At 40.2% G+C, this 134087-nt stretch overlaps 2 protein-coding genes across 2 annotated transcripts; both read right to left on the bottom strand.

Moving 5' to 3' along the window:
* Positions 1 to 16812: 16812 nt before the first annotated feature.
* On the bottom strand, positions 16813 to 29767 carry LOC132398448 (leiomodin-2-like). Its single transcript, XM_059977900.1, has 3 exons — positions 29286 to 29767; positions 18442 to 19812; positions 16813 to 17257 (listed from the first exon to the last, which is right to left on the bottom strand). Exons 1-3 carry the CDS (start codon positions 29559 to 29561, stop codon positions 17231 to 17233), a joined length of 1674 nt encoding a protein of 557 aa, XP_059833883.1. The 5' UTR covers positions 29562 to 29767; the 3' UTR covers positions 16813 to 17230.
* Positions 29768 to 37433: 7666 nt separating this feature from the next.
* Positions 37434 to 117324, bottom strand: LOC132398447 (actin nucleation-promoting factor WASL-like). The gene is made up of 11 exons (XM_059977899.1): positions 116984 to 117324; positions 72660 to 72794; positions 71592 to 71678; positions 68506 to 68602; positions 68147 to 68176; positions 60104 to 60269; positions 58808 to 58850; positions 57772 to 57925; positions 47815 to 48353; positions 42958 to 43060; positions 37434 to 37886 (listed from the first exon to the last, which is right to left on the bottom strand). Exons 1-11 carry the CDS (start codon positions 117098 to 117100, stop codon positions 37825 to 37827), a joined length of 1533 nt encoding a protein of 510 aa, XP_059833882.1. The 5' UTR covers positions 117101 to 117324; the 3' UTR covers positions 37434 to 37824.
* Positions 117325 to 134087: the final 16763 nt, after the last annotated feature.

Here is a 134087-nt window from a genome sequence, read left to right as displayed (position 1 = left end):
GGGATGTTACTGGGTGAAACTGTGATCATCAGCTACAACAGGACTTTTCCTTGCTTCCTGGTAAGGACTAATCAAATCTTTGTGTAAAGAGCAACAGTAACATCCAATTTCCAAAAGAACATCCAAAATCAATGTCTCTTGGTAAGGTTTAGATAGAAGGTTAGTCCCAGAGCATCCAAGGTGAATTTTTGTCTTTTCTTAGGTAGTCCTTCAGGTTCTAAGGAAGACTTGCTTACACTCCACTCACTGCTATTGTCACTTCACTGCCATTCACTCTGCACTACAACATAGTCCCAGTGAATGGGTTTAAGGTTCCCAGTGCAATCCTTTCACCATCCAGATTGGTCATAGTCCAAAGATTTCCACAAGTCTGTGGAGACAATTTATTTTTCCAAGGATGTCTCTCCAAGGATTCTCTGTTTTAAATGGACATCCCTCCATTTAAAGGATGTTTAATCCCTTAGATTAAGGATTTAATCTAATCCTTAATTATTAGGCTGAGGCTGTGCCCTCTTGTCCTAGACTCCCCCACCTTGGGAAACATCCTTTCCACATGTACTCTGTCCAGGCCTTTCAGCATTTGAAAGGTTTCAATGTGATCCCCCCCCCTCATCTTTCTAAATTCCAGCAAGTACAGACCCAGATCATCATCACAGTGATCTCTTGCCATGTAAGACCTCAGAATACATGCCAGGATGTGCAGCAGTGAACCCTCCTTTGCCTTTCAAGCTCACTGCTCTTGCAGGACAACTGCCTCATAGCTCTAACAACCCAGGTTCAGTCCTGTAGAGTTTGCATGTTCTCTCTATGATCACCTGTTTAAACATGAAGTTTTGTGTTATATTTTACTGACTTCAATTATGGTACAAAATGCTGGTTGGTCAGTTAACTGTTTACTGTACAGTGACCCCTAACATGGAGGTCAATGATGGAATGTGATGAGAGCCACAGGGGAGCGGAAATAGAATTATTGTATATAGGTTCTCAATGGTTGGCACAGACACAATGTACTGAAGGGTCTTTATGACTCTACAATCTATGATCTCTATAATTTATGTCGTACTCTGTGTGCCTTATTTTTTTTATTAGTTTTTTTATACATTTTACAAATTAAAAAAAACCCAAATCAAAATGAACATTAATACAGTGCAAAATTAAGCATACAATGACAATATGATACAAAGAAAGAGAATTTTTTAAAAAAAGCACCTAAATTGAAGACAAGTAAACTTAGTATCCTCCCCCAGCCCCACAACACAAAAAAAAAACTCCAGACCAACCACAACACAATATGGAGAACATAAATCAGGACAATCAAACTCCCAGACTGTGAATACACTTAGCAACAGAGGATAATAATGCCTACTACCAGAAAAAAAAGGGAGCTGAAAGCAAGGGACTGAAAAGAAAAAAAAACCCTAGTCAAGAGGAAGGTTGTGAAAGTACTCGATAAAAGGTCCCCAGACCTTATGGAACTTTAAATCCGAATTAAGAACTGAATAATGGATTTTTTCGAGGTCCAAACAGGCCATAATGTCGTTAAGCCATTAAGCATGAGTGGGTGGGGCAACATCTCTCCATCTAAGGAGGATCATGCGTCTAGCCAGGAGAGAGGCAAAGGATAATATTCGGCATTTGGCCGGACTCAGACGTAAATCTGTCTCACCCCAGAAACCGAACAAAGCAATTAAGGGGTTTGGTCCTAGGTGCTGATTCAGAATATATGATAACGTAGTGAAGACATCTTTCCAAAATTTCTCCAAGCTAGGACAGAACCAGTACATATGGATGAGAGAGGCCTCGCCCCTCTTGCATTTATCACAAAGCGGACGAATGTTAGGGTAGAATCGAGATAGTTTAGATTTAGACATATGGGCTCTATGAACAACTCTGTGTGCCTTCTGATACCTCCAGTCATGCTACACTCCAACAGAAACCATGTCTGTGAGAAACTTGTTCATGCAGAAACCAAGCTCAGCTCATACCATGTCACTCCCTGGAGACACTCACAAATTTACTGGGATTCCAGACAGCACTGAACCGCAGCAAAAGCTAGCAACGCCAGTGCCAAACAGTTAATGATTCCTTTAAATAGCATTGGTAGTGGGCCCTACTTATTGCTGAATGCATGTTTGCAATTTCATATTTAAGAAGGGGCATTAACTGAAGCGCTGAGCTCCCAAACAATAGCACTGATGGCAAAGGTTCATGCTGAGTCAAGTTGGGATCTTTTTAAAATTCTGTATATGCAGTGAGGTTAAATCATCCTTATCCATTACTGTTGAACTGGTCCCTAGACTCCGTCAACAAGTGAACTCGAGAAACCGCAGCCACTCGGGAAAAATGATGAGTCCTCATCTACTGAGACACAATGTGAGCAATCCACTGAATTTAAGAGTGTGTTGTATGACTTCTACGGATATTAACCGAGGCAGATTGAAACACTGTGTCAAAGTTCAAAGCAGAGATATCATTCAGCAGGTAGTGTGTCTTTGTATTCATGGATGAAGTTGGTGCGTTGAAAATTATTACTTGAGACCAGCAAAGTTGATTTGTTTTGATTTTACAAAGAGACGTTAGTCAAGAGGTCGATGCAAAGGAAGGTTGTGACAAATCAGACAGCAATGGAATGCTTGTTCGCATTTACTCCATGCAAATGGAAAGGCAGAACATACCATTTCACTTAGTAACAGCATCTAGAATTGAGTCCGGCATAGATAAAGAATTATTTTTCTTTTTTTATTATATCGTCCTTCAGTAAGAGATAATACTGGCCAAACACAGGCTACAGAGTTGTCAGAGCTTGGTTTTGTTTGTATAAACAGGAAAGTTGAAGGTACGTCAGGTCAGAGAACTTTACAGTACAGTAAAGGGCCTTTGGCCCACAGCGTTGAGCTTGCCTTTAATAATGTGTTAATTTCAAGTATCATTTTACAGTCTATCTTTATATAACTGGGAATAGATTATTTGGACAAAAGTGACTTCTTAGTAGATGTTATATCAAGAAACTATTCATAAAACCATAAGACCTTAAGACATAGGAGCAGAATTAGGCCATTTGGCCCATCAATTCTGCTCCACCATTCAGTCATGGCTGGTCCTTTTTTACCCTCCTTAGCCCCACTCCTTGAGCTTCTCCCCATAACCTTTGATGCTGTGTCCAATCAAAAACCTATCAATCTCTGCCTTAAATACACCAAACAACCTGGCCTCCACAGCTGCTGTGGTGACAAATTCCATAAATTTACCACTCTCTGGCTAAAGAAATGTCTCTGCATCTCTGTTTTAAATGAACACCCCTCTATCCAGAGGCTGTGCCTTCTTGTCCTAAACTCCCTCACCATGGGAAACATCCTTTCCAATGTACTTTGTCTCGGCCTTTCAACATTTGAAAAGTTTCAATAAGATCCTCCTTCATCCTTCTAAATGCCAGCAAGTAAAGACCTAGAGCTAACCAACGTTGCTTGTATAATAACCGTATCATTCCCAGAATCATCCTTGTGAACCTCTGAAACCTTTCAAATATCAGCACATCTTTTCAGATGAGGAGCCCAAAACTGTTCACAATACTCAAGATGAGGCCTCACCAGTGCCTTATAAAGCCTCAGCATCACATCCATGTTCTTGTTTTCTAGACCTTTTGAAATGAATGCTGACATTGCATTGCCTTCCTCACCACCGACTTAACCTGCAAGTTAACTTATAGGGTGCTCTGCACAAGGATTCCCAAGTCCCTTTGCATCTCAGATTTTTGGATTTTCTCCCCATTTAGAAAATAGTCTACATAGTTATTTCTACTACCAAAGTGCATGACCATGCACTTCCAACCTTGTATTTCATTTCCCACTTTCTTGCCCATTCTCCTAATCTGTCTTAAGCCCTTCTGTTTCCTCAGCACTACCAGCCCCTCCACCAATCTTGGTATCATCTGTAAACTTGGCAACAATGCCTACTATTCCATCATCTAAATCATTAATATACTGCATAAAAAGAAGCAGTCCCAACATTGACACCTGTGGAACACCACTAGTCACTAGCAGCCAACCTGAAAAGGATCCCCCTCACTGCCTCCTACCAATCAGCCAAAGCTCAAACCATGTTAGTAACTTTCCTGTAATACCACGGGCTCTTGACTTGGTAAGCAGCCTCATGTGTGGCACCTTGTCAAAGGTCTTCTGAAAGTCCAAATATACAATATCTGCTGCAACCCCTTTATCTATTCTACTTGTAATCTCTTCAAAGAACTCTAACAGTTTCATCAGGCAAGACTTTCCCTGAAGGAAGCCATGCTGACTTTGTCCTATCTTGCCACGTGTCACTAAGTACTCCATAACCTCATCAATTGACTCCAACATCATCCCAACCACTGAGGTCAGTCTAACTAGTGTTTAATTTCCTTTCTTAGAGTGGAGTGACATTTGCAATTTTCCAGTCCTCTGGCACCATGCCAAATTCCAATGATTTTTTGAAAGCTCGTTGCTAATCCCTCCACTATCTCTACCATTACATCTTGCAGAACCCTAGGGTGCAATTCAACTGCTCCAGCTTAGGTCTTTCAGCTTTTTGAGCACTTTCTCCCTTGTAATAGTAACTACACTCACTTCTCTTCCCTCACACCCTGCAACATCAGGCAGACTGCTAGTATGTTCCATGGTGAAGACTGATGCAAAATACTCATTTAGTTCATCTACCATCTCTGTGTCCCCTGTTAGTATTTCCCTGACCTCATTTTGTAGCAGTCCTGTATACACTCTCATCTCTCCTTTATTTTTATGTACTTGAAAAAGCTTTTGCTATTCACCCTGATATTGTTTGCCAGCTTGCTTTCATATTTCATCTTTTATCTTTTCCCTCCTAATGATTCTTTTAGCTGTTTTCTGTAGGGTTTCTAAAAGCTTCCCAATCCTCTATCATCCTGCTAATTTTTGCTTTGTTGTATGCCCTCTCTTTTGATTTTACATTTGCTTTGACTTCCCATGTCAGCCACGGTTGTACTACTTTGCCATTCATTGTTTTTAGAATACATCTATCCTGCACCTTCCTCATCTTTCTCAGAAACTCACACCATTGCTGCTCTGCTGTCACCCCCACCATCATCTCCTTCCAATTTATTTTGGCCAACTCCTCTCTCATGCTGCTGTAATTTCTTTTACTCCACTGAAATACTGCTATGTCAGACTTTACTTTCTACCAATCAAATTTCAAGCTGAACTCAATCATGTTGTGATCACTGCCTCCTAACAGTTCTTCTGTGTTAAGCTCTCTAATCACCTCCGGTTCATTATATAACACCCAATCCAGTTGATGCACCATCAATAACTCTCGGAGATGGGAGGTGAACCATAGGCTTTTATTAGCAGCAAAATGGAGCACAGCATCTCAGAGACTGAGGGGGGAGCAGTGCCCCTAATCGCCTTTATACAGGGGTCTGTGGGAGGAGCCACAGGAGCAGTCAGCAGAGGGGCATGTCCAGACAGGTAGATGTAGTTTACCACACCAGTATAGCTGATCCCCTATTAGGCTTTAAAAGTCATTTTGTAGGCATTCAACAAACTCAATATTTTGAAATCTATTACCAAGCTGATTTTCCCAATCAATGTGCATGTTGAAATCTTCCATGATTATCATAACATTGCCCGTTTGACATGGCTTTTGTATTTCCCATTGTAATCTCTGGTCCACCTCACACTGTTGGGAGGCCTATATACATAACTGCCATCAATGTCCTTTTACCCTTGCAGTTTTCTTAATTCAACCCCAAGGATTCAGCATCTTTCTGATCCTCTGGCACATCTTTCTTCTGACTTGATGCCATTCTTTATCAGTAGAGCCACACCACCCCCTCTGACTACCTTCCTATCCCTCTGATACAATGTGTAACCTTGGACATTCAGCTCCCAACTACAGCCATCCTTCAGCCACGATTCAGTGATGGCCACAACATCATACCTTGCAATCTATAATAGTGCAATAAGATCATCCACCTTATTTCTAATACTTATAGTGTCTCTAAGAAGTATTAACACCTCCCCCCCCCACTGCCTTGGAAGTTTTCTTGTTTCATTGTTTACAGCATTGAGTCACAATGGATCTAATTTGGCTTTTTGACACAGATCAACAGACTCTTTCACATCGAAGTGAAAACAGATCTCTACAAAGGGATCGAAATTAATACAAATATAAAACAGAAAATAATTGATTGTGTAAGTATTTACCCTCATTTAATATGATACACCAAGTCATCACTGGTGCAGCCAACGGGCTTTCAAAGTCACATAATTAGTTAAATGGAGATCTGTTTTTGGAAACCTGTGTGCAGTCAAGGTGTTTCAATTGATTGTAGTAAAAATACGCCTGGAAGGTCCAACTGCTGGTGAGTCAGTATCCTGGCAAAAACGACACCATGAAGACAAAAGTACACTCCAAGCAACCATGTTACTGAGGACCACAAGCCAGGAGGTGGATACAATCATCAAGAAATGGAAAGAATATGGCATGGCTGTAAATCTGCACAGAGTAGGCTGTCCTCAAAAACTGAGTGATTGTGAAAGAAGTGAACTAGTGACAGAGGCCACCAAGAGACCTATGACAATTCTGGAGAAGTTACAAGCCTCTGGCGCTGAGATGGGAGAGACTACACATAGAACAACTGTTGCCTGGGTGCTTCACCAGTCGCAGTATCATGGGAGAGTGGCAAAGAGAATGCCACTGTTGAAAAAAAGCTCACATGAAATCTCAACTAAAGGTTGCCAGGAGGCATATGGGAGACTGAAGCCAGCTAGAAAAGGTTATAAAGTCTGATGAAACCAAAATAGTGCTTTTTGGCCAACAGACTAATCGCTATGTTTGGCATAAGCCAAACACCACACATCATCAAAAACACACCATCTCTACTGTGTAGCATGGTAGTGGCTGCATCAGGCTGAGGGCTTGTGAAGGTAGAGGGTAAAATGAACGCAGCAAAATACAAGGTCATTCTGGAGGAAACCTGATTAAGTCTGCAAGAGAACTGCGACTTGTGAGAAGATTTGCTCTCCAGCAAGACAATGACCCCAAACATAAAGCTAAAGCTTCATAGAAATGGTTTAAAAACAAGGTAATGCCCTGGAGTGGCCAAATCAGAGTCCAGAACTCAATCCAATTGAGAATTTGTAGCTGCACTTGAAAAGGGCTGTTCACTCACAATCCCCATGCAATTCAACAGAGCTTGAGCAGTTTTGTAAAGAAGAATGGGGAAAAATTGTAGTGTCTAGCTGTCCAAAGCAGATAGAGACACATCCACACAGAGTCAAGGCATTAACTGCTGAGAGAGGTGCATCTACCAAATACTGACTTGAAAGGGGTGAATATTTTTGCAATCAATTATTTTGTGTTTTATATTTATAATTAATTTAGACCAATTTGTAGAGATTTGTTTTCATTTTGACACGAAAGAGTCTTTTTCTGTTTATCAGTCTCAATAAAAGCAAAATTAAATCCACTGTGTTTCAATGTTGTGAAACATTTTTTTTTAACACTCAACAGTGCACTATACCACAGCCTATGCAGTTCCCAAATGCAGATGCCTGGAGAAATTGGTGTCTGTCACATTTTGTGCAAGGATTCAGGTGGAACAGGTTTAAAGTTTAAAAGTCTGCAAGTTCGGAGCAGTGGATGAAGGGCTGACATGGAAATGAAGAAACATATAGGGGAAGAGGGAAATGCATCTCTTTGGTATGATCATTGACACTGATGAAAACCGGTATTACGAGAAACCCAAAACCTCTGCAAGCCACAGGCACATAACTATAGCAGTAATCGTCACACTTCTTACTGTGCAAAGCTGAAAGATAAAAAAAGATAAATACTGTAAGATGCAACAATAATATGTGAAATATGCAGAGCATTAAAAACTCAGACAACCCAATTCAGCCATCCCAATGTGGTCCCTTGAATTGATGACTTCTGCCTGACTTGTAGTGTTTGCAATTTGTTAAATGGTGGGTGGTGGGGATGTTTTAAATAAAGGTTATTTGTCCTACATTACTGCTTCACATTTTGTAAATTAAATGATATCATCATGTACATTATGCATTGTTAGGGCATAATCTGGAGTAAGGTTATAGAGCAAAATATTAACTTCAGCAGCCAATCTTGGATTGTAGAATAAATTTAAAATGCAGCCCTGGATAATAGTTTCCTGAAGCTGTGACACCAGTTCATTGAAATCCAGGCAATGCTGATTAACATTTATTTTGGGTATCTTGAGTGTGGGTGCAAAGAAGGAGATGTGAAAATTACATGTAATTCAAAGGAAGTATTGTAGGTACAGTACATTGTAACTATAGAATTGTCCTTTGATTTTTAACATATAAAATCCCATGTAGTATTGGGTCAACCAGGCCTCTTCCTTTGAGAGTGTCCCATTCTGTATCCACTAGCTTCAGTGTCTTTCTGTTGACTTTGTTCATGTTACAACATTTGGGGTTCGGCTGGGATACCTTCTTGTGACCCATCGTGAGGCCAGTAATCTCAGCAGCCTAAGTGGGTAAGTATTAGCACTCACACTTGTATCTGTTCGGGTCAGTGGCTATGGGATCATAAGGTATCACAAACACAGTAGAGAGCCAAACAAGTAGATATAGAAGTAGTGTGGTATGTGTAAGCGTCTAAACATTAATGTGTTAATTTGGTGAGACAGGGCCAACAGTTGTGAAGGATAGTTACCGTCGGTTTGGGATGCTAGTGGGATGCATGCATATTTATTCTGGGAGCCGTACTTTGGCAGACATATTTACGAGTTTGTGCTTTAACAAATGTCTAATCTTGGTGTAACAGCTAGATGAAAGGAATATAACAGGCATTATGAATTCAGGTGCATATAACCATATAACAATTACAGCACGGAAACAGGCCATCTCAGCCCTTCTAGTCCTTGCCCAATGTTTACTCTTACCTAGTCCCACTGGCCCGCACTCAGCCCATAACCTTCCATTCCTTTCCTGTCCATATACCTATCCAACTTTACTTTAAATGACAATACCAAACCTGCCCCTACCACTTCTACTGGAAGCTCGTTCAACACAGCACCACTCTCTGAGTAAAGAAATTCCCACTCGTGTTACACTTAAACTTTTGCCCCCTAACTCTCAACTCATGTCCTCTTCTTTGAATCTCCCCTACTCTCAGTGGAAAAAGCCTATCCATGTCAACTCTATCTGTCCTTCTCATAATTTTAAATACCTCTATCAAGTCCCCCCTCAACCTTCTACACTCCAAAGAATAAAGACCTAACTTGTTCAACCTTTCTCTGTAACTTAGGTGCTGAAACCCAGGTAACATTCTAGTAAATCTTCTCTGTACTCTCTCTATTTTGTTGACATCTTTCCTTTAATTCGGTGATCAGAATTGTATACAATACTCCAAATTCGGCCTTACCAATGCCTTGACAATTTTAACATTACATCCCAACTCCTATATAGGTGGCAAATTACAGAGTACATATTCAGTGGTTTGAAATATGTACTGTTTAATTTCTGTCCGTCATTTATATTTTGCATAGTGTGGGAATTAGTGTGTTGGTATCTTAGGGGCAGGTTTTACCCAGATATATTGACCCAGGTGACCAGATATATTTACCCAGATGACACCTATTGAGGTCAGGCAACATCAGGTGGAGAATCTAGATGACCCAAGCCAACTTTTGAACTTGATTACGACCATCCACAAGCCCTTTAACCCTGGGGAGAAGTAGAGCATTTTGTCACAGTTGCTCTCACTTAAATTCGCATGTGGGAATTCAGAATTCAGGCAGAAGCTCAAGGAAGTACTTGAAATCCACCAGTTGCACCACAAAGATAAAAACAAGCTGGTAAAAACGAAGCTCCCAAGGAATATGTGGGACAGTATGGCCCAGGGGGTGCAAGATGGTATATGGTCACCTACCAGGAATGCCGGCAATGAAGAGATATATTGCTTTTTTTAAGGGGGAAATGAGGCAGTGACTTGGAAGAGGTGAGAGTAACTGGGGAATGGTAATGACAGTGTTTCAGAGAGCTGATGAACCTGCCATGGATTATGCAGAACATAAATATTGAGCACGAGGAATATTCCAGGTTGGATAAACCAGGGAAAGATGACCCAGTCTTCCTGAAAACGCTGAAGGAATGCCTGAGTTTTAGATTTGGGGAGCTTGACTTACTCCATGATGGTGGGGGGAGGAAATTGGAAAGTGGCTGTAGTGAATGTGGCTGCTGTGACGTCTCAGAGAATTGCATCATGTGCCAGCAGCTGGGGCACATAGTAAAGAATATTTGTGGGAGGGTAAAGGAGATGATTTGTTACAGCTGTGGCTTCTCAGGCTGTGGTTGGAGGCAATGTTCTGAAAAGAGGGCAAAGTGTGAGAATCTCTCACCAAAGCTGGCAAAATCCACAGCAGTGCCCTCTCTTTCTGATTTAGATGCTGACCAGATGATAGAGCTGGTGAGGTCAGACAGGCGTGACAGCCACCTCTATTGCCAGTGGAGGTCATCCACAGGTGTAACTAGAAGTTTATTAAGGGGCCGGCAATTGAAATGTTAGGGGACACAGGGTCGTCAGTATCAATAACTTATCTACCCGCGACTGGAGAGGCAATTTACATTACCAGTGCCGGAGGTGAAACGATGAAGGCGGAGTGAAGTCAGCCCCAGGTACTTGAGATTGAGGGAGTTCAACTTCCTGTAGATCTTTGGGTGTGCCTAAATAATGAAGGTAATATCCTGGGGAATAGGCACACTGGCAATCATAGTCTCAAGAAAAGGAGAAATAACATGGAAAGACAGGGACAGAGAACAGGTGCGAACCACAAAGGATCTAACGTGGTCCACAAAGAGACAGCAGCTTCAGGTAGGGAGGAGAGACAGGGTGATGTGTGGGAAACATGTCAGGAAGTTCCAAGGGTAGGGCCCAAGCACAGTCAGGTTCTGTTAGAAATAACGCAGCTGCCTGAGGAGGTAGTAGTGATTAAAGTAAAGAATCACCAGAAAGGGGATAGTAAGAAGACAAACAGGACCAAGTGGACAAACATCAATGTGAGTTGGGCAGCAGAAGAACAAGAAGCAACAAAAATTATGAGTGTACAGAAAGAAAATACAACTGCTAAATTAGCAAGATTACTTGCAGATGCTGTAACCAGGGTAACACATTGGAGGATCAAGCAAAGCAGCAGTGACATATTGCAGAGCCCGAGGGAGGGAAGATAGTCTTCTTACAGCCAAGTGACCAAGTCATAGCAAGGGAGCTGGTTGAAAAGATAGGTTTCACTCCCAGGTGGATGTGAGTGACACTATGTGAAAAACTTCGCTCATGCAAAATTACATTGTGCTCACAAATGGGAGGAATTTCAATAGGATATGGTAGCTGTTGTGAAAAATCAAATGTATTTTCCTTGCATGATTTAAACTTTGAGGAAAACCCAAAAGAAGTGAATTTTCAAAATATTATTTATCTAGTCTTACAATATTAATTCACCACCAAATTGTTTGCCATAAGAAGAGCAGAACTGTACAAGGGTTATATCATCAGATTCTCACTCTTTTTTTTAAACCTAACATCCCAAGACTCACCAATGCTTTCCCACTATTTACAAGGTACATCAGGAATATGATGGAACACTTTCCACACGTTTGGTTGAGTGTGGCTCCAACTACAGCCAGAACAAGGCAGTTCACTTGATAGACTCCATTCAACTATCCAAAAATTAACTTCCTCAGCCGTTGGTGCACTGCTTAGTCATCAACAAAATCAGCTTGTCAAAGCTATTGCAACAAGACACCTAGCTCTCCATCCTCCCAACCTGACAAATATTTATTGACCATTCAACGCTATCCTTGGGAAAGTCTTGGTGAGACAGCTTGAACTACTGCAGTCCTTCTAATAAAGGCCCTTTCACAGTCATTCAGTGTATGGTTCCAGAACTTAAACCCAGCAAGAATGGAGCAATGATGATATAATAACAAGCCAGGAAAACACATAGCTTGGAGGGGAATTTGAAGACGTTGAACCCCCATATCTACCTCTTTCTTTACCTTCAAGAAATAATGTATATGATTTCAAGGGGAACATTGTGGTGTCCCCACTTGTCTGCTGTCATTTTACTTCTTAACACTATAAAGTGTAGGTTTGAACTATGCCATCACAAAAGCCTTCACGTGTAACCACACTGCATTTTACAGATATTGAGGAGGCCCCAAATGACTACAAGAATCAGCCACTGAAGCCCTACACTCAAGAGAATGCAAACAGTCTAAAAATTGCTGAGTCCTCTCTTGGTAAACATGAGCAATCTACTGGATTTAGGAATGTGCTATAGGGCGCCTACAGATATTAACAGTATAGCATATCACACTTATTAATACCAAAGCTCACATTTAATTATTTTTAATGGATATTCCCCTACAGTATAATGAATTTTCCAGTGAACCTTCTGAGTATATAAAGAGTGTGAGAAACACAAACCCATGAGTTTTAAGGAAATGTAAGAAACAGGCAGATGCCAGACCATCTGGATTTCTAAGCAATCAGATCATGGATTCTTTAAGGTTACAGTATCTAGAAGTCACACCCTGCCCCTCTTGAATCCGTGATTTCCTCTAGAGTATCCATAAATTTATCCTCCTCCCTTAACTACAATTTGTTTGTTAACTTAGTTTTACAGCCTACAATCAGTATTTGCCATCACATGCACTGTAAAGCTGGCAGTAACCTAAAGTTTTGCACGTACGTCAATTAACAGCAGAAGTTGCTGAAGGCGATCCAACATTTTACCATAAGCTGCCCTGTTAGATTTTCACCACAGTTAAAGAGATCAGTGATCTGATTAAATTTTCAGATATTAACTAATTATTTGGCTAATTAGTTAACTGTTAAGTACACATTGTTGAAGGGGTCAAAACTGAGATTTCAATGGTGTACTCTGTGACGTATTGCTCTCTCTGCTTCTCTGCCTCATTTCTTTTGCTTTTTTTTTCTCTTGCATTGTTTACTCTTAGCAAACTCACTGGCTCTTAAAAATGTTTTATATCACTCTTAATGAAAAAGCGGAATGGATTTTAAAATAAAATATATATGCAACGTGTTCAATGTGTGCATTACAATCTTTAGGGTTCTACCGTTTTTAAAAATATTTTAAAAGCTCTTTAAAAATTGGCTATTTTTCTTTCTAATTTTCTGTTGAAATCACAACTCCGAGAGGCCAGAAATCCTCTTGAACCGGTGGATGAGAGGAACTGCCCTCAGAAACGGGGGGAGCTCACACCATGGATATTGCTACATTCTGCCCCCTTCATTGTCAGCAGCAAGAAACTTTTCTTACTTATTGATGAAAAGATCCATGCGATTCATCTTGTGTCCAATTATTGGTGCAGGATATTCTGGGCCTGACTACCTTCATCATCTTCATCAATCATCTTTTCTTCCCAGGGTGTGGCTTGCTGGTGGTGGTATAATGTTCAGTTCCATTTGCATTTCTTTGGAAAATGATGCAGTCTGGATATGTATGCAGCAGGACCGAGACAAGAAGACTACTAAACAGCAAGCAATGTAAGTTCCATTCTATGACCATCTCTAACAATACTGTTATCCTTGATGTTCAGTGGCATTCCCATCACTGATTATCCCACATCAATAACAAAAGAATCTCCACTGCCCAAAATGCAAATGGAACAGCCACACAAATACTCCCTCTGAAACAGCAGGTCAGAGGCTGCATTTCCTCTGACTTTCTGTAATCCTTTCCACCATCTACAAAACCAGGTTCGGAAATGAAAGAATGCTCTCCTCTTTCATGGATGACTGTAGGAGCCAGCACTCAAATGAATGTTATCCAGGGTAAAGCAGTCTGACACCCCTTAATGTTCCTTCCCTCCACCTATTTTGTAGGTGTTATTCCTGTCATGTCTAACTCCTGCAGAACACACGGCAATAATTTGACAAGGCTTCCTAGATAGCATTGCCCAAACTGTGATTTATTATATCAAGTGCAGATATGAGAATAGTGATGTTACAACCACCATTTTAAAAAATCCATGTTGCCTGCATTGCTGACTTGGTAATTTCTATATGCGCATGGTTGAGACATTCTGACTGATTGCATCACCACCTATGGAGACTCTGATGTACAAGGTCACAAGAGGCTGCACAGGGCTGATGACTCAGCCAGCTTGATCAGAGGCACAATGTTCCCAGGCATTAAGGACATCTTCAAAAGGTGGTCACGAACAACCCTCACCATCCAGGTCACAACCTGTTCTCACTACTGCATTAGAGAGACATTCAGGGAGCTGGTAAGATCAGGAGTAAATCGGAAGGGAAACAAGCCTGAAGACCCACACTCAATGATTCAGAAACAGCTTTTTCCTCTCCACCTTCTGATTTCTGAATGGTCCACGAACACATGAACACCACCTCATCAATCCCTATTTGTATTATTTACTTATTTTTGTAATTTCACAAGATCACAAGACAAAGGAGCAGAAGTAGGCCATTCAGCCCATCGAGTCTGCTCCACTACTCCAGCATGAGCTAAACTATTCTCCCATCCAGTTCCAATTTCTGGCTTTTTCCCCATATCCCTTGATACCCTGACTAATTAAATACCTATCAATCTCCTCCTTAAACAACCTCAATGATTGGGCCTCCATAGCTGTATGTGGCAATGAATTCCATAAATCCACAACCCTCTGGCTAAAAAAATTTCTCCTCACCTCTGTTTTAAATGGGTACCCTCTAATTCTAAGACTGTGACCTCTTGTCCTGGACTCACCCACCAAGGGAAACAGCCTTTCCACATCTACTCTGTCCAACCCTTTCAACATTCGAAATGTTTCTATGAAATTATAGTGATTGAAACTATGAATTTATAGCGATTTTATCGCTTTGCTTTGTACAATTGCTGCAAAGTAACATATTTTATGTCATATAAGTCTGGTATTTGAATGAATTACCATTCCTTCATTGCAATGGGCCATTGGAAATTCCTACTCAATAGCAGTGTGGGAATACCATATAATAACACTGTATGAGTTTAATATAACCATATAACAATTACAGCACAGAAACAGGCCATCTCAGTCCTTCTAATCTGTGCTGAACGCTTACTCTCATCAGTGTCTTGTCAATGAGCCCTAAATCCGCAAAGGGAAATCACTTTATTTCCCTTGTACTCTTCCTGCTCTGTTGTTCTTCTGCTTAAATGCTTGAGCAACTCCCCTGGTGCAGAGCATTCCCCAACACTCAGAGACACAGACCTATAAATCCTGATGAGACTTTCCCATCAATTTTCTTGCTCACAGCAGGCTCAGCATTTGGTATTTTCCCTCCCTCTGTTACATCGTCACTTTTTACTCTGTGACTTGTCTGATTCTTTGTCCTCATTTATCTTGCTTTATCTTGTTTCCTTTTGTATTGTTTTCCCTCAGATTTACTCCTGATCTCACCAGCTCCCTAAATCCCTCTTTCACTGTTTTATTGTTGTCCTTTTGTACTTACCCCTCCTCCACCCTTCCACTGTACTTATTTTTGGAGATTTATAGAGCAATCTTTTAGATGTCAGGGTCTGAATTCCAACAGATGGTCTGGCCGAGATTAGAAGCTCACTGTATAAGGAAATGCTGATAAATAAAGCTTTCCCTCTGATTATTCTCAACTAGATGAAACTAGGTTGCTTGTGTCATGGACAGAATAGTTCAATAAAACCATGAATGCTACCTTGCTATTTACACAAAAGGCTTGAGGAACTCAGCAGGTCGGGCAGCATTTATGGAAATGAATGAACAGTCAACATTTTGGGCTGAGAAGACGCCAGAATAAAAAGGTGGGGGTAGGAGAGGGAAGATAGCTCGGAGGTGATAGGGGTTTAGCCAGCTGGGTGGGGGAGATAATGAGCTGGAGAGGAAGGAATCTGATAGGACAGGAGAGTGGACCATGGAGAAAAGATAGGAGGGACACCAGCAGGAGGTGATAGGTAGGTGAGAAGAGGTAAGAGACCAGTGTGGGGAATAGAAGAGGGAAGAGGGAAGGAAAAAATTTTACATGAATTCAATATTCATGCCATCTAATTGGAGTATAGCTAGACAGAATATGAGGTGTTGCTCCTCCACCCTGAGAGTTGCTTCATCATGACAAAAGAGTAGCTATGGACTGACATTTCGGAAAGGCAATGGGAATAGGAAGTCAAACCGTAGGCCACTGGGAAATTATGCTTTGGGTGGATGGAATGGAAGTCCTTGACAAAATAGTCCTCCAATTTATGACGTGTCTCACCAATGTAGAGCAGGCTACATCGGGAGCACCGGATACAATAGATGACCTCAACAGATTCACAGGTGATGTGTTGCCTCACCTGAAAGAACTGTTTGGGGCCCTCACTTCCTTGCTATTCCTCTTTCATTTTTAATTATTTTATAATTTATAGTATTTTTATGGCTTTCACTGTACTGCTGCCATAAACAACAAATTTCACAACATATCCCAGTGATAATAAATCTGATTCTGTTCTGTGACAGAATAAGCCACTATCCTCTTTGGTTATGAACTCCACCCCACCCCAAGGTTCAAAACATTGCCATCCCTCTGACACATGGCAAACACGTGAGTCACTGATGCCAAAGAAGACTTGCAAAGCTACAACACTGAAAGTCGCAGCACTTTCAAGATATCATTCCAAGGTGTCTTTATTTCTCTCTACTTATTTACGAGCGGCATGGAAATGGATTTTAAATCACATATTCCATGTTTATCAAAGACTATCCTACAGAGAGTGGAAGAAAAATACTTACATTAACAGTATTGAAAGTTTTAATAGTTTAATGTCACTGATGCAGTTCATATCATTTGCCTCTACATCATTTCCAAAAATATCTGTTTTAAATCAACACATTACAATATATGCAAATTATTCTACTTAAATAGAAAATCCATCTGTTTACATATTTACAGTACATGTAAATTACTTTCTGATATTAATTTTCTCATTAAGAGGTATTGCATCTTTTGACTACTGCTAAAAAAAAAGCCTCAAGGGCCACTTCACACATTAGGATATTCAGCACTGTTGGGTTCTGACCCTGAAAGTGGACACAATGCTCCACTGATCTTCTGAGGACATTACCACTGATTCCTGCTCAATAACTGCAGGTGTTCCCACATTTTCAGGAGCTGTTCTTGAATAGGTTTGCATCATTCCCTCTTGCTGAAAAGGCAACTTGTTTATTCATCGAAGGTATTCTGGAACTTCAACCTGGAAAAAAAGATGCACAATGAATGCATTTGTGTGAATAAGTTAGACAATGGGTATTCATTATGGTGTAGTCAACATAAATTTAACTTTTGATATCATTCTGAATGATCTGGGAGCCTTGAATGAAGTAACCATAGTATTGCTGATATGTAAAACAGAAAGTTTGCATTGCTGTAGTATGTAATAATTTTCTGATGCTGGGACTAAGACACATAATTGGCATTAATGCTATCCTACTAATCCATCATGTTTATTCCTAGTTGGGCAAAGCATGATTTCAGCATCCATTTAAAATTTTAATTAATCACATGCCTCTTGCTGGATAAGAGGTATAATTTTTAAATTCTTAAAAAAAGACATTTCAATTTTGTTTTTTTTCTAAACTAGCATTACAATTATTGAGAACAAACTGCAATATATTTGCATGTCAATTTAGCAATGAATGGCTTCTTCTTGTAGTAGAAACCTGACAACCATGTCATGTATATACAAGTCTTGTTTTGAACAGCAGACATAAATGCTTAATTTTCCATGTAAAAATAGCAATTTGATTTCCTTTGGCATTTGAAAAGAATTTGAATAAATAAACAAATGCAGGGAAATTGATCAAAAGATGTTTAGACATGTTATAGATTCTAACTTGGATATTAGTGGCATGGTACTGTAATTTTTTAAAAATTGCTTACGTTGGACTAATGTAGTTGCACAGCACAGAAACAGACCCCTAGACTAAACTCGTCCAAGCCAACCCTAATGACTACTCATGCTAACCACCATTAGTCTGTTTTAGGCTCATATCCTACAACTCCTTCCCCATCCAAGTGTTGGTAGCGGCTAATTATTGTCACATACTGCAAGATACAGTGAAAAGCTGTTGCCTGTGTGCTATCCAGACAAACCACACTATACAAATGTGTATCTAGTAAAAGAAAAACATTTATCTGTCAAAATGCTTTCTGTAGTTTTAGCAATTCCATTGGCAGCTTTTGTTTACTATATTACATGAATTAGGTTATATTTCAAATTATTTGATAATGTAACAATTAGTTTCAGATTCCTACGAACAGTGCAGTACATCCAATTATAACACCCAAGATCTTAATTACATAAATCTGTAAAAGGCATTGCTTCTTACTGTCTTTATTTTATTATTACATCCCATTTTCCTCTTCATTTTAACTTACTCGTCTTAGTTGTTTTATATTGCTTGACCGGATGGCTGACATAAGGTCATCATGTAATGTTGTATGAGGAGTTGCTGGTCTTGATCCATCCTCTGATCTTTGGTCTGAAATTGGTTTGAGAGAATTTTTGAGTTCTTTTAACATGTTATTTTCTTTGTGTTGCTTTTTCTTGATACTTTTGCTTTTCTTGACTTTATCATTTTGACAGCTATTCTTTAATTTCAACTCTTGAAGCTTAATGGCTTCAGCAATATTCCTGCTTGGGGTGGGCTGTACTGGTAATGGAGGAGGTGGTGGTGGAATAGGAAGTACAAGCTTCTCTGGGAGAGGTGGTGGGGGTGGTGGAGGAGGAATGGCAGATTTTTGGCAATGAATTTTCTTGACTACTTTGGGAGATGACCAGGGTGAATTCCTTGGAGAAGGACGGGGGGAGGATCTTGGAGAATCCTTCTGTAAAGCCGATTTTCGTGGGTTTGTTGGTCCCTCCAAACCAAGAAGCCTGTCCATTTCCTGTTGCTCCTTCTGCTCTTGGAAGCGTTTCTGCCTCTGTTTGTCCAGATTCCTGGTTAGGATGCTTGTCATTGTCATACGTGGGCCAGGCAGATCAAAGTGGTAGCCCAGTTTCATAAGAGTTGTGTTCTCTTTCAAAAGGTTGGCTATTTCCATTTCAACCTGTCCTCCACATATATGTCTTTGATTGTGAAATCTAAGCTCTGTTAATATTCCATTGTGCTGTATAGCTCGTATGATGGCTAAGATCCCTTTGCCTGTAACATAGTTGGAGTCAATATTTAAATTAGTGATTGTTCTGTTAACCTGCAACATATCAGCTAATGCACATGCTGCTTGGTCATCAGCATGGGTGTTTGCCAAGCTCAAATGTTTAACAACTGTATTCTGCTTCAGTGCTTCTGCAATGAGTTTGAATGTGGCAGTGCTTATGTTCTCGATATTATTCAGGTTGATTTCTGTTTTCTCAGCATCATTATTTTTGATACTTTCAAGAGCATCTTCAACAACAGTTGTGTTTCGGCTGGCAACCACTTTGAGATTTGGATCATCTTCTATGACTTTTTCTTTGCTGAAGCCGTTTATCGTTGACTGGTTATCAATATGCCCATTACATCTTTGTGATCCAAGCTGTCCATTACTGTTAATCAATCTTCTGTCAAAAATTTTTTGTGTATTCTCATTCCCTTCCTCCTCCTCCTCCTCCTCCTCTTCTTCCTCCTCCTCTTCTTCCTCCTCCTCTTCTTCCTCCTCTTCACTTGTTGTTTCCAAAGTACACTCTTCTATGTCTACATCATCATCTTCACTTTCAACTTCATTGTCATTCTCAGTATTTTCTTTGCTGGCTTCACTGGCTTGTGTCTGAAATTAACATTGAAATACAAAAACCATTAAAGCATCAATTACATTTTAAGGTTGACTTATTGGCAAATTCCCCAAAGGTACAGACATTTAAATCCATTTCAACCTTTTTCTATTCTTTTGCATCTAATCTTTGTTGATTATGAATTAATGGCACTGTACTTTGAAAAACTATTCCTATTTTCATAAACATGACTATTAGTTTTCGCCTTATGCATTGATACAAATGAACATGAAGTGAGTTATTATTTCTGGAATGCTGTTTTAGGTTGAAAGCAGTATATTGACCAAATCTGCAAGGATATAATTTTCTTCACTCCTGTGGCATTCTGCAGGTTCATCCTGCACGGTGGCGTAGTAGTTAAAGTAACACTATTACAGCTAACTTGCCGCTGTTTGTGATGTGTTTGTATGTTCTCCCTGTGACTGTGTGGGTTTCCTCTGGGTGCTCTGGTTTACTCCCACATTCCAAAGACATAGTGTTAGGGTTAGTTAGTTGAGAGCATGCTATGTAGATGCTGGAAGCATAGAGACACTTTTGGGCTGCCTAGCACAATCCTCATTGGTTTGATTTGATGCAAAGGATGCCTTTCTCTGTATGTTCCACTGTACATGCGAGGAATGAAACTAAACTTTATCTTTAAACTTTAATCCAGAGGTTCTCAGCGTGGGTCACATCGACCCTCAGGGAGTCATGGTCATGTTGGATTTCACTGGGGTCACTAGTAAGAAACAAGAAACTGGGGGCCTCAGGAGTTTCTGAATGGGCCATGATAAGTTTACTGTTTTAATGAAAGATTACTAAAAATATATTAAAAAATAGATGAATATACGTAACTTAATTGGAATCTTGAACGAAATGAATGGAAAAATATGCTAGATGATATAAATAAGGCAGCAAAACTGCTTTGTGTGTGTGTGGGGGGGGTGTAGTATGTCATTTATTATCACTTCTCCTGCTTGACCAAGTCACTGTTCACACCCTGCAGGGCAACCCGTTAAGCCCCACTTCATGTCCACCCCCAAATCACAAACTGATGATTGTGTGGAGCTGTCTACAGCAAAGCCAGTCAAGCGAGTGTGCAACAGGAGGCTGGTTCTGTTTGTCTCCCACTGACCTGTGCATGTTACAATACTTGAGGTGAAGGCTGCAGTTACTGCAGTGGGGTCATCTGCTAGAAACAGCTAAACTACAGAGAGGCAAGAATGCAATAAGTCTATCTCTGTATCACTCTCTACCACTACAACTTCCATTAAATCCTAGATACTTACCATATCTTGAAAGGAAATTTAATTCACTTTTCTTGGTAAGTACACACTCTTTATTGCCACAAAGAATTTGCATATATAACAGCATTTTAAATAAACTGCATAAAATATTAAATTATTTAAAAACACCTTAAAAAGCTATTTTATTTTACACGTATGTTCATGTTGACATTTTTCACGTGAGATTATACCTATTATAATTCTTTGACATTTACTAATTTTCTTTAGAGCCTACTCACACAATCGTATTGTTACTATATACGTAGTAACACATGTACACACAAGTAAGTATTTTTTTAAATTTTCTTTTCTCTTTATATATCAGATTGCCCAGGGCTACTAAGGCAAAGAAAAAATGTTGGCAATATTCTATTATCTTGCCCATTTATTCACTGCTTTTATTCACTGGCTACTCTTAAAATAGAATTGCAAGGTGATGATCTGATTGTATATCCTGAAACAACCACAGAGTGGTGTGGAATTCTGGTCCAGAGAGCTGCTGGAGATGCGTATTCCATATTGGGTGATAGATCCATTTGGGGTGAATGTGAATGATATTGACACCACATTGCGAGAATGTCTTATTGAGCTGTAGAGTGAGATAACAGTTCAAGCACAATTCATACGCAGCAAGCAAAGTTTCTGGATAGCTAGTGAAATTCAAAATAAGCTTCCACAGCTCTGGAAGAAAGCCATATTGTTTTTAATTTGATTTCCCACCTCTTATCTAGTTGAGTGTGATTTTAGTCAAACTCTTCACCTGCCTTGAAGTTGTGAAAAGAGGTGATCTTCATTTATTTTTATCCAAGCTGCAACCAGATATTCAAAAACTTGCTAGTTTGCATCTCACTGAATACCCAAAGCAATAACATTAAGCACCTTTTCATTGCTGGTTGGAAGAATATTATATATATTACAAATAAAGTATCCTATTCAGATTTTTGAAATAGTTTTATTTTTCATGTACTGTACACCTTTAACAGTGTGTGGACCTCTGTTGGTTTAAGTTAACCATGGATGCTATGTCCTGGCTATCTATGTTGTTGGTGCAACATCGAGACTGATGAGACCTATTTGAGACAGGTAGTCTTTGTTGCAAAGGTCACATTTATAAATGGCCTCAGCTCAGCTGGGGATGCAGTGTTCCTTTCTACAGGACTATTTGTATTCTGCCACTCTCAGGACATAAGATGTTGTTTCAGCATGCTTCTTCAGCTGGTGTGGTCCTCACAGGATTCAATGTTGATGTCCTTCACGTCCCACTTGCAGACATCCTTGTAGTGCAGTTGCGGGTGGCCAGTGGTTCTCTTGCATGAAGCCACTCACCATAGAGGACATCTCTGGGGATGCAGCCATCATGAATGCAGCAGTCATGGCCCAGCCAGCCCAGCCCACACTGCCTGAGCAAGGTGTACACACGAGGGAGGCCGGCATGAGGAAGAACCTTAGTTTTGGGTACTCTGTCTCTCCAGGAGATGCCGAAGGTGCAACAAAGGCACCTTAAGTGGAAGGTTTTGAGCCTTCCCTCCTGCTTAGCATATGTTGTACAGGTCTCACTGCTGTCTAGCAGTGTGCTGGTGACACAAGCATTGAACACTGCCATTTTTGCTTTGACTGAGAGTTTAGAGTTCTCCCACTCTCGTGTGGTGAGGCAGGTAAGAGTTGTTGCAGCCTTCCTGATGTACTTGTCAATTTCTGTATCCGAGGATGGGTTGTCACTGATGATGGACTGATGAGCAACATCCAGTTTGTAGTTATCAATGGTAATGACCCGTGGTGCCTCCATGTCTTGTCCCAATCAGATCAAGTTCCTTGCAGGCCTGGGAGAAGTGATCCATCAAGCTCAGAAGGTGCTGCCAAGTGTGGTTGCAACTGCTGCATCCTCAACAAACTCTATGTCTCTGATCATAGACTTGTGTACTTTGCTTTTGGCTCTTAGGCAGGTGAGGATAAAAAGCCTGCCATCTGATCTGGTGTGGAGATAGATCCCTCCTGTTGCAATGCCAAATACACACCTCAAAGAACATTGGGACAAGAACACAACCTTGCATAACACCGTTGCTTATGTCAAAAGGCTCTGAAGAGCTGTTATTGTACTGCACAGACCCCTTTTGTGGAAGGGTTTGATCCCGTTCAGCAGTCTCGGTGGAGAGCCTACCTTAGAGAGGATCTGAAAGAGCCCGTCTCTGCTGACCAAGTCAAATGCCTTGGTGAGATCAATCAATGCAACACAGAGAGGCCTCTGCTGTTCGCAGCACTTCTTCTGGAGTTGGTGGACAACGAGGATCATGTCCACAGCTGACCTTCCAGCACAGAAGCCATTTTGTGACTCTAGGTAGACAGGTTCAGCCAACAAGATGACTGGGGCAAAAATTGTGCCACAGTATTCAAGAGGGAGATGCCCCTGTAGTTGTTACAGTTGATTCTCTCATCTTTGTTTTGTAGCAGGTAACAATCTTGGCATTCTTCATATCAGGTGGTACAGCTTTTTCCTGCCAGCACTGACAGAGGATTTCAGGCAGTCGGTGCAGCAGGGTAGTCATGCAGTGCTTGATCAGGTCTGGAGGAATCCTACCATTGCCTGGTCGTTTCCCTAAGGCCACCCTGTCGATGGCCTTGCTGAACTCCGAGGGTCAGCTTGCTATCCAATTCTTTCATTAGCAGCAGGCATTTAGTGTTGTCCAAGGCTAAAGTGTGACAGTGCTCACTCTATTTGACCCTGTCTGAGATCACTTCCCCATTGATGGATTTGAGGGCAGCCATCATGAGAGCTTTCTTGATGCCATCACAGACTCCTGATATTCACCTGTCAGCATTAGGTCCGTATGTCTTCACTGAGCTACATCAGTACTTGTTGTTGGCGCAGCACCTGGCAGTCTGCTGGACTTTACTTCTAGTAGCTCTGAGGATCTGTAAGTTCCTCCTAGTTGGTGAACATTTATACTGGGCTAGGGCAGCACCTGTGGTTTCAATAACAGGGGTCATCTCATTGGATTTGGCTTCAAACCAGTCAGTTGTTTTCGAGATCTTCTTCCCAAAGGCATCCAAGTCTGTGCTCTAGAAGGTATTCCGCAGAAGTTCCCATTTCTCTGTGACAGAGTTTCTATTCAGAGCTTTGAAATTGTTTTATTTTTCATATACAACTGTAGCATTGTATTTAACCTGTTCAGACATAAGTATTGACTGTATATTAAAATAATTAGTACAGTAGACCAAAAAAACACTTCAGCAACTCTCGGAGACAATGGACAATGAAGGTCAAGGAGGTAAAAGAAAGCCATAAGAGAAAAAAGGTGAGAACTACTGCTTTAATCTTTTAACAATCAGCAGAGTGTTTTTTTTAAAATAGATGTACCACATGGCTGTGCATTGAGCAATCATGTCACATGATTTTTACATAGGCTTTTACAGCAAAAACTTGGTATTCAACAACACAGAAAAAAAACTCAAGATTGTAAATTCTTTGATAACACTCCATTTGGAAAGCAATAACAGTTTGGGATTTTATACTTGATTGGAAGTAATGCAGCACAGATACACTAGATTGATTTCTGGAGTTAGGATTGTCGTACCAAGAGCGGCAATGATGCTCACTGGAGTTTGGAACCTGCCACAGATTATGTATCACTGAAACATCAAATACTGAAACAGGTTGACGATGTTGTTTCCTCCACCTTAACAATGGATATTGTCTCAGGTCTGGCCATATTGAACTGAAATAAGGAGATACTTCATTAATGATGGAATTCCCTTTCCAAGTTAGCTGCGGACACTTAGATATTCTGCATTTCTTAGATATTAGGAACTTAGATATTTTAATGAGTTTGAATGCTTGGACTAAGAAGATTAGAGGCTTAGGAATTCAGAAACCTAGTGAACTTGAGGTAGAGGACTGATTGTGATATTGAATGACGGAGACGGTTCAGCGGTTGAATGAATTCATCCTTCTTCATTGTCTTAAATTTCATGGATACATTAGGAAGCACATAATATTCTTGCCCTTAAATTGGTGGGGAGAGAACAAACAGCATCAATGCAGTGGTGAGAAGGTATTCCAGGATGACCTCAATAAAAGCAGTGCAATGAAACTGAGGTAGCTTCAGGGCTCTGATAACCCTGTTTATTAAACATGGATAATTCCAAGAGTTATTTATATTTCCCCAAAATCCCTTTATACTATATGCCTATGAAACATGAAATTAAAAATGCAAATTATTTAGCATGCTATAATACAATTAATTTCCAAGACATACATTTTTAAAAATTATATTTGCCTCTTACTGTCCTGCTTTGATGTTATATGACGATGGAATTTCAGTCTGAATCATCTTTCAATTTTTAATCAATTTTCTATTCAGTCATTAGCTTAATGGGTCTCATACTATCATGATGGTTTCTATGAACCAAATGAAGGGATACAATTTGGAGGAAGGGCAAGCACAAGTTTCCATGCATTCTCTTTGAACACGTTGCAATTCTAAAGTTGATAAGGAATTGAAAATATAAACTGTACAAAACTAATTTATAGCACATTTTGAGCAATATTTGTGTGAAGTGTAAGCCATGTGGCAATTGGGTATGAACACAGAGTGAGCATCACTCCACTTTACTCCAGAATCTAGGAAATATTTTCAAGTGCTGACTTGTGACTTGTACCATAAATGTTCTCAGTCAGAAAATTTAGGCAAGTTACCTGATAAAAATGCCATCCTTGGTTGGACTTTATTATTATAATTAAATAAACCAAACATTTAATGCTGGCACTGATTTGAAATCTGATAGATTTGTGAAGATGGTAAAGGATTGTAGGTAATATGTTTATTCTACTGGCGAATGAGTTGATTTAAGTCCAACCAAGCTGAAAAATTAGTAACATGAAAATCTTTTGAAAGAAACACTCTGTGACTATAGTTAAAGAAAGTTACATAGTAAAATAAGGTCAAAGTGTTGAATATATTATTTTCCAAGGACAAATTAGTGATCTAAATAGAACAGATCTGAAGAACTGGGACAAAAACCAGACACATCCAAAGGCCATGAAAGCTGTTATCTCAACAACCAGAAGTCTCTGGAGAAGGTGATTGTATTTAACTATTTTGTTATAATAGCAAGGTTTAAAAAAATATAGGCAAAAGAATAACTTGTTCTGTATTAGGCCCTTGAAGGATTCTGGGTGGACACCCAGAGTAGATAGTTTCTGATTTTCATCAGTCTTCAATTACTGGGCTACCAATTAATATATTGCAGTTCAGCTGTTAAAATTGATATCATCCAAATGTTTACAAATATAGCCTTGGCTCAAATTCTGGGACTTAACACATTGGGCTGTTTATCTTTTATCATTAGCCTAAGAATACTCAAAAGAAGGAGGTACTGTACTCTTTATGTCCTTTGCCTATTTCTTGGAAAATTCACTGGATACTTAGATCCTATAAAGGATATGAAAAAGGGTTATTAGTAACCTCAGTGTGATTTTCCCAACATCTAACTATGGGATTTACAGCTTGTTTATTAATGAATATTGACTGCAAGCGTTTATTAGGGAACTAACAAGATGCCAACAGTGGCTAAGTTATACATGATGAATGGGACATGGAACTGTGCTTTGCAGTCAATGCAATTTCCTGGCATTTTGTTAAGGAAATCTGGTTTCAATAAAGAATTTCTCAGTTTTTGTCTTCTGAATCAGGCTGTTTTCTTTATTTATGGAAAGCAGGATGGGAGATAGGAATCATGACATATGAAAGTTATGGCTTAATGGTAATATTTTTTCTTGATTTGTTGACGTGTGTGAATTACCCTTTGGGCTGGTCACTCTGTATATAAATAAAGTAGATGTCATTAATTGCATGACTTTTAAATTTAGATTAATCTCTATCACATTGTAACAAGTAGTATGCGCATATAACAGCAATCAATAACAGCAACTACAGCTGACATTAAGACGAAGACATTGAATCAAAAGCTATCATAGCTATTTATTATTCAATGAAACATTTTGATGTTTTGATAAAAGCAACCTCAACTTTATAGAATGAAATCTTGTAAGCTGATTGCCCATGATTCACATTGTTTATCAAACTTGTGTGAGTGACAATTCATAACCTTAAAGCAGTTAGCTAAATACAGACCCCTCCATCCTCGATTTCCAAGGAAGTATTTCCTAGAGGGGGGCTTTAGTCTGACCAATTCTTCAGTACTTGTACTTTGTACAAAGTATCAGTTACTTTGACACTGTCAAATGTGCATTCCTGCAATAGCCAACGCTGACTTTTGGAGACAAAAACAGAAAATGCTGCAGGTCAGAGATCTTCTACGGAAAGAGAAATAGATTTAATGTTTCAAGTTTGAGGACCTTTGTTTCTCATTCCACAGAGAAGCTGCTGTCTGCTTCAAGCACTTTTGTTTTTATTTCAGGCTAGCAACATCTACAGTATTTTGTTTGCTACTTTTCTTTTGTTAGTTAAGACCTCAAAAGTCAGTTAACTTTTTTTTATATACCATCTTCTACACAGGGATAATTGAATTTAATGGGATCAATACAACTAAACATGCATTTCTAAAGCTTCACTTATACACTGAATGGCACAAGGCTCTCTACAGTGGCAAAAGCAAGGTATAATGAAACATGCTATGACTAGAACCTAAAATTGTAAAATGAGTTGAGTTTTTAGAAGATTCTTACATGGATTACAGTGTATGAGATAACATTGATGATTCTTCACCATCGCTGTGTCTAAGTACTGAAAATGTCTACCCAAAAGTATTATGGGAGTGATGTAAAAGGTTCAAGTAGTAGCATATAATCACCTTCTCAACGTCAACCACAAATGGGCGATCAACGCTGGACTTGTGCGCAATGCCTCCATCCCAAAAAAAATCGTGCTCCATCTCCTAGAAGCAGTAGTGCTAAGAAAACACAGCAGAAGACACTGCGTAGTATTCTGTGCACTGTGATTTTCATGGGCAGAAATACATGGGCAATATCAGAATGACTGTACAATAGGATAAGTCACAATGAAAACCTTTCTCTAACTATTACATGCCAGATATAATTTAAATTAGAAAGGAAGTTTCCTTTTTACATTTAAAGAAAAAGCTGTACATTTTCCCAATATTATTTATGATTAATTAATTGGGATTCTGTCTCATGTGATGAGATGGCACTGCAAGTTATGATGAAGTGCATAAGGAGAGATAATTTTCACTGACAGATGAGAATGTGGGGATCAATAACTATTACCTAAGCTTAGATCACACTTGGAATATTGTGTTTAGTTCTGGTCAGCATATTATCAGAAGGATGTGAAAGCTTTAGAGAAGGTGTAGGGATTCGCCAGGATGCTGCCTGGATTGGAGAGCACGTCTTACGAGATAGGTTAAGCGAGCTAGGGGTTTCTCTCTTTGGACTGAAGGAGAATGAGAGGTGACTTGAGGTGTACAAGAGAAGAAGCACAGATTGATTGGATAGCCAGAGACTTTTTTCCCCGGGGCAGAAATGACTTATATAAGGGAGCAGAATTTTAAGGTGATTGGAGGAAAGTATGGGGGGGGGGATGTCAGAAGTAACTTTTTTTGCATAGAGAGTGGTGGTGCATGGACACCCTGCCAGGGGTGGTGATAATGGAAAATAGATTAGGGACATTAAAGAAACTCTTAAATGGGCACATGGATGATAGAATAATGTACAGTTAAGTAGGAGGGAAGGGTTAGATTAACCTTAGTTTATGTTAAAAGTTGGCACAACATCGTGGGCCAAAGGGCCTGTACTGTGCTATAAACTTCTGTATTCTAAGAACTAGAGGTATTTTTGCAAGGAGTTTTTAATAATCTGTAATTTTACTACATGAAAAGATGGCAGTAACATATTCCACCACAGAACATTACCCTGGTGAGGGACGTCATTTGTTCTACACTGGAGGACCAGCTGACCATTAATGAGCTACTTTCTAACTATTGGATCAATTAAATTGTCACAGTTTAAAAAATTAACCGTAATAAAAGGAAATGGATAAAAAAAATTATAAATGAAATACCTGTAGGGGTTATGGGAGGAAAGCCGAAGAGTGGAACCAATAGGATAAGTCTTACAAAGCGCTAGTACAGGCAGGATGGATCCAATAACTTCCCTCTGCATTTCTAGGATTATAAACACTGGGCAGTCGTAATTTTGACCATGTGTCATGTTTGGATTTAGAGTTTACCTGGTTTGGTTCAGCACAAAGTCGCTCATTCTCCAGCAGTTTCTGAGTTTCGTGTTCCCAGTATGCCATTAATGCCTCTCTGCTGAATGTTCCCTGAGGTGTTTTGTCTGTCTGGTCTTTCTGCCGAAACCCAATGGGAATAAATTCATTGGGGTCGATATTGTCCAACTCTCTCTCCAGTTCCTTCAGCTCATCGGAAGTCAGGGAAGCAAGGATTTCATCCTCGTCTATGTCCTCGTACTTCGACAGTTCTTTTCTGTAACCGAACTCCGACATCGTGAAGATATGTCCGGTGAAGTTTGTTTCTTACTGACCAACTTCGATCGCGCTCAGATATCCACGAAGCTGCTGAATGGACGTCTCCTTTCCTGCAGGTAACTTTTAAAGCACCCTCATGGGTTGAGATCATCATGTGCTCGCTCCTCTGTAACAATGTATGAAAGCATGTTCCGTTTTGAGCAACACACGTCAGCCGAAACGCTTCAGCCAAGAGAGCAGACACGACATCGTATTCGGACCATCAAGTTTGAAGACTGACGGTGCCAGTACAGGAGTATTCGCATTGCCCACCAGCCCATGGCCAGATTCAATTTCCAGGGCTTCGTATCACCCGCTGCTGGCCCTCACTCCAGTCCTTATAAAGCAAAAAGAGGCTCATCTCCACAGAAACCATCTATTTTCGAATTAAATTCCACAGGTTTGAGGAAAGTTGTAGTGAAATGTTTGAAAACAAAACTGCTGCACCAGATTTAGAACTGCAAGATGTAAAGAAGAATGAAAAGTTAAAAAAAAAGAATTTCCTTTTTCCAGAGAACACAGTGCGCTGAAGTGGGGAGAGGCGTGAATAAAAAACTACGAACCAAGCCTGTAGAATAGGAACCTGACAATAGGGACATTCAACATTAGTTGCAGATGTTGTACATTGCAATCCACGCTATAGCTCTCGTGCATAAAAGCCCGCACATTCAGTTGCTCAGTATCAGACGTTCATGCGAGTTTTAGATTTTGTACTTTAATATTTAGCAGAATGTCTAGGTTTAACAACCTTGCCCATGAGTACAATACAGTAGAAGTAATGAAACGCCCAGTACATTTACTAAGAACTAGGAGGGGTGGACCATTCACCCTGTACAGCGTGCTCTCTCATTCAACAAGATTAAAGCTAACTCCCCCCTCACAGTTTTCCTTTTTGGTTTCCTTAACTCGGTTGTTTTAACGCCCAGAAATCTGCCGTTCTCTCGCGGAGATTACAATTAACGTTCGCCCTCCTTAGTAACTCCCGCACTTGGGTAATTGTGAAATAAGCACAAAATAGCAAACAAAACCGAAGGCTTCTAAATCAGGTTGCGAATGGAAAATTAGGAAAAGCGGTTAATAACTGCGTATTGAATGCAACAAGGGTTGATTTCTTGCAAGGTGCAAAAAGAAATCAGTTCTGATCTTGGAGGCAGAGATGAGTTGCAGAACAATTAAGTGATATCGGCCGTTACAATGGATTAGATACACTGCATTTGACACTGATTTAGGTGTTTGGGTCCACGTTGTGTTATTACTCTTTCCAACTGATACGACGACTTGAAGAGACACCAAAAATAAAACACCGCCTCACATACTGTAATGTGGAACAATGAGCGAAGTGCTATGGCATGCAGCAATTGCAAAACTGGAAACGGCTCAAATCCATGCAGGAAACCCGCTTCAAAGAATTTGATGCATGGCGCTTGTTAAAGCCCGATTTTACTGTCCCTTCTTCGCTCTGCAGAGTGTTTAGGCTGATGAAGTTTTAATGGTATTAAAATTTGTAAAACTTCGCAAGTTATTTCCGTTTAGGATTTCTTTTACAAGTAATTCGAACTCTGTGCTTCGTCCTGGTGAGATCACACTTCAACATTTAAATCCCGTATAAACATGGGCTACATGCGGTATCTCCAGCCAGACAAGGAGCCCAAACTATTGGGCAGTCTGCCAGGGGTGATCTAATTAAAAAATCCAATGGCAGCAAGAATTCGTTATTTTCTCATCAAGCTGGAAAGAGTGCAGAAAAGATTCACAAGGCTGTTATGTGGACGGAAGGGCTTGAATTATAACGAGAGGTTTAATAAGCTGGGGCCGTCTCTGCCCCTAGAGTGGGAAGCTGAAGGGTGACCTCAGTTTACAAAATGACCAGGAGCATAGACAAGGTGAATGATCATAATTCTTTTCCCAGGGAAAGAGAGTCGAAAACTAATGAATGTAGATTTAAGTTGAGAGGGGAAGATACAAATTTGACCTGAGGGACAGCATTTTCTACGGAGGATGTGGCCATATGGAACAAGCTACCAGAGGAAGGTGTGGTGCTTGGTACATTTACGACCTCTGAAATACATTTAGACAGTTACATGAGTAGGAAAGGGTTAGAAAGATATGAGCCAATTACAAGCAGATTGGACTAACTCAGAAACCCCAGAGATTCTGCAGATGCTGGAAATCTAGAGTAACATACAGAAAATGCTGGAGGCCAGGTAGCATCTGTGAAGGGGAATAAACAATCCTGATGAGGGTCTCCCCCCTAAATACCAACTATTTATTCTTCCCCCAGCTGCTGCTCAACCTGCTGAGTTCCTCCAGTATTTTGTGTGTATTGCTTCTACTAGCTCAAGTAGACAACTTGGTCTGCATGAAGAGTTGGGCCGAAGGGTCTGTGTGTGCTGTACGAGTCATTTTACTCTATTCCGTTTCCCCTTTTTGCTTTAAAGGACAACATGGCAATTACTTTCTCAATGCTTGTTAAATCTATTTAAAGAAAATTCAAGAATGACTTCAAAAATTTTTTTTCTTTCTTATCAAAAACATTTTTTTGCATTCTGATCCATTCCATAACCTGACTGAATCTTTTTCCTATCTCACATTGATTACTTTCCCACTACTGGTGAGCTTTCCAACTTGAAAATGGCCTATTTATTTTTGTTCAATCTGTTAATAATTCTCTATGCCGATACATTAAACCAAACCTCATTGATAATGATGAAATGTTCTCTGAAAATGAAACACTTGTTGGTTGTTTTGATCACCATGTCAATTCAAACAAAAATAAACTGTCAAATGCTATTGATGACTTGGCATGATCATGGGGCTCTTTAATAAATTTGTTGCTTTTACTTCCTTTGAAAAACCGCATTTTTTCAACAATTTTTTTTTGTCAAGCTAGCCTTCTATTCCTTCATTCTCTTTGTTCTTGACATTACTGGATTAGTTTTAATTTTAAGAGTAAGAGATTTTGATCGATCACAAGCCATGAATCTGTGGTTTGCCACTGTTTTTAAAAACTCAACCATAAAGTTCATAATCTCACCTTTCTGACTCATGAGTTTCTCTAGTTCTTTCTTTCACCGATATAGCTATTTTAAGATCCTGACTTATTAGAAACTTAATTACCTGCTATATTTAGAATGTTTTACATCCTCTATGGTAAACTTTGAAAATTAGTTGCTTTATATCTAATGTGGTGTTCTTTGGAATCCTGGCCCGGTGTGAAGAGAACATATTAGTAATAAACCTGATGGAGGCCATAGTGTTAGGATGGATGAAATTCTTAAATAACTCATTGATGCAGAAGGAAAACTGAGAGAGTACAAGCAAACAAGTGAAAGCAGGACAAATACAGTGAGATAAAACTCTATGCGAGGTGGTGGATTGGAACGGAAGAGTGGACCAGGGAGTCACAAGGCGAGCAGTCATCATATGAGAAAGTTGAAAAGAACTTAAGATGTGACTGGTAGTGGGATCATGTTAGAGCTGACAGAAAATAATGTATCGAATGTGAAGACTGGTGCGGTGGTGAGGATCTGAGATATAAGGAAAGGTTACGACTGTATTCTTTAGAATGTAGAAGATTGAGAAGAGATTTGATAGAGGTATCAAAAGTTATGAGAGGTATAAAGAAGTTATATGAAAGCAGGCTTTCTCCACTGAGGTTTGGTGGGTCTACAATTCGAGGTCATGGCTTAAGGGTGAAAGGTGAGAAGCTTAAGAGGAACATTAGAGAGTGAGTGTGGAATGAGCTGTCAGCACAAGTGGTGCATGCAAGCTCAACTTCCAACACTTAAAAAGAGTTCGATAAACTGGGAAAAGGGAAGAGAATCCTTAAGATGAAAGGATGGCTCAGTCAAGGTAGCTGTAGGAGTCTGAGGGTTTGTAAGAGACATTAGTGTCTCATGTAGCTCCTGAGATAGAGAGAAAGAGATCCAGAAGGCGAAAGTTCAAAACAGTCCACATAAACAAAGCAGTACCAATGCAGTCATCAATGTATGAGAGAATGACTAACGGAAGTGTGTTTCCAAATAGGCATAGAACAAGCACTTTTCTATATATCCAACAAAAAGATAGGCATAACTGGGATATATGGGAGTTCCCAAAACTACATCTTTATTCTGGAGGCGGTGAGTGGAAACAAAGTTGTTGTGGAGCACAATGACGAATTCCACCAATTGAATTAGCATTATTTCAAAGTAAATTACAACAGGACAAAAATGTTCCAAGGTAAATGTAGGACCCCATATCAGTAAACCTTAAGGGGATGGGGAAGGAAGGGTTGGAGTGACCAACACCTGCATGTCCTCTAGGTAGAGTGTTTAGGACAAAAAGAATTTATAGAACCAACTGGATGCCACAGGGAATGGAATTTCTACATGAAGAAACCCAAGGTGAATCAAATAGCACCCCCTCTCCATTTATTTTACAAAAGAAACAGGCATCAAGCCAAGTTACATCCTGCAAATTACTGGTTTAGATCTCTTTGCAGATAATTGCTCTTTACACATTGGTCAAAATAGGAACACTACTCACCATAGTGTAAATCAACACAGGTTGAAAAGTCACTCAGATCAACAGTTCTCACGTAATCTATCTAGTTAGCTGAGCTTCTTTCAATCTCCTGCAGCTATGAGGAACATTCACATTTAAGATCACAGAATCATATTGTTGTAGTTATTTTCATTTCTGCACAATGAATCAAAAGAAAGTCAAAACAATCAAAATATCAGTGTTTTTGACCATACTTTAAATATATTTTTGAATGCTTTGCACTTCAATTGAATTGAATTAACCTGAACACAAATGTGGCATTCTATTTCTGTGTATATTCTCTCCACCTTTCTTGAAGGTTGCAACATCACACAAATTATCTGAAAATATTGAGACTTTTTCTGAGGTGAGACATGTGCAAAATGTATTATTTTTTATTATTGCTTCAATATATTATCAATATTTATATCCAAAGTTACTTGACATTAGACCATAAGATATAGGAGGATTGGACCATTTGGCCCATTGAGCCTGCTCCACTATTCAATCATGGGTAACTTATTACCCCTCTCAATCCCATTCTCCTGCCTTCTCCCCATAACCTTTGGTGTCCTTACTAATCAAGAGCCCATCAACCTCTGCTTCAAATATGCCCAATGACTTGGTCTCCACATCTATCTCTGACGAGTTCCAGATCCATCACCCTCTGGCTACAGAAATTCCTTGTAATTTCTGTTCTAAAAGGATGTTACTGTGCTGAGGCTGTGGCTTCTGGTCCCAAACTTTCCCTCTACAGGAAACATCCTCTCCAGAATTACTCTATATTCAATAGGTTTCAATGAGATCGCCCTTCAGTCTTCTGAACTCCAGTGAGTACAAACCCCAAGCCATCAAACACTCCTTACACATGAGCCCTTTCATTCCTGGAATCATTCTCATGAAGCTCTACACCCTCTCTGAAGCTAACACATCCTTTCTTAGATAAGGGGCCCGAAACTGCTCACAATATTCTATGCGTGGTCTGACTAATGACTTATAAAGCGATACTTTTAGATTCTAATTTTCTTGAAATGAATGCTAACATTGCAATTACCTTCCATGCCACTGACTCAACCTGCAAGATAACCTTTAGGGAATTCTGCAAGGACTCCCAGGTCCCATTGCAATTCTGATATTTGAGATTTCATCCCATTTAGAAAATAAGTCTATACATTTATTACTTCTACCAAAATCCATCACCATACACTATTTTCCATCTGCCACTTCTTTGCCCATTTACTCAATCTGTCTAAGTCCTTCTGCAACCTCTCTGCTTCAACACTACCTGTCCCTCAACCTTCCTTTTTGTCTGCAAGCTTGGCCACAAAGCCATCATCCAAACCATTATATAACATGGAAAAAAGCTGTCCCAACACCAACCTTTGCAACACTCCACTAGTCACTGATAGCCAACCAGAATAGGCCACCTTTACTCCCACTCTATACCTCCTGCCAGTCAGCTAATCTTCTATCCATGCTAGTATCCTTCCTGTAATACCATGGGCTCTTATCTTGTTTAGCATTCTCATGTGCAGTCCTTGTCCAAAATTCTGGCAAACAACACTGACTCTCGTTTTTCTACCTTACCTGTTAGAGGGAGGTAAATAACAAAAAAGTTTGTGAAGAATAACATTTCTAAATGAAGTCCAAGTGCTGAATGGAGGGGAGTTAAAAATAGATAATAAGGTAAGGAAAGCCCAAATATCATTATCTTTCACGTAAGACACTGCTGTCATATTAATTTTTCATTATACTGCAGTATTCATACTTTAAAGTCCTATAGCATTGTCAAGAATTTTAAGCTTAAAGTTATCACACTAGTCTGGTGAAAATTACGAAAACAATACTAACAGAAACACCCAAATAACATGCATGGAAATATGAAGATGTTCTTTATATGCCCATAAATAACGTACAATAAAATTAGGTATATGCTTGTATGAATAAATTGTGGCCAAAATGATAATGTTAAACTGTATTGCTGTTGTCAACAGCTTAGGTTCTATGTTCTATGTACTATGTTCTGCACCACGAAAAGATAGGAGCAATCAACAACAGGTTTTTGCTTTCTCCTGCTCTCGTAGAATGAGGTATATTGTATATTTTTAATACAGAGTATTTTTAACTATGTTGCAAGTTAGCCCTGATGTTATTTTAAAACTTTATAAACGTCTCAATCACAGTTAACTTCTAAGACTATGAGGCACAAATAAAAATAAGGAAAATAACAAAGATTCTAGTTTTGGGATGTTCTGCTCTTGGAAGAATTAAACAATTGACAGAACAAAGAAACTTCTCAAAGGGATTGGTTTTCGTTTCCAGAACTGAAGAGAAATCAGCCACAATGTGTTCAGCCACATACGAAGATTTGTAAATGAATGTTTACCAGAGTTCTAGAAATTAAAATTGTATATAAATCTACTGCATGCACTATCCAAGAACAAATGGAGGAGACATGACATACACCACAAGGAAAAAGCCATTAGTGGTGAAAATAATGAGCTCCAAATCAATAGACTAAAAAGACAGCAACAACATAGCATCTGTTATCAACAATACCATCACCACTGTAATAAATTTTAAAAGACATATGTAGATTTTGGTAATTTAAAATATTTATTTTAGGTATACTTTTCAGTTAAAAGTTCCATTCCATAATTGTAATTTGTATTGAGTTTACTCTGATTCGGATGCAAGGTCTTCAAAAGGTCTATAACATAAAGATGTTGATGTCAACATTGATTATTATAAGAGTCCACTTCCAAATATTCCCAAAATTGCAGTTTAACAAGCAATAAGCACAGCCCTTTATGAATATTAAACAAATTCCTAATCACAGCCTTCATCCTCAGAAAACTGATCATTTGACTATTTTCCATTAACCCTTAAGTTGCTAAATATGCACTGTGCAAAGATTAGAAGAAATGCTTTTACTTCGCATTTTAAGGGATAAACTTTCTTCCCACAAATGTATTTAGTGTTTTCACATGAGAGCTTAGATTCCTATTTGAAATATAACCTAATTCCAGACATGGAAGCAGTTGGAAGTACAAACATTTACCCAATGTATAGATAAGTAAGGGCATTTCAACTGAAAAATATAGTTGACAAAACTGTATTGCTGAAAATAGTATAAGACATTCATCACAGATACGTTGGTTACATCTTTGTATTGAATCCTTCAAAATAAAGTATTACTGAATAGTAGAACACAAATGAGTTGCCAGTAAGCTGTGCATTCTTGTAGTGAATTACTTTAGGAGGATGCAAAGTTCTGCCAGCTTCAGCAACAATAAAGCATTGAAGAATCCAAACAGAACAGCCATATTTAAAAAATTCATAGTGCTATGCAGTTTTAATAAGTGTTGCTTCTTCTTAGGTACAGAAAATGCAGGGTTTTGAAAAAATAGTGTTACTATTCTCGCTTTTAACAAGCATAATTAAAGTTCAATTCAATTCTATTCCATCACCCAATTTCTTTTGTTGCTGGAATGAACACATAAATACGTAGTTCCTTATATGTCCCAACATCATCTTGCATAGGGTGTAGCTTTACCCACAATACTTTATCAAATGAATTATTAAATGAGGTATTGCACAGATTATGAAAAAGAGTAAAAGGCAACAAAAATATACAGCAAAATCTGCAAAACATTTACAGGACAATTTTACAGAAAATCAGAAAGACAGGAAGGATTATAGTTTTGTGAGGGAAAAACTAATCTTCCCATTCATCATCATCGTCAAAATCTTCCTCTTCATCTTCATCCTCATCCTCATCTGAAAATATATTGTTGCAATTAGTTTAGACAGTAAATAACATTTTAAGATAGTGGATTCTGGTTAATTGGACCATTGTCTAATCAAGGCAGCCATTTATTTGGTACACTCTTAAAGAACAAAATCAAATTGAGAAAATAGCCGGGATTCCCTTTATTTGGGACATGATACTGCTTACCCACGACAGGAGATTGTTGCTGAGCAGTTGTTAAATAGCAACACTTGTGTGTGTTTACTGTTTGAACAGTGATTTTATTCACTGACAGCTGGTGAGTAATAAGCTGTTCAGTAGGCAGACAATTCAGAACTGTTTTGCTCAATGTGGTTTCAAGCATTCTGGTCTGGAGTTGCCAGAAACTTTTGGGAGTGAAAATTAAATGATTTAACTACTTTAACATGTTATAAGCTACAAAGAATGTGAAGGTATTGACAACCATCTTCATTTGGATTGCCAACCAAGATTTGGAGGATGCTATTGTCAAAAACAGACTACCATCTCCACTAGGTGTTTGTTAACTTACAGTAAACCAAAAGAACAAAGCAGTGTACACAAAATTAATTCCTTTGTTGATAACTATTAGGAGCTAATACACTTTTATAGTACTTTAGTAGCTTTGGTATTGTTATAATCTGTTTTGTATTGTATTTAAATACATGATTTGTACTCAGTTAAATGGCAGTTTGTCTTTTATTAAAAATATCTTTTTTAACTATTTCCATGAACTTCAGCTAATTGGGATAGCTGCTTAATTGGGCCAAAATGTATTGGTCTTGATGTGTCCCAATTAACTGGAATCCACTATATTTCCTTTTAGCTTCTTAGTTGTGCAGATGCTGGAAATCCAAAGCAATGCACATAAAAAGCTTGAGGAACTCAGCAGGTTAGGCATCCTCTATGGAAATGAATAAACAATTGACATTTTGGGCCAAAACCCTCAGGATTCTGAAACTTTCATTTATGCAGCATCCTGAACAGATGCAAAACAAAGTGCTTCCCATCCATAATAAGGAAGAACTATTATTATGACAAAGGTGGAGTAATTGGTCAGTGACCAAAAACCTAGTTTTTAGAAGCAGGGAGACCTCAAACCTTCCAAGATGTGAATGCAAAAAGCTGGAAGTCAATGTCAAAAATATGGAGACTCCAGAAAGCAATAGGGTAGTGGAGGAGCTCAATTCAAATAGTTACATAAAGGGATAAAATTTTTAAAACCTGAAGCTTTTCCTCCAATCTTTCACAGTGATTCTGTAAAAACAAGAATAGCAGTATATGACAAAACAGGGTTAAGATGAGTTCAAGTCCATGAAGGGTAGAGATAGAAAGGAACTGATTACACCATTGGGATTAGAGCTGACCAAGATGCACATATAAGTTTAATCGGCAGAAGGGTTGAAGTTGGTATTACTTCAGTTGAAATGCTATCTGCTGCAGCGGATATGGGATCAGAAGTAGATTGACACGGCAAATTTAACCAAAATTGACAATATCCTGGTTGAACTCTGAAGTAGAATCAGGTGATTTTTGGAAAGTTTGTGAAAAATATGAAGAGTGTTTGCTTTGCTCTCAGGTTTAATGTCAAAGAAAGCAGAGTTGATTAATCCAAATAAAAATCTGATCAAAAATTAACACCTTTGAAGTAGAGCTGCCATGTGAAATTGCATAGTAGAGAGGATGATCATATAAATTGTCCTATGTTTTAGGACAAGAGAACACAGAATCACTTTGATGGTGATTTAAATCAACTTAATGATTTACAGATTTCACAATCTTCAGGAGAATTCATCTGACCAAGTACAGCACCTTTAAGTGGATGAAAGCTCTTTGCCTTGGCCGGAAGCGAGGCAGTGGGGATAGGGCCACATTTACTCAACATCTTGTTAGCAAATGTGCAGTCATTGGAGAACAAAACTGTAGACTTGCTGTATCGGAGAGACAATGTCTGAGCGAGACATGGCTTTCTCCAGGCAAGCTTGATGCAGTGATCAAACCAGATTTACAGTATGGACCAAACTGATGATTTGGAAAAGGCAAAAGGCGGAGGTATGTGTTTCATGATAAACTCATAGTGCGCTCTGATTCAGCAATCAAATGCCATCCATTCTATGTACCAAGCAAGTTCTCCTTCACAATCCTGAGCAGAGTTTAGATACTACCAGCAGCTGACTATAATCAAGAGCTTGAGATACTGCACAATGCTGTCTCCAAACAAGAAAAAGCACCTCGACACATTTCAAATCATGGTCGGGGACTTCAACCAGGCTTGTTTGAAGAAAACACTGCCCAATTACCATCAGCAAATAACCTGTAGCAGAGGTCCCAACATACTAGACCACTGTTATATACAAACATAAGGAATGCCTACCATTCCATGCCCAGACCGTATTTTGGTAAATTGCATCACTTGGCTGTCCTCCTCCTACTTGCATACAGGCAGAGGTTGAAGAGCAAAGCTCCAGAGATTAGGACAACAAAGAGGTGGCTGCGGGAGGCAGCAGAGCAGCTAAGGAATTGCTTCAACTTCATGTTTAAGGACTCAGCTGTGGAGTTAAATGAATACACCATGGCTGTCATGGACTTTATTAAAACAATGGTAAAGGAGTGTTTCCTTACAAAATCATTCAGTCTTCCCCAATCAGAAGCCCTAATAGAACCATGAAATTTGCAGTTTGCTGTGGGCCAGATCAGAGGTATTCAAGTTCAGTGACCAAGAAAGTTAAAAGAGATCTTGGTACAAACTCTGGAAAGCCATCTCACAGGTGAAGTGGCAATCTGGACTAACCTTGAATTAACAAAGGATGCTTGACAGTTATGGCAAGGCTTGAATCACCTCTTATAAAGTTAAATCAAACATAAGCAACAGCAGGGTTTTGCTTCCAGACAAGTATAATGTCTTCTCTGCTTGCTTTGACCATCACAAACTTCCACCGTTCTCGATGATCCTGTGATTTCAGGATCTGGGGCCAATATCCGAGCAGTCTTCAGGAGGGTAAACCCACGAAAAGCCTCCAGCCCAGATGGGGTGTCTGGCCAAGTACTAAAGACCTGTGCTGATCAACTGGCTGGAATGTTCACTGATACCTTTAACCTCTTGCTTTAGCAATCTGGGGTACCCACAGGCTTCGAATACACCGGTGCCTAAGAAGAATGTGGTGACATGCCTCAATGACTACCATCCACAGTGATGAAGTACTTTGAGGGGCTGGTGATGAACTATATCAACTCATGCCTGAGAAGCAACTTAGATCCTAATTTGCCTACTGAGCAACAGATCCATAGCAAATGCCATTTCATTGACTCTTCTCTCAACCTTGGAACATCTGGACAGCAAATACGTATACATCAGGATGCTCTTTATTGACACAGCTCAGCATTCAATACCATCATCCCCTTGGACTCAGTACCTCCTTGTGGAATTGGATCCTCAATTTCCTCACTTGCAGATCCCAGTCAGTTTGGCTTGGCAGCGACATGTCCACCAGTCTCCATCAGCAAAGGTGCACAAGACCGTGTGCCTAAGCAGAGCTCCAATGCCATATTAAAGATTGCTGACGACACCACTGCCTTAGGCTGAATCAAAGGTGGTGATGAATCAGCACATAGAGAGATACTGAAAATCTGGCTGAGTGGTGCCATAATAATAACAATGTCAGCAAGACCAAGGAGCTGATTAATACTTCAAGAGGAGGAAACCAAAGTCACTGAGCCAGTCCTTATCAGATGATCAGAGGTGGAGAGTCTGCTTTAACTTACTTGGTGTTATTTTTTCAGAAGACCTGTCCTGGGCCCAACATCTAGGTGCAATTACAAAGAAAGCACGGCAATGCTTTTGCTTCCTTAGAAGTTAGTGAAGATTTGGTATCAAATTTAAAACTTCGGCAAACTTCTATAGATCTGCAGTGGAGAGTATGTTGACTAGCTACATCACAGCCTGGTAAGGAAACACCAATGCCTTGAATGTAAAATCCTACAAAAAGTAATGGATATAGCCCAGTCTATCTCAGGTAAAGCCCTCCCCACCAATGAGCACATCTACATGAAACACTGACACAGGAAAATAGCATCATCAGGGATCCCCACCATCCAGTTTATGCCCTCTTCTCACTACTACCATCAGGAAGAATGTACAAGGGCCTCAGGTCTCACGCCACTAGGTTCAGTTATTAGCCCCTCAACCATTAGGCTCTTGAACCAAAAGGGATAACTTCATTTAACTTCACTTGCCCCATCAACAAAATTTTCTTTCAAGCTATGGGCTTAACTTTCAAAGACACTTCATCCCATGTTCTTGATATTTATTGCTTATTTATTCATTATTAATCATTCTTTTCGTATTTGCACACCTTGTAGTATTTTGCACACTGGTTAAACAAACAAGCTGGCAGTTTTTCATTTATTCTGTTATGGTTATTATTCTGTGGATTTATTGAGTATGCTGGCAAGAAAATAAATCTCAGGGTTGTATATGGTGATATATACTGCACGTACTTTGATAAGAAATTTACTTTGAACTTTGGTGAGGGCAGGAAGAATTCTGTTTGAGAATGACAACTTGGTTGAAGCATAGTCCACAGCTCAAAATGAACATGTTAAGGTGGGGCTATGGGCAAGAGGATTTTAAATGGAAGAATGTAATGAAATAATGGTTTAAAAGAGCAAGTGAGTGCAGAGCAAAGCAAATAATAGGCAAAGGGCAGGCCCATTGTCAAAATTAGTTTTTACCGTATTTGGTGTGCATAGGGGTACTTTATACAAGGATCATTGAACAGTTGTACATTCTTAAAAAGATGCTCACAGATCTTGAAACCTGCAGTAACAGTATTAATTCCTAGTTTACGGGTTGGGCAGAGTTCCTCAGACTGCTGCCATAAATAAGATTAATAAATATTAGGCAGATATTCTAGATGATATTTTGTTATTTGTCTGCAGTAGTGAGTTATCATTTCTCTCTCTAGTAACAACAAACACTACTTTTAGCTACTGTATAGGGGATGCTTATTTTTAAAATTAGAATTCAGAAGTCAGGCTTCATCACTGGGATCAAGATGACCATCCTGAATTTAAAAATCCCACCTGAAGAGTGAATGGCTTTACTCCTTTTCTGCATCACCTCCATTAATGCTCCTACAATCCCTGCTGTAGGCGTTGAAGGAGAAGAAGAATCCTGGTCATTTACCTACAAAATGAAAGAGTGCAACATTTGCTGAAGTCTAAAATATGAACAACAGAACATCTACAGATGCTGGATATGAAACACGTTAGCAATTCTGTTTAAACAGTTACTTGCAAACTGGGATGAACTGCAGTTGAGTTTCCAGCAGCAACTTTTGTGAATTGTGCAAGCCTTTGACCTAAATATTATGTTTGCAATTAATGGGAGAAAAGCACTTCTTCAGAAGTTCCAATTTTTATCCTATTTATCAGGCTCATTTGAGTAAGCCCACCGTTAAATTTATTTCCTCAGTGGTTTGAACAGGGCATAACTGCGCAAACTCGCGGTCGGCCAGTGAGAACAGCCGGAAGAGTTTAAAAGCAAGCAGAGTTGAAAAGGTGACGGTCATTTCTTTAGCGATTTGAATGGGGCATGACTGCGCAAGTGTGTAGAGGTCGGCCAGTGAGAATAGTGGGAAGAGTTTAAAAAGGACAGATTTACAGAGCGGGCATCTGAGGAGTGGGAGATGGAGCAGTGGGAGACAGAGTAGTAAGGCTTTGGCTCAACGGAGCTTCGGCGATAATGGGTCGAGGCCAGATAGGTTATCTGTTAAAAATAAAGACAAAGTATGTGAGTGTGTTCTCTGTGCTCGGTGTCAGATGTGGGAGGTCCTGGACACTCCCAGCCTCCCGGCCGACAACATCTGCACTAGGTGTGTCAAGCTGCAGCTCCTTCGGGGTCGCGTTAGGGAACTAGAGATGCAGCTCGATGACTTAGTCTGGTCAGGGAGAGTGAGGAGGTGATAGAGAGGAGCTACAGGCAGGTAGTCACTCCAGGACCACAGGTGACAGAGAAGACGGTAACAGTCAGGAGAGGGAAGAGCAAGAAGCAGGTCCTAGAGAGTATCCCAGTGGCTGCCGCCTTGACAATAAGCATTCCTGCTTGATTACCGTTGGGGAGGAGGGGGACGGTCTACTTGGGAGAAGCAACAGTGGTCGTGCCTCTGGCACAGAGTTTGGCCCTGTGGCTCAGATCGGTAGGGAAAGGAAGAGGATGGCAGCAGTGATAGGGGACTCTATAGTTAGGGGGTCAGACAGGCGATTCTGTGGACACAGGAAAGAAACGCAGATGGTAGTTTGCCCCAGGGCCAGGGTCTGGGATGTTTCTGATCGCGTCCTTGATATCTTGAAGTGGGAAGGAGAACAGCCATAAGTCGTGGTACACATTGGTACCATTGGCATAGGTAGGAAAAGGGAGGAGGTCCTGAAAAAAGACTACAGGGAGTTAGGAAAGAAGTTGAGAAGCAGGAACTCAAAGGTAGTAATCTCGGGATTACTGCCTGTTCCACGTGACAGTGAGTATAAGAATAGAGTGAGGTGGAAGATAAATGCATGGCTGAGGGATTAGAGCAGGGGGCAGGGATTCAGATTTCTGGATCATTGGGACCTCTACTGGAGCAGGTGTGACCTGTACAAAAAGGACGGGTTGCACTTAAACCTGAGGGAGATCAATATCCTGGCAGGAAGGTTTGCTAAGGCTATTGGGGAGAGTTTAAACTAGAATTGCTGGGGGTTGGGAACTGAACCGAAGTGACGGAGGAAAGGGAGGTTGGCTCACAAATAGAGAATGCTTGGAGACAGTGCAAAAGGTAGGTGATAGAGAAGGGACATGCTCAGTCCTATGGTTTGAGATGTGTCTTAATGCGAGGAGTATCATGAATAAAGTGGATGAGCTCAGAGCATGGATCAGCACTTGGAGCTACGATGTTGTAGCCATAACAGACACTTGGATGGTGCAGGGGCAGGAATGGCTACTTCAGGTGCCAGGCTTTAGGTTTTTCATAAAGGATGGGGAGGGAGGCAAAAGAGGTGGGGGCGCGGCACTGTTGATCAGAGATAGTGGCTGCAGAAAAGGGGGAAGTCATGGAGGGGTTGTCTACAGAGTCTCTGTGGGTGGAAGTTAGGAGTAGGAAGGGGCCAATAACTCTACTGGGTGTTTTTTATAGACCACCCAATAGTAACAGGGACATTGAGGAGCAGATAGGGAGATAGATTCTGGAAAGGAGTAACAATAACAGGGTTGTTGTGGTGGGAGATTTCCCAAATATTGATTGGCATCTCCCTAGAGTGAGGGGTTTAGATGGGGTGGAGTTTGTGAGGTGTGTTCAGGAAGGTTTCTTGACACAATATGTAGATAAGCCTACAAGAGGAGAGGTTGTACTTGATCTGGTATTGGGAAATGAACCTGGTCAGGTGCCAGGTCACTCAGTGGGAGAACATTTTGGAGATAATAATCACAATTCTATCTCCTTTACCATAGCATTGGAGAGGGATAGGAGCAGACAAGTTAGGGAAACATTTAATTGGAATGAGGGGAAATATGAGGCCATCAGGCAGGAACTTGGAAGCATAAACTGGAAACAGATATTCTCAGGGAAATGTACGGAAGAAATGTGGCAAGTGTTCAGGGGATATTTGTGTGGGGTTCTAAGCAGGTACGTTCCAATGAGACATGGAAAGGATGGTGAGGTACAAGATCCGTGGTGTACAAAAGATGTTATAAATCCAGTCAAGAAGAAAGGAAGAGCTTACAAAAGGTTCAAAAAGACTAGGTAATGATATGAATCTAGATTATAAGGCAAGCAAGAAGGAGCTTAAGAATGAAATTAGGAGAGCCAGAAGGGGCAATAAGAAGGCCTTGGCTGACAGGATTAAGGAAAAGCCCAAAGCATTCTACAAGTATGTGAAGAGCAAGAGGATAAGATGAGAGAGAATAGGTGTGACAGTGGAAAAGTGTGTATGGAACTGGAGGAAATAGCAGAGGTACTTAATGAATATTTTACTTCAGTATTCACTATGGAAAAGGATTTTGGTGATTGTAATGATGACTTGTAGCAGACTGAAAAGCTTGAGCATGTAGATATTAAGAAAGAGGATGTGCTGGAGCTTTGGGAAAGCATCAAGTTGGTTAAGTCACCAGGACCGGATGGAATGTACCCTAGGCTACTGTGGGAAGTGAGGGAGGAGACTGCTGAGCCTCTGGCAATGATCTTTGCATCATCAACAGGACGGGAGAGGTTCCGGAGGATTGGAGGGTTGCAGATGTTGTTCCCTTATTCAAGAAAGGGAGTAGGGATAGCCAAGAAATTATAGGCCAGTGAGTCTTAGTTCAGTGGTTGGTAAGTTGATGGAGAAGATCCTGAGAAGCAGGATTTATGAACATTTGGAGAGGTATAATATGATTAGGAATAGTCAGCATGGGTTTGTCAAAGGCAAGTCGTGCCTCACAAGCCTGATTGAAATTTTTGAGGATGTGACTAAATACATTGATGAAGGAAGACCAGAAGATGTAGTGTATATAGATTTTAGCAAGGCATTTGATAAGGTACCCCATGCAAGGCTTATTGATAAAATGAGGAATGGGATCCAAGGGGACATTGCTTTGTGGATCCAGAACTGGCTTGCACACAGAAAGCAGAGAGTGGTTTTAGAGGGGGCATATTCTACATGGAGGGTGGTGAACAGTGGTGTTTGTTCTCAGGTATTTGTTCTGAGACCCCTACTCTTTGTGATTTTTATAAATGACCTGGATGAGGAAGTGGAGGGATGGGTTAGTAAAGTCGCTGACACAAAGGTTGGAGGTATTGTGGATAGTGTGGAGGGCTGTCAGAGGTTACAACGGGACTTTGATATGATGCAGAACTGGGCTGAGAAGTGGCAGATGGAGTTCAACCCCGATAAGTGTGGTTCATTTTGGTAGGTCAAATATGATAGCAGGATATAGCATTAATGGTAAGACTCTTGGCAGTGTGGAGGATCAGGGGGATCCTGGGGTCCGAGTCCATAGGACATGCAAAGCTGCCTCGCAGGTTGACTCTGTGGTTAAGAAGGCATACAGTGCATTGGCCTTCATCAATCATGAGATTGAGTTTAAGACCTGAGAGGTAATGTTGCAGCTATATAGAATCTTGGTCATACCCCACTTGGAGTACTGTGCTCACTTCTGGTCACCTCACTATAGGAAGGATGTGGAAACCATAGAAAGGGTGCAGAGGAGATTTACAAGGATGTTGCCTGGATTGGGGAGCATGCCTTATGAGAATAGGTTGAGTGAACTCGGCCTTTTCCCCTTGGAGTGAAAGAAGATGAGTGGTGACCTGATAGAGATATATAAGATAATGAGAGGCATTGATCGTGTGGATAGTCAGAAGCTTTTCTCCAGGGCTGAAAAGGCTAGCATGAGAAGGCATAGTTTTAAGGTGCTTGGAAGTAGGTACAGAGATGTCAGGGGCAAGATGTTTTTTTTAATGCAGAGAGTGATGAGTGCGTGGAATGGGCTGCCGGTGGTGGCGGAAACGATAGGGCCTTTTAAGAGACTCTTAGATGGTTACATGGAGCTTAAAAAAAAAGAGGGCTATGGGTAAAGCTTAGATAGTTCTAAGGTAGGGACACATTCGGCACAGCTTTGTGGGCCTAAGGGCCTGTGTTGTGCCGTATGTTTTCTATGTTTCTAACATTTACAAACCACACCAGGTGATTTTGAAACAGAAAGATGTTAGGCTTTAAGAGTCAAATGAACACAACTTCTGTCAAGAATACAGGTGTTGTGAAACAGCCCCTCAATCCCGATTCAGTCATTTAACATCAATTAGCAAAACACTTAAGTCGTTTTTAAGTTCTATTTACAAAGCTTTACAAATATTTTATACTCTGTACGTGTACTTATCAAAATAATAATGGAGTTACAATTACAATTGAGCACACAGAATATTTACTTACAGTCTTGAGTTGTATACCCTGTCGTATTTGGTCTAACAGTGCATCCCTGCCTGAGCAAGAAACTGGTCGATTGCTTTGCTCAACTTTTTTTAATTGAGTGCCTTCTCTGATTTGATCCAGAAGAGCAGATTTGTTTCCAGTAGATGAAGTGACAGCATCACTCTCGAGTGTTGTAGGGAGGGGTGGAGGGCCAGGTGGTGGAGGTGGAGGTGGTGGTGGTGGTGGTGGAGGACCAGGAACTCCTGCACCTCCAGATGCAGGATGTGGAGGTGGTGGTGGTGGTGGGGGACCTGATGGTATTGGTGGAGGGGGCGGATATAATCTACTGGGAGGTGGTGGTGGTGGTGGTGCTCCTACCCCTGTTCTTAAAGGTGGTGGAGGTGGGGGAGCTGCAGATGGAGCTACTGATGGGGCTCTTGAAGGGGGTGGAGGAGGAGGTGCACCTCTGCCACGAACTGGTGGTGGAGGAGGGGGTCCTGAACTATGTGGAGGTGGTGGTGGTGGTGGGCCTCCTCTGGAAGGTGGAGGTGGTGGCGGAGCTGAAACAAACCAAGAAAGTTGTAAGTATTCATTGAATTACAATGGAACATAGTTATCAACAAGGAAACAAAGAACCCCAAAGACATCTCAGTATTAACAATTTTAAAATTAATTTATGTCCTGAGTTTTTTAAATATACATTTTGTATGTAAAAGTACCTTCATCTTCTTCACCATGTTTCTTATAATTCCCAACACCTCTACCAGAAACATCTTCCCACTTTTCTTTTCTGGGAGCGTAGGTCACACGTGTGATATCATAGCTCACTCCTCAATCACCACCAACTCTCCCTTGTCTTTATGAAAATTTACCGTACAAAAAGCCTGTACATCTCAACAGGTCCACAATAGATAAAAGTGTGCCATTCAGATTTAGACCACTTACTTCTCTGCTCTCACTTCACTTTCAGGATATAATGTTAAAGTTTCTTCACAACCCCTCCATAATCTGAATTCTGTATGTCTTAATTCATACTCTAAAGGCCTTCAGCTGGTTGTGGTTGGCCATATATATTGCATACTAGCTATCTACATGGTTGTTGCAGCACCACCAGTACTGCAAGCCAGGGAAATACAGGCAAGCTGTTGCCCCAGACTCCTCTCCATACAGCTGATGAATCCAAAGGAACTGCAAAGACCAACAGTTTGGCACCAGCAGCATCACAGGAGTTATCAGTTAGTGTTGAACCCAGCACAGGATAGTCTTAAAGACTCAAGCTCTGGATTTTTCCTCGTGGTTTACTCCTGAATCCTTCCCCATGAGTGGGTTTAGTTGCAAGACAGCAGAAGTTTGAAATCAAATTCTCCTTCTCTTAGATCAGCTGCCAACTGTGGCAACTGAGCCCCATCTGCCTCAAGCGACTAGCTTAAAGGCACCAGTAACCGGCCTTTGCTCCCTCTCTTGTTAGTAGAAATGATTCTGCTGGGATCAGCAGCTAAGCCACATGTGAAGGCCAAGAGCTGGACTTGGTTGTCAAAGGCTAATTGAGATGCACGCCTTCGGGAGAATTTAATAGGTAGTGGGAACTTATCCCCACCTAGGCCAGTAGACAACCTTGAGGAACCCAGTTTTTGGTCTCTGGGTTGTCACGGACCAGGTAGTTGAAGGTGCCACAAATACTGTAAACAGTGGGACTGTACTGCAGTAAAGAGAACCTAAGTGCACACTTTAGAAAAATATTAGCCACTGTGTGTATATTTGGTGTCAGTTCTGTCCTGCCATTTCAGGCGCTTGGTTTAGATAAGTATCTGTAACAAGTATAATGCATAGGATTTACTCAGTGTTTAGTGTCTGTCCTGTCCTATAAATAAATTGTAAACCTACTTACCAGTAGTGAGTCTCTTCTGTCCCCACTCACTGAATCCACTAACCTGATTTCACACAACTGTACTCATACAAATCAGGTGTTCTTATCCATTCACTATTAAGGCCTATTATGGTGATTTATGTGTATTCACTCTTCCTCAGCCTCCATTGTTCAAAAGGAAATAGTGAAGCCAACTGAGCATAATGATCAAACTTCTCCAGTCCTGGCAACATTCTTCTAAGTATCCTCCAGACGCTTTTTAGGACGATTATGTCCTTTTTGTACAATAGTGACCATAGGCGCATTCTAGTCCAGTCTAACTAACGTTTTATACAGCCTCAGATTTCTTATATTTATGCTTTACCAAAACTACCGTAACCACATTATCATAAACATTCTGTTACCTTCAGAAGCTTCAGAGATTTATATTCTGGTCTGTTTCTTTATGTGTTCTAATCATGTATTATGTGTTCCCTTGTTTTGTTTGCTATCCCACGTTATAATTGTCGTTCAGCAATTATTTTGATATCTCTCCAGGTGACCAGTTTTTCTTTTAGTATCAGCTGTAAACATCTTAGTCATTGAAAGGTAAAAAGGTAGCCACCACTAAGCACAGCCAACAGGCTTATTAACTTTTGCTTTTAACATTGGAACTGGCATTGGCTTTCTTTTGCTCTGAGCACACTAAAGCTCTATTCTGTGCAAATGGTGATATTACTGAAAGTAACTTCCGTCACTTTAGGAGCACCCACATAAAACTGGTTGCAGAGAACTCTAAATCATAAGGTAAGTAAAATTAAAAAGTTTACATCAAGTTAGCACTTAGTACTTTTTAGCCAAATTGAAATGTATACTCTTTTCATCTGAATGCTTTACTTTCTATTGTGTGCATTTTGTGTTATCAATGTGGATTTAATTATTCAGGTTGAGGTGCAACTGTACAGAAAATGCTTGAGTTGTGCTCGGAACCATGGAATACCCAAATTAAATCTCTATTCAGGTAGTGACCACATAGCATTTACATTGGAACTGGCATTGGCTTTCTTTTGCTCTGAAAATGCAAAGCTCTATTCTGTGCAAAAGGTGAGTTTACTCAAATTAATTTCTGTAACTTGTGGAGCACACTCATAAAACTGGTTGCAGACAACTCTAAATCATATGATAACTAAAATTAAAAGGTTTACATCAAGTTAGCACTTAGTACCACTGTGACAGTTCTGGATAAAACTTGCAGTTCTGCTTTGTATATGATGAGCTTTTATACTTGTAAACACTTGGGTATATGAGTACTTGACAACACTTCGCTAAAATCCAGGCAGACCACATCGAAATCTCTACCTTACTGGTCTTCCACCTCAGAGTTAAACACTGACAATCTTTCCTTAGCTTCAAGTTGATTATTTAGTGCATCTTGAGAAAATCAATTATAATGCCACACACTTTTTTCCCCCTTACCAGATTGCCTGCCACGAATCTTACCAATAGGCAATTTATCAATTTCTCTTGAAATAATAACACCACATTGTTTGGACATGAACATGATGTAGAGTCTTCAGACTATCAAGTTCAACAATTTTGTCTTTGGTGTTCCCATTTATCACTCTTTTATTTTTAAATTGTCTATTATTGCAACAATAGCACTCATTTTGTCATATAATTTCTCCAGCCTTTTATTCTATCAGAGACCTTCCTGCCTTTCATCTTACCTTCCTTCTTTCTGTCATCTTAAAACTTGTTTTATCATAGTGTTTCAAATTCTAATGAGATCACTGAACTGAAACACAGTTAACATTTGAAATACAAGAAACTGCAGATGCTGGAAATCCAAAGCAACACACACACACAAAATGCTGGAGAAACTCAGCAGGTCAGGCAGTATATATGAATAAACAGTCAACATTTCAAGCCAAGACACTTCTTCAGGACTGGTAAGGAAAGAAGACAACAGAATAAAAGGGTGGGGGAGAGGAAGGAGGATAGCTGGAAGGTGATAGATGAAGCCAGATGGGCTGAAAAGGTAAAGAGCTGAAGACGAGATAGGAGAGGAGAGTGGACCATGGGAGAAAAGGAAGAAGAGGGGCACCAGGGGAGGTGATAAGTAGGTAAGAAGAGGCAAGAGGCCACAGTTAATATTTTGGCACCTAACCTATTGAGATGCCCCAGCAATTATTGTTTTCATCTTTTCATTTGGGTACCAGGATTATTTATAAAATTAAAATCAATATGAACCCACTAAATTAATAAAGGAGCTTCTGTCCCCAAGAACCATGATTGGCAAAGGTCAACATACTTTGGAATTTCCTGAGGTTATTACCAACTTCAAGACAAAATGAAATTTAATTGGCAAAGAACATGCCATGCAGTTTTATTTACAATGATTGCAAGTAGTTACAACTGAAGTTAATTCACAACCCCATTAACTCCATGAAGTGTAAAAACCCTAATTTGAGATATTTCTACAAAATATTGAAAAGCTAACATTCATATTAACTATAGAATGTTTAACTGTAAGATTCAGCACCAATGTTCAGTGTGTGGCAAACAACATCAGCACTGTTTAATAGTAGATAAGGATTACAGGGTGATAGAGCATGCGCAAGACCATAATATCCACACTTGGCACATGAAAATTTTTTATCAAGATGCATTGATAAAGTTCAAATCTGATGTTACTAAATAACAAGTTTATAGATTGATTAAAATACAAATTGTATCTGTACCAATTGAGCAAATTGAAAGCACCCAGGGAATTCACATTAAAAGGAACATGTTTTATCAAATCAAAAGTGATACTGCTTGAAAGTTTGGCAAATCTTATGCATCAAGGGAATTTAATGTTGTTCTTTGATGACAAAAATGTTTCTTGCCATCCTTCAGTTTTTGCTGCACAAAGGCTAAGGAAATACATGACAGCCTAGTTCTCCACTTCTGTATTTTTTTTAAAAGAAATTTATTTAAGAAAATGACAATTACAAATCCAATTACAATTGCATCTTTTTTTAAAGTCTATAGCAAGTCACTTCCAACAGTATCCTTTTGGTGCGAAAGAAATCCTACGTGGGATATTCTGTTCTTAATGCTAAAACAGATCTGTGTATAGCTTAATGTGTTGATAGAATGTAGACAATGTTGACTACACAACAGACATTTTTAAATCGGAGAAAACCTCACAAAAGGAGCGAAGGAAAAACAGAAATATGTAAAAATAGCCTTCAACTGGACCTTGATTCATATTAAATGACACAATAGGGAACATATTTAATTTGCCTTGATATGGTTCATATTACCAAGATGGTCAAACTAACAAAAACTTTGAGTGAAGTGTACAACAATGCCAGAAATTGGAGCAGAGGGTGCTGTATCTCCTGACTCAAATGAACCACTGGAATTAAAGTCAGCAATCTTGATGTCATGTAGTTTGAAACTAAAAGGTATTATATAAGGCCATGTTCCACTTTGAACCAACAAATTAGAGATTCTAAGTATGGCAATTTGGATATAACATCACAGTAAGCTGTGGAAATAAATGAAAAAGATGCCTAAACCTTCTGAACCAAAGGTTTTGACTAAAGTGTTGTCTGCATGAGAACGAAACTGAGCATGCAAAACTCAAAATATAGTGAACTTTGTAGGCCTAGTCTGTTAACAATTCGAAACGCATTATCACCAATAGAAGTCAGCACAACTGAAGTTGTTCTTAAACCAAGTCTCAAAATATAAAAAAAAATCTAGACACTAACAAATTCTAAGTCTTAATCCCTGTAGATCATAGTACTAAATATTGTCTTAACTCCCTAACAGGATCACTGAACTAGCACTAATGAAAAAAATGAAGGAAGCAAGACTGTTAGCTACACCAGAGAGGCAATCAAATAAGTCTTGTTCCATTTACAGTTTATGCTTTAATTCAGCCTGAAGGTGACATGATAGGGCAACAGCAGGGTTTAAAATATCACCATGTTTTTCCTGCTGCTGTATTTTGAAACAGGAGGAAATATACCTAATCCATGACCAAACAGATGTAAAAGTCATTCAACACCCAGAATAATTTCTGCGATATTTATCTTCACATTTGAACAAGTTGTTCCCATAGAGATGAAGTTGTAATAAAACCAGCCACATCAGCAGATCACTAAAGGGAAAAATTTACTCAGTTTCAGTTGCTTACACGCCTCTAATGTATTTTACACAGAATTGCTGCAAAGATGTGGATTATTGAATGGTGGTGAAATACTAATTTAAATAAGTAAGCAGGTGGTACTCCAGATTCCTGTTACCAGGAAGAACATTAAAAAAAATCCATTAAGACTGTAAGACATATGAGCAGAATTGGGGCATTTGTCTAATTGAGTCTGCTCTGCCATTCCATCATGGTTGACTTATTATCCCTCTCAACCCCATTCTTCTGCCTTCTCCCATAGCCTTTGACACCCTTAATAATCATGAAGGTATCAACCTCCGCTTTAAATATACTCAATAACTTGGCCTCCACAGGTATCAAGGCAATAAATTCCAGAAGTTCACAACACTCTTTCTAAAGAAATCCTTCCTCTGTCCTAAGTGGATGTCTCTCTATTCTGCGGCTGTGCCCTCTGGTCCTAGACTCATATGTTAATGAGGAAATTTCTACATATATACTGTGGAGTGCATTCGAACTGGTTGCATCACTGTCCGGTATGGAGTAGTCACTGCACAGGAATGAAAAAAGCTGCAGAAAGGTATAAAGACTTAGCTAGCTCCATCAAGGGCACTAGCATCCCCAATATCCAGAACACCTTCAAAAGGTGATGCCCCTAAAAGGTGGCATCCATCATTAAGGACCCCCATCAACTAGAGCATGCCCTCATCTCTCTGATGCCAATGAGGATGTACAGGAGCCTGAAGGTACACACTCAACAGCTTCTTCCTCTCTGCTATCAGATTTCTGAATGGACAATTAACCCATGAACACAACCTTAGTATTTTTTTTCTCTTCTCTTTTTGAGTGATACACATACAGTATTTCTTACTATAATTTAGATTTTTGTACTTTTCAAATCTTTTATCTTTTCTTAGATAAAGGGCCCAAAATTGTTCACAATACTCCAAGTGCATTATAAAGCCTCAGCATCACATCCTTGCTCTTATATTCTAGTCCTCCTGAAATGAATACTAATATTGCATTTGCCTTCATTAACACCCACTCTACCTGTAAGTTAACCTTTAGGGAATCCTGCACAATGACTCCCAAATCCCTTTGCACCTCTGATTTTTAAAAATTTTCTTCCCACTTACAAAATGATCTATGCCTTTATTCCTTCTAGCAAAGTGCATGACCATACACTTCCTTAGACTACATTCCGCCTGCCATTTCTTTGCCCATTCTCCCAATCTGTCCAAGTCCTTCTGCAGATTCCCTGTTTTCTCAACACAATCTGCCCCTCCACCTATCTTTGTATCACCCACAAACTTGGACACAAATTCATCAATTCCACTCTTTGCCTTTTGCCAGCCAGCTTATCTTTTCTGTAATACCATGGGCTTTTATTTTGTTAAGTGATGTCATGTGCAGCAGCTTGTCAAAGGCCTTCTGAAAATCCAAGTCAACAATATCATTGATTTTCCTACATCAATTCTGCCTATTTCCTGAATGAATTCCAAAAGATTTGTCAGGCAAGATTTTCCCTTAAGGAAACCATACTGACTTTGGCCTATTTTATCATGCATCTCCAAGTAACCTGAAACCACACCCTTAATAACTGGCTCCAACAACTTTTCAACCACAGAGGTCCGGCTAAATGGCTTATAATTTTCCTTCTTTGACCTCCCTCCCTCCTTAAAGAGTGGAGTGACATTTGCAATTTCCAGAATCGAGTGAATCCATAAAAAGTTTTGAAAATGGCAAAACCCAGATCAATTTTGGCGGATAGAGACCATTTTGAAACTATTTTACTTTGTTTATCAGTGTATATCAAGAACAACATATTAAAGATGCACACTCCATCAACAAGACATTGATAAGTCATGAGTTGAAGATAATTTCTGCATAATGGGAGGAGGGGAGGAGAAGGAAGAACACTTAATTCTGGCAAAATTGCAAGATTTTACAATTACGTATAGTAGGTATGGAAAACAGGAATTTTCAAAATTAACTTCAATGGTTAGTGCATTCCGTTCACACAGCAATGTTTCAGAAAGGAACCTGCAAGTGCATACTTTGTTCAATTACATACCATACCACTGTGGTGAACCTATAAAAGGGAAAAGATACAACTTATTTTGTAAGAGCAACTAAAGGTAAGCATTCAAAAAAGCTTTAAAAAGCAAGTAGGATCAAAAATGTTTTCCAGACAAGGAAAAGATAATATTATTCTTCATTACATTTCTCTAAATGTAGAATTATACTCCAAGGACTAGAAAGTGACACATGATCATCTTGAAAAATGAAATGAGGGATGTGGTCAAAAACTCCAAGGTTGCACAAACATTGATCTTTAAAATGGAACAAGTATGTGGAGGCAAATAATAAAACACTGAGATTTATAAAAACTGGACCAAACTTAAAAAGTTACCACACTTTTGTTTAGCATATTGCTGCAAATAGAAGAAACCCTCTTCCCCCGACTGTGGGTGAAAGACAGAATGACACCAATTCTATAAGCTATGCATGACACTCATCACTGAGGATATGAAATTTGGTCATTGTTATAAGAATATTACAGCTATAGCAAAGTTATAACAAATATTGATTAATGTTAAATATAAGAAAAAGCCTTTTCATTGTAACAGCCAACATGCAATTCAAAATTATTAAATGTATACTTCTACTGGATGGCTAATCAGCAGTTAATAGTCAGATGGATACACTTAGTTCTAAAGAACTGAGGTTACAGCAATTCATTTCTTCACATAGACAAAATTAAGTATATTTCACGGAGAAAAAAGGTGAATATCCTGTCAGAAACTACAATTGATTCAAACAGCAGATTAAAGGAAGGTACTGTACATTAAAAAGCAATAGAATACTTGACTTGACAAAAGACACTTGACTATCCAGACCCCCAAAATTCTAGGACAGTTTCTTATCTCGAACTTCAAAACTCAATTTGTGGCAGGACCCTTCAAGTATTATCCCTGTAGTCTCTCATCAGGTCTACTTCACAGTAAGGCAACGTCTTATTTCTAAAAATTCTAATCCTGGTCTTCAAATCCTTTGATGTGTCTGTTCTTGCCTTTTGCTGTAACTCCTCTGTTCTATTCCAATCTGACCTCTTGTGCATTCAAGGTTAATCAACTGTTAACTGAGTTTTTACCATTCTGTCACTTTGTCATTTGTTTAACACAGTCTAAAAACTATCACCAACTTGGCTACCCATCATAATACCACTTGAGGCTCAGAAACAAAGGATAGTCTTTCTAGGAACTCTACAAGTTATTGGACTACATTATGAGTGCTACATAAAACATAACAAAAGTGATCTTGTTTGAAGAAATATTCATTTATAGGATTTTACAAATTGTAAAGACGGCTAAGAATGCCACAAAGTGATGAACTGAACAAAATGGTAGCAGTCGTGTATTAATACTGACAGGTGTCACACTCTGGATACAAAGCAAGGAATTAAGAGTTTAGAATTCCAAGTAAAGGCATTTACAAACAATTTGGAAAGATGATAAAAATCTCAATTCAGATGCAGAGAGATCATGATAAATTTTGAAAAAGCAGTTGTTTGGCCACAAATTACTATTTTGATTTCAGTGTCCTATAAAAAGAGAATTAAAGTGTTAAAGAATACATGGTGGATTTTATCAAGGATGGAAATCTAAGTAGTAGAAGCAGAAATCTTTGGATCATTTCCAAAATATTAAATCAATATATATAATAAATAGTTAAAATGATGAATGTAGGAAAACAATTTCCTCTCTTTAATAACAGAAGGGAATTTCTCCCCCCAGGTTGAAGATGAATTGGAAGAAATTGCTTGATCATTTTGCACCCAAAAATGCAAAAGTCACAAGAATAATTTAAAAGTAGCTCAAAGAATAAACTAACCTTTTGGATTTCAGCATCACTAATTTCAACATCAACCAAAAGTTTACTCAAAGAATAAGAAATGTGGAAATTAACTTACCCTGTCTACGCAGCTCATTTTTCACAGCTTCAACTCCTCCCTTTTTTTCTATAAAATCATATATAATTTTTGATGTTTCTTTGTCCTTGAGCTGTGACTCAGAAATGCCACACATGTCAAACAGATGTTTTAATTCCGGATCCAGATTATTCAGCTGTAAGCAAAACCAACATAAACACTTCAGCATCAGTTAAAGTTGATTCAATAGAAACTGCATATAAAGGAAAATACATTTCAAGTCACAATGAAGGCAGTGTCTGAACACTTGCTATGTGCATTAAAAAAAAGTTCTGCTCAACTACATTGCATGATCATCATCAAAAAGCATTCACTCAGTTATGATTAGAACTCTTCATCCAATTCTTAGATGGGTTTTGCAATGATTGATTTTTATATGAAGTATCCCAATCTAATTTTTATATGAAGTATCCCAATGTCACTTGGCCTCAATCGCATTCTTTCCCAAATCTGAGCTTGTATTCCTAAACAATATTTAGTGTTCAATGCACATATCACACCCTATAACTGTCTATATAATTAGCAATATGGATAGGACCATAGGAACCAAATAAATAGGAAAGGAAGCTTTATAAAAATGTAGTGCTTTATTCGTAATTGAAATTTAAAACTAATAAAGCAAAGCAGTATAAGCTGTCCCTGATTACTAATGCCCAACTTAAGGACATTCATATATATGCACAATAATATTTTTTAACCTGGGGTCCACAGACCTCTCAGTTAATGGTAGGGGTCCATGGCATAATAAGTTTGGGGAACCTTGATCTAAAGGATGATTCTGCAATTCTTGTGATGGAGGCAGATGGCAGGCAACAACAGATCTAATTTTCCAAAACATTCTTCCCACATGAACTATTTCATGGATGGAAGGGTTAAGCATTTTTGCAACATATTTGTGCACACATTGGCAATGAAGCACACACCAAATTTATCAAACTGTGCTTTTTCTATTTGAAAGTAGAGTCGAATAGCTTCATTATTCTACCGATGACCTCAAAATAAGACTATTTTTACTTACATCAAAACCCGTGTTTGGGTCCCAGCCAACATGTCCTATATGCCTATAAATAAAACAATATAGATCTTATCCAAATTTCAATTAAAAAACCCTAAATTTTTAAAAAAAGGTGCTTTTTAAATTTAGTAAAATGTTAAAAAAATTACAGGATTACTTTGTTATGGCTTCAAACAAAGCATTTAGATACAACACCAATTCACAACTTGCTTTTCCTTAATTTTAGTGCAATGAATTTTCAAATTTAAGTGCGAGGATTGCGTTTCTTTGTAATATTTAAAATATTTGCAAGTATCAAGAATTTTACATTTACCTTATTCAAATGTCTAAAGAAAATAGTTACAAATACTTTATTAATAGATTTCCTAGGGTCTCATTATAGAAGAAAACCATGGAATGAATGATTCATTAGACAACAAATTATAAAGGTTGCAAAAGGGTTTGTTTTTACTGAGATTTCCACACAGCAGATTAAGTAACTATGCTTTTAATATAAGGAAAAAAATTAAAGTATTAGAGATGCCTTAATTTTTGTGGGACCGAGCCAATAACCAGCGAAGCCGTAGTCAAAAATTACATAAAGAACTTAGTTAAAAACAACCCAAGAGATTTGTACACATCATTTGTTACACTATTATTAATTTCAATTTTCTCTTTTAAAAATAACAAAGTGTCACGTTATCATTAAGGGAGTAGATACCTTGTACCAGTATCTAGTGATATAACTGGTGTACATATAAATAGCAAAAATAGAAAGAAATACAACCCATCAATATGTACACAACATAGCTAATTTTGAGTGTTGAAAGGGACAAAGATAAAAATCAAGAATCCGTTTTTATTTGAAACAATCTACAGTAATTTTTTTGTGTACATTTAATTGCAACAGTAGTTAAAACTTTAGACATGGTATTCAGTTAAAGGCCATCCACAACAATGCTGTTAATTCTCTCACATTCATGCATATTAACTTAAATTTTATATAAATCAACTTTTATAAATCAACCATTCTTTTAAGAAACTACCAACAAGATGTTCACACATGTTTAATGTGCTGCAAGTATTTTGCAAGCAGAAAATTTGAGGTAAGAATGGAGAATTATACAAAACAAACTGTTCAGTGTATGAATCACAGAATCGCTTTCCAGTTTTACAAGTCTGAAATTTTCAGTTGGAAAACTTAAGATTTTAAACGATAAGCCATTAGTTCACAGAGAACAATTGGGAAAAAATTAGATTAACACACAAAGGAATTTTTAATAAGTCATTTGATTGTACTGAACTATCAAGAACGCTTACTGGAAGTTACTTGGTGTGCCAATGTCCGCCTTAGTCAATTTCTTCTTTTTACCTTTTGTTTTCTTCTTATCTTTGTTATATACAAAATTATTAATTTGTGGATTATATCGAACATTGGTAATTTCTGGATTCTTAATATCTACTGTAGCCATAGGAAGAGAAGGCCCTAAGAAAAAAATGAGACAAAAATTATTCATTTGCTCACTGATTCCTAGTTTCCATGCCCATACTTCCTTTGTTGACTTAACAGTCCACTGATAATCAAATTCATTCCTCCCAGATTCTAATTTTTCTTGAGTGATCTATTTTTCAATTTTAGTGTCTTGGCTTACCGTCTGAACCACATTGCCTTGGCATGACCTGCATAGAAGTCCGTAATCTGTGCATGATCTCCTTAATATAAGGAAGACTATTGTGAACAAATGTTCAGTCTATTATACTGTTGTTTTAAACTCCAATCTCTAACGACTGTGACAGAGGAAAGGAAGGTAGTAAAGGGGTAGTGGTTGCTTGCAAGGGAAGGTGCCAAAAGGGAAATTTATCAGTAACTAACTTCTCTACATATAACAATCTTAACTCTATAGAATTTTTCTTTTAAATCAGAACTATTCATTTTTCCTCTTAAAGAGGCCAAGCATTTATGTGCTACAACTTTTGCTTAGTAACACAACAGTGACAATTCAAATTCAGTACAGATCATACAAAAATGTTTTTCAATACAAACAAACTGCACTTGAAATTTCTTCACAATTGGTGAAGAGGAGATAAAAATGTATAATTGCACTAACAACAATGGATTTAAAACATACCTTTCAACTTAGATCTGTTCTTCTGCATATGTGAGATAGATGTCATATTTTAATTCACTATTTGCCTCAAACAAAGCAATAGAAACTTAAGTAATGAATTTTCCCCTATCATTAACCAATGCCTTTATTCAGCAAATAAAATGAAAAAAAAAAATCAGAGCGTTCAGACAAGGTTGTGATAAGTTATAATTTGGAAAAAGAAAATGTGAAACACCTAGTAACACCAAAATTAAAATATGCCTTCGTTGGAAAAAAAAGACTATTTTGTTGGCATCCGAACCAAAGAAATGCCGTTATAGTACATGGCCCACATTACTTTACAAAGTACTATTTTAAACTTATCAGATTATTCTACTCTGAAAGCAGCTTTTCTGGTCCATGTCACTTAAATTACAAAATGTTCCAATGTGACCTTGGGAGTGCAATCAATTAGAAGATGGGATCTCAATTAACAAAATAACTCCAAAAGTAATTTCTGAAGCACTAGGGGCAAAAAGGCTCAACACCTATCAAACATTTACGAAAAATATCGACTGTGAAATCCAGAAATGTTGGGTTTGCAACCATCATGCTCAAAATATTCTGACAAATCGCATTTAAGCATTTGAGCAATTCAAATATCACTGCTTAGCTATCATTAAAAAAATAAATCTACATTCAGTGACCACATTATTAAGTATCTTTTATACCAAATAAAGTGGCCAGAGTGCATGGTTATGCTCTTCTTGCTGCTATAACCCATCCACTTCAAGGTTCGAAATGTTTTGCGTTCAGGGATGCTCTTCTGCAAACTACTGTTGTAACATTGGGAAATTTGAATTATGGTCGCCTTCCTATAAGCTTGAAGCAGACTGGCCATTCTTCTCTGATCTCTCTCATTAACAAGGCTTTCTAGCCCACAGAACTACCATTCACGAGATATTATTTTGCTTTATTCACCATTCTCTGTGAAGTCCAGAGATTGTTGTGTGTGTGTAAATCCCAGGAGATTAGCAGTTTCTGAAATACTTAATCACTCCATCGGGCACCAACAATCATTCCATGGTCAAAGTCACTGAGATCACAATTCTTCCCTATTCTGATGTTTGGGCTGAACAACTGAACCACTTGACCATGTATGCATGCTTTTATGCAGTGAATTGCTGCCACATGATAGGCTGATAGTTATTTGCATTAACAAGCAGGTGTATCTAATAAAATGGCCACTGACTGTATAATCACATAATATTTACAAATTTGTACTGACAAACTTCAGGTTTGCTGATTGGATTCAGTGATTCCACAAAGCTAACCTTAAAATAAAAAGCAATGCACTTTCAAGTTCAAGTTGAATTGTCAAACATACACATGATACTGCCAAACAAAACAGCATTCCTCCAGGACCAAGGTACAAAACACAGTACCAACAGTTACACATACACAGCCCGAGTGGCATGGCCTAAATATTGACCGTGCTTAGGATATTGACCTGGAGCCACAATTCTGCAAGAATAAGTACCCAGCAGTTCCTTATCACATGCTCATGGAGCTTCAGCTGACCGCAACCTAGCTAGATCATTACCTAAAAAAAGTTATATTTTCATTAGTAAATAATAATGTGTAGTGACATTAGGGGGTGTTTGGATCTTCTAGTTACTTTTCTCAGGAAATTTTGGACTGTTCTGTAGTCTATGAACATGTGCTTTTATGATTACACTTTTTTAACATCCTGATAATTTCCCCATTATGACTTGCATTTACACCTCCACAAGAAAGGTGTAAAATTTCGCCATATCTGATATATACTAGCTTATCTATTTTTTGATTGATCCAAACGACAAAATAGAACCCCATTTGCTTCTAGTTTAATTGAACTACTTGTCCCTTGATGGTGCTGCATTTAATGAAGGAGAGCTGTCACCCTGCTGCCAGTGCCAAGAAATGAACTTATCTGTGTTTCCCCCAAGGAAGTCCCAGTATCTAGCATGGGTAATGGTATGTTGTGCCACACCATCAATTATGTTGTTCATGAAGTCCTATGTAACAGCATAAACTTATAAAGGCTTCCAAGTTTCAGAACCAGGAAGATTACCTGACAAATATTCTCTGGAACTGATATAAGCAGAACAGTCTTGATTCACTGAATAGGAGAAATTGCTTGCTGGGAAGTATTTTTTCAATTCATTTATTTTGAGCTTTTTAAATAGTGTGTGACTATCATCCAGTGCTTTACAAGTTTAAAAAAAACTGATTGTCAAAGCTGTTCAGAGTGTGATAAGCCATTCTCTCCGAGACAGTTCCCTACAATGAGTCAAGAATGCAGACACAGTCACGAGTGGAACATTATGCCAGAATGTCGGTGTCGACCACAAATTTCTCTGAACCTTCTTGACCAACCTCCCATGCTACTTTGTCAAAGGCCTTGCTAAAGCCCATGTAAACAAAACCCATTATCCTTCCTTTATTAACTTTAATAGCCTAAAAAAAAACTCTAACCTAACATACACAAAGCACCCAACACCTATAGATATCCAATGACTTAGAATATCCAGGAGCTTCCAGGAATGAAAGGGTTATCATATGCGGAACGTTTAATGGCTTTGGGTCTGTACTCGCTGGAATTCAGAAGGATGAGGGGGGGATCTCATTGAAACTTCTTGAATGTTGAAAGGCCTACTTAGAGCAGATATGGAAAGGATGTTTCCCATGGTGGGAGAGTCTAGGATAAGAGGGCACATCCTCAGGATAAAAGGGCATCCTTTCAAAACAGAGATGCAGAGAAAGGGTGGTGAATTTTTTGCCACAATGCTGCTGTGGATGCCAGGTCGTTTGGTGTATTTAAGGCAGTAATTGATAGGTTCTTGATTGGACATGGCATCAAAGATTACAGGGAGAAGGTCGTGAACTGGGGTTGAGGACGAAATTGAAAAAAGGATCAGCCATGATTGAATAGCAGACCAGATTCGATGGGCCAGATGGCCTGATTCTGCTCCTATGCCTTATGGTCTAATATCTTCCAAAAACTTACCCACTACTGATAGCAAGCTCACTGACCTATAATTTCCCTACAAGGTCTGAAGAAACAGCTTGTCAAGACCTGGGGATTTATCCACCCTAATTTGCCTCAACACAGCAAACACTTGCTCCTCTGTGATCCACATACACTCCATGACCTCACAGCTGTTTTACCACACTTCTATGGGCACTGTGTCTGAAAAAATACAGATGCAAAAAATCAATTCAAGATCTCCCCGACTTCTTTCTTCAAGAAGACTGATCTTATCCCTTTCTCTCCTTTTGCCTCTTAATAAATCTGTACAAGCCCTTGGAATTCTCCTTCACCTTGTTTGCTAGAAAGCCTTTTAATCCTGCTGATTTCTTTTTTAAGTGTACTCTTGCAGTTTTATGCTTAAGTGCTTCATTTGTTCCTTACTGGCTGTACCTGCTATGCACCTTTTTCTTCATAGCTATCCTTTGCTTTTAATATGTGTAGAAGCCCTTGGGATTCTCCTTCACCTTGCTTGCTAGTGCAGCCTCATGTCTTCTTTTAGCTCCCTTGATGACATGTCAACAAATATGTTCAGAAACTTCTATAGTTGTACCGTGGAGAGCATTTCGACAGGCTGCATCACTCTCTGGTATGGAGGGGATACTGCACAGGACTGAAAAAAAGCTGCAGAAGGTTGTAAATATAGTCAGCTCCACCTTGGGCAAGAGCCTACAAAGTACCCAGGACATCTTTAGGAAGCGGTGTGTCTCAAAAAGGCAGCATCCATTATTAAAGACCTCCAACACTCAGGGCATGCACTTTTCTCACTTTTACCAACAGGGAGATACAGAAGCCTGAAGGCACACACTCAGCGATTTAGAAACAGCTTCTTCCCCTCTGCCATCCGATTCCTAAACGGACTTTGAAGCTTTGGTCACTATCTCACTTCTTTAATATACAGTATTTCTGTTTTTGCACATTTTCTAATAATCTATTCAATATATATAATTGATTTACTTATTTATTATTTCTCTCTCTGCTAGAGTATGTATTGCATTGAACTGCTGCTGCTAAGTCAACAAATTTCACGTCACATGCCAGAGATAATAAACCTGATCCTGATTCTTAAAGTTCTCTTGCAGTTTTATGCTTAAGTACCCCATTTGTTCCTTACTGGCTATGCCTGCTATGCACCTTTTTCTTCTTGACCAAGGCCTCAATATCTCCTGAACACCAAGGTTCCCTAATTTTGTTAGCCTTGCTTTTTATTCTGACAGGAACATACAAACACTGTACTCTCAATATTTCTCTTTAGCCTCCCACCAGAAAACAACATACCCCAATCCACACTTGCCAGATCCTTTCTGAAAACATCAAAATTGGCCTTTCTTCAGTTCAGAATTTCAACCAGAGGACCACACCTATTCTTCCCCATAATTACCTTGAAACTAAAGTCATTATGATCACCAGTTCCAAAGTTTTCCCCTACACATAACCTGTCATGTGTCTTGTTTCATTCCGATAGGGGATCCAGTATCACATTCTCTCTATTTGGGACCTCTATACATTAAGGAAACTTTCCTGAACATAATTGGCAAACTCTATCCATCAACCCTTTTATAAAGTGGGAAGTTAAAAATCAGATACTATCACAACCTTATGTTTTCAGAAGACTGGCCTGTTCCAGATACTCTTCAGTTATTGGGTAAGCTTTTATAATGCTGGAAATAGATGAGAAATTTATTTGTACTTGCGTCTTTGCATGAAAATCTGAATATTGAAAATAACAGCAAAATCATGAAGTATTGGTCTTTGTTTGACAAGATCCCAAACTGAAATGTTAGGATCTTCAATACTGAAGGCTATTTCTATGGCATAATACATTCCAAGTTATTTTTGTGTCTAAGGTTAACATGGACTTGATGAGATACATTTGTGATTCTATATATTGGATTCCAAATCCAATACAAAGCCAGTTTCACGATCTTGCGCATTGGCATTAGAAATTTCACTGTATACCAAAAAAAAAATGAGGACTGCAGGGCACCCATTCAGAACAGAGATGTGAAGAAAATTTTTTAGCCAGAGAGTGGTGAATCTATGGAATTTGTTGCCACAGGCGGCAGTGGAGACCAAGTCATTGGGTGTATTTAAGGCAGAGATTGATAGGTATCTGAGTAGTCAGGGCATCAAAGGTTAAGGTGAGAAGGCGGGAGAATGGGACTAAAGGGGAGATTGGATCAGCTCATGATAAAATGATGGAGCAGACTCAATGGGCCGAATGGCCAACTTCTGCTCCTTTGCCTCATGGTCTTCATGCAACAGTCTGATCTTTCTACAAATTTGTTCCTGACTATTGGGTATCATATAATCTGATTAACGTGGTCATCCCTTTCTTATTGTTTCACCCATCTAGCCTCAGTAGATAAGTTCTCCAAGTCTGTCCTGTCTGAGTACTGCTGTGACGTTTTCCCTGTCTAGTAATACCGCTTCTCCCACTTTAATTCCTCTCTATTGTATCTAAAACAGTGGAACCTCAGAACATTGAGCTACCAGTCCTGCCACACTTGTAACCAATTCTCACTGATGGCTACAAAGTCATAATTTCCCATGCCAGTCCATGCTCTAATCTCATACAATACTTTTTGCACTGAAATAAATACAGCTCAAAACATTATTCCCAACATGCTCATTCTTTTGATTCCTGTCTTTGTACCATGTGGGCTTAATACCGTTTCTCACCATCTAGTTTGGTGCTCTGGTTTCCATCAGAATAGTGAGGGGGGTAGTGAATGACTTCAAGGAGATAATAGACAGGCTGGATGGGCAGAGAAGGAGCAAGAAAAATTCAATGTTGAGAAATGTGGTGTTACACTTTTGTAGGAATAAAAGAAGGAGATGGTGTAAACTGAAGAGCACGGTTCTAAAAGGATTAGAAAAACTGAGAAACATAGGACCTTGAGCTTTATAAATAGAAACACAAGATTCAAGGAAATCATGAAGAATCATTTACTGAGGGATCTGATAAAAGGCAATTAAAATTAGGAAAGGAGATAGAGGAAAATGTAACTTCAGTGGTTAAAAAAAAGGTCAAGAACCAGGATACATGAGGGAGACAAGCAAAAGAACCAGAAGTCATATGAAGGAAATCTAAAGTTGTAAGTGGATAAGGTCTGTAATACACAGGCAGGGGTAGAGAAGAATCTATTGTAAAGATCAACACTGATTTAGCCAAGTACCTGAAAGGCAAAAGAAAAAATTTGAGATTTGGGAGACAGGACAGGGTTGTGAGACTGCTCTTGGATATTGCCACTTACAGATGGTGGGACAAATGGCCTTCTTCCAGGTCATAGCAGTTTTTATTTATTTATTCATTCATTGTCCAGGACCCAGGTGTCTTTAACAGTGCTTCAGAAAGTGGTGTGACAGTCTAACTAATTTCCAGTCAGGATGCTCCCACAATGCTGCAGGTAAGGTATTCCAGGGACTAGACGATGAAGGACAAGCAATATACTTTAAAACCACGTTGGTGAGTGACCTCGAAGGAAATCCTTCAGTTGGAGATGTTTCCATGGTACTCTTGTCTTCTTGTGGTCAATTGGGAGGTGCAGTTGAAACAGGCCTGATCAAATTGGTGCAGAATATTTTGCATCAAAAATACAATGCATCTTTCATTTCCACTTGCTGTGAACAACATCTGTCTTTTTGTCTCCGAAGGCAAAACACAGCTGATGCTTGAAATAGTCAAGCAAGGCAGAATGAGTAATAAGTAAGGCAACATTACATTTCAGATCGACAAACTTTCATCAGAACTGTAAGAAGTCAGTGACAAAGTGGCAGGGCAGTAGGGAAACAATAATGCAAGGCACAAAGTAATAGCAATGAGACAAGAACAGAAATAGATTTGGAGAAATGGAAACAGAATTTACCAACATATTTTATTGCCTGAAAAAATATAGCGACAGTGATTATGACAATTATTAGGTTGGTAAATCCAAGTGTTAACTGAAAACTGTAAGGATAGATCATTTTGTCTGACAGCTTTACTTAATCGTTTAATCAGTTTTAAGTTGCACTCTTTCCTAGATCCATCACTTTTACATTTTCTGCTACAACGTCTTTCAGTTCTGAGACGACATCAGAAATCTATCATGCCTGTTTTGGTTCTCTCTTCAATTATTTTCATCTTTTAGTTCAATTTCCAACATCTGCAACATTTTGCTTTAGCTGAAATTAATCTAATTAACATCAAGGTCAAATACATACCATTTAAAGGTGGTGGATCTCGTCTTTTCTCTGTTGAAACAAACAAATTGAAGGTATAATGAAATCAAGAAAAAAAATTGAAATTTGAACCCATTTTTAAATTAAATACTGTACATTAAGTCAATATAGCATTATTTGGTTATCTCATTAAAACACAAATTTAACTTATTAATTTCTCAGGATAACACAAATATAGCAATATAGTGGCTAAAGATGTTAAATAGTCATCAATTCTAATGAAAAACATGTAGTGAAATTACATGTTAAAAAGGTATTTAAACAGCCCACTCTGTTGAAGCTCTGAATTGGAAATACAACGGGCCATTTAAAAAAATACACTTAAAATTCAATTAGCATACCAGTTCTCCTTTGTCGTCTTCCAATTATGTCATTTACTGCATATCTAAATCTTCTTGCCTCTTCTTCATTTGCAAAATTAAGTCCAATTTGACTTGTCTGAAAAGAGGTGACAAAACATAAATAATGATGTTAAGAACATAAGTAACGATGATATTTTCTAGGTCTCTGTGCAATGAATGACGAAGGACAGGGAACTGCAGCAGTAACCTAGTTTTAGGTGTGGACAGAAGATTGACTGACTAACAGGTAAAAGACTAGGAACAAATAGATCTTTTTTTTCTGGTTGCAAAGATTTATTGAATGATAAACCACAGGGAATGCTTCTCAGGCTTAATTTTTTTTTACAATTTCTTGAAAGGACTTGGATAAAGGAGCTGTTAAAGTTTACAGTAAGACCAAATAGGGGATTGAATTGTGAAGATATCAGAACAACTCCAAAAGATAGATATAGGTCAAGTCAATGGCCAAAGATCTGGCAGAGTATAATATGAGAAATATGAAATTGTTCATTTTGTGAAGAAAAATAAATCTCATCTAAATAGTGAAAAATTGGGAGCTCTGAGCACCCTGGTGAATATTCAGTAAAGGCTAATACGTAGGCTAAAGCAAGTAATTAGGAAAACTAATAAATACCACTGTTATAGGAATAGAGTACAATCGTAAATTAATGCTTTATGTATGGGTCACTGGTAAGACCACATCTAGATTATTGAATACAATATTGATCTCCTTACTTAAAGGAAACATACCAATAATTAGAATGTGTAGATTATCCAATGAGGTAAGAATGAACAATCTACCAACTGAAGTTAAAAATGAGAAAGGAAATAAACTGAAAGATACAAGTCCCTAAAGGGTCTTGACAGTACAGATATGGAGAGGATACCTAGGAGTCATTGTTTAAATACAAGAGAGTAGCCATTTGAGAGGGTCAGAAGAATGTGCTTTTGGAATTCTTGCGCGAAGGCTGGTGGAAACAGTCTTTGAATATTTCTAAGGAGAGAGGCAAACAGAGACTTGATAAGTAATGAAAGTATAAGGTTTCTGAATGTGACTTTGTTAGAATTTTACCAGCCATGATCATACTAAATGGAACAATGATCTTGAGAAGCCTATCCTGCTCTTAGTTTGTATATTTAACCCTTGCCTTAAGTTTTAAAAAAATGACAGAACCATTTCGATAACTCCAAGTAATCTCATGAAATTTTCTCGTTCTAGACTTTTGGTTGAGATCAGAAGCATCAGAACAATCTGGATCTCCTTTATTGTACCATGTCAAGAATACTAGGAATTATTCTTGTGATTAGCCCTTTATGACTGAGTAAGAGAATGCTGCATTGCGTTCGGCTTTTCACAATGTATTTGACATGATTTTTGGAGTGCAGCTTGCTTTAAATTTTTTTTTTAAAGTGAGTGGTCTATTGGATTGAGATAGCAGTTAAGTGTCATATTGCTAGATTTAGAGCTAAACATGAGCTGCCTTATTTTTCTGAAGGACAAAGGACAATTATTTTTATGAATCAGATGGATTTTTAAAACTATCATGTAATTTCATGATCACCATTACTAATCATAACTACAGGCAGTCCCCGGGTTACGTACCAGTTCCGTTCCTGAATCTGTCTTTAAGTCGGATTTGTACGGAAGTCGGAACAAGTACATCCAGTATTACTTAGCGTCAGTTAGTCAAACGTTTGTCTTAGTATACAGTACATATTTTACCTTTCTATGCATATAAAACACTTAAGAAACGTATGTTTTCCAATAATTAAACCACTGTGTTAGTAATAATTGTAGCTTTCATCGGGGCAGCACCTTTCAAATGCTTCATTATTCTCACTTTATCCGTTATCCTTTAAAACTGCTCCGATTGTTGACCGACTGTAGCCTAACGCTTCTCCAATAATTGATAGCGTTTCACCTCTTTCCAAACGCTTTATTATTTCCACTTTATTTTCAATCACAATTGCTTCCTATCAATGGAACAGAAACACTGCGGGCAGTGGCTCGCAAGCTTTGCTGGCTCCCGAGGTCCGCAGGGTCCTAAGGACCACCGCATTGAGACAGGATAAATGGGACAAGTGGGGGCTGTGCTGCATTTGGGTACTTGATCATCCACGATATTCCGTGTGGGAATTTAAACTGGAGGTGGCAGTGTTTTTTCTATTACGAGGTCAAGTTGCAAGCTCGACATCAACCCGGCACAGATGATACGGAGTCACTGGATTGACATCAACCCAGCACAGGAACGGTCTATCACTGGATCGAACTCAGAAAACTCCGTTCTCCAGCCCAGCGCTGATCTCACTGTGCCACCAGCCGAATGGAATGTGGGGGGGGGGGGGGGGGTGGTCAGCAGGGTCAGGGTGAATCTTACTAAGAAAAATTTAAGCCAAATACAAAGTTGAACACTCAACACAGTGTCAACGGCAGCGACTTAAAATGGCGGACGGTGTTCTCCTTCCTCGGTTTCTAAGTACAAGTTATCCATAAGTCCGATGTTCGTAACTCGGGGACTACCTGTATTTATTTATTCCACATAATTCCCTAAGTACCATGGTCTATGTCTCTGATCAGTTTAATCAGTTTACCCTTGTGTTACTTCAATGCTGATTGGCTGTATAGTCAGTTCAGTGATATTGGCAACTGCATACCAGGGTTGCACTTGGAAGGTATGCTGAAACAATGAATCAGAAAAGCCTAAGGGCTCACAGATATTATAGATCATTGTTTAAAATCATTACAGCAAATGGTTCCACATCTGACAGCAAATTCTAGTTCTTACATAATGTCAGCGCAGGGAAACACTAAGTTAAAACAAAGCAAAAAAAAAAGAATGGAATACAGAAAAATACTGGAAGATGAAAGTAGTTACAGTGAATGGTTATTAAACCAGCACAGGAAGAGACAAATTCCATTCTTAGTGAGGAAACTTTTGAGTGATCAACAAGAAATGTCAACCTCTGCATACTGGTAACATTCCTAACTTAAGTCAATTTGTTAGTTCAAAACCTACAACTACTTATTTATTGATGATATCTGACAGAAACACAAAATTAAACTGAAAAATAATAAAAGTACTTACATCACCAATAAACGTATGGAAATATGCTCGAGGCTGATTGTAAACAAAATTGTTGTAAATTTCTTGTTCCCAAATTTGTCTCCCATCCTACACCAAAAACAAAAGTTATAAAATAAAAAAAATCAGAGTAATGAAATATCACACGATCAGATAAAATACGCAAATTTGAAGCTCCAATTTCAATTGTAATAAAAATAAAAATACTGGTCATGTTGTAAATGTTAACCACATAAAACACAGTGGATGCTGTAGATCAGGCAGCACTTGTGAAGAAAGAAGCAAAGTTAACAAAGAAGGCTAATAGGCTTTCCAACCACTGTTGTTGCAAATCTATCCTGCTGACACTTGCCAACATTGTGAGTTAATGCCCATCACTATATGGCTACTTCCTTTCTTCTCTTCCCCCTTTCCTGTATTATTTCACATTGGTAGCCCATATGAAGAGAAATCTGATACAAAAGAAAACGCTCATGTAATGTGTATCACTCCGTAACTGAACACAAGGGAAGACTTTTGTTGCAAAAAACTTATGGGCAGGAAGCTTGCTAGTAAAGGATGATGGAAGAAAGCACAGTTAACAAGACAAGTTTACTGCTTTGACAGAACAGTAAAGACAAAGCAATACATCAGAGGAGTCAGAGCAGATCCCATTTATGAAGGAAATAAGAAACTTTTCTTTCTTCCTAATTTTTTTTCCTATTACCTATACAAAGTTATATTCCCAAGGAGGATGAGAAGATAGAATGAAAGGCTACAGGCAGGATGAAGGTGAAGGGCAACAGTAGCTTCGAAAGGAAAGACATGATTGATATAGTTTAAGGATCATGATTGAAAAAAGTTACCTAATGTGAAAAGGCTAATGTTGTTATGACCAGTGAATAAAACATTGCTAACAGTATCATTAAACTTGAGAGTCAGGAAAGACGAGATCCCTCTGGTGTGTGGAAATAGTATCAGAGAGATCAGGATCAAGGTCTTCCAACTCAAAGCTGAAGTCAAAAGTACATCCTATTATATCACTAGATGAAATGAAAAATCATCGGAAAAAGACTGGGATTTGAATCTTACCTTTATATCGTATATTCGAATAAAGTAAGACCTTTGTGGGTTGTCTTTGATAAGGCAGGCAACTCCACAACATTTTTTTGCCCAGTGAGAACTCCGCTCTGCTGCAAATACTTGAACAACAGCTGATGAGAGAGTCTGGAAAAACAAAATAAAACCAATGCCTTGTAAGGCTAGAACATTTTGAAATATTTGAATAATATTGCAGCTTAATAAAGTTAATGAAGTGTTATGAGTTAGACAATCTTCAGTTTGATTTCATGTAACTTTATATGAATACAGCATTTCCAGTTATGACTGCCTGATAAATGGAACCCCGACCTAATTGAAGGATACTGAGTTGTGATCTCAAAATTATTTAATAAGTTTGGGACTTCACTTTTTTAATAGTAAGATTTAAAATTGTTTTGTGTTAAGTACTGAAATACTCTTGAGTCAACTTCAAAATCATGAAAATGTATCTCCTATAAATTATAGACAGTTTTAGCTTTGAGAAAGTGGACTTTCAGATCACTTCCTCTGGAATATCAGAAGTTGAAGAGGTAGAAGTACTTGATAGAAATATATAAAATTATGAGAGGCATATAGGGCAGATAGTGGAGTCTTTTCCCCCCATGGTGAGAATATCAAATACTACATAAGACACATGAAGAGGCAGGGAATGGAGGGACAAAGACCATGTGCAGGCAGCTACAGTTTATAATGGCATCAAGATTGAGCCAGTCTTGAGAATGAACTCTCCCAGGTATGTATCCCCTTTGTACCCCCTTTGGCAAGTATCACGGCTTGTAAACGCTTTCTGTAGCCAGCTAAGAGTCTTTCAATTCTTGTTTGGGGTATTTTCATCTACTCTTCCTTGCAAAAAGCTTCCAGTTCTGTGAGATTCTTGGGCTGTCATGCATGCACTGCTCTTTTGAGGTCTATCCACAGATTTTCAATGATGTTTAGGTTGGGGGACTGTGAGGGCCATGCCGAAACCTTCAGCTTGCGCCTCTTGAGGTAGTCCATTATGGATTTTGAGGTGTGGTTAGGATCATTATCCTATCATTATCCAGAAGCCATCCTCTTTTGCTTCCAGAATTTGTAGGTATTTAATTGAATTCATTCTTCCCTCTACCGGTGAAATGTTCCCTGTGTCACTGGCTGCAACACAAGCCCAAAGCATGATCGATCCACCCCCGTGCTTAACAGTTGGAGAGGTGTTCTTTTCATGGAATTCTGCACCCTTTTTTCTCCAAACATACCTTTGCTCATTGCGGTCAAAATGTTCTATTTTAACTTCATCAGTCCACAGGACTTGTTTCCAAAATGCATCAGCCTTGTTCCTTTGCCAACTTCTGATACTGAATTTTGTGGTGAGGATGCAGAAAAGGTTTTCTTCTGATGACTCTTCCATGAAGCTCATATTTGTGCAGGTGTTGCTGCACAGTAGAACAGTGCACCACCACTCCAGAATTGGCTAAATCTTCTTGAAGGTCTTTTGCAGTCAAACGGGGGTTTTGATTTGCCTTTCTCACAATCCTACGAGCAGTTCTCTCAGAAAGTTTTCTTGGTCTTCCGGACATCAATATGACCTCCACCATTCCTGTTAACTGCTATTTCCTAATTACATTACAAACTGAGGAAACGGCTACCTGAAAACACTCTGCTATCTTCTTATAGCCTGTTCTGTGGGCATCATTTATTTTAATTTTCAGAGTGTGAGGCAGCTGCTTAGAGGAGCACATGCTGCTGATTGTTGGGACAAAGTTTCAGGGGTCAGGGTATTTATAAAATTTTGAAATTTAAAATCACCTGGCCTTTCTTAACAATGACTGTGAACAATCCATAGCCCTGACAAGCTAATGAAGGTCTGAGACCTTGGTAAAAGTTATCTGAGAGCTCAAATCTCTTGGGGTGCCCAACCTTTTGCATGGTGCTCCTTTCCTTTTTTACATTCTAAAATTGTACAAAACAAAAACAATACACTAATCACACATACACACTCTTATATACACACCGGATGCATCTCTTAAATTCTACTTCTCTGATCAGCTTTTTAAAAAGTTATTATAAATAATACAGAAATACTCCAATAATCACACTTCATGACTTGGAAAATGTCATGCCATCAGATTTTCAATGATTGGAATTTGCTCCTATTCAAGTTCAAAATTCAAAGTAAATTTATTATCAAAATACATATATACTATCTGAGATTAATTTTCTTATGGGCATATTCAGTAAATTCAAGAAACAAAATAGAAACAATGAAATGTCACACCCAACAGGATGGACAATTAACCAACATGCAAATGGCAACAAACTCTGCAAATAGAAAAAGAAAAAAGATAATGAAAATAAATAAATACACAATAGAGAACATGATATTAAGAGTCCTTGAAAGGGAGTCTGTAGGTTGTGGGAACAGCTCAATGATGGGGTGAAGTTGAGTGAAATTATCCCCACTCATTCAAGAGCCTGATGGCTGAGGGGATAAAACTGTTTCTGAACCTGGTGATGTAGAAGCTGAGGCTTGAGTATCTTCTTCCTGATGGCAGCAGGAAGAAGGGAGCATGTCCTGAGTGGTGGGGGTCTTTGATGAAGGATGCTGCTTTCCTGCAACACTGCTCTGTGTAGTTAAGCGAGAGGTTGCTGCCGTGGCACCATTCAGCCAGATTTTCAATCTCTCTCCTATATGCTGACTTGCCACCACTAATAATTCAGTCAACAACAGTGGTCATCAGCTAGTCATCAAACTTAAATATAGCATTGGAGCTGTGTTTAGCCTCCAGGCACAAGTACAAAGTGAATAGAACAGGGGTTAAGCACACAGCCTCATGGTACACCTGAGCTAAAGGAGATTGTGGAGGAGATGTTGTTGCTAATCAGAACTGACTGTGGTTTGCAGTTGAGGAAATAGAGGTTCCAATTGCATGAGGAGGTACTGAGGCAAGGTCTTGAGCTTATTGATAAGTTTTAAGAGAATGGTAGTGCTGAATGCCAAACTGTAGTCTATAAAGAGAATCCTGTTGCAAGAAAAAGTTTGTAACCCTTTGCAATTACCTAGTTTTCTGCATTAATTACTCAAAATGTGGTCTGATCTTCATCCAACTCAATACATAAACACACAACAAACCATTGTACTTTTTGTGTCTTTATTGAACACATTGTTTAATCATTCACAGTCCAGGCTGGAAAATGTATGTGAACACCTGTATTTAACAACCGGTAAAACCTCCTTGAGTAGCAATAACCTCCAAACGTAGCTGCTGATCAGACTTGCACAACGTTGAGGAATTTTAGACCACTCCTCCATGCAAAACTGTTTCAGTTTATCAATTATTCAGGAATACCTTGTATGAACAGCCCACTTCAGGTCATGACACAGCAACTCAATTGGGTTAAAGTCTGGACTCCGACTTGGCCTTTCCAAAACATTAATTGTCTTTTTCAACAATTCTGTTGTTAATTTACTCTTGTGTTTCAGATCACTGTCTTGTTGCATCATCCAGCTTCTATTCAGCTTCAGGTGACAGACCACTAACCTTGAGATTAGTGGTGGTACCCTGACATAGCCATGCAAAATTTCAATATGCAGGTAGATTGGGAAAAATCAGCTTGGTGCTGGATTCCAAGAGGGGGAGTTTCTAGAATGCCTATGAGATGGCTTTTTAGAGCAGCTCATGGCTGAGTCCACTAGGGGATCAGCTATTCTGGATTGGGTATTGTGCAATGAACCAGAATTGATTCGAGAGCTTAAGGTAAACAGACTCTTCGGGACAAGTGATCATAACATGATCAAATTCACCTTAAATTTTGAGAAGGAGAAGCTAAAGTCAGATGTATCAGTATTACAGTGGAGTAAAGGGAATTAGAGGCATGAGAGGTGAGTTGCCCAGAATTGATTGGAAAAGAACACTGGCAGAGATGATGGCAGAGCAGCAATGGTCGGAATTTCTGGAAGCAATTCAAAGACACGGATGTATACATCCCAAAATATGACAACCATGGCTAACAAGAGAAATCAAAACCAAAATAAAAGCAAGTGAGGGCATATAATAGTGCAAAGATTTGTGGGAAGTTTGAGGATTGGGAAGCTTTCAAATACTAACAAAGTACAACTAAACAAGTAATTAAGGTAAAGATGAAATACAGAAGTAAGCTAGCTAATAATATTAAGGAGGATACCAAAAGTTTCTTGAGACATATAAAGTGAAAGAGAGGCGAGAATGGATATTGGAACACTGGATAATAATGCTAGAGAGGCAGTAATGAAGGACAAGAAAATAGCAGACAAATTGAATTAAGTATTTTACACCAGTCTTCAGTGTGGAAGATGCTAGCAGTATGGTGGAAGTTCCAGATGTCATGGGAGAAGAAGTGTAAGAAGTTGCCATTATTTGGGAGAAGATTCTTGGGAAACTAAAAGTTCTGAAGGTAGGCAAGTCACCTACACCAGATGATCTACACCCCAGGGTTCTGAAAGAGGTAGTTGAAGAGATAGTGGAGGCATTACTAATGATCTTTCAAGAATCATGAGATTCTGGAATGGTTCTAAAATAGAAAATCACAAATGACAATCCACTCTTCAAAAATGAGAGGGTCAGAAGAAAAGAAACTATGGCCAAGTTAGTCTGACCTCAGTGGTTGGGAAGATTTGGGAGTCAATTGTTAACAATGTGGTTTCAGGGTATATGATAAAAATAGGCTGAAGCCAGCATGGCTTCCTCAAGGGAAAATCTTGCCTGCCAAATTTATTGGAATTCTTTGAAGTAGTAAAAAGCAGGATAGTCAGAGGAGAATTGGTTGATATTGTGTATTTGGATTTTCAGAAGGCCTATGACAAGGTGCCAAAGATGATGCTGCATTAACAAGCCATGAGCCCATGGTATTAAAGGGATTCTAGCATGGATAAAGCAGTGGCTGACTGGCAGGAGGCAAAAAGTGGGAAGAAAGTGGGCCTTTTCTGGCTGGCTGCTGGTGACTAGTGGTGTTCAACAGAGTTCTGTGTTGGGACTGATTCTTTTTACATTAAATATTAATCTGGATGATGAAATTAATGGATTTGTTGCAAAGATTGCAGACTCTATGAAGATAGGTGGAGAGGCAAGTAGTTTTAAGAGAAACTTAAATTGGATTTATACAGAGTAGGAGATCGGGTAAAAAAAAATGATAGAATCAATACAGGGCCAGAAAGTGTACGGTCTTGCAATATGCTGGAAGAAATGTGTGTGCGGTGCTTCTTTTCCTCCAAACGTAGACTGTGCATTTCTATCAAAATTTGTCTTCATCTGCCCACAGAACAATGGCCCAGAAGCATTTTGGAACATCCAGGTGGTATTTTGCAAACTTGAGATGTGCAACTATGTTTTATTTTGGAGAACAGTAGTTCCCTCTGTCACGTCCTTCCATTCTTGTTCAGATTTTCTTCTAGTGGACATATGAACAGAGACTTCAGCGAGTTCTAGAAATTTCTGTAGGTCTTTTTCTGTTAACTTCGAGTTCTTTTCCACCCAATGTAGCATTGCACATTGTGCTCTTGGTGTGATCTTTGCAGAACGCCCACTCCTAGGGAGAGTGGGAACAATACTGAATTTCCTCCATTTAAAGACAATTTCTCTTAGTGTGGACTGTTGAACTCAGGTCGATAGAAATGCATTGGTCACCTTTTCCAGCTTTGTGCATCTCTACAATTCTTCTTCTCAGGTTCTCTTAGGCTACGTCCACACTAAACTGGATAATTTTGAAAAAGCCGGATTCGCGTAAAAACGATAGGCATCCACACTAAGCGTTTTTGAAAATACCCCTGTCCACCTTAAAACGGATATTTTGTCAAATCTCCTCCTACTATGCATGCGCAGGACACATCTACTGAAAACAAGCGACGTATTTGGTGTCGAATCTCACCATGAAAGACTTGGTGTGTGTTTATCCAGTTACAGTCTAGAAAAACTTAAACAACGGACAGCTGTTGGCTCTCGCGCAGGAGGACTTAAAACTAAAAAAAACAAATACTGGAGCATATGGAGGCAACCGACAGGGAGTTCACGGACAGTATGACCCCGCTGACGACGAACATTGAAAACCTGACCAACTCTGTTGCATTAATAAAGCACCTTGTTAAATGTATAAAACATGTCTGCATCAGTGTTATCTTGTATTTCCATACAATGTTGCATTAAGCTGTTACACATCTTTTGTCAGAGAAGTACTTACATAAATAGGTAAAACCACCTTTATACGAGCAAGGACAGAAAACAGGGCAAAGTGAGTATACTTATTTATTCAGTAAGTTATGGGTCAAAGTGTATGGTGAGTACATTTCTAACTATTCTGGCTTCAGTCTCATTGTCAGCTGTTCTGAAATTGTTAGGTTGCATTCAAGAAAACAATGAAATGGCATGCTGCCATCACCATCTGTTCCGGCATGTCATTACAGCATTTTAAAATTTCTCTGGTTACCCCATCCACACTGCTCCAGCCAATCTGGCGTTTTCAAAATTGCACACTCTGAAGGGCATTTTAGAAAAGTTCTGTTTTTGGGGGAGGAAAACGCTGTTTTAGTGTGGACAGAGGGTCAAAACAAAGAGAAAAAGCTTCGGTTACAGATTTATCCAGTTTAGTGTGGACGTAGCCTTAAAGTTGTTTTGAATGAGGCATGGTTAACATAAACCGATCTTTCTTGAGAAGAGCAGGTTCTGTCAGTAATCTGACTTTGTCTCTTTTTTTTAAAATATACAGGGCAGGGCACCTCTACAACCCACACCTCCAATCTCATCACATTGACTTGAACATCTGACTCCAAATAGCTTTTGTAGAAGGCATTCCCAGAGGCTCACTTACTTTTTTCGAATCTAGACCGCATTTTTTTTTTAAATGGTATACTCAGTATTGATGAGAAGTAGTACAATTGTATGTTATTAGTTTAGGCAGATTGTGTTTGTCTATTATTATGACTTAGATGAAGATCAAACCACATTCTATGAGTAATTAATGCAGAAAACCAGGTAATTGCTGTCCAGGTGTTCCAGGGTTGAGTGATGAGCCAATGCCATGGCATCTGCTGTGGGTCTGTGTGGCAGCAGGCACATTGGTTCAAAGGTTCATTTATTATCAAAGTATACAACTTTGAAATTGTTCTTTTCCAGGTAGCTAGGAAACCAAGAAAAGACAAGTAGGCAGCACAGTCATCAAACTCCAAATTCCTCCTCCCTGCACAAAAAAAACCAAGAAAGACAGATCAGGTACATCAACCTGCAAATCCCTATCCCCCGCAATTGTAGAGCAATTCCTGATGCACCATCAATAACTCTCGGTGACAGGAGACGAACGATAGGCTTTTATTAGTAGCAAACGAAACCACTACATCCTGGAGACTGAGGGAGGAGCAGTGCCTCCAATCGCCTTTATACAGGGGTCTGTGGGAGAAGCCACAGGAGCAGTCAGCAGAGAGGCGTGTCCAGACAGGCATACATAGTTTACCACATTCACCCCCCCCCCCCCCCATGTTTTAAAAGAGAGAAGAGAGTCCCCATGGGGCTAAGTTTCTTACAAGTATATTTACCGGTTAAGTCTATCAAGCAGTCGAATCTGTCGCTGTGATCTAGGTAGCACCAGTGGTGATTGCACCGGTGACGGTGGTTGTGCTGGCTCCGGTCTGACTTGAGGTGCCAGCCCATTAGGCGTCAGTAATCCCTCATGCGTGTGCATGGCACCCAGTATGGGAGTGTCGTGAGGAGTCTGTGTAGGGCTTGTGTACCCACAAGACAGTGGGTATGTATATACATCAGTGGGTATGGGGTTCATAGTCACTGTGGAGTGCTCAGGGTGGAGGTCTGGTGCTCCTGCGGGTGCCAGGTCATGGACAGAGACAGTGTCCTCCCGCCCATCAAGTAAGACCACGTAGGCATACTGGGGGTTCGCACGAAGTAGGTGAACACACTCGACCATTAGGGAGTAGTTATTGCTCCTCACATGTTTCCGGAGCAGCACTGGCCCTGGGGATGTCAGCCAAGCCGATAGGGTGGTCCCAGTGGCAGACTTCCTGGGAAAAGAAAAGAGTCGCTCATGAGGGGTGGCATTGGTGGACGTGCATAACCGAGGGCGGATGGAGTGGAGTGCCTCGGGGAGGACCTCCTGTCAGCGAAAGACCAGCAATCCCTTTGACCTAAGGGCTAACAGTGTGGCCTTCCACACAGTGGCATTCTCCCGCTCCACCTGTCCATTCCCCGGGGATTATAGCTCGTGGTCCTACTAGTAGCAATACCCCTAGCCAGCAGGTACTGGCGCAGCTCGTCACTCATAAACGAGGACCCTCTATCACTGTGGATACAGCAGGGATATCTGAACAGAGTGAAGAGCTGGCGCAGGACTTTTACGACGGACGTGGCAGTGGTATCGGGGCAGGGGATGGCAAAAGGGAACCGCGAGTACTCGTCGATTATGTGGAGAAAGTAGACATTGCAGTCGGTGGAGGGAAGGGGGTCCTTAAAGTTGACACTCAGTCACTCAAAGGGGCGGGTGGCCTTGATAAGTTGTGCCTGTTCAGTACGGTAGAAGTGCGGTTTGCACTCAGCGCAGACTTGACAGTCCCTAGTCATCATCCTGATGTCCCCAACTGAGTAAGGCAGGTTCCAGGCTTTCACGAAATGGTAAAGTCGAGTGACCCCCGGGTGGCAAAGATCTGCATGGAGGGCATGTAGCCGGTCGAGCTGCACGCTGGCACACGCTCCCCGTGATAGGGCATCAGGGGGCTCATTGAGCCTTCCAGGCCAGTACAGGATGTCATAGTTGTAGGTGGAGAGCTCTACTCTCCACCTCAAAATTTTATCATTTTTGATTTTGCTCCACTGTTGGTTGCTGAACATGAACGCAACTGAGCGCTGGTCGGTCAGCAAGGTGAACCTTTTGCCGGCGAGATAGTGCCTCCAGCGCCTAATAGCTTCCACTATGGCCTGGGCTTCTTTCTCCACCATGGAGTGCCGAATTTCAGGGCCCTGAAGGGTACGACAGAAGAATGCTACCGGCCTTCCTGCCTCATTGAGGGTAGCAGCCAGCGCGAAGTCGGAGGCGTCACTCTCTACTTGGAAGGGAATAGTCTCGTCCGCCGCATGCATCATTGCTTTGGCAATGTCCCCTTCAATGCAGCTGAAGGCCGCGCGGGCCTCGGAGGAGAGGGGAAATGCGGTGGACTTGACCAGGGGGCGGGCCCTGTCTGCGTAATAGGAAACGAAGCCCAGGCACCGTTTGAGGGCTCTGAGGGTGGCGGGAAGAGGGAGTTCCAACAGGGGGCGCATACAGGCAGGGTCAGGGCCAATGATCCCGTTCTCCACGACATACCCAAGGATAGCAAGTCGGGTGGTTCCGAACACACACTTGTCCCTGTTATAGGTGAGGTTAAGAGCTTTGGCCACTTGAAAAAATCGTTGGAGGTTGGTGTCGTGATCCTGCCTGTTGTGACCGCAGATGGTGATGTTATCCAGATATGGGAACGCGGCCTTCAGTTGGCACTGGTCCATTTCCCTCTGGAAGACAGAGACACCATTTGTGACACCAAAGGGGACGTGCAGGAAGTGATAGAGCCTGCCGCCCACCTCGAAGGCAGCGTAGGGGCGGTCCTCCGGGCGGATGGGGAGCTGATGGTAAGCAGATTTCAGGTCTATGGTCGAGTACACCTTGTACTGAGCTATCTGATTGACCATATCCGCAATGCGGTTAGGGGGTACGCGTAAAGCTGCATGAACCTATTGATGGTCTGGCTATAGTCCATGACCATCCTATTTTTCTGCCCGGTACGAACAGCGACCAACTGGGCCCTCCAAGGACTTGTGCTTGGCTCAATGATTCCCCTCCCTGAGCAGCTGCTGCACCTCCGACTTAATGAAGGCCCTGTCCCCCTCGCTGTACCTCCCGCTTTTAGTTGCCACAGGTTTACAATCGGGGGTCAGGTTGGCGAACAGTGGTGGGGGAAGGATCTTGAGGGTGGAGAGGCTGCAAGTGGTGTCAGTGGCACAGCCGTTGGCATGGTGTTGGGTGGGATGTGCGGGTCAGTGTGTGTGTGTGGGTATATGATGAAGTCGCACAAAACTGAAGATTTCTGACAGTGACTGGTGGGAGGGGCCCGTCATACTCCATTGTCACACTTTTCAGGTGGCTCTGGAAGTCGAGCCCCAATAACGCAGGGGCACACAGTTGAGGCATGACCAGTAACACAAAGTTCCGATATTCTGTGCCCTGCAGCACCAATGTTGCTACACAACCCCCCCGGATGTCTATGGAATGTGATCCGGAAACCACGGTGACCTTCTGGCTTACTGGCTGTGTCACATGTCCGCAGCGTTGCACTGTGTCCGGGTGAATAAAACTCTCAGTGCTGCCCGTGTCAAACAGGCAGTTAGTCCTGTGCCCCTCCACCAGGATGTCCATCATTGAACTTGCGAGCTGGTGTGGAGAGCTTTGGTTGAGGGTTACGGAGGCCAGAGTTGAATCGCCGTCTAGGTGCCCGGTTAGCACCCATGGGTCGGGGGCGGGGCGAGGTGGCACCGACAAAGATGGCCACTCCCATGCCTCGCACGAGGCAGGCAGGCAAGATGGCAGCAACCAAGATGGCGACCCCCATGCCTCACACGCAGCACTGCTCGACCCCGCTCGTAGCTTAGACTTACAGGCCTTGGCGAAGTGGCCCTTCTTCCCGCAGCTGGAGCAGGTTGCTTCTCGGGCCGGGCAGCGTTTTCAGGGGTGCTTTTCGAGTCCGCAGAAGTAGCACTGCACGGATTTGCGACTGGCATCAGCTGAGAGCGATACGCCGCCGAGTTGCTTTCAAGAAGGAGCTAGATAGATATCTGATGGATAGGGGAATCAAGGGATATGGGGACAAGGCAGGGACTGGGTATTGATAGTGAATGATCAGCCATGATCTCAGAATGGCGGTGCAGACTAGAGGGGCCGAATGGTCTACTTCTGCACCTATTGTCTATTGACTTCACAGACTCGTGACTGGCAGCAGCTGAGGTTGATTCGCCAGCGGGTTGCGGGGTCTACAGCGTCCATTGGGCCGGCGGGAGATCGCATGCCTGGAGAGCATCAGCGTTGTGCAGAGCGGCCTCCAGGGTGTCGGCCAGCTTGATCGCTGAATGTAAGGTAAGATCAGCATGTTCCAGCAGCCGCTGGTGCACATACATTGACCTGATCCCCATAACGAAGGCGTCTCTTACTAGCAACTCCACATGTTGCTCTGCCGTCAGTCCCCTGCAGTCGCAGGCCCGCATGAGCGTCTGTAGGGCTCGGACAAACTCAGCGCTCGACTCTCCGGCCCGCTGCTGCCGTGTCGCTAAGCGATGTCTTGCGTAGATGGTGTTCACCGGCTGCAGGTATTCATCTTTTGAGGACATCCAGTGCCCCTTGGTAGGTCGGCAGATCCCTGATCAGGGAGTAGACCCGTGGACTGACCCTGGAGAGGAGAATTTGGTGCATCATTGCAGGCTCGGTCACACGAATCTCTTCCAGGTACGATTGGAAGCATGCAAGCCAGAGTTCAAAAGCGATGCTGGCTTCCGGAGATTGAGGGTCAATATTCAATCTGTCGGGTCGTAAAATGCTCTCCATGTTTTAAAATTGCTGCTAATAAAATTGATGCACCATCAATAACTCTGGGAGACGGGAGGCAAACGATAGGCTTTTATTAGCAGCAAACAAGACCACTACATCCTGGAGACTGAGGGAGGAGCAGTGCCTCCAATCGCCTTTATACAGGGGTCTGTGGGAGGAGCCGCAGGAGCAGTCAGCAGAGGGGCGTGTCCAGACAGGTATACATAATTTACTACAATTCCCCAGTGATCGAATGACAGCACAATGTAAGCTTTAATTGGTGAAATAGAGTTGAACATCAACTTGCACCCTGTTGCCGTCCCACAGCCTTCCTGCCATGAGGCTTGCACATACTGCCTCTGCCTCCCAGAAACCTCTCAAAGACTGCTGAGCACTGGAACACCCAAATGATCTCCAAACAGCAAATCAAAGACTCCAACAGTTCCAGAAGCACATCTCAGACGAAAAGCAATTGTAAAAGACGTAAAAGAAGTGAAATATATGGTTTCATGATCTATCCAAAAGATGTCGACTGAAGGGAGCGTTGTACACAGGCACAATCTTGACTGGAAGTTCCTACCAGTAGCGGATCCAGTTGGAACGGATCCAAGTCGTTTCTCAGGCAGGAAATGATATACTTCATCCCCAAACTCTCAAAGCACTTCATCACAGTGGATATAATGCTACTGGATGACAGATAATGAAGCAAGTTACCATGTTGGTCTTGCTTACACCCAAATACATAACTACTTCATTTAAAAAAAAACACATTTGGCACCAGTCTAAAATTTCCAATGAACACAGTGAAGTTAAAAAGATCAGGAAATACACAAGTACCCCAGACACTTTTTCCTGTCACAAACCTGCCTGAGTTGCTGATTTCTGGTGTTCCAGACTTCACACCCACCTTCAGCCCATATTCTAAACTCTGACCCCAGCTGAAGTCTTGATCCTTTGCTCTGGCTGCACACCCCACTTGCCGTCCAGACCTCAGCTCATACACCAGAGTGAGCCAGATAATTCGGATTTCTAAACAATCAGAAGTCAGATTATCTGTGCTTTTCTGTACTTCCTTTACAAGTTCGCATAATTAAAACAGGGTTCACAAAATATAGTGAACTACATAAAGGATACTCCACGATTTGCACAATATAGTGTATTTTCAGCTTAGAAGCCAAACCCTTTACACAATATCTGCTATAGTAACAGGCTTAGCATTTTTCCCAGAACATGGAAGAGATGTAACCATTGTACAGGAAGGTTGACAAAATTATTTTTATCCACTAATTTTAAAAGTTATGCCATTTTTGAACTCCAATGATCATTCCCAAAAGTAGAGATATTTTCCCCTAAAATATTAATGTTCTACCTGTCTCTTGTGAAGAAACTCAGAAGGGTTGCCATTTTTTTTTTGACATTCACTGGAAATTGAACCTGAAGCTAGAAGAATGTATGGAATCAATAGGTTTCTAAAATCATATAAATATAACTGTTACATCCTTAATAAATTTACTTTTGCATCCAGCAAGAGTACTGATTTCTATTTAAAGAAAAACCCAACCCTCAGCACTTCTTGCATACAAGACTGCTGATCAGTGAAGTAATGGGAATGCACATTACTGAAGTCTGTCTTGTGTGCACTGGCCTGATGCCCAGATTCAACTAATATTGCTGAGAAAGAATGAATGCCAAAGACTTTTATCCTGTTATTTGTACCCAAATCACCACAGGAAAGTCACTGCATCTATAAAAACTTTTGCAAAGTGCTGTGGGAAGAACTTTGAAGAAACCCCAAGGTAACTGAGACATACAGTAAAAAAATGCAATAACATCCTTGTTGAAATCTTGTGAAGCTGCTACTATTAACTATAGTCTAATGGCTTAATGGCTTTTAGTGAGTGAAAATTCTTTCTGAAAGTAATCATGCTTTTTAAGTAAAATGATGTCAAACACTCTCTTGGAATTTAAGTATTAATATAAATGAGCAAAATCTTTCAACAATTTATATCAGTACAACATAGATGGCGTTGATATACAATTCCTGAATAAACAAAGTCTGGACAGCTGAAAATATGATATTAAGGAAACTCCAAAGGCCTTTTACTGATACAATCTTACTGCCAGGAAGCATTTAAGATAAAAGGAATTATTAATTTTTTTGAAACTTCAATCCAATTTCATGAATTTGATCTTGCAAGCTGAAGTACATCACATATGAAAAATACCATAGAAATTTTGCATTTCCCATGAAAAACAAAAGTGATACGTCCAATTTGTGCACAGAAAAATCTGACAAAATAAACTTACAGTAGTGCTAGTACTAAGGAATGGCAGTCAAGATGTCCTACATTAGCTTTAAGAAACTGCAAAAAAAGTTATTATATCTGTTTCTATTAAAGCAGGAAAATAACATTGCCAACATTTCATTAGAAAAGACCACAATGTCACAGACAGTACAAGATCCTGAAATAGTACAAAGATCAAATTCCTGACATTGGACAATTTTTAGTAAACTATGGGTTTAATCAAACCTAATTCACTACTTATTCTGCACAGGCATTTTTTTTCTACAGAGCAGCCACTCTAGAAGTGTTATGACACTCCTTTTCTAACATGAAAATGGGAAGAAATTCCCGCAGAGAAGCAGCACATGAAATAAAAACAAAAATATAATCTCTTACTTTTTGCAAAGACCAGTGGATAAAATGAAGCTTGCATCAGCATGAAGTTTTTTTTAAAGCATTGTAACACTGGATCTGGGTCCACCTTGAAAAACATTGCAATTATTAAAAACGAAAGGCTTCAAGGAATGGCCTATGAGGAAAAAGTATTCTCTGTTATATGAGGTCAAGTGCAGACATTTAATTTTAGTAATGAATTGAATATGGTGGCAGGGTGGAGGTGTGTCTCTACCAAAGGAGGTGCAAGGTGCTCTTCTCTACACCAGCCTTTAGGTCACCGTTGGGCAAGGCGCAGCACCTGCTTGGCAACTCCTCCCCCCCACCACCCAATTGTGGTCACATGAAGTCATGGGAGAAAATGGATATTCATATGAGCAGCTGCTGCATATCACAAGTCCTGGTTATGCAACCACTGATGCCAAGGCAGACAATCTCCGAAGCGTATTGATAATGTCCAGGGTCACCTGTCTTGTAAAGACTCTGATCAGAAGGCGGCAATGGCAAACCATTTCTATAGAAAAATTTGCCAAGAACAATCATGGCCATAAGACCATGACCACCCATGTCACAAGACAGGACACGTAATAATTATGATGAATGAAGTGATTAAGAAAAAGGATAGCATGTCCACTACCACTAAGCTATTTAATACTGGTACGTACAACATGGCTCTTGCTTCAATAAAGCTTCAAATGTAGTCTCATGATATCAGATTTAGGGGGCAAACTGGTTTTTTTGAAAGTTTGACTGTTAAGTATAGACAATACTAATTGTCGCTCACACTGATTGATAGACTAGTGATCAAAGGTCTCAAAAATATGTTATGAAATCTAGTCAATATCTTTATCTGCACAGGCAAGGGCGCAAGCATTTTTAATTTTACAATGCAGTCAAATTCACAACTATCATGTAAAGAAACTTCTGTACACGTGTCCCCCGTTTTTCAAATGTTCCCTTTACAACAACTCACTGTTAATGAAAGACCTACATTAGTACCTGTTTTCGCTAACCAAAGAGGATTTTCACTTTTACAAAATAAGGACGCCCGCTTTATACATGTGTTTACCCCGAGAAAGACTACAATGACCGTGAAACCTTGAGCGGGCAGTTGTTTGCGCATGCGTGTACGTGTGCATGTGCAACCGTTCACATGTGTGTAATTGCCTTTTTTTTCTCCAGATCAATTTTGGCTCGTTGTCTTCCCAATTTTGATAAGTGAAACTATACCGTGCATACAATGTTTTGACTTTATATAGGGTGCATATTTATCATATAATTCCTGCTTTTACTATATGCTAGTGTTATTTTAGGTTTTATGTATTATTTGGTTTGATTTGGTAGGTTATTTTTTTGGGTCTGGGAATGTTCAAAAATTTTTCCCATGTAAATTAATGGTAATTGCTTCTTTGCTTTATGACATTTCGGTTTACAAACAGTTTCATATAGGAACGCTCTACCTTTGGATGGGGGTTGTGGGGGGGGGGGGGGGAGACCTGTATTCTGAATTCTTTAAGGAATGTAGTGGAGTTTTAATTTCACATGCTATGTAGATGAGATAAAAAAATGACCCACTCTTTTATACAGTTCATAGGCCACAGCCCTACAGACCTTTGTGCCATGCTGCCTTGCACCACACGATCAAGTTTATATATGCCTGCTCATGCTGTTTCTATGCCTGATGTGAGAACCTACACACTGGAAAGAAGCTTCCTTCACTGTGCTATCAGAATTTGGAACAGCCTTCCAGATCCTGTGGTTGGAAACATCTGTGATGATGGGGTCCAAGCCTTCAAGAGTCCAGAGCACAGACACCTATCATCTCTGGGAGGGAAGTCACATGCTTCTTTATAAGCTATCATGAAGGGGACCAGGATCACAATGCTTGGTTGTTGACAGGTCGGGTTAATACCTGACTTTCAGGAGCACTTGTGAGTTATGTTCCAGCTGGACTTAGTCCTTAAACTGTTGGAGAACAATGCAGAAAGATCAGGTGCTGTTTTCTCCTAGTAGGGATTAGTTTTTAGTTCCAAGTGTTCCTGTCACGTTTTGTTACCCTGTAACCTTATCCTTCAATCTCTCTGAATTATGGAGGAAGCGTATGTATAAATGTCTCTCTCTCTAGCAGACTTCATCATGATTTCAGTATTTCTACTATTTTTTAATGTTTCTTAATTGTACATATGATTTTTTATGTACTATCGCTGAGCAGCAGTGAACCATCTGATTGGCCTTTCAAAGTTCTCTTTGGGAACTAATTCACTTGATCAGCATTTCCGATCTGGCTATTGTTCACGATTGCACTTAATAAAAAAAAAGAAAATTAAAAGATATGAAGCAGAAGCAGAAAAAAGTCATGCCGTGAATCTGATGTACCATTCAAACAAACCATAGCTACTTTTCTACTTCAAATTACCTCTCTTTGCCTATTCCCATGTCCCATGATTCCTTTAATACCTGCAAATCGTTCAATGTGCTTTCAGTGAAATCAAGATATAATAATCCACAATCCCAAGAGTTCACCACTAACTAAATGAAGACATTTCTCATTTCACTATAACACAGACCACAACTTATGGCATGGAAAGATAGTAAATCGATCAGATCTAATCACCTTAGCTAGAGTAAATACTTACCCTTCAATTACATAATTTTGTGCATTTCATGGTTATACCTTTTTCTTGGATTAAGCACCAGAGAAGGGGGAGTTGCCTGGCAGGCAATGTTTTCAGTGCCTGTGTGCTGCCAAATCTAGATCAATGGCTGTAGGTCAATCTGGCCTGGCGCTTAAATTGGTCAAACACAAATTGACCCTCACATTCTGGCCCAGTCCCTGACCCCTCGACTTTGCCTCATCTTGGATCTGCCACTTTGATTGGCTTCAAGTTCACTCCAAAAATAGCCAAACATTGCCTCGTTCCTCACTCTTGGGGCTGGGCCCCATTGCATCAATTCAGCCTGAACATACCACGCCACAACCTTCTTCAAGATTTCAGTTCAAACAGCAAAAATGCCCATCAGTTCAAAGCTCAACTCCAAAAGGGAAGTTTGGAGTGATGGATTGCAGTGATTATTGCCCAGAAAAAGAAGGATTAATACTGTAGTTAGTAGTTTAGTTTGCTGCCAGTAAGGCATCATTGTGTTTCACCTGCACCGGCTTAAACTGAAATTTAATACTTCACCATTGTTCAAGTTGTGAAGAGGAAAGTTCCTTTTGAGTACAGGTGTCCCCCGTTTTTCAAACGTTCACTTTACAAACCTCGCTGTTACGTAAGACCTTACTTACTTACTTTATTGTCACCAAACCACTGATACTAGAGCGTACAATCATCACAGTGATATTTGTTTCTGCGCTTCGCTCTCCCTGAAGTACGAATCAAAGTAAATATAATAAAAATTTAAATTGTAAATCATAATTAGAAAATAGAAAAGGTAAAGTACAGTAGTGCAAGTCAGGTCCAGATATTTGGAAGGTACGGCCCAGATCCAGGTCAGGATCTGTTCAGCAGTCTTATCACAGTTGGAAAGAAGCTGTTTCCAAATCTCGCCGTACGAATCTTCATGCTTCTGAACCTTCTCCCGGAAGGAAGTGGGACAAAAAGTGTGTTGGCTGGGTGGTCACATCCTTGATTATCCTGGCAGCACTGCTCCGACAGCGTGTGGTGAAAAGTGAGTCCAAAGATGAAAGATTGGTTTGTGTGATGTGCTGGGCTATGTTCATGATCTTCTGCAGCTTCTTCCAGTCTTAGACAGGACACCTTCCATACCAGGTTGTGATGCACCCTAGAAGAATGCTTTCCACAGTGCACTTATAAAAATTAGTGAGGGTTTTAGGGGACAGGCTAAATTTCTTCATGCTTTCTTAGGAAGTAAAGGCACTGGTGGGCCTTCTTGGCAGTGGACTCTGCTTGGTTAGGACAAGTCAGGTCATTTGTGATATTCACCCCGAAGAACTTAAAGCTTTTGACCTGTTCCACCTGTGCACCACCGATGTAGATGGGGTCGTGCAGTCCTCTACTCCTTCTGAAGTCAACAACCAATTCCTTTGTCTTGTTGACATTCAGGGATAGGTTATTGTCTTCGCACCATGCCACCAGGTTCTTAATTTCCTCTCTGTATGACATTAGTTACCTGTTTTCGCTAACGGAAGGTGCTTTCACTGTTACGAAAAAAGGCAGCACATGTGCCGAGCAGCCATGCTCCTCCCCCAGAACTGCATTCTAGCCAGCGTTCTTTAAACACGTGCCTGTGAGCATCTATGCTTTATGTTGATTTATTTTGTGCATTTATTAGCAAGGTGAGTTCTAAGGTATCAGAAAAGCCAAAAAGAGCTCGTAAGGGTGTTACACTTAGCGTAAAACTAGACATAATTAAGCGTTTCGATCATGGTGAACGAAGTAAGGACATAGTGAGTTTGGCTAAGGAGGCTGGGTTTGTGGAAGTTGACCAAGATGATGTTGAAGAGGTTTTGGAATCCCATAACCAAGAACTGACAGATGAAGAGCTGATGCAACTGCAAGAGGAAAGGATAACAATCAAAATTGAACGCAGTAGCGAATGGCCTTAAAGTGAAGTCGTCCAGGAACTGAACGTGAAGCAATTGCGTGAGATTTTCGCTGCGACTGACGACGCTGCAATGATTGCAGAAAAGTATGACTTTACTTTTGAAAGGGTACGTAGGTTTAGGGCATATTTGCAAGATGGTTTGAGTGCTTACAAAGAATTGAATGATAGAAAAATGCGCGAGGCTAAGCAGTCAAGCATACTGTCGTTTTTCAAGCCTTCCACACCAGCCACAACAGACGACGAACATCGACCTTCGACATCGAGGCAGGCAGACATAAAAGAAGGTGACCTGCCTGCCCTGATGGATACAGAGAACGATGAGATGGCACCCCAGTCTCCCACCATCCCAACCTCTGACGACTCAGCCAAACACACCATCATCAGTGTGCTCACTATCTTCCTGATTCCGGTAAGAGAAACTACACTGTACATACATTATTTCTACTTTATATAGGCTGTGTATTTTTATGTATTATTTGGTATGATTTGGCAGCTTCATAGCTTGAAGGTTACTGGAGAGAGTGCTTTTGTTGAGAGCGCTTGCGTGAGATTTTCGCTACGGTGGAAAGTGCTGCAATGATTGCAGAAAAGTATTCCTACTTTATATAGGCTGTGTATTTATCATATCGCTCCTGCTTTTATTATATCTTACTATTATTTTTGGTTTTGTGTGTTACTTGGCATGATCTGGTAGGTTATTTTTTGGGTCTGCGAACTCTCACAATTTTTCCCCATATTAATAAAGGGTAATTGCTTCTTCACTTTACGACATTTTGGTTTACCAACCATTTCACAGGAACACTCCACCTTTGGATAGCGGGGGAAACCTGTAATTGATATTCAATTATAAATGACTAATATTTCAAACAACAATTCACTGAATTCAAGATGGCAGCGCAACGCACCTTGCAGTGGCCACTCCGGAGCTGATTATCTGTTACTTGTGAAGCAGGGTGCTGTGCGCAATCATAATCGGATGAAAAAATGATGTGGGAGCACAGAGGAACATCTGAAAATCTCCAGGAAGACCTTCTTCGTTGCTGCTGCTGCGAGGTCCGGGTCTCTGCTGGGAAGAACAGGCCCCCAATCCTCAGGGTCGTGTTCACGATGGCCGTTGGTGGGGGCGTCTTAGTACGCTTGGCAGAGGGTGGTGCTCGGAGAAGCTGTGCCAGAGAGGATGGTCAGAGGCTCGGAGGCTTGACGGACTTGGAGTTCGCTACGGTCGAAGTGCTTACAGTGTGTGCTGTGTCTGTGAGGCTGGGTTTGACAGAGCTTTCATTGTGTGCTGCGTCTGCGAGGCTGAGTCGGGCTGTGCCGTGAAAGTCCATAGCGGGAGTATTCCCTTCTGCCGCCTGCGTGGGATGATGACTCTGTCGGGACCCTGAGGACTTGCGGAAATTGTGTGGTGGTTTCTTTTGAACTTAGTCTTTTAACATCTTTGGACTATTTTTACTGTGCCCATGGTCTTTTTTTTTATCAATTATGGTATTGTTTGCACTGTTGTAACTATGTGGTTTTGTGCAAGTATTGTAGCTTTAGTTCTTGGTCTTGTTTTGTCTGGTGGGATTGGAACTCCTTTCTGGGGAACGCGCTAAGATGGTAGCACAATATTAATACGCAGCAGCCTCTCCGGACTCTAGATTGGGGATTGCCAAATGTTATGTGGATTTTCTGGTGTAGTCTGTTTTGTCATGTGCTTTTGTGATATCATTCTGGAGGAACGTTGTCTCATTTTTTAAACTGCATTTCATTTCTGATTTCTAAATGATAATAAACTGAATCTGAATAATTCTTGAAAATATTCAAGTCAGGGAGCATTCTGTAGAGTGAATTAGCAATTCACATCAATGAACAATCAGCATTAACCTGACTGATTCATTTTTGTTTCTCTCTCACCACAGTTACTACATGACATGCTGAGAACACACTGTCATATTTCTTTTTTCTAGCATCTGCAGTCTTTTTTTGATTTTCAGTGATAAGAAACATGCTTGATATTTATTCAAATCCAGGAAATTCAAGGAACTATACCAATTTGAAATCTGTATTTCAATTCAGAAAGCCTACTATGCTTGACTAGAATAGCTCCCTCAGAAATAACAGAAGGAAGAAAACCTTGCAAAATAGTTTCTATTAACAGACATATCTAAAAGTGAATTTTGATTTAACGTGTACTAGATTATGTTATTAACACAACATAATCTTCCAAAGCACTTACTGTCAGAGATATGGAGGACTTTGAATTATCAACCAAGTGCTCAAGGGTAATGCTCCACAATTTGGCCTATATGTTCCTCTGAGACAATATGAAAAGCCATCTGGAGCACCAGGAAATAGTCAATACCAAAAAATGTCCTGGGATGACAAATTTGAAAGCCTCTCAAATTTTCAGATAAACAGACTGAAGATATTTCTGTAATTGAGTTGTTTATAAATTAAAATCATATTCTTAACTATGACAAAAGGAATGTAGAAGTCAGCTGGTTCTGAGTTTTAATAGGTCCTCTGGTTATAAGTGACATGTGCAATATGCACAACAATGATTTACCAAAAGTAGATTCTTTCTTCTCTAGACTACTGCTTTTCTTCACAAATAAAAACAGAAAATACTGGAAATATTTAGATCAGACAGCACCTATAATTGATCTTGTGAGTGACCATTTTATGATTCAATGCTGCAAGATTCAATTAGTAATTGTGAACTTTGTTTCAATGTCATCCTTCCACTACCTGAAAAAGCATACAGTACTTTATTTAGAAGCAAGACAAGTGCCAAGCAGAAGAGGTACTGCACTTCACTTTGATTCAATCCTGGTTTAGATTCTGCTTCCTTAACTTTTGCTGTTTGTATAATATAGAAAGTTTTGTTTGATTTTTCTCTAATCCACATAAGATTCTTGCTACCTTTAATAGTTTAGCCAGTTCATTCCAGGGAGCACTGCAAACTCAATCAAATGAACATCGACAGATGATTTCCTCACTGCCAACTTTCAATACTGGAAAACTATTCATTTATTCACTCCAAGTAAAATAAACCATGGCTGGTTTGCAGTCACGCAAGTTTTAATGTAACACTTTATGGTTATAACCTATGGGAGAGGATAATGCAATTAATTTAGACTTCTGATGCCTACGTAGCACTCATACACACAACTTATGTGCAGAATACACCACCTATCTGATGCTCTTCATACTGGAACTCAAGGCAAATTTTATTTCTCACAGTCCTGCAAACTCTAATGGTCTTGCCCTGTTGGATTATATTTGAAAACCTTAGAATCGTATAACACTACAATACAGAAACAGACCCTTCAGCCCATCTATTCTGTGCCAAACCTGCCTAGTCCCATTGACCTGCACCCAGATTATAGCCTTCAATGCCCCACCCATCCATGTACCAGTTCAAAATTCTGTTTAATGTTGAAACTGAACCAGCAATCTCCACTTGTGCTGATAGCTCATTCCGCATTCTCACCACTTCCTGAATGAAGAACTTTCCATTCTAGTTGCCTTAAACATTTTAACTTTCAAGCTTAACCCATGACTTCTAGTTTTGGACACACCCAACCTCAATGGAAAAAGCCTGCTTGTTTTTACCCTTTCCATAGCCAGTCGGTGGCATTGTGGTATCCAGGCAGGACTTCAAGATGAGTGGTCCCTGGGTTCAAATTTGGCTGGTTTCTTGCACGTTTTCCATTCCTTCTGGGTTGAGCATTGAATATCAGATTGGCCTCATAAAAAACAAAGGCTAAAGAAACAGCGAGGTTATTCCTGATGCACCACAAGGCAAAAAATTAAACAAAAATTTTACCCTAGCTATACCCCTCATAACTTTATATGCCCCTCTCAAATCTCCCTTCACTCTCCTAGTCCTAACCTAATAAACCTTTCCCGTTAACTCAGGTCCTCCAGCCCTCATGACATTTTTGTAAATTTTCTCTGCAGTCTTTCGATCTTATTAATATCTTTCCTATACATAGGTGGCCAGAAATGCACACAGTACTCCAAATAAGGCCTCATCAACATCTTACACAACTTCAACATAACACCCAATTTCTTGTAATACTTTGATTTCTGAAAGCCAATGTGCCAAAAGCTTTATCTACAACCCTACCAACCTGTGATACCACTTTCGAGGAATTTTGGATCTGTATTCCAAGATCACTCAGTGCACTACTGCTCACTGTGCAAGTCCCACCCTGGTTTGTCCTCCCAAAGTGCAACACCTCACACTTGGCTACATGAAATTCCATTTGCAATTTTTTAGTCCATTTTTCCAGATGAACCAGATCCTCTTGCAAGCTCTGATAGCGTTCCTCATTGTCTACTAAACCTCCAATCTTTTTCAGAATCAGAACCAGGTTTACTATCACTGACATGTGACATGAAATTTAATTTAGCAGCAGTTCAATGCAATATATAATATTGAAGAAACAGTAATAAATTAATTACAGTATACTTGTAGATTAAAAATCATGCAAAAAAATAGAAATAATATATTAAAAAAGAGAGGTAGTGCTCATGGGCTCAATGCCCATTTAGGAATTAGATGGCAGAGGAGAAGAAGCTGTTACTGAATCGGTTCTGTGCCTTCAGGCTTCTGTACCTCCTACCTGATGGTAACAGTGAGAAAAGAAGAAGAGCTTACAAAACTTACAAAAAAACTAGGTAATGATAGAGATCTGGAAGATTATAAGGCTAGCAGGAAGGAGTTTAAGAAAGAAATTAGGTGAGCCAGAAGGGTCCATGAAAAGGCCTTGGCAGACAGGATTAAGGAAAACCCCAAGGCAATCTACAAGTTTGTGAAGATCAAGAGGATAAATTGTGAGAGAATAGGACCAATCACATGTGACAGTGGAAAAATGTGTATGGAACTGGAGGAGATAGCAGAGGTACTTAATGAGTACTTTGCTTCAGTATTCACTATGGAAAAGGATCTTGGCGATTGTAGGGATGATTTACAGCAGACTAAAAAGCTTGAGCATGTAGATATTAAGAAAGAGGAAGTGCCGGAGCTTTTGAAAAGCATCAAGTTGGGTAAGTCACCAGGACCAGACGAGATGTACCCCAGGCTACTGTGGGAGGCAAGGAAGGAGACTGCATCATCAATGAGGACAGGAGAGGTTCTGGAGGAATGGAGGGTTGCAAATGCTGTTCCATTATTCAAGAAAGGGAGTAGAGATAGCCCAGGAAATTACAGACCGATGAGTATTACTTCAGTAGTTGGTAAGTTGATGGAGAAAATCCTGACAGGCAGGATTTGCAGACACATAATATGATTAAGAACAGTCAGCATGGGTTTGTCAAAGGCAGGTCGGGCCTTACGAGCCAGACTGAATATTTTGAGGATGTGACTAAACACACTGATGAAGGAACAGCAGTAGATGTAGTGTATATGGACTTTAGCAGGGTATTTGACAAGGTACCCAATGTCAGGCTTATTGAGAAAGTAAGGAAGCATGGGATCCAAGGGGACATTGCTTTGTGGATCCAGAACTGGCTTGTTCACAGAAGGCAAAAAGTATTTGTAGGTGGGCCATATTCCACATGAAGCTCGCTGACCAGTGGTGTGCCTCAGGGATCTGTTCTGTCTTGCTTTCTTCATAACAGCATAGATATGTTGGGACCAGGTTAGGTCCTCAGATCTTGATACCAAGGAACTGAAAGCTGCTCACTCTCTCCACTTCTGTTCCCTCTATGAGGATTGGTACGTTTTCCTTCTTCTTCCCCTTCCTGAAGTCCACAAACAGCTCTTTCGTCTTACTGACATTGAGTGTAAGCTTGTTGCTGCAACACCACTCCACTAGTTGGCATATCTTGTTCCTGTACACCCTCTCGTCTCCACCTGAGATTCTACCAACAATGGTTGTATCATTAGCAAATTTATAGATTATATTTGAGCTATGTCTAGCTACACGGTCATGGGTATAAAGAGTGTAGAGCAGTGGGCTAAGCACATACCCCTGAGGTGCATCAGAGTTGATCTCCAGCGAGGAGGGGATATTATTACCAATCTGCACAGATTGTTAGTCTTCTGTTAGGAAGCTGAGGAACCAATTACAGAGGGAGGTACAAAGGCCCAGGTTCTGTAACCTCTCAATCAATATTATGGGAATAATGGTATTAAATGCTGAGCTACAGTCGATGAACAGCATCCTGACATGGGATGTCTCCCAAGTACATACAGATGCAAAGCAAGCCCATCTCTATTGGCTCCATGCATAGATGGCCACGCTGATCTTCAAGAGGACCAATTTTGCCCCTTGTTATCCTTTTATCTTCAGACCAGTCATCTAAATATTTACAACAGCACTCTCCCTACTTGACTTCACTTTCTTTCAGTAAACTGTTCAATCCAGACAATTATAGATTTTTTTCCCTGAAAAAAAAAGGTCCATTTCCCTTTGTTTTCTGAGATTCACTACGGCCTCTATATTCATTACTCGTTTCTTAAAGACTGTACTCTGGTTTGTGATATGCAAGTACTGTTTGTTCTATGGTTACTTCCTTGGAAGGGCTTTTTTGACCTTTGGAGCTAATATGCAAGCTTTCATGGATCCACCATGACAGAAAGAGTTGGTTTTCGTTTTGAGAAGCTAAACACCTCAACCCCAGTACAAATCCAAAAGTGCTTCTCAAAAAAAAATTATTAGACTGATCATCTCAGCACTATTCAGTTAACTTTTCTTCTGTAACATAGTAAACACTAAACAGCAGAAACACATACAAGCCTGTATCAAATCTGAATAACATCCAGTTTCAGGTACAGAAGTATAAAATAACATTCACATCATACAAATGCCTTGTAATACTGTCAAATAAGGAGAAAATTCAATGATCTTTTTGCACAACTGTCAGATAATATGTCGCAAACCTGTTAAGTTTTGACGACATTTCAATTAGTGAGGCGAGGTAAATGAACTCAGAAGGGAATATAAAACTCTGTGCGAATTACTTTGAAATTTACAAGAATTGTATTTATGAAAAAAATCAAAGGCATTTGAAGGTTATCCATTTTCATTATTGTTAGTACAATATTAACTCAGTTCAAATCTTGTTGATACTAAACTGCTCATTCAAAATCTATAATAAAACTCATATAAATAATATCTCAGGCATGCAGAACAAAGAGCTTGCATTCCATAAATTAAGATTGTTTTGTCATTACTTTTCTAAATTGCTACAATAAGTAGTTTTGCAGCCATGTAAAATAATAGGCCAATCTCACAAAGCAGAATGACTAATCCAGACTAACACAATGTCTGCTTCAGACACGGATGGCAGCCTCATCAGAATATCACACCTGGAGTTTTATTTCTGCCATTAGGCTTTCCTATGTTATTTCTGAATTGAGGTGTTGTACTGAAATAAAAGGGAGATAGTTTTCAATTATAATCTTACAATTTAAAACACACTAGAAATGAGCTTTTGTACTGCAATGACAGTCACGAGATAAATCATTAACTTCCTTTTTCATAACCACAAAGTACAATACATTTAGATGTTCTGGGTTGCAATATACTCTTCTATAATAAGTCTAAAGCAGTAAGCAGAACATCAAATGGTTTCAGGGTTATGTATCTGTGGTCACAAAAGCAGGAAATGAAACACACAATAAATCAATTAGCAGCCACATATAAGTGAAATCTTTTGACTAGACAAGGTGTGAATTAGACTTACAAGATCATAAGATATAGAAAAATTAGGCCATTTGGCCCATCGAGTCTGCTCCACAATTTCACCAATCTCTTGCCTTCTCCCTGTTTCTTCATGTCCTGACCAATTAAATCTATCAACCTTTGCCTTGAATATACATAAAAACTTGGCCTCTGTGGCAAAGAACTCCACAGATTCACTGCTCTCTGGCTAAAGAAATTCCCCATCCTGGCACATCCGAACCGACTCACAATTAGATAGCCTACTGGGGTTTGCGAGCACAGAGCTTTGGAGCCTCTGCGCCATGGTTGAGGGAGGCTTAAAAGTGAGGCTGAAGATTTCGAATAAAGTTTTATCCTTCGACTGCAGTTACCGACTCCGTGTCGTAATTTTAGCGCTGCGTATAGCACTCCGCTACAACCCTTCAATTTTGAGGCTGTGCCCTCTGGTCTTAAGACACTCGCATTATAGAAAACATCCTCTCCACATCCACTCTATCGTCCTTTCACCATTTGATAGGTTTCAATTAATTCACCCTCATTCTTCTAAATTCCACTGAATACAGGCCCAGAGCCATCAAATGCTCTTCATACGACAAGCCATTTAATCCTGGAACCATTTTCATGAAGCTTCTTTGAATCCTCTTCAGTTTCAGCACATCCTTTCTGAAGGGGCACAAAACTACTCACAATACTCCAAATGAGGATTCACCAGTGCTTTATAAATTCTTAACATTACATCCTTGCTTTTATATTCTAGTCCTCTTGAAATTAATGCTAACATTGCATATGCCTTCCTCACCACAGACTCAACCTGCAAGTTAATGTTTAATTGAAACATTAATGGACCCTGAACAAGTACTCCGAAGTCCCTTTGCGCCTCTGTTTTCTGAGCTTTCTGTTAAGGTATGATTCTTATGGAGAGAAAATACCAAAAAAACTGACTCTTCAGCAAACCATGTCCATGCAGGTCACTGTCTTTATCCATATTAGCTCATTAACCCTCATTTATCCCTTAGTCTTGAATGCTTGGTGATTCAACTGCCTATCTATCCTGATATTTCTAAAATGTATACAGTTTATAACATCGATGTTAATTCATTCTTATGTAAGGATGCATCTAGTATTAGAAAATCAAACTGACTTACCAATGATTCATCTTGTATATACAATTGCTTCAACAAAATTATTTCAAATTGAAGAACAAGTATCCTGCAGATCTTCCCAAGACTGTCTCAAAATATTTTCCTAAAGAAAGCCTTTAATAAGAGTAAACTGCACTGGGAGACAGTTATTGTAAAGGTGCAAAAATAACAGGGTTGTTATCATGGGTGACTTTAACTTCCCTAATATTGATTGGCACTTCCAAGTTTGTTAAGTGTGTCCAGGATGGATTCCTGTCACAGTATGTTGACAGGCTGACTAGGGGGAATGCCATACTAGATTTAGTATTAGGTAACAAACCGGGTCAGGTCACAGATCTGTCAATGGTTGAGCATCTGGGGGACAGTGATCACCGCTTCCTGGCCTTTAACATTATCCTGGAAAAGGATAGAATTATGAGGCTATAAGACTAGAACTTGTGGGTGTGAATTGCGATGCTGTTTTTGCAGGGAAATGTACTATGAACATGTGGTCGATCTTGCAAGATGTTAGGGATAAATTTGTCCTGGTGAGGAAGATAAAGAATGGTAGGGTGAAGGAACCATGGGTGACAAGTGAGGTGGAAAATCTAGTCAGGTGGAAGAAGGCAGCATACATGAGGTTTAGGAAGCAAAGATCAGATGGGTCTATTGAGGGATGAAAGGAAGGAGCTTTAAGAAGGGGCTGAGAAGAGCAATAAGGGGGCATGAGAAGGCCTTGGCGAGTAGGGTAAAGGAAAACCCCAAGGTATTCTTCAATTATGTGAAGAACAAAAGGATGACAGGAGTGAAGGTAGGACCAATTAGAGATAAAAGTGGGAAGATGTTCCTGGAGGCTGTGGAAGTGAGCGAGGTCCTCAATGAATACTTCTTTTCGGTATTTGACCAGGTATATAGATGAGGGTAGTGCAGTGGATGTGATCTACATGGATTTTAGTAAGGCATTTGACAAAGTTCCACATGGTAGGCTTATTCAGAAAGTCAGAAGGCATGGGATCCAGGGAAGTTTGGCCAAGTGGATTCAAACTTGGCTTGCCTGCAGAAGGCAGAGGGTCATGGTGGAGGGAGTACATTCAGATTGGAGGGTTGTGACTAGTGGTGTCCCACAAGGATCTGTTCTGGGACCTCTACTTTTTGTGATTTTTATTGACGACCTGGATGTGGGGGTAGAATGGTGGGTTGGCAAGTTTGCAGATGACACAAAGATTGGTGGTGTTGTACATAGTGTAGAGGATTGTTGAAAATTGCAGAGACATTGAAAGGATGCAGAAGTGGGCTGAGAAGTGGCAGATGGAGTTCAACCCAGAGAAGTGTGAGGTGGTATCCTTTGAAGGACAAACTCAAAGGCAGAGTACAAAGTAAATGGCAGGATACTTGGGAGTGTGGAGGAGCAGAGGAATCTGGGGGTACATGTCCACAGATCCCTGAAAGTTGCCTCACAGGTAGACAGGGTAGTTAAGAAAGCTTATGAGGTGTTAGCTTTCATAAGTCGAGGGATAGAGTTTAAGAGACGCAATGTAATGATGCAGCTGTAAAAAACTCTAGTTAGGCCACACTTGGAGTACTGTGTCCAGTTCTGGTCGCCTCATTATAGGAAGGATGTGGAAGCATTGGAAAGGGTACAGAGGAGATTTACCAGGATGCTGCCTGGTTTAGAGAGTATGGATTATGATCAGAGATTAAGGGAGCTAGGGCTTTACTCTTTGGAGAGAAGGAGGATGAGAGCAGACACTCATCTGATAGAAGTGTAGAAGATATTAAGAGGAATAGACAGAGTAGACAGCCAGTACCTCTTCCCCAGGGCACCACTGCTCAGTACAATGGCTTTAAGGTAAGGGGAGAGAAGTTCAAGGGGGATATTAGAGGAAGGTTTTTCTCTCAGAGAGCAGTTGGTATGTGGAATGCATTGCCTGAGTCAATGGTGGAGGCAGATACAGTAGTGAAGTTTAAGAGACTACTAGACAGGTATATGGAGGAATTTAAGGTGGGAGGTTATATGGGAGGCAGGGTTTGAGGGTCGGCACAACATTGTGGGCCGAAGGGCCTGTAATGTGCTGTACTATTCTGTTCTAAAATCTCTCATTGTAAAATAGTGTCCTTGATTGTCAAGTTGCATTTTATGCAAAATCTCATTCAAAAGAAAAATCCTTGTTCAGGGCTGGGAAAGGTTACAGCATTGCATGCCAGGAAAAGTCAATGCTTTCAAGAAAGAACTAATTTAGTTGAAAGAAAAAAAACTAGACTCTCGTCCTACCACCATGCCCACAATAAATAAGCAATTCAAATTTTAACTTTAAAAACAAAAACCAATGGACAATGTGTATAACAAACTAAACCTAAATTAAGTTTTGAAGATAAATAAGTGATATACTTCTGAAGGGCAGATGTTTCCAAATTTAGCACTGGGGTAGAAGAGAGGAAACAGGAACAGTGTGCCCAAGATGCAACCTCAAAAAACCAAATCAAATCCAGTGAATTATATAAAGTTTTGAAACTTGCCTTAACATTTAATTCAAGGAAACATATGCAGCCTGAGCATTCTTAACACTAAATGAGATGTGCATTTATTATTGAAAATTCTTACTGAATTTAATTAGTAACAACCATAACAGTCCAACTTCCACACAATTATTACAGGTTGCAGTAACAAGGTCAATCAAGTTTTATTGGTACCCTTTGTTTTCTGTTTCTCTGATCTATACAGTAAATTGTCCTATTTTTCCCTCCAACCTACAACACTGAACACCACATTTTTTTTAAACATCACCCATGTTTCTACATTCTTTAAAAACAATCCACTGGAATTTGCAACTAACAGTGAAAAATGTTAGCTTTGATTATATCTACAAATCCTTTTCAGTTTTGGATTGGATGCTATTTTGACTATTGACTTCTTAAAAGATCTGAGGCCAGTGTACACAATGCAAGCAGAGGATCCCTTTAATTGAATGAAGAATGATCACTGAGTAATGCAGTCAAAACTGGTAAGTGCAAAGATTAGATTTGAAGGGGCAAGCAAAACAGCTAACTATCAAGCGCCTTCCTGCAATTCACAACTCAAGACATGTTGGAAGTATTGTGCACTGGCCTTGTCAGTTCAGTTCCAATACCTCAAAAAGAATGACACATTAGCTTTGAATTGCCTCTAATATTTTACTCTAAACATTTAGTCCCTCCTATCACCAATAAATTGTAGTTGTGCTATGAACCATCTAGAAAATCCACAGCAGCAATCAATAAAGCTTCTTTGACAGTATCTTCCACATCAGCAATTTTGAACCATGAATATCTGTAGAAACACTAGTAAATCCCAAATAATCTTAATCTGAAAATATATATCACTGCTCCAAAATACTGCTCTGCAATGTACTTATCTTGTGCTGGTGGTGCTGCTGGGAATCTCAGTTATGGATAAGCTCATGTGCACAACTGAGCCTTCCAGAAGGGAAGGAGAGATCTGAACTCACACTAAAGTTGGACTTTCCAAGGGGATAGCGAATGCATTGAGCTGAGGATCTCCTCAGTTTTTTTTAAGCAATCATGGCTGACATATAAAAGTGTAATTCCAACAAGCTGAATAAGACTCCTGTATGTGATTAAAAGGTTTAGTGAGGGTAAGATTTTTTTCATTATAACAGTTTTTTGATTTTCTAATATTACGCAAGTAATAAGTTCTCAAAACCCCACCATGCATAAGGCATACTCACAGCTCTTGGACAACTCCCCTTTATGGGACATCTGCAGATGCTAGATTGGTGGTGGTGGGAGATATTTGGGTGCAGGGAGCTGCAGACCAAGCAGCATGCTAAACCAAGCACCCTCTCGGCATCTTGGAACACATAACTCAACTGTACTGTGAGATTACCTTCATTGTGGAGACCACAGAGCTAAAAGTAGCTCACTATCAGTGTTTCATTAAGCGTCTACATTAGAGCTCATAATAGCGCTATCATAACACCCTAAGACAAAACTTAGTTCCAAGAATTTATTATTTCTGAGCTTGTGCATTGAATTTAGAATGTACAATATTGAAATTCAGCTACAGATTGGCAAGAATGAGGTTGTGGCCATCTCTGAAACTTGGCTAAAGGATGGCTGCCATTGGGAGTTGAAGGTCCAAGGATATATGGTGTATCAGAAAGATAGGTTAGTAGTCAGAGGGGGTGGTGTGGCCCTGTGTGTATGAAATAATACTAGATAATTAAAAAGGAATGACAGAGTCTCTACGGGTTGAGTTAAGAACTGGCAAGGGTAAAAGGACCCTAACGGCAGTTGTATACAGACCTCCAAACATCAGCCAGGATATGGATTACAAATTACAGCAGGAGATAGAAAAGGCGTGTCAGAAGGGAAATGTCATGGTAATCGTTGAGGATTTTAACATGAAAATGGATTGGGAAAACCAAGCTAGTACTGTTCCTCGAGAGAATTAGTAAAATGTCTAAGGGATGGCTTTTTAGTTGTTTTTGGTTGTTGAGCCCACTAGGGGATCGGCTGTGCTGGATTGGGTTTTGTGCAATGATCTGGAGGTGATAAGAGAACTTAAGGTTAAGGAACTCTTAGGGTACAGTGATCACAATATGATTGAGTTCACTTTGAAATTTGAGAGGGAGAAACTAAATTCCAATGTGTCAGTATTTCTTCAGTGGAATAAAGGAAATTACAATGGCATAAGGGGGGAACTGGCCAAGGTTGACTGGAAAGGGACACCAGCAGGTAGGACAGCAGAGCAGCAATGGCTGGAGTTTCTGTGAAAAATAAGGGAAGTGCAAGACAGATATATTCCAAATAAGAAGAAATTTTCAAATGGAAAGACACTACTGTGGCTGACCAGTGAAGTCAGCGCCAAAAGTAAAAGCAAAAGAGAGGACGTACAAGGAAGCCAAAGCTAATGGGAAGATAGAGGATTGGGAAGCTTTTAAAAACTTGCAGAAGGAAACTAAGGTCATTAGGAAGGGAAAAAAATGAATTATGAAAGGAGGCTGGTGACCAATATCAAAGATACAAAAAGTTTTTTTGAAAGTATATAAAGGGTAAAAGAGTGGAGGGTAGATATAGGACCAATAGAAAATGACGCTGGAGGTATTATAGTAAGAGATGCAGAGGTGGCAGAGGAACTGTATGCCTATTTTGCATTATTTTTCACAGTGGAAGACGTCTGCAGTATACTGGACATTCAAGAGTGTCAGGGAAGTGAAGCATGTGAAGTGAAAATTACAACTGAGAAGGTGCTCAGGAAGCTTAATGGTATGAGGGTAGATACATTTCCTGGACCTGATGGAATGAAGGAAGTAGCTGGAGAGATTAACGGAGGCATTAACAATGATCTTTCAAGAATTGATAGATTCTGGCAATGTACTGGAGGACTGGAAAACTACAAGTGTTACCCCACTATTTAAGAAGGGTGGGAGGCAGCAGAAAGGAAACTATATACCTGTTAGCCTGACATCAGTGGTTAGGAAGTTGTTGAAATCAATTGTTAGGGATGAGATTATGGAATACCCGGAGGCACATGACAAGATAGGCCAAAGCCAGTATGATTTCCTGAAAGGAATTTTTTTAGAGGAAATTACAAACAGGATAGACAAAGGAGATGCAGTAGATGTGGTATACTTGGATTTTCAGAAGGCCTTTGACAAGATGCCACACATGAGGCTGCTTAGCAAGTTAAGAGCCCATGGAATTACAGGGACGTTACTAGCATGGGTGGAGCACTGGTTGATCAGAGTGGGAATAAAGGGATACTATTCCGGCTGGCTGCCGGTTACCAGTGGAGTTCCACGGGGGTCGGTGTTGGGCCGCTGCTTTTTACGATGTATGTCAATGATTTGGACTATGGGATTAATGGATTTGTGGCTAAATTTGCCAAAGATACAAAGATAGGTGAAGAAGTGGGTAGTACTGAGGAAACAGAGCCTACAGATAAACTTATGATAGTTTAAGGGAATGGGCAAAGAAGTGCAAATGAAATACAACATTGGAAAGTGTATGGTCATGCACTTTGGTGGAAGAAATACATGGGCAGACTATTATTTAGATGGGGAGAGAATTCAAAATGCAGAGATGCGTTGTGTCAAAAGGACTTGGGAGTCCTTGTGCAGGGTACCCTAACAGTTAAGTTGAATTGATGGTGAAGAAGCAATGTTGGCATTCATTTTTAGAGGTATAGAATATAAGAGCAGGGATGTGATGTTGAGGCTCTATAAGGCATTCGTGAGACCACATGGAGTATTGTGTGCAGTTTTGGGCTCCTTATTTTAGAAAGGATATACTGACATTGAAGAGGGTTCGGAGAAGATTCATGAGAATCATTTCAGGAATGAAAGGGTTACCGTATGAGGAACATCTGGCAGCTCTTGGGCTGTATTCCCTGAAGTTCAGGAGAATGGGGGGGGGGGGGAAATCTCATAGAAACATTCTAAATGTTAAAAGGCCTGAACAGATTATATATGGCAAAGTTATTTCCATTGGTAGGGGAGTCTAGGACAAGAGGGCACAACTTCAGGATTGAAGGACATCCATTTAGAACAGAGATGCGGGGAAATTTCTTTAGTCAGAGGGTGGTAAATCTGTGGAATTTGTTGCCACAAGCTGCTGTGGAGACCAAATTAATGGGTGCATTTAAGGCAGAGATAGGTTCTTGATTAGCAAGGGCATCAGAGGGTATGGGGAGAAGGCAGGGGAGTGGGGATGACTGGAAGCATTGGATCAACCCAGATTGAATGGCAGAGTAAACTCGATCGGCCGAATAGCCTACTTCTACTCCTACATCTTATGGTCTTATGGTCTAAAAGCCATTAAGTTCAACCATAAAGCTCCTGTAGAGAGTATATTACTGAAGTGTTATTCTAGTGTTGGCTACATCTAATTCAACTTCAGATTCAACTGGAATATCCTATTGTTCTGTTCAGTCTCCAGCTGCAGCTATTTCTAGTTTCTGAGCAAATCTTGCACCGTTCCCAATGATTTTATCCACTCTTGCTTTTTGAGAATACCCTTTTAATATAAGCTTCACTTCTGCAACCCTCTCCAGAGCTACTGGAGCTTTCATATTACCTATCACATTCCCATCAAAACACCTTGCCTTATTTGCACACCATCCACAATCCAAAAGCCTTATTCCAGACAAAACCAATGCATGTGGCTGTAATACGAATCATCTAAAAGTGCTCCACTCTTATTCATACAAGTTACTTAAAACAGTAGTTCCCAAATCTACAATCTCTATTGCTACAGGTAGTAAGGGAAGAGCAGTACCTGCCACATTCTGAATTGAAAACCCATTGCTGGTCATTTGTTCAATATTATCAAATCCTGAAACTCCCAACCCAACAGTCCTTGGGGGATACTTCTTCAGCAGGCACTTAAGAAGCTGGTTCTCTATCATCTTCTCAGGGGAAATTGATGATAAACAATGGATACTAAATTTGCTAGCATAGACTGCATGCTGAAAAATGTAACAAATAATACTCTTGTGCTTTCTTAAAAGCGCAGCAGAGACGTAAAGTGGTATAACTAAATGATTTGCTAATGCCAGTAAAATAATTCCAAACAAAAATATATTCATAACATTCTACATTGCAGTATCAAAATCATGCTCAATTAATTCTGGCAGCCAGGGTTTTTTTTAAATCATACCGACAAGATGACTGGCACAATGGTAGCACAGCAATTAGCGCAATGCTATTACAGCTTATGGCAGAGGTTGGAGTTCAATTCCAGTACCATCTGTAAGGAGTCTGTTTGTATGCGTTCCTCATGAAATGGGTGGGTTTTTTCCAGGTGACCCCAGTTTTTTCTCCCAGCCCAAAGATGTATTGGGTGGATTAAATGGTCACTGAACAAATTGTCCAGTGATTAGGTTAAGGTTAATCAGGGCTGTTGGGGGTTGTGGGGGCAGTGTGACTCAAGGAACCGGAAGGGCCTACTCTGTGCTGCACTGCTAAATAAACATCACAACGTGCTGCATCAAGTAAGTTCCTCGCAGCTGATGCAGCCATTGTATTGACATAACATCTGAGAAAGATGCAGCAGACTTTGGTAAAATAACTTTCATGTTGAATGTAAGCAAAACAGAAGTACTGCTGCAGTATTCATGATGGCCTAGAAAGCAGCATAACACAAGTGTGGGCAGTGGAATTAGTACAATAGGTCACCAGAAATAGAGCTGAAAAAGACACATAGAAACATTGCATTAGAACAAAACACTGCAGAAAATGCCAACTAACTGTTGACTAAAGAGATAATGAAAAAGCAGTTTAGAAGCTAGAAATGAAGGCACTAAAAGTGAGTTTAAAATGATAGCAAGATGCGATTTCTATCATTGGTGTGTGCACAGATACTGTCAGCATGTATTAGCAACAAAAGTCACACCTCTAAGTAGAGATGAAATTGTCAATCCATTTTTAAACATTACATTGACTAGAAGCTAATAAGAGATTTTACTGTGACTGCTCACTGACTGAACACAGCAAACATACTGACACGGCAAAGATGAATTTCTTTCTCTTTGCTGCAAGCTCAATTTCCTCTCCAACATTCCAAATTGTAATTCTGACCTTCAAGAATCTGTATCATTTCAAAACATTTCTACTTTTAAGATAGGAACACCTGAACAAATCTAAATTCCAGAAAGTCTAAACTGATTGACCAGACCTTGAATCAGTGGAAATTTTGGATATAGTTGGAGAAGGCCATCTCCACCTCAAAAAAATTAGATAGAAATCAAACGCTAGACAAGGATAAGGATATTCACTGTGCCCATTTGGTAAAAATTCAGAGAAGAATCAAAGGAGCCATAATCAGACCGTCTCATCACCTTTGCCACATTTCTGCAAATGTTGTTAATCCACCAATTCTAGTATTATTCCACTTGGTCTTGGTATCACAATAAATTTGGTATTTTTAAAATATCGTAAACAGTACATCAGTACATTGCAGAAACTAATAGTTTGTGGACAGCGCAAAACAATAGCTCTAATAAATATTAAAATCCCTCATTGTAATCATATGAGATTCTGCGTAAACTCGTCTGGCTGGCAAAAACAACATTTAATACTAAAATTTATTATAACATTCCAAGCTTCTTAACAGTTGATGGGAGCGTGGAATGAGCAACATTAGGTGGAGAAATTGAAAGATCATTAGACCATAAGATACAGAAGAATTAGGCCATTTGGCACATCGAGTCTGCTCCATTTCATCATTGCTGATCCATTTTTCCCTTTAAGCCTCAATCTTCTGCCTTCTGTCTGTAATCCTTCATGCCCTGACCAGCCAAAGAATCTATCAACCTCTGCATTAAAAATGCCCAATGACGGCCTCCACAGCCACCCATGACAATGAATTCCAGATTCACCGCTCTCTGGCTAAAGGAATACTTCATCTCTGTTATAAAAGTACACTCCTCTATTCTGAAGCTATGTCCTCTGGTCTTAAACTTTCTCCATCTCCCAAAACTATCCACTTTATCAAAGCCTTTCAACATCTGACAGGTTTCAGTGAGGTCACCGTTCATTCTTCTGATTTCCAGTGAGTAGAGGCCCAGAGCCATTAAGCGCTCCTCATATGACAAGCCTTTTCAATCCTGGAATCATTTTCAGGAACCTTCTTTGAACCCTCTCCAAGGTCAGCACATCCCTTCTTAGGCAAGGGGCCTAAAACCACCAAGTGGGGTTTCAGCAGGGCTTTAGTCTCAAAATTACATCCTTGCTTTTACAGTATTTTCTATTCCTCTCACCACCAAATTAACCCAAAAAGTAACCTTTACAGAATCTTGCAAGAAGACTCCCAAGTCCCTTTGCACAGCAGATTTTTGAATTTTCTCTCCACTTAGAAAACAGTTGATGCTTTTATTTCTTCTACCAAAGTCCATGACCATACACTTGCTGATACTGTATTCCATTGGCCACTTATTTGCCCATTCTTCTAACATGTCCAAATCTTTCTGTAGCCTGCCTACTTCCTCAAAACTACTTGTCCTTGTACCCGGCTTTGTATTGTCTGCAAACTTGGCCACAAAGGCATCAATTCTATCATCCAAATCATTGACAAATAACATAAAAAGAATTGGTCCTAACACAGGCCCCTGTGGAACACCACTAGTCATTGGCAGCTAAACAGAAAAGGCTCCTTTTCTTCCCATTCTTCGACTCCTGCCAATCAGCCAATGCTCTATCTATGCTAGTATCTTTCCTGTAATATCGCGGGCTCTTCTCTTGCTAAGCAGCCTCGTGCCTGGCACCTTTCCAAAGGCCTTCAAAAAATCCAAGTACACAACATCCACTGATTCTCCTTTGTCTATCCTAAAGGATGGATGAAAAGAATCCAACAGAATTTATGGAGTCAGAGTTGTACAGCATAAAAATGGGCCCATAGGCTCAACACACCCATCCTGACCTTTCTGCCCTTCTACCCTAATCCTGTTTGCCCACATTCACTTGAACACTGCCAGAGATGGAGGACCTTCTCTGCTGCCCTTAACACCAGTTGCATAACAAGCAGCAGGATTTTTCTCCACAGACACTACCTGTCCCACTGAATTCATCCAGCATCTTGCATTGTCTAGGGAATTAATTCCTGAACAAGATATCCTCAGCCTACCCATACTGAACTGCTTCGATGACATTGTTAGATTGCATTCAGATTAATTATCACATGCATACTGACATATGCAGTAACAGAAACAAGCTTAATATCACTGACATATGTTATAAAATTTGTTTTGTGGTAGTACAGTGTAATACATTAAAAATTACAATATATAAAATCAAATAAAATTAAATAAATAATGCAGAAAGGGCAAAAATAGTGAAGTGGTGTTCATGGGTTGGTTCATTGTCCGTTCAGAGACCTCATGGTGGAGGGGAAGAAGCTGTTCCGAAAACATTGAGTCTGTCTTTAGTCTCCCGTACCTTCTCTCTGATGGTAGTAATGAGAAAATGACATGTCCTAGGTGGTGGGGGTCCTTGAAGATGGATGCCACATTTTTGAGTTATCATTTTGAACACTGACCTGTAACTCTCCTCATCCCTGTTCCTAAATTGTAATCTGACCCCTAACTTACCCTGCTATCCCCAAAAACCATCCCTATGAACCTTAAAAAAAACTAAATCTGAGCCACGACCTGAAAGGACATTGCAGCTTCGCAGATTCTTGACTGGAAACTAATCCTGCTAAACCAATCAGCAATTCCATTGAACTGGTTCGTGCCAAACCACAGCAAAAACAACCTTCTAAACTCAGGTCAATAGTATGACTTTTTTTCTCTCATCAAGCAACCTTCTCAAACAATTGATCAGAGATCTTGTTGCAGCATTTTACCACTTGTCTTATCCACAAGCTCTAATCCTCAGTACTCAATAATCCGCAGAGTTATTGGATATTCACCCTCACATAATTCACAAGTTACTATCCAAAAGTTTTGAGTTATGGAATAATTTCACTCTTACCAATTCTTATACAGTAAAGGCTCTATAGAAAACATCCTACACAGAAGCATCACAGCTTAATATGGCAAATGCTCTGGCCAAGATCATTAGAAGGTGCAGAATTGACGATGTAATTCAGTATAGCATGAAAACCAGCCTCCCCTCCATGGACTCTGTCTAAAGTTCTCATTACTTTGGAAAAGCAGCCAACATTAAAGACTCCTTCTACCACAGACATTCTCTCTTCTCCTCCTTCCCATTAGGCAGAAGATACCAAAGCCTGAAAATACTACTAGATTCAATATTAACTTCTACCCCATTGTTATAAGACTAGTGAGTGGATCTATTTTATGATAGGATGAACAACTGAATTCACAATCTACCTTACTGTGGCCTTTCATTGTATTGTCTGCCTGTACTGCAGAGTCTCTGTAACACTACAGTTGTGACAAAAAGTTGCGAACACTTTGCAGTTATCTGTTTTTCTGCATTGATTACTCAAAATGTGGTCTGATCTTCATCTAAGTCACAATACTAGACAAACACAATCTGCCTAAACTAATAACATACAAACAATTGTTCTTCTTGTTGACACTGAGTATACCATTTAAACAATCAGTCAAGGTTCAAAAAAAAAGTATGCAAACCACTAGGGTACTGCCTTCTACAAAACCCATTTGGAGTCAGGTGCTCCAAACAGTGAGATGAGATTGGAACTGTGGGTTGCAGAAATGTCCTGCTCTATATAAACAAAAAAGACACACAAAATCAGATTACTGACAGAGCCTGCTCTTCTCTCAAAAGTTCTATTTATGTGCATCAGGCCTTGATCAAAACAACTTTCAGAGGACCTTAGAAGAATGGTACAGATGCATTAAGTTGAAAAGGCTACAAAAGCATTTCTAAAGAACTGAGTGTTCATCAGTCCACACTAAGAGAAATTGTCTACAAATGGAGGAAATGCAGTACAATTGCTACTCTCTCTAAAGTGGACGTCCTGCAAAGATAACACAAACAGCATGATATGCAATGCCGGAGGAGGCGAGAAAGAACCCAAGGGTAACAGCAAAAGACCTGCAAAGATCTCTAGAACTTGATAAAGTATCTTTTCATGAGTCCATTATAAGGAAAACACTGAACAAGAATGTATTCATGTAAGGACACCATGGAGGAAACCAATGTTCTCCAAAATAACACACCTCAATTTTGCAAATAAAAAACACCTGGATGTTCCAACAACGTTTCTCGTACAATCTTCTGTGGCCAGTTGAGACAAAGTTGAACTTTTTGGCAGAACTGTTTAGAGGAAATAGGGGAATTCACACCAACACCTAAACCTCATCCCAACTGTGAACCATTGTGGAAGGAACATCATGGTTTTGGTCTGCTTTGTTTCTTCAAGGCCTGGACAGCTTGCAGTCATTGAGGGAACAATTAATTCAAAATTGTATCCAGACATTTTACAGGATATTACAGACATTTTACAGGATATTCACCTGAAGCTTAATAGAAGTTGGATGATGCAACAAGACAATGATCCAAAATACAAGAGTAAATGGTCTTCAGAATGGCTTAAAAAGAAGAAAAATTGCAGTTTCAAATGGCCAAGTCTGAGTCCAGACCTTAATCAAATTGAAATGCTGTGGCATGACCTGAAGAGGGCTGTTCACGCAAGGTATCCCAGAAATATTGATGAATTGAAACTGTTTTGTTTCAATTAGAGGCATGGTCTAAAGTTGCTCCTCACTACTGTGCAAGTCTGATCATCAGCTACAGGAAACGTTTAGGGGATGTTATTGCTGCTAAAGGAGGTTCTACCAGTTATTAAATACAAGGATTCACATACTTTTTCCGGCCTGGACTGTGAATGATCGAACAATGATCAATAAAGACATGAAAAGTACAATGGTCTGTGTGTTATTTGTCTAGGCAGATTGTATGTGTCTATTACTGTGATTTAGATGATCAGACTACTTTTTATGAGTAATTAATCAGAAATCCAGGTAATTGCAGAAGGTTACAAACTTTTTCTTGCAAATGTATATTCTGTGCTGTTACAGGTGACCGACCCCATTTTTGAACGCTCGCTTTACGACAGCTCGCTGTTACGAAAGACCTACATTAGTATCTGTTTTTGCTAACCAAAGAGGATTTTCACTTTTATGAAAAAGACGCCTGCTTTATACGTGTGTTTGCCCCGAGAAAGACTTCCATGACCATGAAGCCTTGTGCTGGCAATTGTGCACACATGCATGTATATACGTATGCATGTACGTGCCAATTTTTTTCTTCACATCGATTTTGGCTCGCTGTCTTCCTGATTTTGATAAGTGAAACTACACTGTACATACAATATTTCTATTTTATATAGGCTGTAAATTTATCATATCATTCTTGCTTTTACTATATGTTTGTTTTATTTTAGGTTTTATGTGTTATTTGGTTTGATTTGGTAGGTTATTTTTTGGGGCTGGGAATGCAAAAAAATTTTACCCATATAAATTAATGGTAGTTGCTTCTTGGCTTTATGACATTTTGGCTTACAAATGGTTTCCTAGGAACGCTCTACTTTAGGATAGCGGGAGAAACCTGTATTTGCTTTTGCCTGTACCACCTTGATTCAGTGAAATGATCTGTATAGATGGCATGCAAAACAGTTTCACACTGTACCTCAATACATGTGGCAATAATAAACCAATTACCAATGTCAGAAAACATAACTTTTTTTCCATACAACACACATAAAATGCTGGCGGAACACAGCAGGCCAGGCAGCATCTATAGGGCGAAGCGCTGTCGACGTTTCGGGCCGAGACCCATCATCAGGACGACAGAAGGGTCTCGGCCCGAAACGTCGACAGCACTTCGCCCTATAGATGTTGCCTGGCCTGCTGTGTTCCACCAGCATTTTTTGTGTGTTGTTTGAATTTCCAGCATCTGCAGATTTCCTCGTGTTTGTTTTTTTTTCCATCTTGTGTTTCTTGACATGACTTTGTAATGTGAAAGAGTGTTTTCTAGCAAGTAAACCACCTTTCCCACTCGTCCCCTGCCCTTCCCACAAACATGGCAGTTACCAGTCTGTTGAAACATACACCACCAGCTGGATAGCTGTGGTGATACTTGCACAACATTCAAATTTTTAAAAAGTCAATGCATTTGACATTGTATAACATCAGAGGTTGCTTTGATAACATTTCCCACATTTTTTTCTGAAGGTGACAAAGAGTGAAAATGGGAAAGAGGTACAGAAGCCTGAAGGCACACACCCAATGATTCAGGAAGCTTCTTCCTCTGGCCATCCGATTTCTGAAAGAACATTGAACTTAGTAACACTCTCTCACTACTTTTTTATTTCTATTTTTGCACTAATTTAATCTAACTTAATTTACTATAATTCACTTTTTCTTTATATTACGTATTACATTGTACTGCTACTGCAAAGACAACAAATGTCACAACTTATGATGCTGCCGCAAAGACAACAAATTTCACGACTTATGATGGTGATATTAAATGATTCAGACTCCACTGTGGAACCACAACTCTTCATGAAGTTCTACTCGAGTTAGTATATTTTCCACACTTGAATGTGGATATGAATTCTGTAATATGTCGAACATTAACACTGCAGTACCATCACCACAAGCTTTCAGAGGACTATCCACCTTCTCATTTTCCAAACAACCAGGATACATAATGATTGAAGCCATATCCATATTAATTAACACCGCATTTACTCTCCATAAAATGTATTTTGCTAGGGATTTTTATTTTGTTTTATTGACTTCGGAGTGTCAAATAAACTGCAAATTCATTTCCACTCTGAATCCCTTCCACAACCTCACCTTACTCAATTTTAACATTTTTTAGCATTTGAAAGCAGCATCTGTTTCTGTAATTCTTAGCAACTCCCTGACATGAGGGTCATGTTTAGCAGCTCTCCCCCCCAAAATTATTTCACATCTATATGCTTCCCTTCAAAACTAATCTTTTTTACATCCTTCTAGCTAAACTTTTTTATACAACATTTCCAGAACATACTGCAATTTTCCCTCAAATGTAACTATCAACAACATCTCTGCACTTGTCTCCTCTCTTGAATTTTAGAGCCACAAACATGAAACATAAATGAAACTTGAAACATAAACCAATCAAAATAGGCTCATGTGGAAAAACAGGAGATAAAACACCCCTTTAACCAGATCCTTGATAAGAAGGATGAGAAAACTAAGGGGGACAGATGTTGTTTAATGTTTACTCTTTCTCCCAAAGACCACAGGAGTTTCTTTCCACCTCCCAAAGATGTGTTAACTACTGGAAGATGAATGTTGTAGAGGTGAGTGGTAGGAGATGGCTGCAGAGCAGCTGACAGATAAAAGGTTATACAGAAGTAAGGTAATAGGAGTCTCTTGAGAACTCAATGGTCCAAAGGATCTTCGGCAAAAATACAGGAAATAAAACATATTTAGGACCTTATTCCAGAATTCAAGGAGCTGGATTCCGTGACTACTTTTAGCTACGAATGGAAAACATATATACGGAACAGAAAAAAATTTCCCTTCCTGCTTTGAAACATTTTATGAAAGATAATCAATGGGCTCGTCCTGTCGATGGAAACACGGAGTATGTCAAAGGCAAATTAAAAGTTAATCCTCCAAAAAAAAGACAATACTGTACACAAGTAAACCTCGACAGATACTTTGTTTCGTTTTCAAACAAAATCCAAGATTTCATTTCATAAGTTTGATAATCAATCAACACAAGTCAACAGGAAGATGGCAACTTTATATCTTTGGAATTCAAGAAAACATAACCCGTAAAGGGAATTTCATGAGAGGGTAATTGTTTTTTTAAGCAAAACAACTCACAACAAAGTTAATTCTGCAGCAGATAAAAGATGAACGAACTAGGTTGTAAAGGTGTTACTTTAGTGAAGCCTTTTATTGCGCAGTAAAATAACAAGGGTAGGAAGTTTCTGTTGAAATCTGCCGGGGAGACTTATGCAGGGATTCGGCTAGCTAACTGCACACGAAGACATCACAGGGAGAAGCCCGGCTCAAAACACTAAGAAGCGCATTTGCAAAGCAGCAGCCACCCTCCCACCCCAAACACCAGCCACCAAGGCTGGATTGCACCCTACTCTCCTGCGGGCTTTACTCAGGCCTAACAAGGGCCCGGCTTGGGCTTTCTTCAGGTATCACCAGGCCCACGCCAAACTCTGAATGCGGCCCAAGCCGAGCTCCCCTCCCTTTCTGCCCCCCTAGGTCAGTGCACGGATTGCACACTCACCAGACACTTCCTGCCCAGGCAGTTGAAGAGGCACTCATTCTCCTGCTGCGTAAGGAGAATTGAGCCGACATTCGTGGCCCGCGGCCGGCTCCCACCGCTTTGCTGATTGGAAATCATGGCTGGGCAAGGACACACTCTACGCCCAACAAGGCAAGAGCCCGCATCGGCCTGCCAGCCCACTCCCTCAGCGACGGCCGCCGCCGCTCAAGTCCATAGCGGCAGCGCGTTCCTTTCGCCACCAGCCCAGTGACGGTTACCCTTCGGGCGCGTGCTCGCTCGGTGACGGTCACCCTCCGCGTGTGCACGAAAGCGGTTTCTTTCTCGAACCCGCCGACGGTTCCCCTCCCCTGCGCGCGCGCTCACGGTCGCTGCTCGCGTCAGTTTCAAACTTGGTCAACGTCCTCAGTGGAGAAAGCCCACCCTGGAGGCGGTGCGGCTACGTTAACCCCCCGCAAGCATTTTCTCCCCCGGAAAATAACATGGACGGAGGGAATGGGAGTACGGGTTGAAATTGCGTAGGAGTTGGACTGAAGAATAGGACAGAGGACGGAGGGGAGGGGAAGGACTGGGTAATGGGGCAGAGGGGAGGAACTGAAGACTGGGCAGACGGGATGGACTGAAGATTGGAGCAGAGGGATAGAGATAGTTAATGGCTGGAGGGAGTTGTGGCAGATGGATGGAGGGACGGATTAAGGCAAAGGGAGGGATGGAAATTGGCTGGGAGAGTGAGGGGTAGGTCAGAGGCAGTTAGTAGGGATTTGGAAGAAAGATGAGAATTTAAGTCGGGATGGAGGGGAAGTTATCTGGGTGTGAGGAAGGAGAGAAGAATGGTGAAGGAATGATGGAGTGAGGAGTTGGAGCAGAGAGAGTGGGAATGAAGCTAAAAATAGGGAGTGGAGGGAAGAGTTATGCTTTGGGTTGTCTGGGGAGATGGGTCAGACAGTATTCTCCTATCCACCTGCTGCACTTTTACATTTCCTCCCTCTTTTCCCAATTATTCTTCAATGTTTATTTCTCCCCTTCAGTTCCCTTTCACAAACCCTTGTTCATCCATCTTACTCTTCTCCACACCTCTTTCCCATAACCGTCCTCAGTCCACACATCTCGGCACCCCTTTTTTCCCTACTTTAGCAAAGATGTAGAACTTAGGCAAGTCTGAGCCAGAGCTGATGAATCTGGTGGGTGGAAAGCAAAGGAGTGAAAGAAGTGCTTTGAAAAACTGGAGGGGTCAAGGGATCAGAGAAGATGCCTGACTCTTAACAGTCTCTCCTGTTTCTTATGTGAAAACTCTGGATGTGACTTGAAACCAATAACCATAAGATAGATATGTAGATACTTTATTGATCCCAAAGGAAATTACAGTGTCACAGTAGAATTACAAGTACACAGATATACAATATTAGAAGAAAAATAAGAATAATAATTAAAATATAAGTTATCTTAAACAGTTTTAACAGGAGGAGGTCATCACTTCCATGGCTTTAGGTTGACTCATTACAGAGTCTTATGGCTGAGGGTGAGAATGAACTCATATAGCACTCTTTGAAGCAGCACAGTTGTCTTAGAATATTATAAATATATTAGAAAATTATAAGAATAATTGTAGGAATTACAAAGCAAACCATTTTGAATAACGATTGATGTCCTTCAAAATTTCTATGCTTTTCTCAATATAGGCATCATAATTTGCAATGAATAAATGATTTAAAACAAAAATAATGTAAACTACCCCTGACCTCAAAAGGCATCTGTGCAGAAAGTAAGGGAAGGTCATGACATTTCAGCAAATGGAGAGGATATTTACTTGACATTGACCCCCAACTCCAATATAGGATCCTTGCACCAACAATATGTATGATCCCAAGCACCTCCTTGTTTTTCAGTTTATATTTTGATCATTCAGGCCACTGCCACTTAGTATTATGCTGCTTAAAGAACCACACCTTATCAGCTGACTTGTATGTTGCAACCATACAGCTTCCAGTCTCAATGTTGTGTTCAACGATTTTAAATGGAGAGCATTTATAATATTTTGTTTTCCAGTACTCTCCGTTTTTCTATCAAATTTTCAAATGGTGATTCTGTTTCTCTTCTATGTAATTCTGTTCTCTAGATCCAATTATTTTGTTTTTCCTGTCCCATAATCACTGCTTTGACATAATTTGCATTCTTTTTGTCACTTTCTCCCACTTTCCATAGAATTACAGATTTTTTTGTTGTTGTTTTCTGCTTTCTTTCTCTGTTTCTTGCTTCGTAAAACCAATTTATCTCAATGTTTAAATAATTCTGATGAAAGGTAATAAGATTGAAATTATATTTTTTTCCAGAGATGCTGCCTGGCCTACAAATTATTTCCAGCAATTTCTGTTTTATTCAAGAGAGGAAAGTGAAATGAAGGAGTAAACTCTTCATACATCATTTCAAACTTCACTCAAAATGGAAGTATGTTTATTAATATTTTTCTTTTTTATTAACTTTCATTTATATCTTGTCTTATTTTGTGGGAATTAATGATCCAGATTTGCTCTGTACAGACATTGGAGGTATTCAAAATTAGGAAACCATGCAAAATAATTGCTACCTTAAATAATTACAGAGATCTAGCATCTAATACCAAACGCCAATTAAGAATATTTGTAACAAAAAGTAATATGTTTATTTGCTAATTCTAGACTAAGGCTGGTGATCAATGAATGATGACAGTCAGTTAGAGGAGCATGAAGAATAATGTAGTGTACAAATATTCAAAATTCTGCAAAAGATGGAATTAAGTCGTGTATAGTAAAACAAGATTAGTAACTCAATAGAAATAGATGTGTTGAACAATGGTACTTCTGTTGACAAGTCTAATCAAAATCAATGAATCTAATGTATTAAATTCTTCTGTTGCGCAGCAGAATGCTGGCCTACGATTAAACATTCAATGCTTGCCAAGGCCATTAAAAATTACTGCACACTGAACTACAGAGAAATACTACAAAAGCTTCTTTAAAGATGTAGGTGAAGCCACAAGTATGCTAATTAGTATGTGGGTTCAACTCCAACAGAACAAATGAACTGAATAAAATGCGGTAGAAAAAAAGGTAAAACAAAAATACTTTGAGGTTTACAATTTTGAAGCAGAAATATGGGGACAAGGGCATTCATATGAACAAAGTTTTGAACATGGAGGACAATTTAATATTGTGGTTTCAAATCATATAAGATTCATAGCATTAAAAATAAAGGCACAGTAAATAACAGTAGGGTAAATATTATTAACCTTTTCTAATGCATCCAAGTTGTGTGAAAGACCTTAGAATGCAGAAGAGATCTACAAAAATTATGCCAGTTTTGAGTAATGGAGAGAGAATAGAAAGTAAGTTTGTTCTTGGAGTGAAGAAACATAATCAGGGAATTTATAGAGATTATGAAAATACATAAATATAGTGAATCTTTCAGTATTCAGGTTACAGATTTACATTGCTGATGATTTACAAAAGAAACAAAAGTGAGATATCTGGAATGCACCGTAAAAATGGATGGTGGCAGTCAATAATAATTTTTAAAGGAGATAATTACTCAAAGGGAATATGCAGTACATAGGAGAAGAGCAGGAAGATGAGATTATTTGGCCTCTTAGCAAATGCAAGGCAAGATGATACCATTTAGCCAAACAGGTCTATAGGCTGTTATAAATATAGTGACTGCATGAGTGTAATTCTTTACAGAGCCAATGATCTGGGTTCAATTCCTGCCGTTGTCTGGAAGGAGTTTGTATGTATTCCCTATGACTGTATGGGTTTCCTCTGGATGCTCCAGTTTCCTTCTGCATTCCAAAAATATATGAGTTAGGATTATAAAAACACAAACACGAGGAAATCTGCAGATGCTGGAAATTCAAGCAACACACACAAAATGGCTCATGCTATGTTGATGCCAGAATTATGGCAGCACGAGTGGTCTTCCCCCAGCAGATCCTCAGACAATGTTGGTCATTGACGCAAATGACACATTACACTCTATGTTTTGATGTTTCAATAAGCGCCCAAGACCTTGGCCTCAATGGCTCCTTGTGCATTTGGATCCTGGATTTCCTCACTTGTAGACCCCAGTCAGTTCAGATTGGCAACAACACCTTTTCCACTATCTCCATTAGCACAGGTGCACCACGAGGCTGTTTGCTTAGCCCCCTCTGCTACTCACTTTAAGCTTATAACCGTGTGGCTAAGCACAGCTCCAATGCCATATTCAAGTGTGCTAACAACATCACTGTCATTGGCCAAGACAAAGTTGGTGATGAATCAGCATATAGGAGGAAGACTGAAAATGTGGCTGAGTGGTGTCCTAACAACAACCTCTCAGTCAATGTGCTCAAGACCAAGGAAGTGATTACAGAGTTTAGGAGAGGGAAACCAGGGGTCCATGAGACAGTCCTCATTGGAGGATAAGAGGTGGACAGTGTTAATGCCTTTAAAATCCTGGGTGTTACTATGTCAGAGGACCTGTCCTGGGCCCAGCATGCAAGTGCAATTGTGAAGAAAGCACAGCAGCACCTCTACTTCCGTAGGAGTTTGCAGGGATTCAGTATAAGATGTAAAATTTTGACAAACTTCTATAGATGCGTGGTGGAGAGTATATTGACTGGCTGTATCACAGTCTGGTATGGAAACACCAATGCCCTTGACTGGAAAATCCTACAAAAATTAGTGGATTCAGCCTAGTATATTATGGGTAAACCAGTTAGACGAGAAGCTAGACTGGACTGCCAACACAGATGCCCTGTGCAGGAAAGCACAGAGTCCACTGTACTTCCTCAGAAGACTGGCATCATTCAATGTTTGTAGTGAGATGCTGAAGATGTTCTATCGGTCAGTTGTGGAGAGCGCCCTCTTCTTTGTGGTGGCGTGCTGGGGAGGCAGCATTAAGAAGAGGGACGCCTCATGTCTTAATAAGCTGGTAAGGAAGGTGGGCTCTGTTGTGGGCACAGAACTGGAGAGTATGACATCGGTGGCAGAGCGGAGGGCGCTGAGTAGGCTACGGTCAATCATGGGAAACCCTGAACATCCTCTGCACAGCACCATCCAGAGACAGAGAAGCAGCTTCAGCGGCAGGTTGCTGTCAATGCAATGCTCCTCAGACAGGATGAAGAGATCATTACTCCCCAACGCCATTCAGCTCTACAATTCAACCACCAGGGGCAAGACATGTTAAGTGCCGGGGTTAGGACTGAGCTTAAGTTACCACTCAATGCACTTTAGTAAACTATTTAAGAACTTTTTAAAAGGTATTTATTAATGCTTTTTGGGAGGGTGATTTTAGATGCATATCATATTTATACTGAGTTAAATACTATATGTAATTAGTTTTGCTACAATAAGTGTATGGGACACTGGAAAAATGTTGAATTTCCCCTTGGGGATGAATAAAGTATCTATCTATCTATCTATCTATCTATCTATCTGTCTTCCAACCATTGACCACATCTACATGAAATGCTGTTGTAAGAAAATAGCATCCACCATCAGAATCTCCACCATCCAGGTCATACTCTTTTCTCACTGTTCCCATCAGGTAGAAGGCACAAGAGCCTCAGTACTCAAACTCAGAGGTTCAAGAACATTTACTACCGCGTAACCACAAGGCTCTTGAATAAAAAGGGGATAACTGCACTCAACTTCACTTGCTCCATCTTTGAAATGTTCCCACAACCAATGATCTCACTTTCAAAGACGCTTTAGCTCATTATCTCATGTTCTCGTTATTACAGTAATTGCTATTTATTTATTTTCACATTTGCACAGTTTGTTGCCTTCTGCACTCTGGTTAATTTTTTATTGATCCTGCAATAGTTACTATTCTATAGATTTGCTGAGTCGGCCTACAAGAAAATTAATCTCAGGGTTGTATATGGTAACATATATGTACTTCGATAATAAAAAGTACTTTGAACTTTTGATGTACATATGACAGATAAAGCTAATCCTCTTTAAAGAAAGGTTGTCCCGACATATGTATGCCCACTTTTGGCACCCCTACACATGAACAAACTCCCAGATGCCAAGTATGTTCTCAATTCTATTTTTATCACTTTTAATATACCCTATACACTCTGCTTGTTAATACTTTTGTCACTAATTATAAAAAAGAAATGTAATGAATGAATTTAAATTATATTAGCTGTAATTATTGGAATTTTTGATAAACAGTCTGTTATGTCAGCAAGGTAACTAATTATGATATGATGTTGACAAAATAAGGAGAGAACAGTTTTTAATTACAAGAGTATCACACTGCCCTTTGTGGCAATCCATGTAGCTAACACCCTTATGATGTTAGCAGTTTATCGCACATGAATTGGTCATAATGAAATATATAATATCTCCTTAATTATAATACAATATATTACAACACAATGGAGTATTTAAACATATGATAATTTAAGTGTAGATTTAATTGGCTGAAGGTTCAGTTCTGAAACGCTGGCTGCCCAGTGAGCGGACATAATATCTGAAATGATGCAAAGCAACATCAGAGGATATATTACCTTATGACAGTTTATTAGGTAGATCTTCCTTCCATGATTGGCCACCAGTGTGGGGAATGGAGAATGTGGAGGAAGGCATTTGAATAATATTCATGTAGTATTTTCATTCTGAATAAGTTTTTTTTTCATTTATTTCTTACATATATCTTTTCCACACTGGTTGTCTACCCTATTGGTGTGGCCTTTCATTGATGCTATTATCATTGTTGGATTTATTGAATATGCCTGCAAGAAAATGAATCTCAGGGTTATATATGGTGACACATGTACTTTGATAATAAATCAAAACTTTAATAAAAATTTTGGACTTTTTCTCATATGAAACAGCAGCAAAGTACCTTGAATCACAGTCATACTTATTATCACTGACATATGTTAAGAAATTTGTTTTGCAGAAGCAGTACTGTGTAAGGTATAAAAATTATTATAAGAACTACTAAAGTAAATCATTGCAAAATACAAATAATGAGATAGCATTGCTAATCAAGGATAGTATCATAGTTGCAAAAATGGAAAACATCATGGTGGGTTCATCAACTGAGTCAGTGTGGGTGAAAGCAGAAACTGGAAGGAGCAAACAGTCAATAGCAATAGGGACACAGAGGAGCAGATAAGTAAGTATATTTGGGGAAGGTGCAAAGATAGCAGTGTTGTTCTCATGGGTGACTTCAGCTTCCCTAATATTGATTGGCACTTCCCCTAGATCAAAAGGTTTAAGTGGGCAGAATTTGTTTGAGGTGTCTAGGAAGAATTTCTGTCACAGTATGTGGACAGGCCAATTAGAGGAGAGGCCATATTGAATCAAGTACTAGGTAATGAGACATAGAAGAGATTCGGAGATAGCGACCACAACTCCCTGACCTTTAGCATAACCATGGACAAGGGTATGAACAGACATTATAGGAAAGTATTTAATTGGGGAAGGCTACTTGTGCTAAAACTTGGGAGCGTAAATTGGGAACAGATGCTCTCACAGAAATGCACAACAGAAGTATGGATTCTGGATAGGTTTGTCTCATTGAGACATGGAAATGATTGTAGGATGAAGAAACCATGATTGACAGGAGAGGTGGAACATTTAGTCATGAAGAAGAACCAAACATAATTAAGGTTTAGGAAGCAAAAATCAGACAGGTCTCTTGAGAGTAATAAGGTAGCTAGGAAGGAGCTTAAGAAGAGAATTAGGAGAACTAGAAAGAGACAATAAGAAGGCCTTTGTAAGTATTAAGGAAAACCCCAAGGCATACGTGAGGAACATGGGATGAGTAGAGTGAGGGTTGGACTGTTCAAAGGAAAGGGGGAAATGTGTCTGGAGGAAAAAGATGTCAGGGAGGTTCTTAATGAATACATTGCTTCAATATTCACCAGATAATGGGATTTTGACAAATATGAGGCCTACTTAGAACAGGTTGATGTGGCAGAGCATATCGAGATTAAGAAAAATAGTGTTGGAGCTTTTGATAAACATTAGTATAGATAACTACTATCTATCTATTAGGATAGCCTAAAGGGCCTGAAAACCTCCTTCTGCAACTGGATCCTAGACTTCCTGACTGGGAGACCTCAGTCAGTCTGGATTGGGAGCAGCATCTCCAACGCCATCACAATGAGCACGGGGGCCCCCCAGGGCTGTGTGCTCAGTACACTGCTGTTCACTCTGCTGACACATGACTGCTGCAACACACAGCTCGAACCACATCAAGTTCGCCGATGACACAACTGTGGTGGGTCTCATCAGCAAGAATGATGGCTTGGCTCACAGAGAGGAGGTGCAGCGGCTAACGGACTGGTGCAAAGCCAACAACCTGTCTCTGAATGTGAACAAAACAAAAGAGATGGTTGTTGAATTCAGGAAGGCACAGAGCGACCACTCACCGCTGAACATCAACGGTTACTCGGTAGAGATCATTAAGAGCGCCAAATTTCTTGGTGTTCACCTGGCGGAGAATCTTACCTGGTCCCTGAACACCAGCTCCATAGCAAAGAAAGCCCTGCAATGTCTCTACTTTCTGTGAAGGCTGAGCAAAGTCCATCTCCCACCCCCATCCTGATCACATTCTACAGGGGTTGTATTGAGAGTATCCTGAGCAGCTGCATCACTGCCTGGTTCAGAAATTGCACCATCTCGGATTGCAAGACCCTGCAGCGGATAGTGAGGTCAGCTGAGAGGATCATTGGGGTCTGTCTTCCCGCCATTACGGACATTTACACTGCACGCTGCATCCGCAAAGCAAACAGCATTATGAAGGACCCCACGCACCCCTCGTACAAACTCTTCTCTTTCCTGCCATTTGGGAAAAGGCACCAAAGCATTCGGGCTCTCACGACCAGACAATGTAACAGTTTCTACCCCCAAGCTACCAGACTCCTCAATACCCAGAGCCTGGACTGACACTTTCCTGCCCTATTGTCTTGTTTATTATTTATTGTAATACCTGCACTGTTTTGTGCACTTTATGCAGTCCTGGGTAGGTCTGTGGTCTAGTGTAGTTTTTTTCTGTGTTGTTTTTTACGTAGTTTAGTCTAGTTTTTGTACTGTGTCATGTATCACCATGGTCCTGAAAAAACGTCGTCTCACTTTTACTATGTACTACCAGCAGTTATGGTCGAAATGACAATAAAAGCGCCTTGACTTGACTAGATAAGACCCGGAGCTGAATGAGATGTACCACAGGAAACTTATGGGAAGCGAAAGAAGAGATGGTTGGTGTGTTGCCATTGATCTTTGCATCCTACCTGGCCAGAAGAGAAGTACCAGAGGACTGGAGGATGGCAAATATTGTTTCGTTGTTCAAAAAAAAGATGACAGGAACAATCCTGGGAATGATAGACCAGGGAGTCTTAAATCGGTGGTGAGTAAACACATGGAGAGATTTCTTAGATACAGGATTTATGAGCATTTACAGAGGCATAGTCTTATTAGGGATAGTTGGCATGGCTTTGTAAGTGGCAGGTCATACTTCATGAGCCTGATTGAGTTTATCAAGGAGGTGCAAAAGCAAATTGATGAAGGTGGATGGTGGATGTGGTGTATGTAGATTTTAATAAGGTGCTTGACAAGGTTTCCTATGGCAGGCTCACTCAGAAAGTCAGGCATGGGATCCAGGGAAACTTGGCTGTTTGCGTTCAGAATTGGCTTCCCTACAGAAGGCAGGGGCTGATAGTAGATAAGCATATTCCTCCTGGAGGTCTGTGACTAATGATGTTCCACAGGGCCCCCTGCATTTTGTGTCTTTTATAAATGACTAGAATGAGGAATTGGAAGAGTGAGTTACTAAGTTTGCAGATGACTTGAAAGTTGATATTGTGGATAATGTAGAAAGTTGTTGTAGGTTACAATGGGATCTTGACAGGATGCAGAGCTGAGTGGAGAAATGGCAAATTAAGTTCAATCTGTAAAAATGTAATGTGATACACCTTGGAATATCAAACTTAAAGGCGGAGAACAAAGTTAATGGCAGGAGCATAGAGGAACAGAGGTATCTTGGTGTCCAAGTCCATGGATCCCTCAAAGTTGCCAAACAAGTTGATCGAATGGTTAAGAAAGCCTATGGTGTGTTGCCTTCATTACAGAAGGGACTGAGTTCAAGAGCCACAAGGTAATGTTGCAGTTCTATAAAACTCTGGCTAGTCCACACTTGGACAATTGTATTCATTTCTGGTTAAGTCATTAAATGAAGGATGTGGAAGCTTTAGAGAGAGTGCAAAGAAGATCTACTAGGATGCTGCCAGGATTGCATTAAGGTTGAGTGAGCTAGAGCTTTTCCCTTTGGGGCAAAGGACAATGAGAGGTGACTTGATAGGTGTATAAGATTATGAGAGACATAGTTAGAGTGGATAGCCAGCACTTTCTCCCCCAGGGAAGCAATGGTCAATAACAGAGGATATCCATTTGAAGGTGAGTGAAGGAAAGTTTAGAGGAGATGTCAGAGAGTGGTAGGTTCCTGAAATGCACTGCCAGGGTTGGTACCATAGGATGGTACAATAGAGGTGGGGGGGGGGGATTTGGGAGACTCTTAAGTAGGCACTTAGGTGAAAAACAATGGAGGGTTATGGGAAGTTAGATTGATCATGGATTAGAATTATACAGGTTGGCACAGCATTATGGGCTGAAGGGCTCATACTGTTCTGTACTGTTCTATGTTCTATCAATAAATTGGAAACCTTTTAGCAATTCACATGCTCACAGGGATAGCACTGGAGTCTGATTGAACCTTGGTGTCTGGAGTCATAAGGAGTTGGTACTACCTGCTATGCTACTATGTCACCCTGTGCAATTTGGTTAACTTCAGCAACTGGCTCAGAACCATAGGTCACTTTTTTAAAGCATTACCTACTCTACAATGGCAGAAATATTGGGAAAGTAAACCTTGTGCCATATGAAGGGCTTTGGATCCTTATTCTAAATAAAACTCGGAAGTTCCCCAATTTATGTTCCTGTAATCAATTTTAATATTGCATAATCTGGAAATGTTAAGTATTGGCAACCTGTAGTCAGATGACTAACACTGAAAATCTTACTCAACAATGTAAAAATGTTCTGCCGAAGTATTGTAGTGTGTTTATCATGAGGTGTAATCATTCTTTGTGAATGCTATATGTGTTTACACAAGGATCAACAAAGAGTTGCGCCTGTAAAGTAAATACTAAGTGAGTTCATGCAGAGATAAATTAAGAGGATTTTCTTCTAAGGTAGTCTCTTGGCATAGAGTGGGACTTGCTATAACTTTAATTTTGTTGGCTCTGGGACAGCTGATGAGGCCAATATGAAAGCCAAGGACTCTTTCACAGATCAAACTGGTGGGTGGGTAGTTTGTGAGGTGATGTTCTCCTTCCATCACTTACACAGGGTTTCTGAGCATTGTTAATGTATGGACGTTAGTAGTGAAAGAGCATACAAAACCTAAGTGGTCTAGGTGCAGAAATACTCAGGAAACTAAGGACTAATCATGGAGCCTTTGAGCACATTTTATAATCTGTTCTTTGGTCCCTTTGTAATGCCTTTCATTACAAAGCTTGGAATGGAGAAGTAGTTCTGATAGTGGAGTCAGGCCTAGCCAACATAACTAGGGTAGTATTTCTCAAGCTTCAATGTAAGGAAGCTCAGCTTAAGAGAGAACTTTTTCATTGATTTTCTTATCCTGATGAATTAAAATAATTTTAAGAGACAAGACATAGGAGCAGAATTAGGCAATTTGGCCCATTAAATCTGCTCCACAATTCCATCATGACTGATTTACTCTCCTTCTTAATCCCATTCCCCTACCTTCTACTCGTAACTTTTGATGCTCTGAATAATCAAGAACCTAGCAACTGTTATGATCCCAGCCCCCTCCTTTGTGAGAATCGCAAGAGCACTAGTTGAGGGGGGGTCAGTAGACCCAGGAAGTGGGAGAGAGAGAGAGAGACGTGCCGAATACCGCGTTCCACCGGGATGCAAAATAAGGCGACATTGACTATAGTCTCATGGAGACCACGTGTAAAGCCCTCGGGCAAAGTGGGCTGGTTGAGAGAGAGATTGCATCATCCCAACCTGATTGACACCTGCGACCCCGTGAGGAAGTATAAAGGAGGGTCTGGGGGGGACAACCCCTTCAGACTCACCAAGAAGACATGATAGCGATCCCGTCGTAGCGGGAAGCCATTTTGAAGGAAGCCACGTGCATTAGATTCCGGGCCTGGAGTCTGTGGCTGGAATCACGGAAAACCACTTTTAAGTAACAATGGGGAAGCCCGCTCCTCTGATTCAACGGATTTGCTTCGTAAAGACCCGGGCAAGTTTTCCTTTTCTCATCAATCTCTCTCTCTCTCTCCAACACGTGAAACCCAGCGATTCCCAAAAGGCTGAAGCCTGCAGATTTCTGAGTGACTTTTATATTTCCAGCGGACAATATATTATCCCCTAGACAAATGATAGAACGATTTCTTAATGATGATTATTACTATACCCGTGCTTTAGATTGAGTATTGACGACGTATATTATCTGAATGTTTGTATTAACCTTACTTTTGTGCCCCTTTATAAATAAAAAAAACTTTTGAAAATCGTGCCATCAACGGACCTCTCTATCTTTGCTGGTAAGTGATCCAGTTACGGGATACGTAACAACTTGGGGTTTCTCGTCTCGGGATTTGACACCAAATTGGGAGGCCAGTGAATCGGGCTTGTAAGTCCAAACTTGAATCTGGTTACACAGGTAGCCAGACGGGAAACCAGCAAAGATAGACGTGGGTGAATTTATGAAAAACCCGACTGTGGGGCTAGAGGCGGCCTCCAAATCAGACTTGTTAAATTTGGGGAAGGGGTTGAACCTCGCAGAAGTGAGGTCGTCCATGAAAAAGCAGGAGGTGCGAAGGGCCATAACTCAGTATTACATTGGGAAGAATGTGTTTGAAGCTGAGGTATTGGAAGATATCCGTGAAAAGGTACCAACAAGTGGGACGGCTCAGTTAGAGGTGGAGAAATTAAGGTTGGAACATGAAATTAAGGTAAAAGAGCTGGAAGCAGCTGAGAGAGAGAGAGAAAGAGCAGACAAAGAAAGGGAGCAGGCGTTCCACCTAAAGGAGCTAGAGGTGAAACGGGACCATGAGCTCCAACTAAAGGGGTTAGAGGTGAAAAAGGAGAGGCAAAGACAGCATGAAATTCAGCTAAAAGAGCTAGAAGCAGCCAAGAAAGAGAAGGAATGGGCTGAGAAAGAGAAAGAAAGGGCCGAGACCAAGCGGAAAAGCAAAGAGAGTATGAGGCGAAAGAGAAACAGAGGAAACATGACTTGGAGATGGAGAAGATAAGGAACAAGCGAAGAGATCAAGGGTCAGACCGAGAGGAGCGGTTTGATGTTAGTTGGGCATTGAGGTTGGTCCCCCGTTCAAGGAGACGGATGTTGATAGTTATTTCTTGCTTTTTGACAGGGTGGCAGTGAATCAGCAGTGGCCCAGAGCACAGTGGGTGGCGTTGTTACAAAGTGTGTTACGAGGGAAGGCGCAGTGGGCATATGCAGTGTTGTCCACGGAAGGGGAAGGGAATTATGACCAAGTAAAGGAGGCCATTCTCCGGGGTTACGAGCTAGTACCTGAAGCCTATAGACAAAAGTTCAGAAATTTAAGGAAAGGGTGGAATCAAACGTATACCGAGCTAGCCCATGAGAAGGGTGTGCTCTTGGACCGTTGGTGCACCACGGAAAAGGTGGACGAGGATTATGGGCGTCTCAAGGAATTACTTTTGATTGAGGAATTTAAAGGTTGTGTTCCGGAAGAGATCCGGATGTATTTGAATGAGAGGCCGAATAAGTCCATCTCAGAATTTGCTAGGTTCGCAGATGAATATGCCCTAACCCACAAGGCAAAGTTTTCCTCGACAAAAAGTTACCCGAGAGACCGTGGGAACGATTGAGAAAGTCCGCCGAGTGAGGCAGAGGTCCCACCAGGAGCTAGTGGTAAGGGAGAGCGGGAAAGGCCAGGCGGCCAGAGATTTCCGGGCTTGACCTGTTTTAATTGTGGGAAGAGTGGGCATGTTGCGTCTTGGTGCTTTGCTCCGAGAAAGGAGCCAGGAAAAGGGAAAGCAGCAATCCCTATCGGGTGTGCAGTGGTAATCAGAAAATCGACAAGAGAGCCCCGGGTAGACAGAGTACGAGAAGGATCAGAGACTTGTCTGTCCCACGGAACCATGTCCGTGAAGGAGGGAGACCCCCCCAATTCCCGTGCGAATCTGGAGAGACACAGGGGCGGACCTATCGATCAGCAGAAAGGTACTAGATTTTGGTCAGAAAAGGGGAACGGTCGCGGTGCAGGGAATAAATAAAAGGATAGAAATGGTGTCCTTATATAAGGTCATTATGGATTGTGAGCTGGTGTATGGATCAGTTGAAATAGGGGTGCCATCAGAATTCCCAAGAACTGATGTGGACATCCTTCTTGGGAACGATTTAGCGGGGGTAAGGTTTGGTCAGCCATGACGATGACCCGCCGACCGGTGCGTGTTGAGGCTCCGCCCCTAGTGTCCAAGGGCTATTTCACATGCGCGGTCACTTGCAGCCTGTCGAGAGAGGCAGCTGAGAACGAGAGCAGTTTAAATCTGGCCAGTTTTGATTTGGCCGAGACGTCTTTATCGACCCTGTGCCATGAGGGTTTAGAGGGTGGTAAAACGAAGAGTAGTAAAGTGAAAGGGGGTAAGGGAGAGGAGATAGATCTGCCCTTAGCGAAGAGAAAGGTCCTAGAGGTAGGAAATAAAGATGAGAAACAGATAAAGCTGTTAAAAGGTCCAGAGTTGGACATGGATGATCTGTCTGGTTTGGCAGAATTGTTTGAAGAAGTTGAGAGTTTTAAAGGTGTTCCCAATAATGAGATGAGGGCAGTCCTAGATGGAAAGGGTACCCTTGCCTTGAGGAAGTCTGCTGAAAGGGCCAAGGAGGTTGTTTCAGCTCACAGGGTTGCGCCTTCCCCGGGTGGGAGCTGCCCAGAGAGTAACTGGGAGGATCGGGGGAAGTTAGAATTTGAAAAAGGTATGGGTGTTGAAAGCCTGGAAGAGGCCAATGTCCCGTTTGAGTGTGTCCAAGACGGGGATGCACATGGTACTGAACCCGGTAACGGAGCTCAGGAAAAGTCTGAGGTATTTGATTCAGTTGAACGAAACGGCCGTCCTCATGAGTCAGATAGACTTGGTTCAGTGGAAAAAGGGTTAACCTTGGTAACCGTGGGAAGTGTGAGTTCCCTGGTGGTTGTACTAGAAGGTGGGTTCAAAGTTAATGCAGAATTTAAGAATGGGGGGATGAGGATCATTATTGAAGGAAACGGAAAGTCTGTAGTTCCCAAATCGAATGAAGAAATCTTAAACCTGGCAGATCGCTCACAGAGTGAGCCGGGAGAAGGTGGGTCCCCCCACTCTATTGTTATGCCAGGATGAGGTGTGAAGAGGCCGCATTCGAAATGCTACTTGAAGGAAGAGTTCGAATTAAAAACCAATAGCCTGAAAGGTCCTGACTAAGAGGCTAGCCACCTGGATAAAATTAAAGAATTGGGTGGAAATGGTCTAAGTTTGGGGCATGGTGTTGATAAAATAACCGCAATGAACGAGGCGGGCGGGAGTTCACCACGCCAAATTACTCAAGTTCCCCACTGGGGGGGGGGGGGTACTCGCCGGAAAAGAGGTGACGGTTCATGGGGATGCCATTTTTAAACAGCAAAGCAGGTTGTACGGGTTTGCGCCAAAGCCTGTGAATAATAAAGATAGCCCCTTTGGAGACCTGCCGGTTAAGTAAAACGACCGAAACGATTAGTATTTGCATAAACTTTTGTAGATGCACCTAAGCTAAGATCACACCTCCTTAGTTTTGTTGCTGAAGGAAAGAAAAAAAAAGGTGGTTATTGAATTGAAGTCTGATGCTACAAGACTTTAGTACGGTACGCGATGTTAAGATATTAAAGAAAGGGACAATGTAGTTGTTAACTGTTTAGATACTGACTTGAATGTATAACAGTAGTACTCTGTGAAAAGAAAAGCTTGTGTATTGTGTTAGATTCAAAAATCCTGTAAGACTCTGTACCACTCCGTTTTAACCGCTGGTAAAAACGTTTTTTTAAGAGGGGAGGTGTTATGATCCCAGCCCCCTCCTTTATGAGAATCGCAAGAGCACTAGTTGAGGGGGGGGGGGGTCAGTAGACACAGGAAATGGGAGAGAGAGACGTGCCGCATACCGCGTTCCACCGGGATGCACAATAAGACGACATTGACTATAGTCTCATGGAGACCACGTGTAAAGCCCTCGGGCGAAGTGGGCTGGTTGAGAGAGAGATTGCATCGTCCCAACCTGATTGACACCTGCGATCCCGTGAGGAAGTATAAAGGAGGGTCTGGGGGGGACAACCCGTTCAGACGCACCAAGAAGACACGATAGCGATCCTGTCGTAGCAGGAAGCCATTTTGAAGGAAGCCACGTGCGTTAGATTCCGGGCCTGGAGTCTGTGGCTGGAATCACGGAAAACCGCTTTTAAGTAACAACGGGGAAGCCCGCTCCCCTGATTCAACGGATTTGCTTCATAAAGACCCGGACAAGTTTTCCTTTTCTCACCAATCTCTCTCTCTCTCTCCAACACATGAAACCCAGCGATTCCCAAAAGGCTGAAGCCTGCAGACTTCTGAGTGACTTTTATATTTCCAGCGGACAATATATTATCCCCTAGACAAATGATAGAATGATTTCTTAATGATGATTATTACTATACCCGTGCATTAGATTGAGTATTGACGACGTATATTATCTGAATATATTAACCTTACTTTTGTGCCCCTTTATAAATAAAAAACTTTTGAAAATAGTGCCATCAGACTTCAACGGACCTCTCTATCTTTGCTGGTAAGTGATCCAGTTACGGGATACATAACACAACCTTCACCATAAATATTCCCAATGATTGGCCTGCAGAGTTGTCTGTGGCAAAAAAATTCCACAAATTCACCAATCTCTGGCTAAAGAAATTTTTCCTTATCTCTGTTCTAAATGGATGTCCTTCTATTCTGAGACCAAGCCCTCTGATACTAGACTCCCTCACTATAGGCAAACATGAAGAAATCTGCAGATGCTG

The sequence above is a fragment of the Hypanus sabinus genome, chromosome 8 (genome assembly GCF_030144855.1).
Source record: "Hypanus sabinus isolate sHypSab1 chromosome 8, sHypSab1.hap1, whole genome shotgun sequence".
Classification (NCBI taxonomy): Eukaryota; Metazoa; Chordata; class Chondrichthyes; order Myliobatiformes; family Dasyatidae; genus Hypanus; species Hypanus sabinus.
The sequence above is the reverse complement of the archived record's forward strand: the minus strand, read 5'-3'. Positions and strand labels throughout refer to the sequence as shown.

What these genes read in the sequence shown, in the direction of transcription:
- LOC132398448 (XM_059977900.1), bottom strand. Translation starts at nt 29,561, where the DNA reads ATGTCGGAGTTCGGTTACAGAAAAGAACTGTCGAAGTACGAGGACATA. An exon ending in TTTGTGCTGAACCAAACCAG is followed by an intron (nt 19,813 to 29,285) that starts GTAAACTCTAAA and finishes TGTTAATTTCAG; the next exon opens with ACACAAGCCAGTGAAGCCAG. An exon ending in ATATAAAACAACTAAGACGA is followed by an intron (nt 17,258 to 18,441) that starts GTAAGTTAAAAT and finishes CTTTTTTTCCAG; the next exon opens with GTTGAAGTTCCAGAATACCT.
- LOC132398447 (XM_059977899.1), bottom strand. Translation starts at nt 117,100, where the DNA reads ATGATTTCCAATCAGCAAAGCGGTGGGAGCCGGCCGCGGGCCACGAAT. An exon ending in GCCTGGGCAGGAAGTGTCTG is followed by an intron (nt 72,795 to 116,983) that starts GTGAGTGTGCAA and finishes TTGTTTTTCCAG; the next exon opens with ACTCTCTCATCAGCTGTTGT. An exon ending in TCCATACGTTTATTGGTGAT is followed by an intron (nt 68,603 to 71,591) that starts GTAAGTACTTTT and finishes ACCTCTTTTCAG; the next exon opens with ACAAGTCAAATTGGACTTAA.